General features: G+C 34.4%; 16 protein-coding genes across 28 annotated transcripts; 8 read left to right on the top strand and 8 right to left on the bottom strand.

The window, feature by feature from the left end:
• Nucleotides 1-17354: 17354 nt before the first annotated feature.
• Nucleotides 17355-22105, bottom strand: LOC128168064 (uncharacterized). Its single transcript, XM_052834154.1, has 3 exons — nucleotides 21971-22105; nucleotides 19925-20224; nucleotides 17355-17432 (listed from the first exon to the last, which is right to left on the bottom strand). Exons 1-3 carry the CDS (start codon nucleotides 22083-22085, stop codon nucleotides 17398-17400), a joined length of 450 nt encoding a protein of 149 aa, XP_052690114.1. The 5' UTR covers nucleotides 22086-22105; the 3' UTR covers nucleotides 17355-17397.
• A 2420-nt stretch (nucleotides 22106-24525) lies between these two features.
• LOC128164514 (uncharacterized) lies at nucleotides 24526-33480 on the bottom strand. 2 transcript variants are annotated; one of them, XM_052828408.1, is made up of 28 exons: nucleotides 33332-33480; nucleotides 33146-33244; nucleotides 32933-33028; nucleotides 32585-32746; nucleotides 32212-32485; nucleotides 31926-32070; nucleotides 31279-31339; nucleotides 30945-31050; nucleotides 30294-30385; nucleotides 29901-30027; nucleotides 29519-29650; nucleotides 29137-29403; nucleotides 28849-29052; nucleotides 28615-28758; nucleotides 28249-28358; nucleotides 28038-28159; nucleotides 27722-27843; nucleotides 27511-27637; nucleotides 27172-27290; nucleotides 26946-27080; nucleotides 26662-26841; nucleotides 26335-26491; nucleotides 26113-26219; nucleotides 25888-25992; nucleotides 25670-25801; nucleotides 25348-25530; nucleotides 25053-25266; nucleotides 24526-24906 (listed from the first exon to the last, which is right to left on the bottom strand). In XM_052828408.1, the coding sequence occupies exons 2-28, from the start codon at nucleotides 33209-33211 to the stop codon at nucleotides 24594-24596; spliced, it is 4002 nt and encodes a 1333-aa protein (XP_052684368.1). In that variant the 5' UTR covers nucleotides 33212-33244; nucleotides 33332-33480; the 3' UTR covers nucleotides 24526-24593. The 2 variants fall into 2 exon arrangements, with proteins under 2 accessions (XP_052684368.1, XP_052684369.1); XM_052828409.1 differs by lacking the exons at nucleotides 31926-32070; nucleotides 32585-32746; nucleotides 32933-33028; nucleotides 33146-33244; nucleotides 33332-33480 and having other exon boundaries at nucleotides 32212-32285.
• Nucleotides 33481-37073: 3593 nt separating this feature from the next.
• LOC128167162 (ATP-sensitive inward rectifier potassium channel 12-like) lies at nucleotides 37074-41074 on the bottom strand. Of its 3 annotated transcripts, none has more exons than XM_052832722.1 (2): nucleotides 40466-41074; nucleotides 37074-38434 (listed from the first exon to the last, which is right to left on the bottom strand). In XM_052832722.1, exon 2 carries the CDS (start codon nucleotides 38414-38416, stop codon nucleotides 37235-37237), a length of 1182 nt encoding a protein of 393 aa, XP_052688682.1. In that variant the 5' UTR covers nucleotides 38417-38434; nucleotides 40466-41074; the 3' UTR covers nucleotides 37074-37234. The 3 variants fall into 3 exon arrangements, with proteins under 3 accessions (XP_052688682.1, XP_052688680.1, XP_052688683.1); XM_052832720.1 differs by having other exon boundaries at nucleotides 37074-38438; nucleotides 40466-41070; XM_052832723.1 differs by lacking the exon at nucleotides 40466-41074 and having other exon boundaries at nucleotides 37074-38100; nucleotides 38237-38391.
• A 1162-nt stretch (nucleotides 41075-42236) lies between these two features.
• LOC128167163 (G protein-activated inward rectifier potassium channel 2-like) lies at nucleotides 42237-44316 on the bottom strand. The gene has a single exon (XM_052832724.1). It carries the CDS (start codon nucleotides 44193-44195, stop codon nucleotides 43128-43130), a length of 1068 nt encoding a protein of 355 aa, XP_052688684.1. The 5' UTR covers nucleotides 44196-44316; the 3' UTR covers nucleotides 42237-43127.
• Nucleotides 44317-45415: 1099 nt separating this feature from the next.
• On the top strand, nucleotides 45416-47623 carry LOC128166497 (ATP-sensitive inward rectifier potassium channel 12-like). Its single transcript, XM_052831699.1, has one exon. The coding sequence runs from the start codon at nucleotides 46193-46195 to the stop codon at nucleotides 47420-47422; it is 1230 nt and encodes a 409-aa protein (XP_052687659.1). The 5' UTR covers nucleotides 45416-46192; the 3' UTR covers nucleotides 47423-47623.
• A 9492-nt stretch (nucleotides 47624-57115) lies between these two features.
• Nucleotides 57116-59892, top strand: LOC128167638 (prostaglandin E2 receptor EP4 subtype-like). The gene is made up of 2 exons (XM_052833459.1): nucleotides 57116-58300; nucleotides 58946-59892. The coding sequence occupies exons 1-2, from the start codon at nucleotides 57467-57469 to the stop codon at nucleotides 59186-59188; spliced, it is 1077 nt and encodes a 358-aa protein (XP_052689419.1). The 5' UTR covers nucleotides 57116-57466; the 3' UTR covers nucleotides 59189-59892.
• A 7441-nt stretch (nucleotides 59893-67333) lies between these two features.
• Nucleotides 67334-73566, top strand: LOC128164470 (prostaglandin E2 receptor EP4 subtype-like). 4 transcript variants are annotated; one of them, XM_052828306.1, is made up of 4 exons: nucleotides 67334-67465; nucleotides 67979-67992; nucleotides 71403-72270; nucleotides 72503-73566. In XM_052828306.1, exons 3-4 carry the CDS (start codon nucleotides 71464-71466, stop codon nucleotides 72725-72727), a joined length of 1032 nt encoding a protein of 343 aa, XP_052684266.1. In that variant the 5' UTR covers nucleotides 67334-67465; nucleotides 67979-67992; nucleotides 71403-71463; the 3' UTR covers nucleotides 72728-73566. The 4 variants fall into 4 exon arrangements, with proteins under 4 accessions (XP_052684266.1, XP_052684265.1, XP_052684264.1 ...); XM_052828305.1 differs by lacking the exon at nucleotides 67979-67992 and having other exon boundaries at nucleotides 67344-67465; XM_052828304.1 differs by lacking the exons at nucleotides 67334-67465; nucleotides 67979-67992 and adding an exon at nucleotides 71134-71264.
• On the top strand, nucleotides 68938-71116 carry LOC128164469 (prostaglandin E2 receptor EP4 subtype-like). The gene is made up of 2 exons (XM_052828302.1): nucleotides 68938-70291; nucleotides 70641-71116. Exons 1-2 carry the CDS (start codon nucleotides 69506-69508, stop codon nucleotides 70947-70949), a joined length of 1095 nt encoding a protein of 364 aa, XP_052684262.1. The 5' UTR covers nucleotides 68938-69505; the 3' UTR covers nucleotides 70950-71116.
• A 3287-nt stretch (nucleotides 73567-76853) lies between the features above and the next one.
• Nucleotides 76854-79572, top strand: LOC128164596 (prostaglandin E2 receptor EP4 subtype-like). Its single transcript, XM_052828528.1, has 2 exons — nucleotides 76854-77762; nucleotides 78554-79572. Exons 1-2 carry the CDS (start codon nucleotides 76944-76946, stop codon nucleotides 78812-78814), a joined length of 1080 nt encoding a protein of 359 aa, XP_052684488.1. The 5' UTR covers nucleotides 76854-76943; the 3' UTR covers nucleotides 78815-79572.
• Nucleotides 79573-79718: 146 nt separating this feature from the next.
• Nucleotides 79719-83192, bottom strand: LOC128164597 (thioredoxin-like). Its single transcript, XM_052828529.1, has 5 exons — nucleotides 82862-83192; nucleotides 81412-81516; nucleotides 80408-80476; nucleotides 80186-80251; nucleotides 79719-80039 (listed from the first exon to the last, which is right to left on the bottom strand). Exons 1-5 carry the CDS (start codon nucleotides 82880-82882, stop codon nucleotides 79971-79973), a joined length of 330 nt encoding a protein of 109 aa, XP_052684489.1. The 5' UTR covers nucleotides 82883-83192; the 3' UTR covers nucleotides 79719-79970.
• Nucleotides 83193-83767: 575 nt separating this feature from the next.
• On the top strand, nucleotides 83768-86168 carry LOC128166809 (prostaglandin E2 receptor EP4 subtype-like). 2 transcript variants are annotated; one of them, XM_052832196.1, is made up of 3 exons: nucleotides 83768-84611; nucleotides 84735-84826; nucleotides 84917-86168. In XM_052832196.1, exons 1-3 carry the CDS (start codon nucleotides 84059-84061, stop codon nucleotides 85190-85192), a joined length of 921 nt encoding a protein of 306 aa, XP_052688156.1. In that variant the 5' UTR covers nucleotides 83768-84058; the 3' UTR covers nucleotides 85193-86168. The 2 variants fall into 2 exon arrangements, with proteins under 2 accessions (XP_052688156.1, XP_052688155.1); XM_052832195.1 differs by having other exon boundaries at nucleotides 83776-84826; nucleotides 84917-86167.
• A 3482-nt stretch (nucleotides 86169-89650) lies between these two features.
• On the top strand, nucleotides 89651-95400 carry LOC128167810 (prostaglandin E2 receptor EP4 subtype-like). 2 transcript variants are annotated; one of them, XM_052833727.1, is made up of 3 exons: nucleotides 89651-89848; nucleotides 89943-91097; nucleotides 91213-95400. In XM_052833727.1, exons 2-3 carry the CDS (start codon nucleotides 90357-90359, stop codon nucleotides 91474-91476), a joined length of 1005 nt encoding a protein of 334 aa, XP_052689687.1. In that variant the 5' UTR covers nucleotides 89651-89848; nucleotides 89943-90356; the 3' UTR covers nucleotides 91477-95400. The 2 variants fall into 2 exon arrangements, with proteins under 2 accessions (XP_052689687.1, XP_052689688.1); XM_052833728.1 differs by having other exon boundaries at nucleotides 89651-89832.
• A 945-nt stretch (nucleotides 95401-96345) lies between these two features.
• Nucleotides 96346-107690, bottom strand: LOC128167635 (uncharacterized). Of its 3 annotated transcripts, none has more exons than XM_052833456.1 (17): nucleotides 107484-107690; nucleotides 105664-105909; nucleotides 104941-105066; nucleotides 104524-104621; nucleotides 104058-104176; nucleotides 103886-103959; nucleotides 103660-103727; nucleotides 103032-103152; nucleotides 102482-102747; nucleotides 102071-102215; nucleotides 101328-101488; nucleotides 99077-99284; nucleotides 98707-98784; nucleotides 98393-98539; nucleotides 97852-98048; nucleotides 97310-97625; nucleotides 96346-97028 (listed from the first exon to the last, which is right to left on the bottom strand). In XM_052833456.1, exons 1-17 carry the CDS (start codon nucleotides 107667-107669, stop codon nucleotides 96666-96668), a joined length of 2919 nt encoding a protein of 972 aa, XP_052689416.1. In that variant the 5' UTR covers nucleotides 107670-107690; the 3' UTR covers nucleotides 96346-96665. The 3 variants fall into 3 exon arrangements, with proteins under 3 accessions (XP_052689416.1, XP_052689415.1, XP_052689417.1); XM_052833455.1 differs by having other exon boundaries at nucleotides 106031-107621; XM_052833457.1 differs by having other exon boundaries at nucleotides 106005-107621.
• A 247-nt stretch (nucleotides 107691-107937) lies between these two features.
• LOC128167637 (uncharacterized) lies at nucleotides 107938-112984 on the top strand. The gene is made up of 9 exons (XM_052833458.1): nucleotides 107938-107974; nucleotides 108066-108173; nucleotides 108456-108540; nucleotides 109613-109752; nucleotides 109977-110051; nucleotides 110181-110300; nucleotides 111117-111245; nucleotides 111860-111955; nucleotides 112778-112984. The coding sequence occupies exons 2-9, from the start codon at nucleotides 108135-108137 to the stop codon at nucleotides 112856-112858; spliced, it is 765 nt and encodes a 254-aa protein (XP_052689418.1). The 5' UTR covers nucleotides 107938-107974; nucleotides 108066-108134; the 3' UTR covers nucleotides 112859-112984.
• Nucleotides 112985-114946: 1962 nt separating this feature from the next.
• LOC128167832 (prostaglandin E2 receptor EP4 subtype-like) lies at nucleotides 114947-120694 on the bottom strand. 2 transcript variants are annotated; one of them, XM_052833759.1, is made up of 3 exons: nucleotides 120515-120694; nucleotides 119250-120404; nucleotides 114947-119134 (listed from the first exon to the last, which is right to left on the bottom strand). In XM_052833759.1, the coding sequence occupies exons 2-3, from the start codon at nucleotides 119988-119990 to the stop codon at nucleotides 118871-118873; spliced, it is 1005 nt and encodes a 334-aa protein (XP_052689719.1). In that variant the 5' UTR covers nucleotides 119991-120404; nucleotides 120515-120694; the 3' UTR covers nucleotides 114947-118870. The 2 variants fall into 2 exon arrangements, with proteins under 2 accessions (XP_052689719.1, XP_052689718.1); XM_052833758.1 differs by having other exon boundaries at nucleotides 120499-120694.
• A 3483-nt stretch (nucleotides 120695-124177) lies between these two features.
• Nucleotides 124178-126579, bottom strand: LOC128166827 (prostaglandin E2 receptor EP4 subtype-like). 2 transcript variants are annotated; one of them, XM_052832232.1, is made up of 3 exons: nucleotides 125736-126579; nucleotides 125521-125612; nucleotides 124178-125430 (listed from the first exon to the last, which is right to left on the bottom strand). In XM_052832232.1, the coding sequence occupies exons 1-3, from the start codon at nucleotides 126286-126288 to the stop codon at nucleotides 125155-125157; spliced, it is 921 nt and encodes a 306-aa protein (XP_052688192.1). In that variant the 5' UTR covers nucleotides 126289-126579; the 3' UTR covers nucleotides 124178-125154. The 2 variants fall into 2 exon arrangements, with proteins under 2 accessions (XP_052688192.1, XP_052688191.1); XM_052832231.1 differs by having other exon boundaries at nucleotides 124180-125430; nucleotides 125521-126570.
• Nucleotides 126580-131444: the final 4865 nt, after the last annotated feature.

Genomic DNA, 131444 nt, shown 5'->3' on the forward strand with positions numbered 1-131444 from the left:
AAGGACTTTTGAGATGGTTCACGATTTGTTTTTAAGGTCTTCCGTTTTCCAACGGATGACCTTATTGTTTTCGTACGGTTTCTTTTTCCCTTTTATTATTAAGGCATTTCGTTTTCCAACGGAAGACCCTATTGTTTTCGTTCGGTTTCTTTTTCCCTATAATTAAGGTCTTCCGTTTTCCAACGGAAGACCTTATTGTTTTCGTTCGGTTTCTTTTTCCCTATTATTATAATTTTTTTTCTTACAAAATTTGTGCAGGCGATTTCTCGAAAATGGCTCAGCCGATTTTCGTGAAACTTTCAGATCTAATAGATATTAATCCGAGCTTAATTACATTTTTTTATTTTGATGACGTCATTTCCGTTCTTGAGAAAATGACGTTTTTACGATTTTCAGAGGGTCAGCTTGTCCAGGGATCTCCTCCTAAACGGTAAAAGATATTGAGTTCAAACTTTCAGGGATTGTAGACAAGAGATTGTAGATGTGCTATTTGGCGTTCATATTTGTCATGCTCAAAAGGCGTTTAAGCTCGCCTGGTCCCGAAAATTGAGACTAAAAAAACGTCGTAATTTTTAATGGTTTTCTTAGTTTGTCTCTTTTCTGAAAAATATTTTGTTAACACTTGTAATGCAAAAAAGATTTATATTTAAAAGACCTTTCATTTGATATCAATAAAAAGGGGCTGGCCCCTCAAATTAAGGGACCAAGGGGCTCTAAAGTCTTTCATCTGTAGCCCTTTACTGAGTGATATTTTATGAACAGTTATAGAAGCAAATATGTTTATTTTACAGTTATGTATCCAATAAATGTAATGATTTTATCATGTGTTACGTAATTAGGGGTTTTTAAGGGCCAAAAGTCCAGAATTTTGATCACCCATATCTCAGAAAGGAAAAATATTTTGAAATGCAGTATAGAAGTAAAGATGCTAAAAATAATGTACTAAATAATATGCAATTTTCAAAATTTCGTTAAATGGCCCCTATAAGGAGTTATGGGATCGGCCCCTAAAATGTTCTTTCCTATATATCTCAAGAACGGTAACAAATTTCTAAACACTTGTTGAACAAAATGTTATGAGATTTAAATGACCTTTTATTTGATATCAAGAAAAAGGGGCTGGCCCCTCAAATTAGGGGACCAAAGGGCTCTAAAGTCTTTTATCTGTAGCCCTTTACTGAGGGATATTTTGTGAACAGTTATAGAAGCAAATATGTTTATCTTACAGTTATGTATCCAGGCAATGTAATGATTTCATCGCGTGTTACGTAATTAGGGGTTTTTAATGGCCAAAAGTCCAGAATTTTGATCACCCATATCCCAGAAAGGAAAAATATTTTGAAATGCAGTATAGAAGTAAAGATGCTCAAAATGATGTACTAAATAATATGCAACTTTCAAAATTTCGTTAAATGGCCCCTATAAGGAGTTATGGGATCGGCCTAACCCTAAAATGTTCTTCCCTATATTTCTCAAAAACAGTAACAAATCTCTTAACACTTGTTAAAAAAAATATGTTAAAATTTAAATGACCTTTTATTTGATATCAAGAAAAAGTGGCTGGCCCCTCAAATTAGGGGGCCAAAGGGCTCTAAAGTCTCCATCTGTAGCTCTTTAGTGAGGGATATTTTGTGAAAGGCTATAGAAGCAAATATGTTTATCTTACAATTATGTATCCAAGCAATATAATGTCATGTGTTATGTAATGAGGGGTCATTAGGGGTCAAGAATCCAAAACTATGACCACCTATATCTCAAAAAGAAAAAATATTTTGAAATGCAGTATAGAAGAAAAGATGCTAAAAATGATGTACTTAACAACATGCAATCTTCAAAATTTGGTTCAGCGGCTCCAATAAGGAGATAAGGGACCGGCCCCTAAAACTTTTTCTTCTAAGATATCTCAAGAACAGTGACGAATTCTAAACACTTGTTGAACAATGCTCTTACACCTGTAACAAAATAGTATCTGGCCCCCTAGAATGTAGACCCTGTTTTTTTTAATTCTAAATCATGTTTAGCTGTTAAATAGCAAATCAAGATAGAACAAATTCTAAAATCAGACGGAAGACCTCCTCGTTGCTCGCAACGAGATCGTGTCTAGTTATTTTTTTTTTCTTACAAAATTTGTGCAGGCGATTTCTCGGAGATGGCTGAACCGATTTTTGTGAAACTTCCAGATCTAATAGATATTAATCCGAACTTAATATACTTTTTTTTAATTTTGATGACGTCATTTCCGTTCTTTAGAAAATGACGTTTTAGCGATTTTCAGAGGGTCGGCTTGTCCTTGGATCTCCTCCTAAACGGTAAAAGATATTGAGTTCAAACATTCAGGGATTGTAGACAAGAGATTGTCGATGTGCAATTTGGCATTCATATTTGTCATTCTCAAAAGGCGTTAAAGCTCGCCTGGTCCCGAAAATTGAGACTCAAAAAAGTCGTAATTTTTCATGGTTTTCTTAGTTTATCTCTTTTCTGAAAAGAAAAATATTTTGTTAACACATGTAATGCAAAAAAGGTTTATATTTACAAGACCTTTCATTTGATATCAAGAAAAAGGTACTGGCCCCTAAAATCAGGGGACCAAAGGGCTCTAAAGTCTTTCATCTGTAGCCCTTTACTGAGAGATATTTTGTGAATAGTCATAGAAGCAAATATGTTTATTTTACAGATTTGTATCCAAGCAATGTAATGATTTTATCATGTGTTACGTAATTAGGGGTTTTTAGGGGCCAAAAGTCCAGAATTTTGATCACATATATCTCAGAAAGAAAAAATATTTTGAAATGCAGTAAAGAAGAAAAGATGCTCAGAATGATGTATTAAATCATATGCAATTTTCAAAATTTCGTTAAACGGCCCCTACAAGGAGTTAAGGGATCGGCCCCTAAAATGTTCTTTCCCATATATCTCAAGCACGGTAACGAATTTCTAAACAGTTGTTGAACAAAATGGGTTGGAATTTAAATGACCTTCTATTTGATATCAAGAAAAAGGGGCTGGCCCCTTAAATTAGGGGCCAAAGGGCTCTAAAGTCTTTTATCTATAGCCCTTTACTGAGGGATATTTTGTGAACGGTTATAGAGGCAAATACGTTTATCTTACAGTTATGTATCCAAGCAATGTAATGATTTTATCATGTGTTACATGATAAGGGGTTTTTAGGGGCCAAAATTATAGAATTTTGATCACCAACATCTCAGAAAGGAAAAATATTTTGAAATGCAGTAAAGAAGAAAAGATACTCAGAATGATGTACAAAATAATATACAATTTTCAAAATTTCGTTAAACAGCCCCTACAAGGAGTTAAGGGATCAGCCCCTAAAACGTTCTTTCCCATACATCTCAAGAACGGTAACGAATTCCTAAACAGTTGTTGAACAAAATGTGTTGAGATTTAAATGAATTTTTATTTGATATCAAGAAAAAGGGGATGGCCCCTAAAATTAGGGAATTTAAGGCTCTAAATTCCTTCATCTGTAGCTCTTTACTGAGGGAAATTTAATGAAAGGCTATAGAAGCAAATATGTTTATCTTACAGTTATGTATCCAAGCAATGTAATGATTTATTCATGTGTTATGTAATAAGGATTTTTTAGGGGTCAAGAGTCCATAAACTATGACCACCTATATCTCAAAAAGGAAAATATTTTGAAATTACATTTATATACATGTATATTACATGCTATGATATGAAATATTAACTTGTATGTTTATTTTCTCAATCATTTTATGTTCATAATCATTTTTCCATCTGTTCTTAATATTTTATTTGATTTATTTTTGATTTTCTTACTTATCAGTTATTACTGTTCCCCGCTTTTCACTTTGATTATTGCTAACGCGTCTTCCGGAATTACCTCGTGATTGGTTCTAAATTTAGTCCGCCCAAGAGGAAATGCGGGTTTTACAAATCTATTTCGCTAAGAGTATGCGTGCTTCACTATTTAATTCCAATCGATCGTTCTTAAATTATAATGTAAGTGTTTAATATTTTTTTTACCTACGCTTTCTTTTATTTGAACTTATTTCTATATTTAACTTTAATCCACTTTACATTTTTATTTCGGCTCGTCAACATAGCCGAGTACATATGTACTCGCGCTAATAGGTTGTAGCTTAATATGTTTTACGGTGCGACCGTTGGGGCGAGCACAGCATGTGATCAAACAATGAATTATAATAAATTAATAAAATAAAATTAACAACGTGAAATTTGAATGCCAAAAAATAAAACATACCTATTTTTCAGTAAATTTTCATTATTCATAGTTTATAAGATTTGTTATAATTTACTTATTTATATGTAGAACAATAGTTTAATCTCAGATACAATGTTGTTAAATAATAAAGATTTTAATATATAAATATTCATTGCACTGTATCTCCTCTTGTAAAGTGGTTGTGATTATGATTGATTGATTGATTTCCCCAATTTTTTTTTGCAGTAGACATTTTTTCTTAAACTTACATATAAAACTTGACTCATCTTAGAGCTCCCCCCATGCTAAATTTTTTTTCATTTTTGTCAATTTATACATAGAAAATCGACTTACCATGGATTTGCCCCTCCACTTAAAAAAAAAAAATTAATGTTTAATTTTATTTTTAATTTACGCTTAAAAATATTTGCTTATCATGTTAAAAGAACATGGTGTTGAACCCCCCTTCCCCCCCCCCCCCCCCCCCCCCCCCGCATGTAATAAATGGAAGTGAAAATAAAGAAACCATTGAACTGCTAAAGAGCTGAAGGATTAGAATTTTCATGATTTATTTTTCTTTTTGCTTGCAAAGATTTTTTGGATGAGGCTGCCATCCACCCACCCACCCCCTTTAAAAAAAGGCGCTGCTACATATAACGTTACGTTTCAGGAAATTACCGTAGTTATAGTGAATTTAATATTTGTGAGCATTATCCAAATTAGTGCAATTTACAACTGTTTCCTGTATCTGAAGAAATGTCCTTATTCGTCAGCTGTTCTTTATCTTAGCCTTTGCAAGATTTTAAGAGGATTTTGGTCATTTCAGCAGATTTACAATAACTTCAATTAGAGTAATTTCCCCTTACCAGTGCTTATTGTGACGTCAAAGCTGACGTTGGTTAAGTGTCGTCTTCCTCTTTAAAACTCCCCTGAGAAATAAAAGTATGCGAAGTATACTGTTTTATTTACTTAAAAAGCATGATGTTCTTAAAATTACACATCTTATAAGCTTTTCAAAGGTTTTACTTTGATTCTCGGGAGAACGTGATGTTGGAAACCATTGGTACTATGAATTATGGGTCAAAATTTACTGACTCCGAAAAAATATTAAGAAATGAAGATAATAATTTTTCTATTGATCGACGTATCAAAGAAAAAATTGACCGGAAAACTTCATCAATGCGCGTAGCGCATTGATGAAAAAGTTTTCCGGTCAATTTTTTCTTTGATACGTCGATCAATAGAAAAATTATTATCTTCATTTCTTATCATTTAATAAAACATTTTCAAATAAAAAAATGTGATGTGTCATTGATCAAAAATGTAAATAATGTAAATGAAGCGGCGCGTATGAATACAAAACAACAACAGCAACAATATTCAAAATGGATGCGCCTCAGCTGATGCAGAGCTATTGAGCTGAATTAAAGGATTAAACACAAATAGTGAGTTAAAATCTGAACCGGCTGAATTGAAAACGAAAGGAAAATACATGCGATAGCTTGTGATATTATTCACTGTGCAGAAAAACTCGTAATAAAACTAGTTTTCATTCGAGATCGCTGGAATATGCAACTGGACATAACCATCCAAGGAAAGGCGATCGTGGATGAAAATAGCTGATATGTCGACAGAGAATAGTATGTATAAGCGACTTTTGTAAACGTTGTGGTAACTAGATAGCCAGTGATGTACTAAAATGGTATATCAGCCGCTTGGAATGCGCAGAAGGAGTTGATGCATCACTCATAGCTTTTCTTTACGACGCTTATTCTGATGACCGATCATGTACGTGTGTAAATTTTAAAATTATCTTTACCAAATTTGAACAGCAGTGTTACCGTGAAAGTGTATAGGCCTATATGTTCGTTATAATATTCCTGGAAAAGGAACAGCCAGCCTCGCTGTAAATGTTGATTGATCTCAAGCAGACGAAATCGTGAGAAGACGCTTAATTTTCTATTTCGTGAATCAAATAATGTGTTTTGTTTATTTTTGAAGGTTAATCTTTCAATTTTTTATATTCACAAGGTTGCATTTTGTTTGCTGACAATAAAACAGACACAACTTTACATTTTCTTGACAGTGTTTATCTTGGAAATTCCCGTTCTATAAATAGTGTTAGATCAGAACAGTTGAGAAAAGTAGATCCGGCAAAAATTTTATTGATGCAGGTATCAAAGAAATTTTTCGACCAATCAGAAGCGCCGATATCTCATCAAATGAATAAATATTAAATGATTATCGGATCAATGTGTAAACGTTTGTGACGTCACACGATTATTTTTGATTGAAAGTGTACTGAGGTGAACTTTAGAGGTAACATTGACTGTATGTCGCTTACATCGTTATTGTTTTTACTGTCTAAATTTGTCTTGCTGATTCTCGTGAGAGTGTGAAGTGATAAAAATTGCCATGATTACAGGGAACTACTGGAACGATTAAAACGATGCATTACTGGTCCGATTTACTGACACCAAAAAATCCGTTGAATGAATGTGCAACTAGTCCGAATTTTCTATTCACACACGCCTTGCCGGTAGAGCTCGCTTCGCGCCGGCGCTGCGCGCCGGCGAGCTGCGCTCGCTACTACTACTTCTAAATAAACATAGTTGACATTTTAATAATTACGGTCCTCATCATAGCCAAGCGATTTCTAAATTTTAGTTAATTTTCCCCTCATTTATTTTAATTTTTATTGAAAATCATATGATAAAGATATGTACTTATAAAACACAGATTTAATGTGGTCAATATTCACTTAGCATGTGTATATGTTACAATCGTGTTAGAGTATGCAAAGACTCGTTTTTATTGTGGTCCTTTTTATGTTGCATCTCTATACATGTTTTGTAAAGACTCATTGTTTAGTACTCTGTTTTATTTGTCATCATTTTTATCATTTGTTTATAATAGACTTCATGTTGGATCTTCGTGGAATAAATATCTTAATTGTATATCGACCCCATTTATCATTTACAGAAAACCAACCTTAACAACCACAATCCAAAGCACGAAACATTTTTCGCGACAAATATATTTTTCGTGACATAATCATGGCTAGTTCTTGTAAAAAAACGGTTAGGAAAAAATTGTGGTTTCAATTATCAATGCATAATATTATAACTTTTATTGTTATATTCAGTAGTATATTCTCACTATATTACTCAATATAGACAAATAGTCAATAACTGTAATATTAGCTCGTCCGAAAAATATTGACCGTTCAATATTTTTTTGATATTGACCAACTAGGAATAATATCTAGAGAACATTCCCTCTATTTCAAATAATTACCTCTGATTTGTTGATTCGTAAACGATGACGTAAATAACTCTTCGCGACTCCAAAACAAGGTGACGTCATAATAGAAGTCAGTCAAGGCAAGTAAACAACGGACGCGCAATGCGACGGTTTGCTATCATAACAGATAAAAGGATTTGCGAATTACTGTAAAGTAAAATCAGGTAGAACATCTGTATGTTAATTCTTACGGTCGGCGGAATATCACCAGTGACCGTTTAATGCCGAGGATATTTTGGAAAAGAACTTTGCACAAAATTGAATTCGTGAATTCTTTGTTGAGCTTATAGAAAATTAAGGCGACCTGTTTTCAATTACTTTCTTAAATTTTGGTTAGTTTCTTCATATAACAAAACAAATGTTGACTGTGTTTTCGGGCAACATTGATTATATTAGCCTCCTTGGGACGAAAATATTGCCCTCCGCTTCGCGTCGGGCAATATTTCGTCCCTCGGGGGCTAATCAATGTTGCCCTCAACCCCAGTCAATATTTGTATAATATACTTTGCAATATACGACACACCGTTTTTTTATATCTACTTTTTAAGCGCTAAGCGCATACGCTAGCGCTTATTAGGGATGCACCAAATCTCATGATCTTTTTATAAGCGCCACCTAGTGATCATGCTGAGCGACGCTCGAATTCTAAAAATAGCAAGATCATGGTATCCTTAAGTTTCTATCAAGATCCCAGGTTTTGCAAAAGAACGTAGAGTTGTGGGTTTACTTAATCGAAATCAGAACAAATGGCAAACTGTCACAATATCAGTTAAGTCTGAGGTGCATTGCCTATTACACAACTAAACATGCCACAAGACATTCCATGCTGCTATTATTAGATGCATGTTGGGTGACCTCTGTGCGATGTAAACAAAGGATGGCCAGTGGTGCGGATCTCGGAGTGTCAAAGCATGCAATCAGAGATATTCCCTTGTCTTGTTGCTATATCAAAAGTTACATAGAAAAAAATTTGAGACCCTCAAAGGATGACAAATTTATCAACGTGATATTTTTAAAAATATTTTACGGTCTCAATTGGTGAAAAGGTACGGTTAGTCTTGTTTTGCTCACTCACTGAGCGAGTGTATTCAAAACTTGCCGTACACTGTATATATCAACAAGGTTAGCATTTAAAAAAGGAAATAAAGTCAGTCAGCGGAATACTAATTTTAGATCAAAATTGAATATACAACCTATAAAAATACAAGATATATAATGACCAGAACAATAATATTCTGCGGGTGTACATTGAGTTTGCACGCTTTACTTTTATAACTGTAGGGTAGGAGACAGGCGTGCAGCGGTACAATGTATGACTTCACACCAACTTTAGTTATTTATAATTATATAGACTTCTAAAATTGCAAAGATCGCTCTCTGAATTTTACACCACATATCCTCTCAAATTCGAGAAATGTATATATGCAGACTCCGGAACCCAGGGACAGTCAGTTTCATAACTTCGAATTTCTTAAACGAGGACTGTCTAATTCATTCCCAGAATTCCAATGTACAAAAGCGCAATCGAATTTTCATTTCTACTTACATGTAATAAGTCAGTCCGTGGGCTGACTTATCAGTTAATATACATTACAAACGCTTCTCTTCAAATTGATTGAAATGATATGGTCCGGATCTCATACATATGATGCATTTTCATGAAACTGTTTTTTCTTTTACTTTCTGTATAATTATGATTTTAAAATATTAACAATGGTTTGAAAAAAGTAGCACTGAGGCTGGCTTAGCGCTTTTCAGTACTTTGAGTACTTTGATTGTTATTACAGAGGGTCCTTTTAAGAGTTTTTTTTTTTTACTAAAGTTCATTTGACTGTTACTTTGATAATAGAAACATTTCATATTTTGTTATGATTAAAAGTTTCAAATAGTTTATCACAGAGAAAAAAGGGAGACGGATTAAAAGAAATCTAAAAGACATTATATCAGAATAAAATAGATATTTATTCTTAAACGACATGATTTTTCTTCTTCTTAACCTGATCCAAAGAAGTTAAAATGGCCTGTAAATGAAACATAAAACTGAACATTATCATACCAAATATTGAGAATTTTTCATAAATATTTGTTTAAAATTGTAATCTCTTTATCTTGTATCATATCTAATAAAATAGAATTAAAAACACAACCATAACATTTTTATTTCCATTCGATTTGATTAAATGAATTCAGTAAGCAGTAATCACATGCGTTTACCGACCCGCTATGCCAGCTTCGCTATCTTTAGCCTTGGTATCTTCCCTTATTTACCGTCCTACCATGCCTTGTTTACCGACCTATCGTGCGTTGTTTACCGACCTACCGTGCCTTGTTTACCGACCTATCGTGCCTTGTTTACCGACCTACCGTGCCTTGTTTAACAGCCTTTAGTGTCTTGTATGATTATCGATCTATATTATCTTGTTTATTGACCTGTCCTGTCTCATTTACCGACCTGGTGTGCCTTGGTTGGATTCATCAACCACAGACGTGTCGCCCTCAATGTAGGCGGGGTTCTGGCTAGTTAGCTCATACCCTGAGCCAGTGGACTCAAAGAAGGAATTTCCAGCCACTGCGTCAGTTGTAGTAATGTCAGAACTACTTTTCTTAGTGTCTGTAATTAAAATATCCCGTGTATCAAATCAATATATCAATACTGAGAGAGAAAAAAGACCAGATATCGCCTATTTTTATAACATAATATTTTTCGTTCTCTCGTTGAATTTATTTGACCTTTAACAAACCTTCATTAATATTTTTTTTCTAAAACAAGTGTGTTTAAGCTACCTTTTATTTATTGAATTTAACCAAATTTAATTTTTCTTCCATAAGTCTTCTATGTTTGACACAATTTAAATCTTGCATGACAAAAGAAGCATTTTAGCGAGGCGATAAAAATGCGCAGCTACATTTGTTTTATTTTAAAGAATGTGTTTATGGAATATTCATCCAAGTTTTTAGTTCTGATATTTTTGCTTTATATGAAAAAACAAAACGAAAGGACTCCATAGTATGATTATTCCAGCATTGATTAGTCTCAAATCTTATCAAAATATGTGTCCATATTTATATTCACCTACTTTCAGATGCATTTATCAACGTTATCTTTTTTTAAAGTGAAATTTGATATTGTTATCGGCAATGAATTTTTTTCGAATTCCAGAAATTAAGATTCTTAAGTTTTACTCACCTGCTGTTTTTTGTTTGCCCTGAGTTGGGGGTGCTACAACACACGTACACAGGTAAACCACAGCAAATACGACCGTGAAACTATGCAAAACAGTTTTCGATGCCCACATTGTTCTGCAGTCGGGTCATCAGATTTGATTTCGATTTCGTTTGACACCATGGTTTATATATCCTAACAATTGCTAACGGTTTGTAGATCCAGTTTCATACAGTTTCTTTTGACAAACGAATTGTACAGGCTTTAAGATGAACACTGCTAATTGTTTATCGAATCAATGTAACAGCATTGCTAAGGATATGAATGGTTCCAACAACACATATTGTACCCACTGATTGTATGGTTATATACACTCTTAATTTATCTTTCAGATCTCGCTATAACACATGTCCTACCCATTACGTCTGTCAACGGGGATTGAATGGAGATGAACTTCTGGTGGCAACTGATTCTTTTTGGCCTGAAAGTAGGTGAGATATGTTATTTTTGATGCATTCAGTATCTGAGAGGAAAAAAAGGGTAAATTTAAAAACAGTGTTATAGGAGCCATGTTACAATAAAAGCTGTCACAATGCTAAAGATCAATCTCTGTCCAACACACGCCAAGCCAGTATCGGCGTGATTTATAAATACTAGAAGTTATCTGTAAACTACATACATACACACATTCACAAGTGCTAATTCAATATTAAGATGATTTTGTTCACCCACGACATATAGCACTATGATTTTTTTAATCTGTTGGCATACTTTTTAAAAAAAATTAACGGCATTTATAAAACCGTTTTATTTTTTTATGCAAAATCTTGTATGTTTAACTTCGATCTTCTTCCTTAAATGCACATTTACTCTTTGATTTGAAGATATCGCTGGAAAAAATTAACTTACTTACATGTAAAAGCAATCAACTGGAGCCATACCTGTGTAAGCACGCTTTGTTTGAGGACAAGAATCATTCACCCTGTGTTACTCAAAGCAAATGCCACGTAGGAAAATGATGCCGAGAAAAAGCTGCTGCGTTTGCTTTTTCAGAACATCGATAGGAAATGGTACACTTATGGGAGATGTACTGCAAATTAGATGCAGTTCTTTGCAAAGAACATGTGCATTGGTGACATTTTATGCCATAAATGCAGGAGAAAGATTATATATTAGAAAAAAGGAGGTGAGTCAGTAAGAGTGTTCCTACCCCTACCATACCGGCATTAGTTTCTTCCCCTTATACAAAGGATGCAGCTGTTAATTAAGATGAAAAACATTTGAATGTACAGTTAATGCTGATAGTGTTCAAGCGCCTCGTAAAACTCCTTCTACATTTACAAACACCACTCTGTCTGTTATATCTGTTGGAGGGAAAACCTAATGCGAAGTGTACTGTTTGTCGCTAAGAGTCAAGAGTTTGCGACTTTTAAAATAGCGTGATGCGAGACTTTCGATAGTTGCAAATATATGTCTCTGGTTGTAAATAAAGTTAACGCATATAAAGTGCATGTTTCGTATTATGTAGAGTTAACTGAAAATAACATCAATACTACTATATTAAAATAATAGACTCGAATGTTTGGGCCTTGATACCGAGAAATCGGAAGAGTACTGTCTATTGGTTTATATATTTTTAACATCATTGGTACTTGAAGATGACCAATTTGTTTTTATTCATTCTTAATCAAGGTTCGCTAATTAATAATCAACGAAAATTCCTGTAAAAAAATCCGGAAATCATCTGGATTTTTTTGGATTTTACAATCTTGCGTATGCGCATTACATTCACGCTAAATCATGGAAGGCCCTTTAGTTTATGTTTCCACAATATCACATTTGCATGGATAAACTCAGAAACGATATAAAAATTCGTGTAAATTTGGACTAGATAGGATATATATAGTAGAAATGCCCCCAATTTTTCTATAAAATATACTGCACGTATATACATACATTAACAAATATCATATTTTTTATAAAGTTGATAACAAGCACTAACTATAGAAACTGTTTGATTTCTTCACAAGTGTTGGTAAAATAAAAATAAATGGATGGAATACATGCCTATTTTTGAAAAACACCAAGAAAACCACTATTTTCAACTTTCTTGCGTTCTAAAAAAATATGAGCGACTAAGAATACCACAACAAAATTTCGTCTGTAGTAAGCAATAGATATGTACTTTCTTTGTTTAAAATTTTTTCGCGGTAGTCTTAGTCGCTCATGTTCAAATATCGAAAATTCGGAGAAAAAATCGTGTGAAAAATTATAATAAACAGTCTGAATCGATCGGCGTAATTTTTTCCGGAAACAAACATATTGTGACGGTGAAGCTGAACTTGCAGAAGTTTGGTAAGTGCACATTATTTTATGTAGTTACATATGTGTATTTTCACAAAATTATCAGCAATGTTACTTTTCATTATGATTTTATTTAGTTTTTATCCTTAATGTGAACAACACAATACGTATCAAGATTGACGCGGCTTACGTAGCGTTCCTGCAGCACAGCTGCCGACTGCTTGAAAATGAAATGACTACATACCATATCCTTATAAAAAGTTAAAATTTACTACTTTAGAACAAATGTTATTAAAAATGTTCATGTGTATCAAAATAGAATGTGTTTTATTATTTTTTATTTATGAAAAAAGTGGTGTAAACAAACGCATTCGTTTTTACAGATGACGATTGTCGATCGCCTGATGTCACTATAGAACTATAGTAGCCTGAAACTGTGCACAGAAGCCGTGTAGTACTTAGAAGCTCAAAGTAATGTAAGTACTGGTTGATTTTTGTTAATCCTTTTAACATTTTTTATTACATGTATTTAATGAACGTTTGAAGTTGAGAAATCGTATTTACTGGAGGCTGACATGATGTAGAACTCTTTTGTATTAAAAACCAAAAAAATTAATTATTTTGACGTCACACCATCTATTCCGGTTTGGTTTACATATACAAATGAATGTACACAGTGCTCTGAATATAATTAACGCTGGTTCATACCTTTCTGTTACTCAAATAATCGACTAAACAAAATTGATAATGTTTGAGTTCACACGTCAATCTAAAGAATAAATACATGTATCATTGTATGCATAAATATATGCATTTTTATAAGTAAATGACAGCTGTTAATCTGCTATCATTCAAAGTTGAAAACGACCTCGATTAAATTTTTTATTCCAAGTCAAGTTCTTCGCTAACTGAATAAATGTTATAATCGTAATCGGGATGTTTAAAATTCATTCTTTAAAGTCGGAATTACCATGTCGAAATAACGACGGCAGACATTTTCTATGATACTTGGCATCTGTTGACATTCCACATTTACGCGGAGATTTCTCCGACACTAACCTCCGCTTTTAGATTTCAACGAACATGCTACATTTGACGTTAGTTTGTAGTTTGCAAAGGTAAAAGAACGGTCTCAAATCAATATTGTTTCAAATTTTCCAGAACTTGTCATTTAGAGCGAATATCATGATTTACTAATACTGATGTTATGTTGATAAGACAAACCGGAATAGATGGTGTGACGTCATAGATTAAAGTTCAATGGCAGCCCCCATGGCGGCGGGACATTTAAATTAAGCGATCGATTTTCTTGATTTATTCATTGTTCCGGGGTTTTTAATGAAAATAAATACGATTTACAATAAAAGTAGATGATAAACAATTGATTTATTGTACAACATATTTTTAGTTTCCTTCCCCTTTAAAACTTGGTTATATAAATGTCAACAATACGGTGTGTCAATGTATCTATTTCGTAATTGTCCGATATCATAATTATGCAATGTCAACCCGTGTTCGCACGGGTCAAAGTCTAGTTAAAGATAATAAAGTAAAAAGAAAACGTCCATAACTCATACTGCCTGGACAACGACTTTACACATTGTAATGCTTTCATTGCATTTGTTGATTGTACATTGTAAGAGAAATTCGATTTTATTGCCTTGAATGGATGTAGAGGATTATATATAATAAATATATAAATCTAATTTTTTATAGGCGTCAGAACCAGGGGGTGGGGGTAGGGGGCTTAGCCCCCCCTCCCCCTTTTTTTTTTTGCAAAGTTAGACCTAACCATTAGACACATAGCATCAGGAAGGGGCCAGCCCCCTACTCCCACTTTTTCTCGCAGCAAACATAATTGTTCCTAAATTTACCTAAAAACCTTAAAATGAATGAAACACTAATAGTGATATTGAAAAGTGGAAATCATTCTAACCCCCTCCCCCACCTTCCCCCCCCCCCCCCTTCCCAACAGAATGATTTGGGGGGGGGGAATATTTAGGTCCAATTCTATTTTGGAGTTTTAGGTATACCCCCCCCCCCCTTTAGATGTTTTATGTTTTGTTTTTATTTATTTTATTTTTTTTGGATTGTGGAGATTTCTGATGATTTGTCTAGCCTCCCCCCCCCCCCATCCCCCACTTTCAGTTTGCTTCTGACGCCACTGATTTTTATATTTAAAAATCTTATAGGTTTCCGACGGTTGAATTTATATCAATTTTATAAGAAAAAGATAATCAATGAATGCCTATTCGAACACAGGGTCGGCGAACAAATGAAAATCATAAGATGATGCTTAAACTTATTATCTACTTTGGACATAAAACATATAAAAATGTTATAAAGTTTTATCAGATTTATTAATATCTATATGCAAAAAAGATCATTTTGTCTTCATAAATCAACGTAACACGGATATTATAATAATAATGAATAATAAGTATTTTATGATATAAAACTTAAAATGTGTTTGTTTTCAATCGTTTTTCTTCATAAGGGCTTAGTATGAAATGACAATATTCATATAATGGTTTTGCGTTAAATCGCGAAAGTTACGCGTTCATTTGCGAAAGTTACGCGTTAATTCGCGAAAGTTACGCGTTCATTTGCGAAAGTTACGCGTTTATTCGCGAAACAAACGCGTCTATTCGCGAAACTAACGCGTTATATCGCGAAAGTTTCACGAAAAAAACGCGAAAGTTTCGGTTAATTCGTGGAAGTTACGCGTTCATTCGCGAAAGCTACGCGTTATATCGCGAAAGTTTTGCGTTCATTCGCGAAAGCTACGCGTTATATCGCGAAAGTTTCGCGTTTATTCGCGGAAAAAATATTTACCTACGAAAATGAGCTCAATGGACTTTAGTACTATGATGATGAGTCTTATGTCGAAGACTAAGTAAAATGCTCTGACCAGGGATATAATAGATGGTTTCATGAGTCTTGTACTGGTTGTTTTGGAAAAGGGGTCAAAGCATTTAAATGTGATGCTCACAAAACTGTTTGATGTCAACAAATGTTTGTTCATCAGATAAATTCTTTAAAGGTTTTTTAATTTGATAACTCAATTATTTCAATAAAATTGAGCATCTTTTTTGTAATTTGAAATTTATCGTTGTAATATCAAAGTGGTCAACAGAGTTTAGCTAAGTAACCGTCTTAGACCTAGTATACAATCTACAGAATGTACTCCAAGAAGATAAACTCTCAATCAAAAAATTCGAATCAGTTTCCCTAAATACTTTGAGAATTATGATATTAAATGTGCCATTTTATAAATAATTACAAAATAATAATTTTTACACATTAATTGATCACTTCTTTGGCTGCGATATAATTAATCTTCATTATCTATAGCCATCGATGACTTCATCCATCTTGTGTCGAAAATGACCGATGAATCCTATGAAATGATCATGAAAATGAAAGCTGAGAACCATAAAAAGGTTGATAATACATCGTTTAAAAAGGATTTGGTATTTTCTACAAATTGCATAGAATGGAAAGATAACATACATAATTATGATGTTTAATTTTATCAGCAAAGGCATTGCATACGATTATCAAAACCATAAAACCATTAGCACACATTAGTCATAAAAATCACCTCCATGTGTAGGCGTGGCGGCCTACATGTAGGTATATTGAATATATTATGTTCAACTCCTAAACAATTGTCTTTGAACTGCATTAAAAGTGTTCACAAGTTTAAAAAAAACCAAAAGTATCAATGACATTCTGTATTTGAACAGTTGTCCCAGTTACCCCGACATATAGGGGTAACTGGGACAATAAAAAAAAAAACAAATTTAAAATTGTTTGTTTGTATTTATCCATTGAAAACAAAACAAAACTTTACTACCGTTTTCTAACACAAATGCAAAACAGTTTAATACATTTATGAAATATGAGAATTCCTACATCATTTTTTGTAAGTTTGAAATTTCATCGAAAGGTGTCCCATTTACCCAAATTTCCCATATTTTCTTTTAATTCCTATCTCCGTAATGTGATTTCTACAATTTAGTTCCATAATTATTTTTCATGTTATATGATATTTTTCCTCTTCGGAAAATTATCTGCAATTGAGGAACGTCTCTTGTGATAATTCAATGGCAAAACATTTTTCAAAACAGATATATTATTGAGCCAGTAAAAAGATCTTTGCTGTTTTCAGCCACCCAAATACAACTATTTGTGATGTACTCACTTTCTGTCGTGAAAATTGGAGCGAATTAAATAAAAACACTGAAGTGAGAACATCACAGATATTACAGTATCTGATTCATGAACAGGCATAGCACCCGATGATTGTTCATACATTTTTTACAATCCTTTGTGTACAAAAATAATGGAAAAGAAAGAAAGTAAGACTTCATATTCAGTTACTATTTATACTTAGATACTGTAACAAGATTTCTTCTCAACCACCATAGGCACCAACATCACCAAAATGGCCTGTAAAATACAAGTCTCATTGAATTATTGCATGTTTTGTAACATTAACCAGGTTTTAAACCCATGTTTTATTGCGGTAGTATGTCCAAAAATGAAGGTATCCAATTCTTTCTTTCGTACAGACACCATTAGTTTATGAAATTAGGAAATAAATAGCAACTTAAAAGGCTCACTTTCACTAGGATATGAACTTGAATGCTCACGTGATCAAATCCTGTGAAGATTTGATCACGTACAAACCAAGTTCACTTTTAAAAACAATAAAATGCTTTCTTTGGTGATTCATTCGGGATATGAAGCTAGCGACATTGCAGAAAAAATATATAACCCGCGTTAGCGGATTATGTAAATCTTTCCTGCAATGATCGCTGCCTTCATAACCTGTATGAATCATCAGAAAAAGCATTTTATTGTTTATATAAACATCTGTCTTCTAACTATAGCCTGTCCCAAGTTATTGCTTCCATCAATTTTTTATCATCCGGGCTTATTAATGGCTGATGCAATGAAAAATCCCCGTACAATTTCTATTTTGGGATGTGTATTGAAACCTGAAGAGGTAGAGGGGGCGTTTCAAAACAGATAATCTGGAAATTTTTCATATTAGTGGATGAACGTAGATTGGGCACAAAGGTATTTATGATTATCGAAATATCAAGCGAAAAGTGGTGGAAGCAAAAACTCGAGACAGAGTATAATTAATAAATTGATTATGAAGTCAAATTCACCAAATTACTGTTATGTACATAAGATTTAGTATGTTAGTTTAAAGAAACAGCCAAATCTTCTCCTGTAAGACTTTGAGTCTGACATCATCATGGTTATTTCGTGCAGTCCGTGATATTTTGTAGGTCGCTGTAGGTTTCGACCAATCGATAAACAGGGCGTGTCAATTTCAGACCTGTCAATTTCTTCTTAGTTTCAGCCACTGTAGAATCGATAAACAGGGCGTGTAGATTTCAGCCTGACCTTTTCTATAGAGCTATGAATTAACTAAAAGATTTCGTAAGAAATAGAGGGAATAATACTTGGTAGATGTTAATATATCTCAGTAAACTTTTTTATATTGCTGTTCATTACTTATATTTACGCTTTGGAATGGCAAATACATGATTGTAGTTAATCATTAATAATTTAATTCTGGTTATAACGCGCTTTCTGATCGGCTAAAAAATTATTTCATTTCGTATAAAGAATGTTGCCCACGTCATAGTAAGACTAACGTCAAAAATCAATACGCCTGACGTTACGTTTGAATCTATACTACTATATTAAAATAATAGACTCGCATTTTTGGTCTTTAATATCGAGAATTCGGAAGAATACTGTCTTTTGTTTTATATATTTTAGACATCATTGGTACTTGAAGATTACCAATTTGTTTTAATTTTTTCTCAGTTAAGCTTCGCTAATTAATAATCAACGAAAATTCCCCAAAAAATCCCGGAAATCACCTGGATTTTTTGGATTTTACAATCTTGCGCTTGCGCAATACATTTACGCTAACGGGATCTTTAGTTTATGTTTCCACAATATCACATCTGCATGAATAAACTCAGAAATGATAATACAAATACGGGTAAATTTTCATTGGACTTTTGCTATATATTCTGTTCATGTATATATTAATGATTTCTTATGAGAGAAAGTATAAGATAACAATTAACATTTGAAGTACTTTTGTCTTCGTGATGATAAAATTATTTGATTACATGCCAAAAAAAAGATACATTATATTTGTTAGGAGAGTAAAGATAGAATATGTTTTATCGTAAAAATGAATAATGTCCTACGGACCCAGTTTTACAAAGAAAATATGTGTACGTTGGTGAAAAAGGTGTTGAATTCTTCCATTCTATGGATTAAAAGTTTTAGTTGAAAGGTATTTGCAGTCTCAAAAAGGTTTGTTGTGATGAATTTGACTGTTATTTTCAAGGCAACTTCATTAACTTTCTCCAAAATCGTTCCGGAGCGATTCAGCAATTTTCTGCTACATTACGGGTATAAAGAAGGCATTCTAACTGTGGTGAGGGCCTTTCCCGAGACTCAGTTAGATTATTCAAACTAAGTAAAGTGAAGTGAAATTAATAGCATTATTGTAGGCTTATAGCTTTGTTATGTAAATGTCAATAATAAGGTGTGTCGATGTACCCATTTTGTAAATGTAAAATATGCAATGTCAACCCGTGCACGCACGGGTCAAAGTCTAGTTTTGTATAATTCTACGTCGTTTTAAAGGTCAAATGTCCGTTTTTATCTACATGTACAATGAAGAGTATTAAAAGTTTATAAAGCGTAAACTCCCCCAAACCATTTTATTTCGTATAAAACAAATAAATATTGAATTCATTCCTTAAATATAACATTTTTTACGTGTGCAATATTGCAACCTTCAAATAACTGCGTGTTATAATCATTGTGACGTTTTGCTGTTCTATAAGTTCATATCTAAGGAAGCATATTTGCTAATGTAACTATACGCTTATATCTACCGTAATCTGTTGTGGTCCCCTTTACGCTTCCCAGTGTGGTGGTCTGTAAAGAGGCGCCCTCTACACCAGCTCCACTCAAGTAATTTTCGTCCCCGGTGAACGAGGATTGCTGTAGAGTGAGTTCATCGCCGGTACCAATGGAATCAGTCGCTGAACCAACGTCAATTGTGTCTGTTGAAATTGTTGTTGAAGTCCCATCAGTTGCTTTGGTTGAGGCCGTCGTGGAAATCACAGTTGTGGAAACAGTGAAAACAGTTGTTGAAATTTCCTCTCCAGTGTCCGAGGTACTTTTTTTACTGTCTATAATCCATGGAATCGTTGTGTTCATTCGTTTCAAAATTGAAAAGAAAAGTGTGGACTTCTTGAGTTCTATATTACATGTAAATTTCTTAATTATTTTTGGAGTTACTGTGGCGCTGTTTTAGTTACCCTTCAAATTTTGGTGCGTTTGACGAAAGAGTTGGCATGTTTTTGCATCCTGAAATTCATGAATTCAACACGAGGAATTTTTATATCATGTTTCCCAAAAGAATTTAAAATTTACATAATATATGTCCTTTGTGTAACAGCGACGTCACAAATAGAAAGAACAAACTTGACGCTAAATATTGTGGTTCCGCGTTTTAAAAGTTGATGACGTTAAAGATATATGACAAAGATTACGTTATCACTCCATGTGTTGCCCAGATTATTTTTTAATAAGCATATCAAATATTAAAACTAAAATTCATGGTCTCAATCTATTTCAGTTTGTTCTGTCTACGATAATGAAATTGACATTAACCATAACGTTGTTTTTCAAAATAATTACAAAGAAGATGGGTGGATAAGGCGTGTAAAATGCCCATACACGGTCGGACAAGCTACTGAAAAATTTAAATATCAATAAATCTGATAGTTTTTTTTAAAAATCATTTAAAACGATGTATATTTAACATATCATTGATTTGTTACCTATAAATATGTTCAACACTTGGAATATTTTGACTCAAACAGATGCATACGTATCAAAACCTGAAAATGGTGTCATTTTTTAGAACTTCGAGGCATTTTTTTTTCATTGAGTGGGTCGGTGCTCCATATTTTACTCATAGTCTAAATAAATTCGAATTGAAAACAAACCGATTTCAATCAACAAAAACGTGGAGAGATGACCCACTATACATTAAAAATGTCATTTTGAATCCAACAATTGAACAATTTGAAAAAATAATACTAGTCCTTAAGTCCGTAAATTCGTGGCCAAAGTCAGACAAGGCATTTAACGGCCTTTTTTCTTGTGTCTGAAATGGCTCAGTGGTTAGAGCACCTGCCATAAACTAACCTTATATATCTAGGGTTTTTATGTTATGGGTTCGATGCCACCAAACTTTATTGTAATACTTTCATGTTAAATACTGAAATCTGATTGGTTAAGACGCAGTTAATAATATTTACTATTACCCTCAGCGTTAGCAACGCACTTGGCAACGGGTAACATTAAAAAATGTTACATGCGCGAAAATAATGCGCGTACGGTTCGCTGTAGAATTCACGTTATTCCTATATAAAAGCAGTAAAATTTTCTTAAAATTTTAAAAAAGACATTCAGTATAACAAAATAAATAGTGCCTGTTTGGGAGGATAACAGTTGAAATTGACACCCCTCGAAAACCATTGTCAACCTCCGCTTCGCGTCGGTTGACAATGGTTTTCTCGGGGTGTCAATTTCAACTGTTACCCTCCCAAACAGGCACTATTTATATAAGACAATATTTTTTTCGTATCATTTGTTAGATATATTTTATCTATAAAAAAAAGATATAAAACTGAATATAGTTAGAAATTGTGCTTTTGCAAGCTTGAATTATAATATATTTGAATGGATTTCATTGGGAAAAAATAAATTCAAAATGGTATTTCACGACTCAACCAAATGGGCATTTGCGCTATCTTATTCCCCCATCTTTTTTTCCAAAATGTGTATTACTTAAAAATGATACTAAGGGTGTACCCCCATTATAAATATTTAATGATTTGATTGGCTGGGATTTAAATTGTACCCACCTGTTGTCTTCTGTTTACTATCTGTCGGGGCTGCTACTAGAAAGACACGTAGGGAACTTGCAGTGATGCAGCCCAAAAAAACATACACTGCGATCTTAGACGTGCACATTGCCATGACTGTGCCTCTGTCGGTAACTCTGGACTCCTGGTTTCTGGAAACACCATGTTTTTATAGATCTGTCATAACTGTTAACGGTCAGTTGGTAGAGTTTCTTTAGGAGCAAACATTGATAGGAGGACTACATGTATAATAGCATTGTTCAGGAAATGAATGGTCCCAATAACTCACTTTGTACCAAGTCACTGTATGAATGTAAACACTATTTGTTTTCTATTTGGTTCTCAGGATGTCTCATTTCCAATGTAATAAGTTTGACAATGGGTTTTGTGTAGTAATTTTTGTTTCCATTCGATGAAAAAAAAACTTGCAATATTCGGCGCACAAAGACTTGCAATATTATTGGACAACATAATAATACATTGTAGTTGAAATAAAGATAAAAAAATGCCGACAATGACGAAATAAGACTTAGATTTGTTTCGAACCAGGGATGGTTTTTAGCTCACCGGAGCGAAAGGCTCAAGTGAGCTTTTTTGATCAAGATTTGTCCGTTGTCTGTCGTTGTTGTCGTTGTAAACTTTTTACATTTTCGACTTCTTCTCCATAACCACTGAGTCGAGTTCAACCAACAAAGCATCACTTGGTGAAGGTGAAGGGAACTCAAGTTTGTTCAAATGAAGGGCCGTGCCTTTTTTAAGGGAAGGTAATTTGGAGTTATTGAATTTTTTTGCTATTTTTAAAAAATCTTCTAAAAAAATCAATATGGCCAGAAAAGCTCAAATTTGTGTGGAATCATCCTCAAGTAGTGTAGATTCAAGTTTTTTCAAATCATAGTCCCCGAGGGTAGGGTAGAGCCACGATTGGGGGATCAAGTTTTGCATAGGAAGACATCAAGAAATGTTTTTAGGTAGTTTAGATTCAAGTTTGTTCAAATCATGGTTCCCGGAGGTAATGTGTGTTTACAATGGGGGTGGGGGGGGGGGGGTATTTACATTGGAAAATACAAAAAAAAAATTTAAAACTTCCAAAAACCATTAGGCAAGAAAAGCTCCAATTTGTGTGGAAGCATCCTCTGGAAGTGTAGAATCAAGTTTGTTCAAATCATGGTCCCCGGGGGTAAGGATGGGCCGCAAGAGGGGGGGAGATAGGTGTTAAAACTGCTTTAACAAGAGCTTGGACTTTCGGAAGAATGTTACTATCTACATTGCTCAACATAACAAGCTCTCGCATATTGACACCCTTTCTTCTAATTTGCTAAGAGAAGCTCATTAATATTCATAGGCTATCAAAACCGGAAAGTTGTTTGCAAAGATCTGCTCTGTTATGTGAAATTGACGCTGTTTCAACGAAATATAAGCCAATGACTGGACAGTTAACCATGAGTAGACCCCGTCTTCATCATATCGGAGTTTGTCACGTACTGCATGATGTTCAGTTCTTATTAAAATGGTTCTTAATGTTTACATGGGAAGATATAAAGAAAAGTCTTTAAAAATCTTCTGGATTGGCATTCACCCAAAAAAAGCTGAAACTTGTGTGAAGGACAAATGTGCAGATTGCAGTTAAATCATGATTACCTGGAGAAAAGTGGCGCCAAAAAAGGGGGGGGGGTAAATAAGAACAAAGAGAAATCTAAAACAACAAAGGGGGTTTGGTCATATGTGGATAAAAAATTGGCAGATTCTTATCTTTCTGTGTTAGATCTACCGTACTTACTTGTCAAGATATTTTGAATTTTACACTATTATGCTCATTTAATCAGGGTTATGGCGATTGTTGCTCAGGTGAGGTGAGCGATGTGGACCATGGGCCTCTTGTTAGTTTGTGTAGAATTGTGGCTAATATCAAACTGAATTACCCGTAAATATAGTTTTGCTGCTACTTAATTACCTTAAGAAATTGGGAATTAGTGACATGTTCTAAGAGGTAATAGAATGTGTAAATCGTGCCTGAAATATACTAGTAATTGTTGACGAAGTCATTAACTAATTCAACATATTTGCAATCCACATTATCAAACACATCACTGAATTTTTATCTTTATCAAAATAGGTATAAGTTAGTCTCTCGGGTAAGTCAATGCCTTACTTACTAGTTGTTAAATGTCATTTAATGAGGATAAATGTATTGTTATAAAAGGACACATATCTGGATGCACTTTGATATGTTTTTTAAAACCGCAGAAGCATATATTCGCATTGCATTATCTTTCTTAGATTTGTGAATGTGGCAACACATTATTGAATTTCATTTGTGTAATTAATGAAACAGTGTTTAGATAAAACCGTATGCAATATGTCGCGTACTCTAGATCTATTGATGGAATACATCAATGAGCTGTAGATATTCTTTCGTAGCAACACCAAAGTGTAACATAGCAAAAAATGTAAATATATGATTTCAGGCTGGCCTAAGGTTTGTGTCAGTTTGACAATAAAGATTAGAAGAAAAGACGTGTTTCGTTTGTAATTCTAAAATGAAAAGAAACAGTAAAATCATGCACATTAATTTAATTTCCTTTGTTTACATAAGACATAACAGAACTGTTATTGGTCGTCGTGCTCATATCACGAAGGCTTTGATAGAAATGACCTTGCAGTCCTGGGGGTCCGGTTTGAATGTGTACACTTCTCCCACCGTCCAGTCGTCAGGTAGTTTCTTCCGGCCGTCAAACACTAGCTGACTGCCGTAAGTCCGCCCAGCAAACTTTTTATTGCATTTGTCCAGAGTTATTCCTCCTTTTATATCTTTAGGTAAAAAGAACCCAATCACGTCTCCAACTTTCACGTTAATCTGGTCCTCTCGTGGAACCTCGAATTTTCGTATTCTGTGGTTCTTTGAGCTCTTAACAACATTTTGGCCGACCAGTTCAAAACTATAAATATATAACATTATGGCATTAATGATAGAAACAGATTCTTTGTCCAATCCTCTCTCTTTCTCTCTTTATCATACTCCTATTTTATATCATACATGTGCTATCTCGCTCTCTCTCTCTCTCTCTCTCTCTCTCTCTCTCACCTGATCTTCTTCCCTGCCCTCTTTGACTTTCGCCAGACCTGGAGGACCAGTACTCCATCATATATACTGTAGAACTCCCACCTAACCAGACGCCCACCCTTGTGTACCCGGAGGGCCTCGTTGAGGGCGGTGTACGCCGCGCCGTCGGTCCCACCGTCACGACTCCGCTGACGTAATTCCACGTCAAAATTGGCCGTCGGTAAACTGTGTTCTCCTGTGCAACATAGAGGTTTTACAATTTCAGTCTGTTGATACAATGTATAGTTAAAATTACACAAGCTGCAGATGTACACACCTATACAGTTTGGGGGTTCCCCCGTAAGTTCTCCCGATGGAAGGCATGCTCTACGCAGATTTCCACCATTCAGTATATATCCTTTTTTGCAGTCATACTCAATGAAGTCCCCAACCTCAACCGTTTGGCCTTTTGAAAGTTGAACTGAGTTATCTGGAGATTTTGGGGCCTGGCATTCCTTACCTAATAGAAAAGGTTTATAACAACATTTCAATATTGCAAGTGCAGAGTTTTAAAGTAGAATACGCTAAATTAGTTGATCACACAATAGGTTTCCTTTTTTCCATGGATACGATATACTAAGTCTCGTTCATAACTCTACCTTTTGTCCCACAGATTCCACATGTTGATGGACAACTCTGCCAGGCAAATTCCGGATATTCATTGCACGCTCCTGGTTCCAATTTTATGTTATCTTCACAATTTGAATATGCATCAGCACATTCAGTTCGCTCTAAATTAGAAGAGATCCATCTTGTTTAAAAACTTAAGGATATATTAATGGGGAAAAAAATAAGATTTTATAGGAAGTGAACGCACCTGAAGGTGCGAATTTACAAACAACAGCGAGGTATTTCGGGGCATCACACCTGACCCCTGACCAGCGGCCTTCCCTGTCCATGAACGCACAACTGCTGCTTTTACCTAAACATAAAAAACCCTATTTTAATATAACAAAATTTTGCTTTTTTAATGGAAGAGACAGAATCAGAGGTACTAAGAATAAGTATTAGTTTCATAAATGATTTCTGAAAAATGTGTAACCTTTCTTCCATTTAGTCCACGTAACCTGGGACATGTCTTCCTGCCATCTGTGGCGCCCCCTACCAACAACTTCCTCCAAGCCTAACCAGATAGGTCGCATATCGTCCCTGTAAACAGATAAATTATAAACTACTGTGTTGATGTATAGAATTATTGCTACATAATGAATGATGAAAGACACAAAGTTTCCACATACACATATTTTCATGTAACATTAAAAACCTGATGTGGGTAAGAAAGTCGTCTTCTCCTGCATTTTTGGATGACGTCACCACTGCATCATAAGCTTTGCAAAGTTGGCCAGCTGCAGTTTTATTGACTTCAACGTCAAAGAATCTGTAACATGATTGTTTGAAGGGAACCCACTTGTTTGGACAACCTGTTAGAATTCATATAAACAACTCAGTTTATCAAATTTAAATCAAGCCCTGAGAAAGAACTTCTACTATACATTACATTAACATTCTGACTGCTAATAAAATTGAAAAAAAAAACTTAGTTTGTATCATTTAATAAGGCTGTTTTTTTTTTGATTCACGCATTACTTACGCCCACACACAAAGCCTCCTCCAGACCACGTGCCGTCAGACAAGCACTGTCTGAGTTCTTTCTCAGGTCCGCCATTACATTTATAGGTGACGTTTTCTCCAACGCTGTATTCACTCTTCATTGGTGACGTCGGTTTTGCGTCATCAACATCCGCTGGTGGCTTACATTTTACGTTGACTACTGTAGAAGTAGGGTTGTTATAAAGTTTATTTTTAACAATTTGAATCAATAAATGAATAAATAATGATTATATACAAAAAATGGACAATTCTTTTGTATCTCACCTGGTTTATCTGGTTTTCCGTCACAAAATCCACAAGATTTCCGGCATCCATACTTTATGTCGATATCATGTTCACATACTGCTGTTCCATTTATAAGCAGCTCCTTGCAGTCGAAGTATTTGTCAAAACAGTGACCTGTAAAAGATACCAAAAACTGAGCATAATTTGCGCAACTAACTGTAAGACAAGAAACAGGGTCGACATTGTGTATATATAACGTACATACCAAGTCCGCAGGGGTCACAGTAATTTCTGCCACAGTTGTCACGGTGGACATAACACCATGGTGATGTACCGTCTCCAGGGTTACGGCAGTAGTTATGGTCAAGGCCATCGTCAAGGTCACTGAAAACATAATTACAACAATGCAACAAGTATGACAATAAAATAGCTTGTTTTGGGGGGGGGGTTTTGGGGGGGGGATTTACCTCTATATAGTAGAAACCAGAATGTTTTGTCACTTTGCAAAGTCTGTTTCTTCTACACACACTGCTACGTGTCAAACTTAAATACATGTATTTTGTTATTCATTTCAGGAATTTGGTTAAGTGCACCAACTGCTTACTGTTGGTTGAAGGTGCTGTGGGGACAGTGTTGGACCTCAGTCCAGGGGAGACAGGGCTCCATGTCCTTGGTAAAGTTGACCCTCCCCCTGTAATCCTCCCCGGCTCCAGTGTAACACAAGGCGTCGTCTGAAAAGATACAGTTAACGATTAACCTACTTTAAAACTGCTTTGTTTTATGTAACGATGCTAAGTATGTAGCACCTGTTGTACCTGTTAATAACGATACGGTTGCTTTGAATCCTGATTGAACAACATCAGGTCCACTCGTGAAGACCAGGCCAAGATAGTTCATCTCTGTCAGGACGGTCGGATCAAATGTGGATCCACAGTAGCTGTACAGAAAACAGCATTCAATTTCAATAATGATTTTCCGTTAAGAAATCTGAATTGTAAAACCTTTTGGAGTAGATCTAGAATTATTTACTAGTACGAGTACTACTCCTTGTTATCCCAGAGATAGAAAGCACGGTACTCTTGCTTCATTTTACCGAGTTTACAAAGGGACAGAACATCAACAACAGCTTACTTGATGCCTGGTTGACCCGGAAGCGTAAATCGAACCTCAAGGTAATCACCACAGGTGTCGTCCTCTCTCAGCTCCACCTCAAACTTCTCAAATGTAAGCTTTATTTTGGTATTTCTTGGACTCTGTAAAGACAGAATTCATTGTATCAATGGGTTATACGATCTGTAGATAAAGGTAACTCATCGCATGCTATGGTGACTAGTTCCGTTACCCTGATGGTCCATTGACAACGCTGGGAGGGGTTGTAGGGGGCAGGGTAGTTTGGGGAGGCAATGGTCACAGTGGGTTTGTCCTCACTCAGTTCGAACATGCCACCACAATCTACAAGCAGACCCACTGTCTTAGAGTGTAGATTGATTGCCAATAATTAACGATTCGATCCACACAAATTTTTTAAATTTGAATTTTCAAGCCTTGAACTAATATTAAGCGAAGAAAAATGCAATGTTTTAAATTAAAAGTACATTGAAATCAATTTGAATATTTTTCTTTAACCATAGAGAGCTTTTCTATTCTTAAGGATTATAGAGTCTAACAGCGATCACTACCAGCGACTTTTATATCGACACACACAGACCGTAATTGACGGGGGAGTAGTAGCAGACGTTGATGAAGTACTTATTGTCCTGTCGGACTGTAACGTCCGGCGCAGATCCGACAACCTCGTATTCTCCGGATAAGTCGTTCTCAATCATCAGCCATTCACTCGACGTCATCATATCTAAAACATAAGGTACTCTCTTGTAACATGTTGTCTTATCTGATACATTTATATGAGTAGTCCTTTAAGTGATTGTCAGAGGTTGATTACCTTTAACCTCCTGGCATTCGTATCCTCTTTCAAACAATACAAATGGTTGACTACTTGGCAGATAGATCTGATCAAACCAGCTACCATCATTGCGACAACAGAAGTTTAAACGAACGTTCTTGTCTACGTCAACATCAGGAAGCGGAAGTGACGCCACATGGGGATTTTTCCCGTTGTCAACAACGATGTGACCATCTTCAAATCCTATTTAGGGGAATAAAAATACTTGTACTAGTAATATTCATCATTGACAGAACTTCCTTATCGTCAGATTACACAGTACCTTACCATTGGGACACTTCCGGTCGGTCCGTAGTATACAGTACTGCCCGGGTTCCCACGCAGTGTCTCTGCCTGTCGTCTGCTCCTTTGTACAGAACCTCACGGTCAGTTCGTCGTCCGTCAGCCTTGTGTCCAGATGGTACTGCTCGGAGTGATCCGCACCGGGGACTCCCATAACGAGGCTTCCCTCTTTAAATCCGTCTGGACAGCCATTACGAGGTTTTAACATTGAAAACCCGTCTGACGGCCACATGGCTCCTCGGAGTCTATCGTCTGCAATGTTACAGAACCGTCTTTATATATTAAAAAATCGAAATGGATACGTTTAACTTTGGTCCAGAATACAAATATAAAAGTGTCTCGAATGGATGGGTCGGGAGAATCCTACCTCCACGGTAAACAGTGGTACATCCGGTAACAGGGTCAAGGCCCTCTGGACAGCGACAGGTGCAAGTGTCCCGGATGTATGAGACGTATCCGCCGTTTTTACATTCAGTAGGGAAGTCCGAGCAACGCATCTCTGCAATGAATGGTACACTACTGTTAATGCCACCCATGGCAAACTTAAGGTCAGGCGTAATTTTTTTCTCTGCAAACCATCTGCACCAGTTTGATTTTTAACCCAATAGCAAGAAAACTAAGCGAGCTATAAATATGTGTCCAGCTCTGAGTTACTTAAACGGCAAAAAGCTAGCCACTATAAATTCAAACCTCACATGTGTAGGTTAACTTGATATGGTTAAATAGTTTGTGTTGATTGAGTAGATTACCTTGACATTGGTGGATACGCGAGATCTCGTAGAACATGTAGTAGTTGTAGGGGTCAGGGGTCAACATCAGATACTCAAGGTTAGGGTCAAGGACAGTCATCGTCGGTTCAGAGTTGGCGGAAAACATCTGACAATTTTTAAAAAAAAATTGCTGTTAAATAATTCATAATACTATCAAAAAGAGGAGAAAATATACGTGTATCTTTGGGAATCTAGTTGTCTCTCTACTATCTATATTCACTTTCAGATGATAAATCATAGGAAAAATGAGACTATGGAATTTTTTTTCAAAGGCGTACTATTGTTGTTTCTGATTTTCATTCAACTGTGCTAAGTCAAAACACTTAGTTTTTAATAATCTCGTTTATTATCCTAATATCAAATGACACTTACAAACTTGTTATAATGCATCGAAGTTCCCAAGTCGTAATAACCGAACGTCCTTGAACTAGAAGGGTCTTCCTCCTGGTACTCTTTGACACGATCTACAACAATCACACAGAAACGGATACAACAATCACACAGTGACGGATACAAAAATCACACAGAAACGGATATAACAATCACATAGTGACGGATACAACAATCACACAGTGACGGATACAACAATCACATAGTGACGGATACAACAATCACACAGTAACAATCACATAGTGACGGATACAACAATCACACAGTGACGGATACAACAATCACATAGTGACGGATACAACAATCACACAGTGACGGATACAACAATCACACAGAAACGGATACAACAATCACACAGAGAAGGATACAACAATCACACAGTGACGGATACAACAATCACACAGTGACGGATACAACAATCACACAGAGAAGGATACAACAATCACACAGTGACGGATACAACAATCACACGGTGACGGATACAACAATCACACAGTGACGGATACAACAATCACACAGTAACAGATACAACAATCACACAGAGACGGATACAACAATCACACAGTGATGGATACATGGGGCGATGGGGGGGCTTCAGTCTCAATATTTGTTTTTGTGTGATATAGGATTTACCTGGCATGACGTTCTTGAAGTTGATCCTGATGAAGTCGTGGTGGAGGTAACTCTTCTGCTCGTGGTGTAGACCCATAGAGTGACCCAGCTCGTGAACACACGACTCCTACAGATACAACTGACATCGGTCAAACAAAGAGTGTCTTATTCATCTCTCTCTCACTCTCTCTCTCTCCCTCTCTCTCTCTCTCTCTCTCTCTGTGTTTCATGAAAACAATGTAGATATTGACGCTTCCTTTGTTAGCCTCTGTGCATTAATGATTTCATATACTCGTCATAAAATGTAAGCATATTTATGGTAATGACTCTGGACATACGAATCCCCGCGACTTACGTCCATGCAGCAAGATATCTTCTGTCCATTTCCTCTTGTGTTTCCTAACACAGACCAGCACCTGAGGTATGTCAAATAATTAAGTATCACAACAACCCTGTAGTAACACATTAACAGCAAACATTTAGTCAAAAGAATGCTTAAATCTCTGAAAACTCATAATGAATAATGCAATAATTCATGTATTTTTCTGAAACGAGACTATTTCGACGATAAATTGCCATTGAACATTGGAACAGTCGTGGCAATATTATTGATACTGTAAGATAAAGCGTCAATTCAAATACATTTCACAAGTACAGTAAATAAACGATAAAATTCATACTTTAGTAATACATCAAACATATTCAAAACCTAAAACTACATTCTAATACCTTGTATATCCGGATACAAAACATATTCGATGGCTAAAATAAAATCACTGTTCTACAAAATAAAATGAAATCTACAAGCACTACATATGTACAAGTACATAACTAGTAAACACCGAATAATTAGACTTTAGAATTGTTGACAATTTCAGGGTAGGGCGGTTTTAAACATCCTCTTTCGTTACATATGTAACCAGCACCGCAATCCAACGGGAAAAGATAAAAATTTTGACCCATGCAGTGGACCAGCACCTCCACCCCTGGGTACAAGGTTACCCGTTGTTGTCCACGTGTTTCAGATAGTTGCTGTGGTCCAGCCCATATTCGCTGGGTGTGGTTTTCGTCCACGGAACAAATCGGATACACGTCCAGTACTCGTACCGCCGCTGAGCGCGCAGTCGACCCATTCGCTCTTCGTCAGCTAATATTTATTGATTGCATATTTTTACTTAAGTGGGTTTACTTGTTACTTTGGGCAAATATTGTAAGCTCAAATAGATAACAAAAAATGTTGTTCATGAATTTGACGCATGGGAGATGGGAGAAGTTAAAATTTACTCACTTTTAATTTCATCGGTAAATTTGTAAGGAACAATTGCATTGGTCCAGAACCGTGTCTCGTCATCAATAGCCATGCGTTTGCCCCGCCCCTTCCGGTTACGTGATCTGCTTCTTCTCCGTCTTCTGTTACGCCGTCTTCGACGATTCTTTCCTTTCCTGTTGGCGTCCTTGTTCAGTTTCTGAACGAGCTGCTGTTTTCTTTGTTTATTGCTTTTTCTTTGTTCAAGGGAAGCCTTTTGTTTGTTCCTTTTAGAGAGGTCAGCGCCATATGCTTTCTTTGTTTGTAATGATAATGCGTTCCAACATTTTACTTTACCCTTAAATTACATGAAATTCGTAAGAAAATGTGGATTTGAGAGGGTTGTTTCCCTTACCATGTATTCTTTAGCTTTTTCAGGAATCTCAACCTCTTCCGGATCCGCCCCTAACTCCCTGGCGATTCGTCGCTGTTTCTCGTACTGATAATAAATTAGCTCCTGTTCCTGAATCTTTTCTTCAAATGATCCATCATCGGGACCCTTCACCTCCTCGTACTCCTGTTGTAACACATTGAAAACAACCGCATCGAGTCGATGAACTTTTAACTTTTAATTATACGCCTCTCCATTATTAACGATTAGTAAAACACTGAACCAAAACTCATTTGTTACATGAAGTTTTGAACAATTATCGTTTCATTTAGAATATTTGATGGAAAGAAAACTTTAACGGTTGTCTCGTACCTCAAGTATCTGGAAAGCCTTTCTATCTTCGCCTTTTGGTCCCATTATTTTGAAAAATTTTCCTTTTGATTTGAAACCTTTTACTCCTTTGGCCACCTTGGGGATCAGATATTTTTTCCGGATAAGGAAACATGAATTTGAACCTTGATGTATTTGACTGCATTTACAAATAACAATGTTATGAAGCTTTATCAAATAAGCAAAATCAGTTACCATTTCATCCTTGCAGAACACACCCAGAAATAGAGGGAGAAGAGTTAGGGGCAGAAAGCGCCGCATGGTTTTTGGACCGGAAAGGGAAACGACAATAAGCTACAAAACAAAAACAGGAATTTCAGTTTCATAAAAGAGAAAGACTTACTAGTAAATATTATAGATGTCAGTTTGGTGATTACTCACATGTTATCTTTGAAACACTCTGGGTGGGGTGTTGTCATTTTCTTTGGCTGCTGTATCGCTAGGGTTCCATTTATACTGAGGTCCAATATCGATGACCCGGGTCCATGGCTCTCTACGACCCCCAGTAAAAAGAGCTTGCCTCCAATATAAGTGTTTACAACCCAACACAACAATAGAAGGATTATTCATTCCAGGGAAATTTACGGAAAAGATTAATATTTTTTGAGATTTTATTTTCATTTTCTCCAATATGTTTCATTAATTCCTTGTATTAGTGGAAATGTTCTGGCTAATGCTCCCTTTATAAGAAATCGACTCTTTAACTTCGGTAATGTGTATTGATTCTTTGGTGGTCATTTACTTGGGCGATAGTGAAATCATATAAACATGCCTGATCACAAATTGATAGGAAAAATAATAGGAATGCTACAGTAACATTCTGCAATATCCGTACATACATATATGTATGCATGTGATGTCTTAGAATTTGCACACTTTGCGTCAGAGACACATTCGATTCGTGAGACACCCAAAACCATCAAGGTATCTAGTACACAATCTCCGTATTCTACAACCGAATGCGACTCCCTGTCGAGTTAATAGACATTTTGTGCAAAACATTTTGCAATATATTGACAATATCGATAGAGGTGTAACGTCGTTAGTTTTCTCAGCTTTTGGGTCCGCCCGATCTATCTGGTAGTGCCTGGTTTGATATGGAGCTAATCACCTCTGCTAGCGCTTTCGCTCAAGTGCACGAATCAGCCGAGGACGAATTCCAGAGAATTTGTTTTTACATTTCAGTGCACAAAATTAATTGAATTTTTTATCTCTTTGTCCACAAGGAACAAAATCTACTATTTTTCATTTCCGAAGACATTTTCTCAAAATATTTTTGGTGATTTCTGTTTTGTTTTAGTTTTCTTTTTCTAGCTTTTAAATGTCAGTAAGAAAAGGACATCAAAGGTAGTTTTCGAAGAAATTATGGTTTAACTTTTAAGAATTTTCCATTGACTTTTAATATCTCAAAATTATATTTAATGTGTAACTTGGACAAGTACTGCACATGTATGAGAAATAGGTTATCCAGAACATATTTTGTTTCTAATTTCTTTCCACTTTAAAATGGGTGATAGGGGCTCACAGATTACGTTTAGATAGAAAATAAAGAATACGTTTATTTCCAGATAGATAATAAATTATAAATTTACTCAAATTAGATAGGAAAGTATTCGGTAAAATTGGGCTAGGAATTTGAAGAATCTACCGTTATCTCTCCGTGAGCCGCTTGTCTCTCGCTATCGTTCCGAGCTGTCGCTGTTTGGTCGACACATCCAGTAGCTCACATCTAAAATCCTCCGCTGATGAAAGAAACTTTGGATGAATTATTACCGAGGTTTGGGTTTTAAATTTGCATTTTTATCCTAACCGCAAGATCCTTTACATTTTTGGAAAATCCTTTCACTCGAATTTATCATTTTAGATATAACGGGGACAACTCTCATTTCACCCAGAAAAAATGAAATTGTTATATAAAAAAAACCCATGAAAAACTGATTGTACAAAAACGTGCATATATAAGATTTCAGCCTATTTAATTCACTAATTTACGTGATATAGAGCGTGTAATTACGCTACATTAGATAATACTGCCAGAAGTACCGTCACCCTTTCGATACCATCAAGTGAAATTTAACAATATTGGTACAATTTCGAGCGAATTGGACTTATCGTTTTCCTGGATTATAAGCTGTAGCAGAACGGCTGGCCTGTCTCCGTTTTGTCGGGTTTGATGTATAGGGATTCCCCGCCTGTGTTTACATAGCAGCTCAATTAATTCTGTCTAAAGTTTACAAATCAAGGTGAAGCAAAATTCAAACCCATCAGAGATGGAAAAACGTGTATCTCTATTTTAAATAACCGTAAATTAGCTTCTTTTGTGGTGAACTACACAGCTTTCGAAACTTTCACTTTATGAACTGTCAATTAAAGCCAGACCAAGGCATTCCGTACTCGTGTTAATTCAGGGGACAGGAACCTAATTATTGTAAGCCGGGAACTCTTACCCTGGTCTGGAAATCAATGCTTCATTTATAACAACCCTTGTCAGTTATTAATTTACACGTCCGACTACTTGATATGAAGCGGTAAAGTAGATCTGGCTAGTTTAATTAAAGGCACTAAATTCTTCACATTAGGATTGGCAAAGTTGTCATTGCCATTGCTTACTGTGATTTATGACATCCAGGAGATCGATTTCTTTACTTCAGAACGAGATTCGAACCTGCGACTCAAACCTTTTTCTCGCTGCGATTTTATGAATGATACTTCATAAAATGTATGAATGTGTATGTACCAATGATATTTTTTATAGAATATTGTTTAACGTTAATAGTGACATGCGTGCTTCTGCTTAGATATAGTGTAGCATTATATAAATAGTGCCTGTTTGGGAGGGTAACAGTTGAAATTGACACCCCGAGAAAACCATTGTCAACCGACGCGAAGCGGAGGTTGACAATGGTTTTCGAGGGGTGTCAATTTCAACTGTTATCCTCCCAAACAGGCACTATTTATTTTGTTATACTGAATGTCTTTTTTAAAAATTTTAAGAAAATTGTACTGCTTTTATATAGGAATAACGTGAATTCTACAGCGAACCGTACGCGCATAATTTTCGCGCATGTAACATTTTTTAATGTTACCCGTTGCCAAGTGCGTTGCTAACGCTGAGGGTAATAGTAAATATTATTAACTGCGTCTTAACCAATCAGATTTCAGTATTTAACATGAAAGTATAACAAAAAATATTATTAGATACGTTACAACTGCTTATAATTCATAGGAATTTTAGCAAATAAACAATCAACTCAACTAACAATATGAATTCACGTCAAAGTAAAATAACCCACTTAATTACATGGAGCGGGTAATACATCAAACGTCAACTGTTGTTTGTAGAAAACAAAGTTAATGATGTGTACCAGCCCACTCAAACTCCGAGCTGGTTTAGTAGTTATGGTTATTTGTGCTATTATTACTTGTATTATCGGGACCAAACAGAGGTTATCTATCGTGGAAAGTGTTGGTATTCTGAGCGACCTGATCGGATAAACGGTTCTAAACACGGAACCATGTACTCTTAGACATCGATTAATTATGATGATGTAATTATTTCAGAAGGCTTATCACTTCTACCGCAAAAACGTCAGACAAAGGTGTAACCCTATTCGTGGATTCAGTGTATAATACCCTAAACCTATAACAGTGGGCAATCATTTCCGTACAATTGTGGCTTATCGATACATAATAAGTGTTTTTATTTATTAACCTACTAGTACACAAAAACATGTACTGTAGAGTATTTAATGCAATCATATTTACTAGTATATCTTTGCTATTGTTATTGCATCAATCATGCTTTTTATTTGTGATGCCCGAATGAGCTGTAATTTGAATATAAAGAATTTATCTATTTCCGACCCCAACCCCTAACCCACAGACACGCACAAGAAAGGTAAAATGTTGGTTAAAGTACTGCTGCACTTTGTTGTCAAGTTGATGTGATTGAAAACTTTTTTTTTCATAAAATGTGCTCTATCACTTCATATTATAAATATTGTGATTATTATATGTTAACATTTTTTTTAACTTCATATATCATTTTTTCACCATAAGTGTCCTTACATGAAGAGACACGGAATCTAGTACAACCAATTCTTGTTCTACATACATATACTAGTTCTGGTTCTTGATGGTTTAATATCAATTCATAGTACAAACATTAAATCGGCAAATAATAAAAAAAAAAACCAACAGTATTCAGGTTTTGTATAAATATAACTATCATAACTGCTGCATATACATGATTATCTGGCCGTGTTGTATTTCAGTGGTTACTCTCTAGAGGTTCGCGCACCGACTCGGCGTGCTGACAACTGTCTTATTGTGTCTGTAATGAAGAATGCGTGACTGGGAGGGAGATTCCTCCTTTGTTTTCCTGATTTCAAAATACGACGGATTATTGTTCTCCGGATCTCTGTGTATAATGCTGTAGCCTAGCTTCCGGAACACGCTGACCTGATAGGCGCTACACTCAGGAATAGCAACAGGGTGGGTTCGATTGAAGCTGGAGTAGTCTACCACTAAAGAATCGTTGCTGTTGTATCTGCTGGCCATAGTGTTAAACCGATGGCCCCACAGAATGTCACAGGCCATGTATGAAGTCTGTGTTTGGAGAATAGTGCTTGTGGTGGACACAATACCGTCTAAAATTACAACCAGCTCGAAATCCTCCCTCTCCAAGTCGTCTCGGGATATCTTCCAGAACGGCGACTTATCGTTTATCGTGTGTACCAGCTGGGTCGGCCATGCCATAAACAACCACGGACTCCCGTCCTCTCCATTAAACTCCAACGGGAAACACATCACCGGATGATTTCTGCTGTCTCTTGATCTCATCGTTCTGAAGAGATGACCGCGCACGCGCGCACCAATTATATGTGATCGACGCATGTCCCCGATTCTGATGACGAGTTTATACACGCCGTCTTCTTCTACAATGCAGACCACGGAACTGAACATCAAGGTGTTGGATCTCTTTTTGCTTCGCCTCACTTTGGCCACCACAAGTCCCGCCAGCGCCGCCTGCAAACCAGCTCCCACTATGTTCTGTAGTATAACGCCGACAACCGCGTACGGGCATTCTTCTGTGACGTAACGAAATCCGTACCCAATGGTCGTCTGCGTCTCAATCGAAAACAAGTATGCTGCCGTAAAAGAATTGACGTTCTCAAAACATGGCCTCAGACTGGTTGTTTTTACGTCATTTAAATCACCATGAAGTTTTGAAACTAGCCAATAAAATAACGCAAATAATAACCACGTGATCACAAATCCACTTACAAATATAAGTACATTCCATCTCCACTTTGTATCCACCATTGTGGTGAAAAAGTCATGCATCAGGTACTTTCCTTTTCCTTGAGTTCCAACATGCTTAATATTGTACATAGAGTTCTTGGAAACAAGACGAGGTTGGTGTTTTAAGATCCGAAATTCTTCTGTTGTAGGTGTTGATGTCATTTTGTCTCTTGTTTAAATCTGTCTGGAAAGAAACAGAGCAACATTAGATGCAAAACATTTAAAAATCCATACAGTTTTATAGGTAAACAGCTTAACATGTGCATTTAAACGACATGTATAGAAAGTTTATAGCCGATCTTTCGCAGTCAGTGTGTCGTATAGAATAAACATAATTGATATAAAAAGGTATCGTATAAAATAATCTATGTTGTGCTTATGTGTCCCTAAACAAAATCAATAGTTAATGTTTGACACTAATAACGTAAATATCCAGTTTTACGTGCATTCAGGCGCGAGAACGAGGCTAGCGTGGCCCTAAGTACGAGATGAGAATGCGCGGAGGTCCCCTGTCCCGCCGATAAACCTCCCACGCGCCAATCATCGGATTACCCCTTCCCGTTATCTGGGTGGCTGAAGATGCTGAGGCAGTGAGGAAAACAGAGACCCATAGTGTCAGTATTCCACCTAGGGGTGCTGCGGTGCAGGGAAGCGCCTTAGTGACATTTACACGTGCTTCTAGGCGATCTCCAACTAAACGTTCATGGAATCGTAAATCAAATAGATATTGACAAACTACTTTTAAAAAACTATTTCTCTTTGGCGCAGATGACAGTGAGATAAGATTTACGAATTAGGCGTTCACGACTTTAATTAATGAAAAGTGCTATCTAACAGGACGTAACAACACATGCAAAGTCCCTGCAGACTATGTATGAAACAATATATAATATATTATCATTGACTGATGTGAAATATGAGGACCATTCCGAGGTTTTCCAATACTTTGCAGCACAGACCGCCACTCTGGGATCGCTTTCATTGATAAGCGCCGTTCTACATCTATCGGTTCAATCTGAATGTCTTTGATGGTTCAGGAGATTTGCTAGCTAATTAGACACTTCTGTGGGCGCTATTCTTGGATTCTGGGGAAATCAATTGGCTTTTTACTCCCCATGCACCGATCAAGATAAACCTATGTTTATAAATCTTCTGGTAGTATTTACTCTATACGTTTAAACCCAAAAAACATGTGATCACAAATTCTTCTCGCTGCAAATGCTAAAATAAACTCATTCAGATAAGAGCCAATGTGTAAGATCAAGTAAATATGAAGATGCTTTATTGATTATATATTGTTGTGTTGCAGACAAGAATAGGTTATATTTTTCTCATTTTTTCTCTTGACAGTTGGCGATCGCTGTAGTTTTTGATACGTTCGATTTTCTAATGTGCTGTAGCGCGGACTTTTCAACGTCTATCAGAATAATACAGAATATCACATAGATAAGAAAAGACGGGATACAAATTCTAAATAACCCTTAAATGGTGACCAAGCGGATTCACTTGGTACTAGAATACCGTTCCTGACATAAACTAGCCGGACTTGACGTATGTATGTCAGACAACAGGAGAACCTTCATTTTTTATTACCCCCTGTAAAATCTTAATTGTTCACATTTGTCCTTGTGTCGTCCCAATAAAGCAAATCCTACTTATTTAAACATCTACAGCGCGAGGCCTCGGCCGCTGGGAGACGCTGAAGTCGGTAGCACGGTAAGGGACGCGGTCCTGTCACCCTGGCCCCTGATAGTCTACCCCCCCCCCTCCGCAAGTAACAAAAATAAAGACCAGCAAACCATGCGGTTCGAAAGATATACGCATAATTACAAGGCCACCTCGGTCAATACACTTTTGTCAACAAGAACTCATTGAATTGATTTGATATACAGTCAGATGTGATTTAAATCACCTGACAGGTTTATTCAGGTAAAAGTTGAAAATTGAAAATGCCTATCAAGGTCCATAGGGAGTTTCCCTATTTTTCTATCATCAGACAGTTTTCATACGACATCAAACGCAAATTCCATATACATGTACCAAATTGAATACATAATCAAATAGTTTTCAAAGATTCGAGGGTAAACTCTTTTAAATTCTTTTTGATCAATTAATTATTCATTACAGTCAGTATCAGTTATTTCTATCGGAATGTGTACGAATACAGAAGTAAAGCTTCATAATAATCAATAAATTAGACTTTATACTTACCCAGCTAACTGGTCCATGACACAGAGGGGTGCTGTTTTTAAAAGTGGGTCAAACCTTATGTCACCACAAATTTTACGGGACTTTAACTCCCGCCAGAGAGTTATTTCCCTTGACCAGTCGCACAAATCCCTGACAAAATAAACCTTAGTCAATCACAGATTTCTTTTTCTCTGCATTCTAAGTCGAATATGCCCAGTTTCACGTTCACAACTCCAACCCCACAATAATAGTTTTCCCACAATAGCAGCGAAAGTGAGAGGGGTGCCTTTGTCGAGGTTTTAAATTTGGGTAAATAGTCCTCAAACAACAAACACCATAAAGATAGGTGGATTAGTGTTCACGTGAAGGTCTAGCGAGCTTGTTAACAGCTACACGAGGAGGAGACGTTATCCTAATACACCTCTTCAGCCGCAGATAGAGCAGCTAAAATAGAGTTCAATTTAACAAAAAATGTTGAAGGCCACTTTCATCCGTCAAATAAAATAAGCGTGACTAAAATACCGGGTTTCCCAATATTTATCAATAGCTTTATAACTGATGATGTAACAATATTAAGAGTTGTACATGTGTAAATTACCATATGTTTGCAACTACTGGCGATACTATTGAAAACTATCGGAATCAACTCCTGTAACTTTTATCGTTGGTTGCTGATCTTGCTATTGACCTCTACTAAGATTTACGCGTCTTTTTATTTAAATTCATTCCACGGCCAGGCATGACTATGTAACAATAAAGCATACACCCAGGGTCCGTGAGAGGTTGTCAGATAGTAGGGAGGGTGGAGTAGAAGTGAAGTCGAGTTACTTCAAGCTTATCGATGTAAGCGCCTGCACACCGCTAATTGTAACACCTTAATGATTCAGTGTAATTACCGGTATTTTTCTCACATTTAACGATCGTAAATGTTTGAGGAATTCTTTATCTTTATATCTGGGATATCTTTCAAAAGAAATCGCATACATATAACTTTATTTTATAGCTATCATCACAGACTCAACCACGTCGAAAATACTCCTGACCAATGTATCAAAGAAGGTGGAACGGATTCCAGAGGAGCCACGCCCCGTTCTATGGTCACGTGATACCAACAAAAAGTCAGCAGGGTTTCTTACTGTGGTGTTGTCTCCACAAAAAATGAATAATTTTACCTTCCATAACAAGCTGTCAAAATTAATTTTTTTAAAGTGTTCTGTAAAACTTTGTATTGCTCAATACTTTTTAAAAGGTGATCTCATGCATGGTTTTTTTATTTATTTTTTTTTTATATTATTAATTAAATAAAAAGTACTTCCAATCGAACATTGTGTAATTTTCTCCTTCAGAATAATGATCCGTTTTGAAGCAGAACACAAGAGTTATTCCCCTTGCACTGCATTTCATGCAGTGTTTCTGACTCGCAACAGAATACGACACTTGATAAGATACATGGATATTCATAGAGTTCATGATATCCTCGATTTATCATTTGAAATTTGCTGTTAAGAAGCATAATTCATTTTGCAAAAATTCATGCACTAGCCAATGAAATCTGTAAAGACAGATTAAATTAAATAATCCGATCATAATCGTTTAAAATAATAAATTTCCAAGGAACTTGTATAAATTTGATATGTAAACACGGTACATAAACAATTTATGTCTGATTTGTAATGTATCACGACACAACTTTGAGACTAAATGCAAATTTTTAACCTTTACTTTAAACAACTAGGTGATCCCGGGGAGAAGAGACGCTGGACTTTATAAATACAAGTTTGAAAAAAATACATTTTATTCATTCATTTATTTGATATTTTTGTAATGATTTAATGCGGTTTTTTTTATAATAAATAACTCATTAACTGTCACATAACAATTAGATACTGAAAGTTTATAAAATATCAGTTGATAGAGAACAAAACTTGGCACAAATATATACGTAAAATAATATACGATTTCTTGATAGTTCAGTAAGGCAACCACAATAAAACTTGTGATCGATGAGGAAATGGTCCAATACTGACAGAGATGAGCGCGGTGATTGGTCGTCCGCGTGATGTCCTCTACATGACGTCACACGTCCTCACTGCGACTCGGTCCCGTATATACAACCACTAGTATAGTGGTGTATGGTAAACTAATAGTGCACGTACTGTAGTATTCACATATAGACACTGTATAGAATAAGACTGTTAAGTAAGATGTCTCTATCACAATGATTCACTTCTGTAGTAAACACTGCCGGGAGACATTGATGACTAGCACTGTCTGAGCGAACACATACTCCAGGGATGTGTATTGGGGTAAGGTCTAGTCAGTATCAGTATATGCTATCTTTTATAACAGTACATACCGCATCACTAGTAGTCAGCATCAGTATATGCTATCTTTATATAACAGTACATACAGCATCACTAGTACCCCGTCTCCCTTACTGGTGTTCCATCAGTATAAATTGTTACTTTAAGGTAGTTCACCTTTCACCTCGCTTTTGGGTGTTCTCCAACACATGATCATGAATTTGTTACTTTAAGGTTGTTCACTCTACTGCCTCCCTTTTGGAAGTTATCCTCGACATGAATTGTAACCTACTCTATGTCTCTCTCTTTAGTATTCCCTTTTTCACGAATTTGATCCTTTAAGGTAGTCCAACCTTCGCCTCCCTTTAAGATGTTCCCCATTACATGAATTGTTCGTTAAGGTAGTCTACCCTCCTTCTCCCTCGCGGGGTATTCTGCATCACGGGACACATGGTGTTGATGTCAAAGTAGCTACAGTGGTACTTGCCGTCTTCGTCGATGCCCGGATTGATCGTCTGGAACTTACACCCCATCACGATCTCGTCGGGAAGGTAGGAGGTTCGAACCTGTATCACGCGGCTCGTCGACTCTATCACGCCCTCTATCGTCACAATCAATTCCGAGAAATCCCCGAACAGGTGGAGGTTTTCGGGAGGCCATAATGGGCTGTTCTCGTCGATTGTGTGATACAATACGGCGGGCCACAAAAGAGTCAGGGTGTCACCGCCACCCTCCGATTTAAAATCGATGGGGACTAAGTCTAGGAACTCTTGGTTTGTGTTTGAGATTGGAGTTCTCTTGATCAGTTTCCCCGCCCCTTTAACATCCACAAGATGAGATCGCCTGAAGTCCCCCACCCTTACCATGAGCTGCCATTTACCGTCAACAATCCCCATACACGCCTGCTGACTGAATATTATAGCATCCCCGCGCTTCTTTGATCTTTGTAGCTTTGTGAACACGAGAGCAGCGGTCAGACACTGTACCCCGATCCCGAAGATGAATTGAAGGAAAACTAAAAGCACTACATGGGGGCAGGCGGTTGTGGACGCCCGAGAACCATAGCCTATAGTGTGCTGTGTCTCCACAGAGAAGAGGAAAGCTGTGGTGAAGTCATACACATTTGTGATACAGTGATCGTGGTCGTACGAATCTAGGGTATCTAGAGAATCCCCATTTATATAACTAAACAACAGATAAAAACAAGCGAACACCGTCCAAGTCAGAATAAATCCCATTACGAAGATCAGTAAAATCCAGCGCCATTTTGCGTCCAGAAGCGTTGTGAAGGCGTCCCTGAGGTAGTTCTTCAGGATGTTCGTGTCCACGTTTTCCAGTCGGACCCGGTAGTTCCCCTGCTTACTGACCAGTCTCCGCTTATCGTCCTCCATGTCCGTGCCGGAATCCGCGCGAGGTCGGACACAACTGTCCATGTTGAACGATTTCATCCCCGGTGTCTTGTTAAGGTCGACGCGACAGGAATGTGTCTAGAGGGAATTTTTCCTGGTGTTATTTTTTATAGCGCGCCAATGACATCATTTGCTTTACCTTTCCTACCTGAGTGCGTATACCTGTTGTAACTGCTTGTCAACTTCGACGTTAGCATAAATGAAATGTAAATAGTCTTCAGTAAGCTAATATAATTCTTAAATGGATCTACATTTTTACCTACCTTCTCAAATGCTACATGTATATTACCTTATAATTTACTTTTTGATTTATTATGAGTCTATTTATACTCGTTGAATATACAAATGTATATTCTCATTTTAATTTCAAATAACGAAGAAGCACCTCTTTAGAATGAATTCTTGAGATTCAAATGTTTTATTTTGAAGTACATAGAACAGAACATAACTTTAGTATGGAAACAAACCAAATACATGTATAAATACTAGTATATTTTACATTAAAGTTTTAACATTTATAGAACTTAAAAATACATTTGTATAACAATCTACTTTCTTAACATAAATAGCACACTTTATATATAAACAACGAAGAGGCTCCAAGAGTATCTAAGCAGGTTCTAGAATGCCTGTGTAGTTGATATAATTCATCACAATAAGGTGTACGGTGTCACAAAAAAAAATCTTAAGAAGAAATAAAACCTTAGACATAAACTGTGATCAAATGGAAAAATACGGAGATGGGTCATGAATAATTCATGAGAATTCAAGACAACATTGCGCAATCACAAACAGCTGATCTGTTTGAAGTAGTTCACATGACAGATGTTAATTCCTTCCTCAAAGAATGGATTTGGATTTTCTGCGTTCGACAATTATAACCATATATTTATTTAATAAATACATCCACATGGATATAGACATTAATCTATGTTATTAGCGTTAATATCACAAAAAACAACAGCAAAGAGAAAACTACAAAAAACAAACACAAAAGAAACCTAAAAAACCATGAGTGGTCCCTACAAAGTACACATGTATATTATTCATGTTGCAGAGTTTTTTATGAATTTTTTTCACCAGTAGGATTTTGAACGATAGAATTTCCTATCAGTACTAAGTTAAAGGAGTCTGGATAATGAACAAATTTTAAAACATTTGATATTCCTGAGAATTAAAGGAATGATTTTCTTAGCCATAAGCTATTCTTAAGTAAAGAAAAATCCCAAATATATCAACTTTAGAATATGAATGCTAGTAGTTTCATATTCCTATAAAAAAAAATGACCCGCAACTTAGTTGTTAATGCGTCAATTTAACGTGCAATATTGAATTAACTTGATAAGTGACCTTTCAAAGTTTTTTTTATGTAGATATCAATATGTTGTAGGTTGAACAAATTAAACACTGGTATGCGATTCCGGGATACTAGCATTTGTAGTTTTTTTATTACCGCCCCGGACATCGCGTCTGGTGTATGAGAGTGATTTGGACTATATGACTAAGGATGTTTTCACTAAATACGTGACATTGTTATATAGGATCTACAACTTACACTGAACAAAAAGACAACGAAACAAAATCAAGCGTGAGATTTATGATTTCTCTTACGTAATCGGGAATTCCCAATGAATTGTTTCGATATAATTATCGAAATGAATGGCAAAGCATTGAATTAACGTTGTCTGAATACATTTGACCATCATCCGTGAAACGAGGACAAATATTTGTGACAAGAGAGTTCAAGAAGATAGACCCATATCCATCAGTCACTGTAGAGGGAACACATTACCTTATGTAAATGAGCGCTAGCACCACCCTCCTAATGACTGTCGTGTCATGTGCACTGAAGCGTAACGTGTGTAAGGAAGCGAAACAAACGACAGCCATTATCTCAAAATAGGTAATATGCAGTACTAGAGAGAGAGGGGGCGCATAGTTTTACTTGTAGTGGCCTTACAATCAGCTGACTGTGTTTCCCGATCCCCGGCACGACCCCGAGAAAACCCCGCTTCCTCCCAGTGACTGAGGGTAAAATGTCTGAGACAATCACCACAACACAAGTCCCCACGGAGAAACAGAAGGCCAAAGTCAGGTTCGCCAAAACTACGAAAGTCAACACCACACGGACCCTTCCGCGTCTGATCGAAAAGAATGGCACGTGTAACATTGAGTCCAGAACCATCAGGGGTAAGAACATCCGCTTCATGAGCGACATTTTCACCACCCTCTTGGAGATGCAATGGAGGCTGTTTCTGTCCTTGTTTGCGCTCTCCGTTGTCTTTAGCTGGGTCACATTCGCCGGTGTGTATTTTCTCATCGCCTACACTAATGGAGACTTTGAGGAGAGTAATGTGATAGAGGAAAAACCGTACTGTGTAGAGAACGCCCATGATTTTATTTCTATGATTTTGTTTTCGATGGAGACGCAGACGACAATAGGATACGGAACTCGTTACGTCACAGACAACTGTTCGGCTGCTGTATTCATGGTAACAGTCCAGTCTATTTTAGGGGCTCTTTTACAAGCTCTTCTGACGGGTATTGTTATTGCCAAAGTACAGAAACCAAAAAAAAGAGGCAATACAATTCTGTTCAGCAAAAATGTGTGTATTTATCAAGACGGGGAGGACAGGTATTTGTACTTACGTGTAGGGGACCTCCAAAAGTCAGACATGATTGACATGCATGCACGCGCTGTGTGCGTTAAAGACAAAATAACAAGTGACGGAGAATACATTTCACATTTTCGCCACGACCTTGATCTCTACAGTGAGTTAAACTCGAATCGGATCTCTCTGAGGTGGCCCATCGTCCTCCAGCACAAGATCACACCGACCAGTCCTTTCTGGGCTCTGGACGAGGGCGAGATCAAGTCCGCGGACTTTGAACTAATTGTGTTCCTCCAGGGGGTGATCGAAAGCACGGGGATGTCGTTCCAGGCCCGTACCTCCTACCTACCTCACGAGATCCTCTGGCAGCACAAGTTTAAACCCATGTCCACCGTCTGCACTCCTTCTGGTGTGTTCGAGTTTGACTACAAACAGTTCAACGAGACCATTCACTTCCCATCCTCGACCCCGAGCGTCCTCAAGAAGTTTGTCAGGGCCCGCTACATGCGCTCCTCCTCCCCAGGGGATTACTCCCTAGGTGGGGAGTCGGGTATCGCCGATATGGACGATGTCCTATCAACCAATTCAGACAGCACCGACCTATCTAACGACAGCACTAAATACCAGAAAGTTTCCATTAATATGTACGACTGACAAAACCTACTAATTTATCAGACATGTACGCTTGTTTGGTTTTTGAAGATTTATAACAGATACATGTATGAATGGCGTGGCCAATAGTGCTGTGAATTTGCTATTAAATGGCGTATTATTACTATGTACTATTTTTATAAGAATTTACTTTGTTTTAAATTTTTATATATTGAAATAAAAATGGTAGAAATTCATTTGGTACGCTGAATTATGTTTATTTGAATTGGAAAAAGTGTATGTTCTTTGCAATAATAATTGTGAATTTCTCAAAATCATCAATGATATTCCCTACAAACCTAAATCCTTTAATGTATAATGTTGACCGAGCTTTTCGCATGCTCGGCCTCTGTACCCGGTTCTCAAATGTTAGTCTTTTGTTTGCAAAAAATAACTAAAATAAACGACATTAAAAGAAATAATTTAATATTAAAGGTATGTGTTTAATGCTGCTTAACACTTTATTATCTGACAATAATAAAACGGCAAGTGAATCATTTCAATTTCCAAACAAACGCATCTTGCAGAAACTTGCATCTAATAGAATGGGATCGTTGACATTCCTAGAGTGGTTACGGTTCTCAGGGATCTTGGGTGCATCACTCTTACCTTAAACAACACCGGTCTAGCCGTCAGGTAGTCACTATGCTGGTTAAATGACATGTCATTGCAGCAGTAATTTGTCCGTGTTTTGTAATTCTGACACCTTTACGTGTAACCAGTCGCTAACGAGGGATCAGCCATTGAGGCGTGGCGATCATGTTCAATCAATGCGGTTAATTACTAGACGATGTTACATCGCCTGTCCATGTTTTTTTGTTACCGTTGGTGGTTTTTTTAAATGATAAAAACGACCTGCAAATTATAAAATTTAACACCGTAACCTCCGATTTCAAGAGTTACGTGAAAAGAGTTGCCAAATTACGCACCAACAGCGCCATTGCATGCCAATGACGTCATGGAACGTCTCAAAGTTAAGATGCAATGTATTCAGAGTACCCGTTCTGACCGGATTTCAGCATTCCTCGCTGTAACCCACGATAACCCAAGGATTGTACTCAGTCCAACAGGTGTCCCAGGATACATTCTGCAGCTACAATGCATTCCGTATTTCCTCACTGCGTGCGCTAAAAACCGGCATACATGTTGGTGCGCCTGTTATGTCTTGATTACGTACAACTAATGTAATGTTGACGTCACCATTCTCTTATTATACCATGACCAGCTAAGTTATAATTCTTTATATGTGTATCTACTGCACCTTTTCTTAATGCATCTTATATTTATTTAACGTATATTGCATAAATTAATTATTCCGCAAATGCAACTCTTCCAATAAAACTCATATCTTCAAAATGTTGATTATTAAGCACAACACAAATTTGCATCTGCTTCCTAAATTCCTACTGTGCTTCCAAATTAACTCTTCATCATAGTCTTTAAGTTTTGATAGTGATTTATACATTGTATTTTTTTTAGTAGCTTGGGCTTTCAGCTCAGTTATGCCTATAAGTGAGCAGCAAAGTTTTGACAATCCCCTTTTCATCTGTAAACATTTTCCATGTTTTTCTTTTTTCCGTTTTGGATGTCGTAGATTTCCACATATTTAACAAACAAAATACAAAGAATTGTGATGTTATACAAGAAATATATTGTAATTTCTTTTATTACAATTTGAGATACAAAATAGGTCTTTTTTGGATCCATATCTAATTGAATATTTAAGCATTGAATCTTTATTTTTGAAAGACTTGGTCTCATAAGTGCAAGGGTGTGTGTATACAAATTAAATATAGCACGCTTAAACTTTTCTAAAACTTCAAATTCTAAAACTTAAGGCCAAGATCTAGTAAATAAAAGGTGCCTTCACGTTTATGAAATTCAAGATATGAATTCATTTAATGATACTTAATATCTTAAAATTTGATCCAGAAACTTTGGCTATTTGCAGTTTTTTGTATTTGTATTTCAATGTAGTAGGACAAATTGTAGTTTGAGAATTCACGGTTTTGTAGAATGTGATAACCTTGACGCCATATTGTTTCCTAATCGGCAACGGTATATTGCGTTGCCACAATCGCTCGCCGGCGACGCGCGTTCCAGCAATCGGCGACGATGGCAACACCGGCAAATCCGACGATGCCGGTTAAATGGAAAGCACCCACAGTTAAGATGCAATGTATTCAGAGTACCCGTTCTGACCGGATTTCAGCATTCCTCGCAGTAACCCACGATAACCCAAGGATTGTACTGAGTCCAACAGGTGTCCCGGGCAACATTCTGCACCTACAATGCATTCCGTGTTTCATCACTGCATGCGGTAAGAACTGATATAGGTGCGCCTGTTATGTCTTGATTATGTACAACTAGTGTAAAGTTGACGTCACCATTCTCTTATTCCACCTATACGTACCTTGACTAACTAAGTTGTCATTTTCATACGTGTACCTACTACACCTTTTCTTAATGCATCGAATATTTATTTACCAAATATTGCATTAATTCTTTATTCCGCAAACGCAACTGTTCTAACAAGGGCACCGCTAAGCGGAGCATTCCCTTGCGACATGAATTATTGTAGAAGGGAATGCATTGCTGTGGAATCATTAATTTTCGTGGGGGTCAATTTCCGTGGATTGCTAGAATTTTACAGGTTCGTGGGGACGTAATTTCGTGTATTCTCTTATATCTACAAAAGGAAACATTACTTTATTACTTTAATTTATCAATTCGTTGAGGATGTTAATTCGTGGATAAGAGGTACCCACGAATTCCACGAAAATTGAGCCACCACGAAATCTAATGACTAGTATATAGAAAAATACTTGTATATGTATCAGATCAGAATAAATCTGACATAAGTATTCATATTCTTAAAACCACTTTGAATTCATTATATCTTGAGAGAGGTGTACATTTACGTGATTGTACAGCTTTCCTCTTCCTAGCAGAAACTCAACATAAATGCTTTAAAGATAAATAAATTTATATTCATTTAGTGACATCCATTATTATATACGCATATATAAACGATTCGTATACATTATAAAACGTAGCTGAAGATATGGCGATCTGAGTCTGCTCTGATGGACAACTCTAGTCGCCTGTCGCATGTCAACCCGTAGTAGAGGATATGCAGCTTTTATTACTATAAAAAAAAATTCCGGTGATAAATGTGCGATATCTGTCAGTCTCTTCTGAATTTTGGACTAGTTCCATTCTAAGTCATATGGAAACATGTCCAAAATTCGACTGCTTGTTTCGATGTAAATGGGATGACTTTAATCTCTTGCCCGCTTCAACTTTTAACTATGGACAATATTCTAACACCCCCTCCCCCATTACTACAAAACGTTTGTTTTTTACCTTTACTGAATTTAAATCCCAAAAATATCAAGTTGTTGATTTGAACTGCATACGGTAGTGATTTATCTCAAGTCGTACATAAAATTACCGTAAAATCTATTGTCAAGTCGTACATAAAATTCCTGTTTTAATTTCGTTTATTTAGTACGATAATTAAAAAAATATTTCATCAATTGACTTGAAAATCTATAGGGTTTGTCCTTTTACCATGCCAAAGAAGTTTACAAAGTTTGATGAACATTCATGAGAGGGTTTTCTTTGAATTTTGCTTAAAGCAATATGAGCTGCGATTTTCCTGTTGAAATTCATTTAAAGAAAATGTTATTTTCTACTAATATGACAAAATATATCATGGTTTTAAAATTTCTGTTAGCTCTGTTTCTGTTGGAAAAGCCATTAAGATGCCTTAATTGGAGCAATATTGAATTAATGTCGTCCTGTACAAAAATTAATCTGCTATATATTCCTTATAAGTTACATCTCGCTCCTGACAAAAATTAATGATTTTTTCAAATCTTATTTATCTAAAAAGTTTAAGTTACAGGCAGACTTATAATACTAGCATGTTTTTGCAACAAAACAAAATTCTAAGAAATACAGCTCATATTGCTTTAAAAACGTTTGCTAAAAAGCTGAAAATGGACACACATAACTACATACACACACACACGCACAGCAGTGATGCAATACCCCCCTCGCAACAAGTTGCGCGAGGGGATAATAAAACATTTATATTCAAAATGTTGATTATTATCCAAAACACAATTTTGCATCTGCTTCCTATATTCCAACTGTGTTTCAAAATTAACTGTTCACCGTAGTCGTTTAAGTTTCGATAAAGATTTATACATTGTAATTTGTTTTTACTGTAGCTTGAGCTTTCAGCTCAGTTGTGCCCATAAGTGAACAGCAAAGTTTTGACAATCGTCTGTTTATCTGTAAACATTTTACATGTTTTTCTTTTTTCCGTTTTGCATGTCGTAGATTTCCACACACTTAACAAAAAAATACAAAGAATTGTGATGTTATACAAGAAATATAATGTAATTCCTTTTTATAAAATGTCTTTTTGAATCCATATCTAATAAGTTATTTAAGCATTGAATCTTTATTTTGAAAGATTTGGTCTTGTAAGTGCAAGGGTGTGTGCATACAAATTGAATAAGGCACGCTTAAACTTTTATAAAATTCCCTCTCCGCAATCATGATTTATTTTTCAAAATCTCTGCCTTATTCTACGAGTAATGCTCAATTAACGGAAAAGCCATTAGAGCAGCCGAATTCTGCTGACAAATATAGTGCATAAAGGCTCAAGTGAGCTTTTCTGATCACAATTTGTCCGTTGTCTGTCGTCGTTGTCGTTGTCGTCGTCGTCGTTGTTAACTTTTCACATTTTCATCTTCTTCTCAAGAACCACTGGACAGATTTCAACCAAATTTGGCACAAAGCGCCACTAGGTGAAGGGGATTCAAGTTTGTTCAAATGAAGTGCCACGCCCTTTTTAAAGGGGAGATAATTGAGAATTATTAAAAATTTGTTGGTATTTTTCAAAAATCTTCTTCTCAAAAACTATTAAGCCAGAAAAGCTTAAACTTGTGTGGAGGCATCCTCAGGTAGTGTAGATTCACGTTTGTTTAAATCGTGGTCCCCGGGGGTAGGGAGGGGCCACAAGAGGAGGATCAAGTTTAACATAGGAATATATAGAGAAAATCTTTAAAAATCTTCTTCTCAAAATTTATTAGGCCAGGAAAGCTCAACTTTGAGTGGGAGCATCCTCAGGTAGTGTAGATTCAAGTTTGTTTAAATCATGGTTCCCAGGGGTAGGGTGGGGCCACAATTGGGGAATCAAGTTGTACATAGGAATATATGGAGAAAATCTTTAAAAATCTTATTCTCAAAAACTATTAGGCCAGAAAAGCTCAAATTTAAATGGAAGCATCCTCAGGAAGTGTAGATTCAAAATTGTTCAAATCATGATCCCCGGGGGTAGGGTGGGGCCACAATTGGGAGATCAAGTTGTACATAGGAATATATAGAGAAAATCTTTAAAAATCTTCTTCTCAAAAACTATTAGGCCAGGAAAGCTCAACTTTGAATGGAAGCATCCTCAGGTAGTGTAGATTCAAGTTTGTTTAAATCACGGTCCTCAGGGGTAGGGTGGGGCCACAATAGGGGGATCGTGTTTTAAATAGGAATATATAGAGAAAATCTTTAAAAATCCTCTTCTCAAAAACTATTAGGCCAGAAAAGCTCAAATTAAAATGGAAGCATCCTCAGGTAGTGTAGATTTAAGTCTGTTCAAATCATGATCCTCGGGGGTAGGGTGGTGCCACGATTGGGGGATCAAGTTTTACGTAGGAATAAAGATAGAGAAAATCTTTAAAAATCTTATTCTCAAAATCTATTAGGCCAGATAAGCTAAAATTAAAATGGAAGCATCCTCAGGTAGTGTAGATTCACGTTTCCTCAAATCATAGTCCCCGGGGGTAGGGTGGGGCCACAATTGGAGGATCAATTTTTACATAAGAGTATATCGAGAAAATCTTTTAAAAAATTTCTTTTAATAACTATTTGGCCAAGAAATCTCAAATTGGCATGTAACCATCCTCAGATAATGTAGATTCAAGTTTGTTCAAATCATGGTCCCTGGGGGTAGGGCGGGGCCACAATGGGGGGTACATTCTTATATATAGAGAAAATCTTTAAAAGTCTTCTTCTCAAAAGTATTAGGCCAGGAAAGCTCAAATTTGAGTGGAGGCATCCCCAGATCATATAGATTCAAGTTTGTTTAAATAATAGTCCAGGGGTAGGGTGAGGCCACAATGGGGGATGAAATTTTACATAGGAATATATAGAGAAAATCATTCAAAATCTTCTTTTTAAAGACTATTTGGCCAGAAAAGCTTAAACTTGTGGAGAGGCATCCTCGGGTAGTGTAAATTCAAGTTTGCAAAATCACAGTCCCTAGTGGTAGGGCGGGACCGTGATGGCGGTTTGAATTTTTACATATGAATATATAGAGAAAATCTTTAAAAATATTCTGGGAAAGTTTTTTGGTCCAAAACTCAGTACTTAGTGTGAAAGCACAGGTTATGAGATTAAAGGTAGATTTAAGTTTGATGAAACCATGATTCCCTAGAGAATAGTGGGGCCACGAAATGGGGGGGGGGGGTATATAGGAATAGAGAAAAATCTTAGAGGTACAACAACAAAAGGGGCTTAGTATTTACCAAAAAATAAGAGGTGGATAAAAATTGGCAGATTTTCAAATTTTTTTTAGCAAGATCTACTGTACTCAGTTGTCATGATATTTTGATACTGTAATGCTAATTTGATCAGAATTAAGGCAATTGTTGCTCAGGTGAGCGATGTGGCCCCTGGGCCTCTTGTTACTGTTAAAAATATTTAAATCAATGAAATATTAATCAGCGTAAGTATAATATCAGGTCATGATTCGGTTTAAAGTCGCGAGGAGAGTCAGTCATGTTCTTCGAGAAATACTGAAGGAAGATTGTATTCATACAATTTGGTGACTCAAATCAACCACTGCAAATTAATAAGGGGAAGGAGAACGTAAACGTAAATATTATATCATAATATATTATGAATCTGAAATAAGAGTTATAATCACATGACACAATAAGATATTGTACGTATTTATGATAAAATACAATTGTAAAAATCATACATTCTATTGTATTTAATGATATTGTATCCTGTTTGATTCAACAACAATCATAACGTGATAAAAATTCATCACATGATCCAATATTCTAAAATAGTTAATATCAAATAATAATGTATCGAAATTTTAGTCAAACTTTTATAAATAAAATACAATGAAATTAGTTTTTTGGTTTTGAAAAAAGGCATCTGCATCTTTGCATCAAAGCCAACTCTTTGTCATATACTAGGTATTTATATAAAGATCTGTATAAAGATCAACCTTTACGAAGCTAGGAACCTGATCCTACCTCTTTCTTTTTAGAGGTCTGTGTTGCTCTGCTTTGAATTTGAATTTCGATTCATGGGTTTTTGAGATGGTTGACATTGTTGTCATTTTTCATATAAAAAGTCTGAAGTTTTTTCTGTATCTTTTTTCTCTGTTTTTAGCATCTCTGATAACCAAGTCAAGATTGTTTTCCATTCCTTTAAACAGAGCCCTTTTTCTTACAGATGTGTCTTAAAATGACGACGACTATCCGACCCCTTTTAAACTGAACTAAACTTTATTTATTTTACAACGACTGATAAGCAAGTTCTACAACTAATATTAATATCTCTCGTTGGCAGGGATGTTAGCGACCCCTTTTAACATTGACCCTTCATGAACACAAACTGTAAGAGATCGCAGCAGTTTCAGCTACACATAATAAAATAATTGCATAAAAATTGTTATATAAAGATTTAAGTTATTGAAATTTTTATTGCTAAAAGAGTGTTACCATGGTAAGTAAATAGCACTTTAAAATTCCATATTTTTTTCTTCATTTTACTTGAGCATAAATAGTTTTAACGGAAAAAATGAATCTTTTGTTTTAGTTTGGGAAAAAAATAATACAATTGAAAATTGAAATCGGTTGCTATGGAAACAACAACTAAAAATCACAAACATCTGCATATTTTGATGTACTACTGAGGGTTTTTTTTTCTCATACCTGAAACATGATACTATAAAATGAATTGATTTCAATGAAAAGACCAAACGTCCTCAATTTTAAAGCAATATCAGTTGAATCTGTATTTTAGCAATAGGAATCGCCTTTACTATAACGTTTGCAAGAATTAGGATTTTCTGAATGATTTTTTACGTTAACATATTTCTTTAGCAACAGCAGTTTTAAGATGCCGAATAATGCTTCAATATATATATATGACAAAAATTTAGCATGTTTTCCACAAATAGCAACAAAAATTAATTTTAAATTGTGTTTAAAACAAGCCATGGTGTTGGATTTCTTCATTCTTCTCTTGTTTTGAACCTTGTTACCATAGCAACAAACGCCAATTTATTTTTATCTAGCATGTACATTTTAAATACATCTATGAGTCTGGTTTAATGATTACCTCAATGGCCTTTAAAAATATGAAAAAATCATGTTTTGAAAATGATTTTTTGTTTCCTTGGTAATATTTTTAAGAGTTTGATATGCCCACCAATGTTTTTTCTATAATTTGAAAATTGACCATACAGTCAATTTAATTTTTTATATTTCATAACTTGAATACGCTGAACAGACTTTCTATATTGCTTTAAAGTAGTTGAGATTTGCCATTTTTCTACCTTTGGTCTTTTATATTACCTACTACAGGTAAGGCAAGGGGTGGCTGGTCAAGCTGAACATTTGTATATTTAGTTGTGTTTATAAAGCCAGAAGAAATGACTCTTCATTTCAAGTAAAACTGACCAAATATATAAATAATAATTAGATATTCCATTTTGTAATAATCTTTATTTCTTCAAGTAGCTTTCCCAAAGTCTTTAATTCCAGTTAAACTTAAACTTAATCATAAATGTTCAAACATGTCTTTAATAATCCATTGTTTTTTAATTCATTTTTTTTTAGGGGGGGGGTGGTTTTAAATGTAAAGATAAGACTGTGTTCATTTTTAGGAAGCAGTCACTGTAACTCTTATCTTTTGTGATTTGGTTTCACCAATACTATAAAAAGTGTTTTTCTTCCCGTAGTTAGGGGGATAGCCCTTAGTGACTAACTACTTTTGGTGGCGTAGTAATATGCCACCGTACACAGTTCTCATCTTTGCTAGCCAAAAGTTTCTGATCCGCACCGCCCCTCAACTACTCAATGAGGAGCGGTGCGGATCAGAAACCCTTGGCTAGCGAAGATGCTCAGTTCTACATTTTGTGCTTTCTTTATTTTATATTGTCTTGTAAGAGTCGGCTGTTCATCATGATATGTTTTATGTTGTTGATTATAATAAAAGCATAATTTGTCGTATACTGGTCATTGTTTATCTTTTCACGTAGATTTTTGATTTAGACAAAGTACAGTTAAATGTTTCTCTATGTAATCATATCTTGTACTTTATAGCTATGAAACAAACCTGTTCATTTATGTTTAGCACATCAATCATTTTTTATATCAGCGAGATCGTTTCTCTAAGAGAAATGTTGAATGCTAGCTACATGGCTATCTTATTTTAAAAGAAATAAAGAAATAAGACCGATGGTGGAGTAATCTTTAGAAAATAATGTAAATATTGATTTTTATTTAATTCCATATTTAGAAATTCAAAAAATGTTCATCAAGTTGGCAGTTTTCCTTTTTAATAATGTATCTGCAAAAAAATGTCACAAGTGTCAACAACTTTACCCCCAAAACCCCCTTTTGTCTTTTGGATTATTCACGTGATATACGTTAATAATGATTAACTAAAATGTTCCTGTTCTTTAAAACAAATTGGTTCTCTTCCTCGGAGACCGATGGCTTCAAATTTTCTGATTGTGGTTTAGACATTCAAACAAGGAAATTCAATTCTAATGCATCCAGGCAGGTCCCTGTTTATATCCCAAACAACGATGTGATGCAGAAAAATTGTCCTACTTGTATCTATATATCAAGCTTAAACTGCACAAATTAGGGTTCAGTTATCAAGAAAGTTGCACAAGAGACTGGTGTCATTTTTTGTGCTCTTACGGTTTAATTTCACATTAACTACATGGCGAGTTCTACAAACATGGCTAGAATAGCGACAACTGTAAGGCCAGAAATGAATGTTGAGATCAACATGTCGACAGTTTCCTCGAAAATTGTCTCCGAAGAAACGACGACTTCTGTATATGAAAATGCCGGCCCCGTCACGATTTTATTCATTCTCGGGGCCCTGGGGAACGCCGTTGCAGTAGGTGTACTGTGTTGTAACGTAAAGACCCACAAATGGCGACCATTTCATCGCTTTGTATGTGCGCTAGCTATTTCTGATGGAGGAGGGATCCTAGCGTCCTATCCTTTTGCCGAGTATCGGTACATTTCTGAGTTTAAAGTGGATTTCTCGAAACCCGTGTGTGACTTCGTAGGATTCGTCTTCATGTTTACCTTAATGTCGTCTGCCATGATCGTCTGCTGCATGTCTCTCGACAGATTCTTTGCTACTTTTTATCCATTTCAGTATAACTCCCCATCAAAAGGATTCCGAACCAACGTAATCTTAGCTATTGTGTGGTGTCTTTCGGGAATCCTCAGTAGTCTTCATCTGTACGGACTGGGATCCAGTAGGACCTTTTACCCTGGCTCATGGTGTTTTCTGAATTTTATTGATGTGAATTCGAACAATTCACAGGCCACTCAGAACATCATCTATTCCTACATCTACGCCCTTACAGGACTAGCTGTCCTCCTACTGATGGTCGGAGCCAACACTGCCGTGGTCCTTTACTTCCTCAGAAACAGGTGCATCTTGAAGAAATCCACCAAAAGCACGAGAGACTTGCAGATCATTATATTTCTGCTTATCATCGTTGTCGTCTTCACTTCCCTCTGGTCACCTCTTATGGTATTACCGGTTTATTATCTCTTTCAGTTTATTATCGCATTTTAAACTGATCAAATTTTATTATAGAGTAACCACCTTAAAAATGTGATGTTGATGCACAAGTCTAGTGTTTCTCTATCATTTTAGTTAAAACCAGAAATATCTTGATAAGGCTTTGAGAGATTTTTTTTGGAATTTTTTAAGGGGCTTATTTGAAATATGCCCGGTATATCAATTTACATGTATCACCCCGATATATTTTCCATAAATATGTATGAAGATATTATAAATGATTTGCACAGAAAATTAAGTTTGGTTGATTATAAATCACCCCAAATTCGGCATATTTCATAACGTTTGACTGCATTTCTGCACGTACGTGCATATTTCAATCATATTTTTTTTTATATTTAGATGACTTTACATAAACAAATTTTCTGGTGAAAAAAAATCCTTTTTTTCTCTAGTTTTCAAATATATCATTTTTTAAAAGTGCATTCAATGTCTTTACATTACAGCAGTTTTCTCTCTGCGCGCATAAAAATGCGTCAAAAGGCGTACTTGGTCGGCGGCCATGGTATAGATTTAAACGGATTTTTTTTTCTTTAATTTCTGAACAAATTGCCAACCTTTGTATTCAATATAATTTAATTTTTTTCTCCCCAGATTATCATTATTCAACATGCCTCTGGAGTTATTCGTGGAGATGGCGAAACTGAACTCGTTCTACTGCGCATGGGTGTGACGAATTCCGTCCTCGACCCCTGGATTTATATTCTTTTCCGAAAAGAAATTCTCATATTGCTGCTTCGTGCTGTGGAGATGGTAACAAGACGGAAGCTAAGCATATTGCAAAAACTTTCCCCAAATCGCAGTGTCTGCGATCAGCGGACTACATTTAATCGATAATAAGTGCATATATTCTGAAATATTAACATAGTACATACATACATACATAGTCATTGTGAAAAACGATTTGAATGGGACTTTCAGATTGATATTAACCAAAACTGATTTAATGTAAATAATTTACATTATTATATTTTTTACTTTATGGCAGTCGTTCATAACTATATAATTAATTATTATTAATTCAATAAGGTTGTAAAATATCAATTGAGTAGCCAGGGAAAATATTTAATGGTTATATATATATAAAATAAGATAAAATTCCCGTGTTAGATCCTCTGTAAATAAGTTTTCAAAGATATGGATCGGAAAAAGTGAAATCAAACTATGATTTTAACTCATATATCAATTTCACATTAAAGCACAAAAGTGTTATGAATGTGCAATGAAATTTGTAAGAGATAATGAAGAGAATAATTCAATAGTGCGAAAGTACTGTATACCTTGCAAGGAATGAAGACATGCAAATGAATGGCAATACCCGTATTTCCCTCTTAAAACAATTCGTTTCAGAAAAAAGTTTTCAGAACAATGTAAAGAACATATAACTATCGCGAAAAACTGTTGGATTCGTTCAAGAGGAGGTGAAGGACAAATTTTCGTCGGTGGGGATTAATGTGTAACTTATCTTGCATCTTACCTGTATTATCCTTGGCTATTTTTTTTTTTTTTACTTTTTATTCTTTTTTTATAAATCATTCCATCAGAACACATATATGTTTTGTTGATTATTTTAATCGACCTTCCTTGCAAATCTTTCATTTATTTCTTTGTTTTCATATGCATCTTAGAAAAGTAAATTTTTTTTATTAATGTTCCTAAATTGTAGCATTTATATCCGTAGAAATTTTAGTGAGATAAAGATAACAGTCAAACTATTTGATCTGCAAAATATTTTTTGAGACAAAATAGAAAAAGATATTAACGAGGGCAAATAAAGCAAAAGTCAAAAAGCAGAATTACAGCAGATTTCCGTCAATGAATTGAAAAACTTTTCAGGTAGACATTATTTTGATATTTGTTATAGAGGGCTTGTCGATAGCAAATATCACTTGTATTCAAGATATCTAACAAGAAACAATAACAGCATATGTGCATATTATGAATAGTTTACAAAATATCTATACTTCAGAATAGAGAAATGTTTATTCCGTTATTTTAATCATAACCGACCTGGATATATATTTTTAGCGCAGCATGTTCATTTTAAATCTGGCTATTTCTTATATATTTTTGAATTGTTATATCATATACAAAGCTGTAACGATGCTATAAGTACTGGAGCTTAGGTTCAAGCACTGTCACTAAAGTGAGAAAATAATATATTTCATCGTTTTCTTAAATGGACATCAAAGAAGTAATAGGCGTATAGTGTCTCCAATTATCAAAATTATATAAATTGATGCTTTTTGGTGCATTTAAAAATACATTTACAACGAATGCAAAGATAATTTGATATGTTATTATTGTACATTTATACATTTTTAAACCTGCTCTTGAGTAAAACTTGCATCTAAAATGACCCAAAATAAGCTAATGATGTTATTCAAATTTATTATCAAATGTCGCCAAATCCATCACGTAATATGTTTAACCAAGTTGGGGAATAATAACTCCAATCCAATCGTAAAATAAAAAAGTAATAGGCATAAACAATTCTTACACTTCAATGGTGAGTTTCTAAAAATATTATTTATATATCCATCTTCATAATTATACATAAAAGTAATGAATTTTAAAACTATTTAAGTAAGTACAGAACTTAAATAGCTCACATACATAACTTATTTTTTATCATAATACAACAAACATCTCACCATTAAACCTTAGTTCATTTGAATTCTCATGGAAACATTTTCAATGATGCGCATTTTGTGTTTATTTTCTTCAATCATGTGCATATTGTGTAAACCGTAACTATAAAGTTTTAATTCGTATTTTATATTATAAATGATGCACGTATACTTACCCAAAATATGCAAACATTAACTTTCATAGGAACAGATGAATCATGAAATCCACCACCAGCACGAGACACGTGCAGGTCATTATATTCCTGCTTATCATAGTAGTCGTTTTTACCTACTGTCGGTCGTCGTTTAAGGTATAATCACTTTAACCTTATCTTAATTTCTGTTGGATTTTGTATTTGTTAAAGAAATTCTTTCAATAAAGAAACATTATTTTTTCTCATCTAATGAATTGGTTTGATTTGTATAACATTTAACAATATTATCTGCGAATGAGATCAGTGCTTTGTTAATAAGATTCGTTATAACCTTATATATTCATTTCCACCTTAAAACTTAATTAGCTCGACTAAATCTTAATTTTATGCGTGTTATTATTTAGCTAATTAATATCTTATTATGAACGAAGTCACAAAAATGGACGCAAAATTGCAAATAAATGAAAATATTGCCATTTTCCTTCATATTTTGCATTTGAAAGTATAGAGCGTAGGTCTGCTCAAGTATGATTTTTACATATGTTTTTGTTTATAAAATTATGCAACTATAGTAAAAAATGGTACTTGAGCAAGCATATGTCGAAGTTTTCAAGTCGAAATACCGTCGCAAAACACCCATATTTTGCTTAAAAACATTTTATTATCAAAACAAGACAATCTTCATGACGTCATTTCCACATTAAACGTGATGCAAGGGGTCCGGGGACGCGATAGTGGAAGGAAAAAATTCATATGTCCACAAAAATAGTATGTATGTGTGACTTTTGTGAATGTCGTGGAAATGATAGCCATTTTGATACTTAAATGGTACATGTGTATCTTCGTTGGAACATGCTGTATTTAGGTGGTTCACAAGCTGTAACGATGCTATAAGTACTCTTAATTCCGATTGGCGATAATCTTAAACACCTCATCGTTAAAAACTTTAACAGCAAAGTTACCGTGGCAGTGAATACATGTCGTATATATAATGATTCCTGGAACAGCCAGCCTCGCCGTAAATGATGACAGTAGCCTAAATCAGATTGATTACTTTACATTTTGTTGACTGAATGAGGTGATGGGTTTATAAATGTAGGAATGAATGTATATGCTAATCAACAATTTAACTTACAATTTATAATCATATGACAAAAGTCAAGCTTATTTATTATCCAACTATCCTTTGTCTTGTATACAAAAAATATCAATAATATATCACTCTGTAAAATGGCCCCGAGGTTATAAAACTTTCTTGAGTACGATCTCGTACTCCAAATCGTACTCCGTGCTCCAAACCGTACTCGTACTCAAGGTATCGAGGTTATACACCGAGCAACATTGAAGCGTTTAATAGGGGTTTACTCCAGAAAAGTTTCTACGTAATGTTTTGACTGACTAACTCAAGTTAAGTCACGAGCGGTAATGTCTCAACTCCGCCCAGCTACGATCTGCTTGGACAAAGGTCAGTCAAAACATTACGTAGAAACTTTTCTGGCCCCGAGGTTATAAAACTTTCTTGAGTACGATCTCGTACTCCAAATCGTACTCCGTGCTCCAAATCGTACTCCTACTCAAGATATCGAGGTTATAAAACTTTTTCATACTCCTACTCGTACTCCGGCTGAGTACAAAAATGCGATTTTCTGAGTAAGCTTTGAAGCTTTCTCAAAGTCGTACTCAAGACATTTAATCTAAATAAAATGCAGTGAAAACATATAATATTGTTCATATTGTAACATTGCTGTATTATACGCTCTAATTTAATCATATTTACATGTATATGAATTAAAATGGAAAGTTTTTACCATTTTATTAATGACATATCTAGATATAAAGGAGGTGAATTTAAGAGTAAGGGCGAACTGCAACCAAGATTATCAAAATAACTTTTAGATAGTTTGCTTCATTAATTAATGTACATATACATGTATAACTACGTACAAAATACTACCGTTGAATAGCTCGACTTTTTAAGAATTCTGTTTTTTTGTCAAATACTACCCATACACCCCATCATTTAAAACAAAGACATCAATGTACATGTATCGTTATTAATCAATTTCAATAATACGCAGGAATACGAAAGACCTGAAAATCTGGGCTGACCTGAAAATATATATAATTGACACATTTCTATATGTTCTGTATCAGTTTTAATGTTTATTTGTGAGTTTTTATTATATTTCCAGGTATATAAGTGTTAAAATATATTATTTACACAGGAATATGAAAAACCTGAATATTTGAATTGACCTGAAAATTTGGGCTGACCTGAAATTTTGTGATGGTGTAGTTGTGTAGGTCATCTAACAGCCCATGTTTCGGTTTGATATATTTTAACACATATATACCTGGAAATATGATAAAAACTCAACAATAGACATTAAAATTGACACAGAACATAGAAATGTATCAATCATTTAAAATTTCAGGTCATTTGAAAATTTCAGGTCAATTCAAATTTTCAGGTCTTTCATATTTCTGCGTAAATAACAGCTCATTATAATATTTTTCAACACAATTGGAAATATGATGTAAACCCCCACAAAGTAATTTCATTAGACCAAATTCTTATAAAAGTATCATTTATATCAATTATATAAGATTTCAGGTCATTTAAATTTTCAGGTCAATTCAAATTTTCAGGTCTTTCACATTTCTGCTTAAATAACTGATCATTATGATATTTTTTTAAACAAAATTATACCTGGAAATATGATGTAAACCCCCACAAAGTAATTTCATTTGACCAAAATCATATAAAAGTATCATTTATATCAATTATATAAAATTTCAGGTCATTTGAAATTTTCAGGTCAATTCAAATTTTCAGGTCTTTCATATTTCTGCTTGAATAACTGATCATTATGATATTTTTTTAAACAAAACTATACCTGGAAATATGATTTAAACCCCCACAAAGTAATTTCATTTGACCAAAATCTTATAAAAGTATCATTTATATCAATTATATAAAATTTCAGGTCATTTGAAATTTTCAGGTCAATTCAAATTTTCAGGTCTTTCATATTTCTGCTTGAATAACTGATCATTATGATATTTTTTTAAACAAAATTATACCTGGAAATATGATTTAAACCCCCACAAAGTAATTTCATTTGACCAAAATCTTATAAAAGTATCATCTATATCAATTATATAAAATTTCAGGTCATTTGAAATTTTCAGGTCAATTCAAATTTTCAGGTCTTTCATATTTCTGCTTGAATAACTGATCATTATGATATTATTTTAAACAAAATTATACCTGGAAATATGATTTAAACCCCCACAAAATAATTTCATTTGACTAAAATCTTATAAAAGTATCATTTATATAAAATTTCAGGTCTTTCAGGTCTTTTAGGTCATTAGTATTTCAGGTCTTTAGTATGTTCCCAATTTCAATCAGATGTACTTGCTGGGTCCATTTTTTGATTATAGTGAAAATGTAGGTTAGTTCTAAACATTACAAAGGATGGGGGATGCATACAAGTCTAACGCTTTCTATTACTTACTTATTAATCAATTATCATTTATGTTGCATGCCACACAACTTGGAAAGGGAAACATTTTATAGAATAAGCGGTAAATCAGTGGCGGAGTAAAGGAGGTCGCACCCGGCGTCCCCCCCCCCCCCCCCCACAGCCCTAAAGAAATTGTCCAAATAAAGTTAAATCATACTCCTTCTGGCATAGAAAATGTACAACTTGCGAGTCTTAATTATTATTTTTTTTTAACTTGGGGGATTTCTCTACATTAGACTGTTTCAATGGTGCAATATGAAGAAAACGCGTGTGTTCAATGGTGTAACTAAAAAAACCCAGGAAAAAACATTTTGGTTACGCTGTCCTTGGGTTCAAATATGACCAGTCACCCATATACCCACCTTTAAGTAATTGGTTATACTAACTAGTGTTTTAACGACTCTTCCATTGTTATTATAATATTAGCTGGTATATATAGTTATCTTTTATTAAAACTTCATTAATTTACATTGTCCCATTGAACTTGGTTTTTAAACTGATTAATTTACAGTCATTCGAAAGAAAAAAAATAAAAGGATATGTTTCTTGGATTTCTACAAGACAGAGGAATTTGATGACTGTAGGTCTTAAATCTACAAACCTTTAAAAATTGTAAATAATTTTATTACTTTAAGTATACCGGTAATTACGAGAAGAAATATCTCAAACGTCTACAAAATCTCTAGAATCCTGGAGCTTCTGGGGCCGGCTTTGCCCCCTGGGTCACCAACAGGACTTTGCCCTGGACCATCTGGAGGCCACAAAGCGGCCTCTCCAGACTCCCTGTCTTATACTGACGCCCCCTCTAACTTCACATTCTGGATCTACCCCTGGAACTAAATATTTTTAAGAGGAGTTGGTGTTGGTGTGTGTGAGTTGGGGGGGGGGGGGGGGCGAATCCTACTTCCTGTGGTTTGTCTATACGATTGTTGGGTTTTTTTTAAATTTTCATAAAACAGTTACTGTCTGCATGTGGAAAATATTGGCTTATAAATTGCCTTTCCTCTGTAGTGTCAAAAACGCTGTGAAATTTAGAGTAATTTTGAACAAGGTTCATTTCTTTTTATCTCGAAATATCGATAATAAAAACCTATTTTGAAAGTTAACAAAAAGCAATCTTACTTGGAAATATAGAAAGTAATCAAGAATCAGCAGTAAGTAATTAAAACGCAGGTTAAAGGGCGTTAGATGTAAACATAAAGATAATATTTCGAATTTTTAAGTTTTGTATTGGCAATATTTTTAAAATTATGACGTACATATTTGGCTTCCTAGGTGACCATACATACTACATGTAGCTGCAGAGATCTAGATGTTATCATATTAATCAATTGTTACCCTGTGGCAAATAATGTGACATATTCTTGTTCTTAATTTGCAAAGGTGCTTATTTAGAACTTTAGATTAGCATTCCACAACACGCTTGCCTTGGAAGTTGACAGTGTAAATGACAAAACCGAACTTACACAAGGGTGTGACGAATTTTCTTCCTCTATTTTATTTCGGAGAGAAACTCTAACATTTCTGCTCTGAACTGTAGAACTATTATCAAAACAAAAACTTCACACATATTACGAAAATAATCCGGGACTGGTGCTACTCCAGGTCAAATTAAGTACATCTTTCAATTGATTTGTAAAACATGGATTTTACCTGGGAGAAGAATGAGAGTCTTGACTCAAATCTTCAAATTTTAACAAAACTAATCTCATATAGATATACACAAGAAAAACAAAGGCTCATAATAAAATCTGCAACCAGACTATTACTTTTGTACTTTATGGTGTACATTTTCGTCGAAATATTTCACAAACATTTCATTTCTATAAAAATGAAGCGATTTTATTCGTTAATAGAAACATCTAAACAGCTTTCCCGTACCAAGTATGACTAACATAAAGCTATAAATCGTTATTGTATTTGTCAGTTTAGTAATTTTATCTTATTACAATGTCAATTTCCAAAGCGAATAGTCAGCCTATTTTGTCTTCATTGTTATAATAAAACTTGTTAGTCACATTATATTCCGAATACTAATAGTGGTTTTCCGTAGTATCATAGGGTTTTTATAAAACACAAAATACATTTTCTTATTACTATTTTCCTCTCAAGGAACAGAAAGTGAAAAACGAAATTTTTCAATCTTTTATTAGCAGCTGTTGTAAGCTGGGAAATTCAACTTTCCAGAAATGTCTTTCCAATATTTAAAGCATTAATTAATTATTTATCGATTAGTTTAAGTATTTTTATATTCAACTTTAATTTAAAGCAAAAAAATTGTTTTCCTCGTACACTATTCTTTTCGCGGGATGTTATACAAACGTGAAACAATTAATGATTATTATTATTAACGATTTTAAGCGATTGTGTTTAGATCTTTAGATGAATCAGCAATATTTGGTTATGCAGTTAATCCATTTTCATTGTATTCAATTTACATACACATAACACGACGCGTCATTAACCAAACCTCTACAATGTGGTTATTCTATATAAGATTTGGCATCTTACCAAAGTCAAATAAGATCTCCCCACTGACGCCATATAATGAAAAACAATATTATGTGTACTGTAAAAACACCTAACACAGTTTCCTGCAGTGAATTTTTGTGGATAAAAAGTTGTAGGATTCATGATAATGCGGAAACTAGCAATTTGTTACAAACAGAAGAACACTGTTCTACAACCAGGGAAATACTGATGTCCATCGAGAATGGGAATTCGCAAATTAAATGCAAAACTTTTATAAATTATTTTTAGATCTGTCTGAATTTCATACTGTGAAGATCTATATTGAAGGTAAGATGAAATACTATAATGCATTTTCTTAAATGTTAGATTGTACCTTTATGAAATTATCTTTCAAATATTTTGAATATTCGTGTAAGGATATAAATTTGCAAATATAAAGTTTGCAAATGTAAATTAAAAGAAGCGTCACGGCCAAAATGTTGTCGTCGCTACTTGTGATCTGTTACCTACCGACATTAGAAAAATTTCAAAATCTTTGTTGAAAAAAGCTAACTAAACAAATAACTTTAATTTTATATTTATCAAAGCTATAATAATGAGGATTGTTAACAATATTCATTTTAAATGAAATTTATGATCATTGAAAGGTGTACGTTTGTATGTCCCAGTGTGTATAATACACATTCTATTAACGATATTATTTGGAAAAAAATCCTTAAGAAATATTGTGTTTTGTATAAACCATATTTATGATTATGTTAATTCTTTTATCGTATTTAAACTGTATTCGGCGATCTCACATGATTTCACTTTATTTATATTTAATCTTCTCTACGGAAGCCCCCTAGTATAAGGTAAGATTCAATATTTTCTGGCATTAATGGGCTTCCGTATTTATCTTAACTTGATAATTTTTTGATAATTTATCAACTTAATAAAGATGATTGACATAAAGATATGACCTTATGCAATGGACGCATACCACAAGCTACTAAAGTGATACTAAACCACAGCTTCTATTTACACTAAAAAGGACACTTCAGTATGTTTTGCTATACATACACAGTAAAGATAACACAAATATGTTTAGGGTAATTGATTAGATCATTAAAAACTGATGTTTCCCCTGTTGGCCTAAATAGCATTTTTGTCGATATACTTGACTAAAGATAGGATAGCTTTATTGTGGACGGAAGTTTAGAGGGGCGCTTGACATTTTACCAGAACATTATGACAATGCAGCACTTGGTTACTAATCAAATAATGCTAGAATAGTAGTGGACAACGGAAACTACCTCATTCTCATTTGTCTTATTGATTTGATGTATTTATAATCAAGAATTGATAAAAATTAATATCTGGGTTTTTTTAATTGTAGGGTTTTTAAATTTTTACACTTTTTATTTTTTTTTAAACGCACTGGAACAAATTCAAATAATACTATGCTATTTATATCTTTTATGTTAACAAGAAAGTGCGCGGGGGTATTAATTGTTGATGTTTTTTGCCAAGTAATAACATTTCAGGTAAAACTACTTTTCAAATATTAACGATTTGTTTTGCATTGCATCATCAGTAATATCTATTTAGTTTTTTTTACCATTTCATAATAGTAGATTTTTAAGAAATCATTCTTGTACTATAAATTTCTAAGTTATTTTGATAAAAGTTTCCCTCGCACTAAAAGATGTACAGTTTAATCACACTAACGCTCTAACTAAAGTCAATGATTATCAAAATAAAATTTTAAAAAATCTATTACTTTATAATTGCATGTCATCTTTTATTATTCAATTTCAAAACTGCAGCACATAGCCCTTTTAAAATTTAGGTCACCGTGCATTGAAAAAATATTTTTATTTCCGTAAAATAAATTACATCAATATGAATCTTCTCGCTTCTAGTGCTTCAGATATTGTTATAAATGGCGTGCCCTGTGAACTGATAATAAAACCATAATTTTCAATGCTTTCCGCAATCTAATGTATAATTGAAAGTTCTCCGATTTCTTCCTCACTGAGGAAATACTCGTTGATATGATATCCAAACACGGAAAAAATACCCAAGAAAGTTTATCCAATTACTTACAAACAAGAAGTTAGAACTTGGTAACCGTGCAATGCATAAGAAGAAAGAAATCAGCTATTTGACCATGGTTGAAATTCATTTGCTCTACACCTGATAAATAATGGATTCACTCACAAACAGGACATGAGCAGCTCTACGTCGGTGTTATCATTTGAAGTAAAATTATCACCCTAAATTCCTTCAATTTATTTATGGCAGTCGATGGTTGTGATATCTGATTAAGCCTTAGCGTCATGGTAAACCGTCTTGATCTATAACAGTGTGCGTGTAGAAAAAATCATGGAGGGGAATAATTCGTCAACTGCAGTTCCAATCAACGCTACTACAGTCCAGCCAGCAGCCACTACAAAGGTGTACGAAAACGCCGGCCCAGTGACATTGCTGTTTTTCTTTGGAGTTGTTGGAAACGTTATTGCTCTATCTGTACTTTGCTGTTCCTCCAAAACTCACAAATGGCGCCCTTTTTATCGCTTCGTGTGCGGCCTTGCCATATCTGATGGAGGTGGGATTCTAGCATCGTATCCGTTTGCTGAATATCGGTACATTTCTAAGTTTGAATATTTGTTCCCAACACCTTTGTGTGAGTACCTCGGATTCGTCTTCATGTTTACCTTAATGTCGTCTGCCATGATCGTCTGCTGCATGTCTTTTGACAGATTCTTTGCTACGTTCTATCCATTTCTTTATAACTCCCCTACAAAAGGGCTGCGGACGAATATCATCTTAGCCGCTGTGTGGTGCCTTTCGGGAATCCTCAGTAGCCTTCATCTATATGGACTGGGTTCCAGCAAAAACATTTACCCCGGTTCGTGGTGTTTTCTAAACTTTATTGAATTGAATTCCACATATCCAAATTATAGAGAAAACACAATCTATTCCTACATTTACGCCTCCGTGGGTGTGCTTGTTGTGTTGACGACTCTTGTAATAAATATGGCGGTCGTATCGTTCTTCGTCAGAAACAGACTTACTAAGAAGAGGGCAAGCAAAAAAAGAGATATACATGTCATTGCTTTCCTTATCGTCATCGTCACAGTGTTTACGTCTTGCTGGGCTCCCCTTATGGTAAGGCGATTCCAATGTTTTTGTGCTTAAATTATCACCTAAGGTGGTAGAACCATTGATGACGAATTAGTAGTAAACTTCTACGGTGCTTGAACATATTTTGAGAACATTTAAATGAAACAGAAAAACATATCTGTGATGCTAGGAAAAATGTTCCGATATGTATATTCAACGAAAGCGATGAATTAGCTTCACATTTTTCTTTTGCCTATTTGTCTTTAATATATTCTGAAAATTTTTTACCATTGTCAAGTCCTAATAATTCTAGAGTTTGTGGTGATTTTAACATTGATACATTGACTCCGACAGTTATCAAGTCATTTTATCGTATAATTCTTTCAAAAATCAGGTTAACATACTGCAGCACGCCTCTGGTTCTATTGAGGGGGAAGGATTCACCGAACTCACAGTTCTACGCATGGCCGTCACAAACTCCGTGGTAGATCCCTGGATCTACATCCTGTTCCGGAAGGAGGTCCTCATGATCATACTTCGCGCCATCGAACGCGTGCGGGGGAGAAGTCTCCAGATCACACATGATTTGTCGGGAATATCCGAAACAGCGGATACAAAACAAGTGTCAACAGTTATGTCTTCTACTAACCGAACAGCAGAATCACAGCTTTCAGACGACGACGGGGGAGTGTTCAAAGGATAACATTGCCAGATAGCAATCATTTGTAATAGTCGAAATGTATAAAATGATTAAACTAGATATATTTTATCATATTATGACAATTAAAGCCCCTTATCTATTGGAGAGATATTTTAATGTTGACTTTTAACTAATGCCAGCTTTTATTGAATTAAAGCTTGTACAATATTCTTATATGTTTTTTTTTATGTTTTAATTTGACATTCGTAATGTTTTGTACCCTTTATGGATTTAAGTTTTACTCATAAACAATGTTAATTTACATTTTGTGAATGCGTAGCATGTACAGCATCTATTCAAAATCTTCGCACATCTAAGGTAAGCGAACTATCCGTTGCCTGGTAGTAGCTATAGCTATTTCTTTCACTTTCTTGATTGATATAATATCAAAAGTAGTATACTGCAATGGCTTTAATGCAAAAACGTTAATTTAAATTTCATTTTAATCATTTACAGAACTAAATCCTGAAGCCAATAATTAGTTTTGCTACATAATTCAGGGGAATTTCGCATAACCATGAACAACTTAACGGACGTATATAATATGTCCACCACATCCACAGAAGACGTCAACTCCGTCAACAACTCTACCCCTCCACTGAACCTAACAACCACAACGCGTGTGTACGAAAACATTGCTCCTGTCACCCTGCTGTTTTTCTTTGGGGTGTCCGGCAACGTCATTGCTCTGCTCGTTCTGATTTGTTCTGCAAAGACTCACAAATGGCGCCCGTTTTACAGGCTGGTATTTGGACTCGCTATTTCAGATGGTGGGGGGATTTTAGCGTCCTACCCGTTCGCTGAGTATCGATACATTTCTAATTTTGAATACGTGTTCCCAAAGGCAGTGTGTGACTACGTAGGATTCGTCTTCATGTTCACCTTAATGTCGTCTGCCATGATCGTCTGCTGTATGTCTCTTGATCGCTTCTACGCGATATTTTTTCCAATCCTGTACAACACTCCGACAAAGAATCGTCGAGTTCTGGTTATGCTTGGGGTAGCTTGGACGTTAGCGGGGATCCTTAGTTCTCTTCACCTATATGGCTTAGGCTCCAGTTTGAACTACTACCCGGGGTCCTGGTGTTTTCTGGACTTCATCGACATGTCGGTGTCATCGAATGTCATCTATTCCTACATCTACGCCACCACTGGAGCAGTGGTCGTCATACTGACGGTGACCGTCAACTTCATCGTCATCGTGTTTTTCATTCGTCACAAGTTCAAAAAATCGACAAAAGCAACCAAACACAAGGATCTTTCAGTGGTTCTTTTCTTGCTGACTATTGTTTTAGTCTTCACTTCCTGCTGGGCTCCACTAATGGTAAAGATTTTAGCATGGGACTGAAATTATAATATCGGTATCTTTATTCATTGAACTTGATATTATAGTACTTATCTTCCTTTTTTTATTGTTTGCTTTTATTGTTTGCTTCTCGGTTATATACTTCTAAAAAATAAAAGATGTGTCCGTTAACCATTTGATAGCCTTGTATCTTATAATACTTACATACTCATACAAATAATATTTATCTATATATTTTTTTTAATTCCAGGTGAATATTTTTCAGCACGCTTCTTTTGCTATAACTGGACAGGGAAAGACGGAACTAAATCTTTTGCGCATGGCGGTGACCAACTCAGTTATTGACCCTTGGATTTATATTCTTTTCCGGAAGGAATCGCTTGTCATGCTGTTGAATCTTAAGAATCGTTTACTAAAAGATAACAGCTCTCAACAAACAAGTACATCAAGATCAGGACTCTCAGAGAACAGATAAACAACAAGACAAATCATCAACATTTTAAGTCGAACCCTTAAGCTGTAGTTCTTAGAATTAGTATAGGTATTAGAATACCTCCATTTGAAAAACGATATTGTAAACTTGCACTTTTTTTATTGGCAACCCAGATATGATTTATTGCTATTATAAACATTTATTTTTTAAAAATAATTTAGTAGTCGTTCTGAATATAATTTTTTGGACGTTTTTTGCGAATAAAGAGGTTAAATTAAATAAGGTATCTCATCATTTGCGTACTAGTGCATTAGCTTTTAAAAGTAATTCTGAAAAGGGTCAGCTGCATTATGAATTATCATTGTAAAGCTGCATTATGAATTATCATTGTTAAAGCTGCATTATGAATTATCATTGTTAAAGCTGCATTATGAATTATCATTGTTAAAGCTGCATTATGAATTATCATTGTTAAAGCTGCATTATGAATTATCATTGTTAAAGCTGCATTATGAATTATCATTGTTAAAAGGTATGAATCATTTTATATTGATGTAAGACCTCAATTATTAAATTATGTTTAAATTTCATCTGGTTATTAATGTTTGTATGCTTTTGCAGTAATTACATTTGTATATCACAATATAATTATGTATCTGAATCGGACAAGAAAAACTTCCCAAATCTCATATTTTTCTTCTTGTAAAAAGCTTTAATTTCTAGATTGGATAAGTTTAATGAATGAACAGATTTCAAGTATTACTATTAATTGTGTAAACAAATGATCATCATATGTATGAATACGTGTAAATAGTTAAAATTCACTATTAAATTGTACTTTGCATGCATATGCTTTTACAAATAAAATCAATATTGCTGGATTTTGCTGTTGTTTAATTTAAACTATTCAAATCAAACCCCATTTGTTTGTTAGTACTTATCATAAATAACACGTTCTTACTTGGAAAATTCCATCGTTATTTGTGAATTTCGTCATCTCTAGTAAGCTACGAAGGAGGACAGTAAGTAGGTCTATCCTGACACTGAGAAATACCTGATTTATATGGACAAGTGAAAGGTATATAGAATAAATCAATAAATATATAGAGTCTACGAACATTTTTTGTATTGTCAATTTTATCATTTATCTTAAAATAAAGTATGTTTTGTGCTGTAAGAGAGATCAATTATTTAAAATGAAATATATTAACTGCAATCTATAAAATATGATATAAATCATTTATCTGAATTGATTCAAATTTCCTCACTTTAGATAAACGAAAGCAGTGTTTATTTATCAATCCTTTATTTTCTTTCCGGTTAGAACAAGTCACACGGAAACTAATGATTCAATCAATACCTGTATCAATAAATTGCTAGCTTTTCCTTTTCTAAAAGAGGTAATATTTTATCAAATGAAAATGACCGGAATAGAACATCTCGATTTCTTTTATCATTTTATATTAAAACTTTACCAACTTTCTTTTCTTTCAGTTATTGATAAAAGCCGATGGTTTGATACTAGTATCTAAATAAACTTGAATGATGTAGTTAAGCGTTTTTAATTTTTTAACATCGGTCTGGAAGAAGGCAAGAGGTTACAACATGTAGCTTTTATGTATCCTTGGTAGTGTTTGTCTCTATCGACTGGGATCCAGGTAAAACTATCCTGATTGGGTGGTCACCGTTAAGCCCCTTACACAATTGACGCACAAGCAGAAGCGACCAAATATTCGTGCGATCGAAAAATAAGATATGAATCGTTAATTGTTGCCGAAAAAATCGCATATAAAAAAAGTATTCGTACGAATTTCGCAAGATCTAAAGCCCCTTTTCACAATTGGCGCACGAGCAGAAGCGACCAAATATTCGTGCGACCGAAAAAATTAGATATGAATCGTAAACTGTTGCCAAAATAATCGCATATGAAAAAAGTATTCGTACGAATTTCCGCACGATCTAAGCGAGCGTTCTGCGATGTAAACGCATTGAATCTTGCAATATATCTTGCGTCTGTATGCGACTCTTGTACAATGAAAGCAACTGCTGAAAAACAATACGATAAGAACGCGCGAGTGACTAGGTGATCGGACGATTGAACGTGCGCCAATGTGATTGGACGTGCGATTATAAATGCGTTCCATGGTATGAATGATCGTGCGAGTCAGAGGGGGTATATACACCGCCCATATTCAGTTGACATAGTTGAAAGCGAGAAAAGATGCCGCCCAAGAAGATACAGATATGCAGCAGCATTTATTGTTATACCTTAATATGATTATTCTATTATATCTGATTGGTCTAGAAAGTCACGTGACAGGGCAATGTCATAGGAATGAAATAGCCGATATGAGCATACGATATAGACAAAAATGATTAAATCAAAAATATTTAATCATTAAGATTCTCTTTATATCTCAGAACCAACTTAACTTTCTATGATTTATGAAAGAAAGTGAGACAGTTACATGGGAAATCAAACCATCACGACGTTCATGTTGCGACTGTTGAAAAGTCAAACATTATTAGAAATCAAAGTATTTTGTGTAATCATATGTTGCTTGGTATAATAAAACGTTTATTGCATAACTGTTCAGGGAATATGAACATTTATTCCCCAGAAAAAAACAAATTTCTCTTGGGCGAAGCCCTCGGAAAATATCATTTATCTTGAGGAACTAAATCTTCATACATGTATTTCCCTCACCATCATGCAATAAATGTATCTTGTAAATTTTGTTCTGAAACAGAGATACTTATACAGGGTATATATATTAGTAGCAAAGCATGGCATATTGAGGCTGATAAGTCGTGCAATGATAGTAAAACGTTGCAAGATTACATGAAACACGTTGAGCAACAGTCTCACGGTCACAAAACAGACGGATAAACACCAGCGATTTACCTTACGATCTTTATAAATCGTGCATCACTCTTGCGAGTACACAAAAACGTTGTAAAACGTACTCATGTTCGTGCGTTGCACTGCGATAATTTGGATCGCGTTTGGTCGCGTCTGAATAGTGTGCATGTCCACTATTCAGAGGAGACTTGATGCGACCAGTAAAACGTATGCAACGAATGCGAGATCTCGTGCGAAGCTCAAAAATTTCGAACGCAAAGTGGTGTAAAGTGGTCGTGCGCCAATTGTGAAAGGGGCTTTAGATTGTTCACATCTTGGTGTGACACTTGTACAAAAACGATGTCCTTCTTCGCCGTTTACTCTGCACAAAGCGCTTGTCGGTGTGGAGTCCCCGGATCAGATTTAATTTGTTTGGATATTTTCGATACAGAGGATAGAACATCGATGTCAGCTTCTAACCGGACAGCAGGCATCACATAAAAAACAAGCCCCAAGCAGTTAAATTAAATATACTGAAAGAAGACTCAAAAACTTCTGTAGTGAATCATACTCTCATTACAAACTCTTTGAAAAATGATGTTTATTTGTGAAAAAGATAAGTATTTGAATATACGAGTGATTGTGATGAACGTATCAAAGGAACGCTTGTATCGATATTTAAACCAATAATCTTCTTAATCGTGTGATTTTAATTTCGGATGCTAGGAAGAAAATCCCTCCACACACGTCATCCAGAAGTTTATTTGGCTATAGCGTTCAGATTCTTTATGCAAGGTTGTTTGTACTTTTGAAGAATCACTTTGCATTGGGTATTGACCTATTGAAATGTGTTCTTGTTGACTTTATTCTAATTTCATCGGTTCTAACACTTCCTGGTCTGACTTAGCCTTTTTAATAAGCATCCATTTAAGACTAACCTTCTGCAGCAGATGGCTATATCCAAACTTATAACATTACTTCATAAGGCAGTTAAAGCATTGAATGTCAATATTTAGCACATTTTTCTTAATTAAGCTAAAGTCAAAGTTTGTTCATAACCTAATAATGATGTCAGAATTAAAACTGGTAAAAACTATTAATGCTTTGAAGGTATAATGTATTAAGTTTATCGTTGATGTTTTGCTATCGCATCCTTGTTACCGTACAAATTTACATCAAACTCAATCCACCCAAAATATTTTGTTGCTTAATTTGTTTATGTTTCGATCGATGATTTGGATAAAGGTCGATATTTTATTAATTGATAAAATTTTACAGATTACTTTCAGTCAATCTCGCAATTTAGCGTTAGTGGTGGCATATAAAACAGGCGACGAACGTCTGGCATTAGATGGCGTGAATCTTAATTCAGACAATCTGAGTAAATCTGAAAAATCGGACGGACTTCTCACTACCATGTACGTATCCTATTACAATACAACAGACGTGGACAACGAATCCACTACTTCTACAGAGGCAGCCATTGCCGTCACCAATTCTACTCCTCAGCAGAACTTCAGCACCACCACGCATGTATACGAAAATATCGCTCCTGTCTCCCTGTTGTTTTTCTTTGGAGTGGCTGGTAACATCATTGCTGTGCTCGTTCTGTTTTGTTCTGCAAAAACTCACAAATGGCGTCCGTTCTACAAACTCGTTTGTGGACTGGCCATTTCAGATGGTGGGGGAATACTTGCGTCCTACCCGATCGCCGAGTATCGATACATTTCTAATTTTGAATACGTGTTCCCCAAACCTTTGTGCGATTACTTAGGATTCGTCTTCATGTTCACCTTAATGTCGTCTGCAATGATTGTCTGCTGCATGTCAATTGATCGCTTCTTTGCAATATTTTTCCCGTTCCTATACAACACTCCTACTAAGAATCGTCGAACTTGGATAATGCTGGGGATCGTCTGGATCTTAGCAGGAGTCCTTAGCTCTCTGCATCTGTATGGTTTGGGCGCGAGTATGAACTACTACCCAGGGTCCTGGTGTTTTCTGGACTTCATCGACATGTCGGTGACATCAAAGGTCATCTACTCCTACATCTACGCCACCACTGGAGCAATAGTTGTTATAATGACTGTGTTCATCAACTTCTTGGTGATCATTTTTTTCATCAGGAACAAGTTCAGCAAGACTGCCACGAAGACCAAGCGCAATGACCTTCCGGTGGTCCTCTTCCTCTTAGCGATCGTCGTACTCTTCACTTCCTGCTGGGCTCCACTTATGGTAAGATATTCCATTATTTGTATCTTACTAAGATTACAATTCTATATAAGAACTATTCATTTCAAAGCTAGCACATTAATTTAAAAAAATCTATGATACATTTTGTTTCTGTAAGATAACAATTATATTTAAGAATTATTCATTTCAAAGCTAGTACGTTAATTAAAAGAAATCTTAAATACATTTTTCTTCTGTAGGGTAGTAATTTTAATAAGGTAATAAGGGTGAGATGTCTTGTTTATGGTAAACTTTATTGAATTTTTTTTTTTTAAATTCTTCTCCTCTTTTTTTCTTTTACCTTTTGACTTTTATAAAATATTAGGCATACCAACTCATACTTAAAAGGAAGAACAATTGAATTCGATATGAAGTGAAAAAATCCATATATTATCCACTGAAACTCCATCTATTATCACTCGTAGAAAAAGACGGGAACAAAAACAGACTTCGTTCGAAGATATATAAGAGGAAATTCTATCATCTCATATTCTTTTGGAAGTTTTCACATCAGCCCGAACACGTTTTCATTTACATCCGGGTAGTTTTCTAATAAGTTACAGGAAAAAAATCTTTGGATTTTTGTTTCAAACTAGCTATTAGATAAATAACGTTAAAACCATAAAAAGTCTTCAATTCAGCAAAGTAACGTTACATGTACCTGATTCATAAATATCTTTGGACAGAGTATAATGCCTTCTAGATATTCCATTTCCTGGTAATTTATGAGGGTAAACACAGTCAAGGTTTTTAATAGCCTCACAAAATCTAACTCTGTATCGTTAACATTTCAGGTAAATGTATTTCAGCACGCGACGTTTTCTGTAAGTGGGCAGGGAAAAACAGAGCTCACTTTTTTGCGCATGGCCGTGACCAATTCGGTGATTGACCCATGGCTTTACATTTTGTTTCGGAAGGAGAATCTTGTAATGCTGGTAAATTTTGGGAATCGTTTACTTGGAAGAAACAACAGTCCACGGCCATCAAACACATCAAGATCGAGGGACTCTCAGAAAATAAACAACGAGACAATAAAAACAGTTAGTACCATGTAGGATGTTGAAGAACTGCGAACGCTAACGCCCGTTTCCCGCCTACATTTTACATCCAAATATTTCGGAATTCCTATCAGATATTCAAAAACTAAGTTTTCTACTAAAAAGTATAATCAAATCCTAATCAATTCATATCAAAATAAAATTTGTAATCAAATTATTCATTTTTAAACAAAAGTTTTGCTAACGCGGGGTCTAAAAAAAAATTCATTGAAATCGGTCTCTATGAGTTAGGAAAATATTATTTAGCGGCCAATATATGCATAAAAACTTAATAATAACATATTTACGATATATATTAAAGTAAAATTTCATATTAATTCACATCTGTTAATTAGTTTTCAAAAATTTACAAAGCAAAATTCTTTTTTTTTGGAATGTATTGCGGTCTGTTCCCCCCCGTGAAACAACAAACCCTTTGGTAAAAATATGCTAAATAACAATAATTACAACCCCTCAAAAGGAATTTTTGTTTCACGGGGGGGGGGGGGGGATGTTTTAAAAAACATTTCCGTTTTCCGTTATTTCTATTATGGAATGAGCTATTATAACCCAAAATACAAAGTTATCTCTCTTTGTTTGACCAAATCATTTATATTAAATGAAAATATACATAAATGTTTACATTATTATAAAAAATTAACTTTGATTAGACAGCTTTCAAAAAATGACTTTTAGTTAGGCGGCTAGACAATGCTATCGTTCGCAGTCCTTGAGAATATAAAATTCAAGTCAGAAACGATTGTCAGAAGTTGACTGTAAGCATTTCAGCAAAACATGTTTTATATACTTTGCAAATGAAAGCTTTGATATTGAAAGCTTGAAAGTTGTTATCCTCTATTTCGACGTCATTATGAGTTTCCGTATTTGTATTTATTTTACAGATTTCAATTTAACAAATGTGTTTTACATTGGTTGTTTAAACAATTTATTTGGAGTATTTAACAGTTTATGTAATTCAATGGTTTTACAACACGTTTCAGTCAGAAGGAAACATTTTTAATTGAACACATCCAGCACACGGAGACACGGGACACATACAAACGGGTATTGACAAAAGGAGGAGGGAGGGGGCTGTTGGTACTTTGTTTTGATATAAAGTACGATTAAGAAAAGACTGGGGATCCTTTGTGTATCCGATGGGGGGGGGGGGGTGTCATCTCTTTCGGAGCTCCTCTATCTTCTCCACGAGTTTGGCTTTGTTGGCACCAGACATTTCATCAATCTTTGTAAAAAAAAGAAGACAACTTGATTAACAGTCATCCTTACATTACTATTAAATATTAAAGCGAATATTGTTAAATTAAACACCTAAACACTAATAAAGATAATTTATAGCTATACAAAAAACACATATATGGTTAATGCTACCTTTTCGCTGTTTTTGAAAAACATTATCGTTGGCATACACTCAATTCCTATTTCCTCAGCCAGCTCCTGTTTATGAGTAAAACAGTCATAATGAAACGTTTTTGTGGATAAAATACTTTCTGTTAAATGAATCTTAAGTTAATAAAATTCAAAAAGTTGAGACAAAAAAAACTAGGAATAAATTTAAAGTAGGTAAGTCAGGTCATTATCAAGACATCGTACATTAGCCTCATCCACGTCCACGGAGGCGAATATTACATCTTTCTCGTACTCTGGGTCATTGGCAAGTTTCTGGAGAAAGAAGAAACCTAATAAAAATCAATTATTTAGTTCATGAAATTAAGTTTCTGTGAAGGATTGATGGAGTTACATGTACTTGGAAACATTTTAAAACTATAGCGTCATTAGTTGTATATGTTACCATATACATGTATTTACATGTAATATTGTACAGCTGTTATAAAGATAAAATCTTTTTTTGTGGATATGCATATGTGTTTCAAATGTTTATTAAGTACATAAGATTAGAGGAAATTGCTATCAATAAACGATATTATGAATTTTTAGACTAGAGTTGACATAATAGTTACCTAAAATAAGAGGAACGAACCTCTGTAATAAACTTGTCATTTTTTTTTATTTTGTTAACAATTATGGGCAAGATTTTCCTAAACTGAAAGTATGTATGTTTGTTTCAGCTCGAGTTACTGGAGGAGGGTTTTTCAAATAAATAAACTTAAAATAGAGTTATATATGGATGACTACCGAAATTTATAATTATATTATAACCGTTTACGCTCTGCGGTTGATTTAGCATTACAATGTCGACAAAAATGGCGCAATCTGCGTACATTATTTGTTTTATCTGAGTAACTAATGATAAAGATTTAAATAAATAGTTACATGTATTTTCTGTAAACTTAAATAATACCATTAAGGTCAATTTACTTTTATTTCTAACAACAAAAAGTTCATTGGATTCATTTAAGAATTTTTTTAAAAATGGGTCAATTTGGGTTCACTAAGAATCTGTTTTATATTTTGCACTTTTAGATTAAATTCTTGTTTTTTTGTTTTTTGTTTTGCTCTGAAGTTTAATATCATTCTGAAGCATTATTTTGATTTTAATTTGAATAATCATATTAACCGGGAGAAGGGCGTAATGTTGTGATCTACAATTTAAGGAACAGATACTAGTAGATAGAACCTGATGACTGAGGACTCACCCGGAACATGGGCCCAATCACCTTACACGGTCCACACCACGTGGCCCAGAAGTCAACGATGACCAGCTTCTGTCCCGCGCTCCTCAGCAAGTCATCCAACTCGTCCTAAGGAAGAGAGTGACAGTCTACAACCTAGCTGTCTGTTTTCCCACAATGTTACGCTTATACCATACAATCAGAAACGAACTGGGTGTTTCGCTACTTTAGAAAGTTGAAAAATGGTGTATAACTAGTGAATATTCTCAAAAAAAGTTTACTAAGCGATCAGAAAAAGACATGGATCATACCAGAACACAACATTTTAAATCTGTGTTATTCTACGATCCTAATACGACTAATTATAAAGTATATTTTATCGCATAAACCAATATGACATAATAATAGCAATAATGGAGAAATGTTTTCCGACCCTTCTCGATTAAATACTGTTTAGGCTTTGACACGATTTTGGTCAAAATTATTTTTCCGTTTCTAATGTTTACAATGCTTCAGTGAGACATTTCTAATAGTCAGCCACGATTTAAGTGTCATTCGTTGTCTTTTAAGCGAGAATTTGAGCTCACAACTCTTTAATAATGCAAACATAGGTAAGGTCAAGTTTTGTTTTGTTTACATTTACATTTAACATAAATGTTAAAGTAAAATTTCAAGTTTTTTTTATACCTAAAATGAATGTTAAAAACGCTAGGAACTGTTTATTTATGCTCAAAAACAAATAAGCAGAAAATTCAGCTTGAAAAGTACTTTTATAGGAATATTAAACCAATGTTAATAAAAACACGTCACGAACCTTGTTTACATAACAAAGAATTGTGAGCTTTGTATCTTGACATCTACGACTGACACTTACACACATAGAAAAATAAAAATGACCAAAATCCTGACCATGCCCCTTTAAAACTTGGTTTAAATGATAAACATACTAATGACACTTGTTGCACGAAGTAATTGTTTGTATGTCAAGTGCCTGTATGATCATAAAACACTGTTTTATATTGTATGGTAGTATGGTTCACCTCAATGTGTGACGTACTCCCTATTGAAAATAAACAACAATAAAATCAAGTGTAATTGTATAACACTTATCTTTCTCAAACGTGTTACCTATCAGTGTAGCATAAGGGATAAGAGCGTTACATCAATTATTATTTACAAACAGACAACATGCTTTTAGAAATAAATAATCAAGAAATAAGTTTAACATGTTAATCTGCCAGGCACGATGTTTGTACAACCAACGCACAATTCTAACATGACTGAAGATCAAGATCGAATCGATTTGCAGTAAATCAATATACAGAAATTATCTTCAGGTATCTGACATTTTTTTTAAATAAAGAGATGCAAGATTTGTTCAATCAAACAATAAAAAGGCTACAAAATGGAGCTTAATGCTAGAATTTAGAATATAAAATTTGGATTCAAATATAAATAAACAATAATGCTTTACCTGAGTGAATATTTCCTTCATTTTGTAGGTTTTGAGTCTCAATGAGCAGTGATGACAGCTAGCCTGTTGCTAGGCGACAGAATTGATCAATACACTTTTACCTGTCAGAAGCTGCTCCTAATTGGAACTACTGTTGATACCGTTACTGTGCTTACTCTAATTAGGGCTCTTACAATTATAAATAAAGCAGAAGTCCGAATTAGATGGTATTTTTAATCACAAACCAATCCCTTATCATGTACTGTCAATAACGACATTTATCTTGTCACCTATTTCTAGAAATCACCTTTTATTTCAAATATTCATAATAATGGTATCAAAGACCCTGACAGGTCGGTTGGATTCAGGGCAATAGCTAGAGAACTGCATATCATAAAAATAACCATCGCGGAATGTGTAAACATTGATCTGTTATCACGGTAGAGGATTTCCAGGGAAACCCCCTTACTCGTTCACTTCTCTCAAGTTGTCACTTCAGCCGACCCCGCGGTGTCCGTAAATTCTACTTATCGTTTAAGTGTGTCGGAATCAGGAGGGGGGTGTCTATTGTAAAAATTTGGTTAGCTGTCATCACCAAGTGATGCAATATGGCACAAAAGTTTTTTCTGTTTATTATTTTTTTTTTTGCCTTATTTTGGTTTGTTTGTTTGTTGTTGTTTTGTTTTTGTTTTTTGTTTTGTTTTTTTGTTTGTTTTTTTTTTTTTTTTGGGGGGGGGGTTATTTTAGGGGGCGGGGGTTAATGATGGTTGAAAGCGCGCATACACATTTTACATTTGTATGCTGATAAATCAATCCGGAATTAAAGCTATAAGGTGATACAAAAAAGAGTTTACGAAGCCCTACTTTCCTGATAATATTATCAGGTTCTTATAGCACTACCAATCACACATATGATATCTTTCGTTAATTCATAGAAATAACAATTTCATAACAAATAACGTCTTTTTATGATAATAACAAAGACGAGTAACAGAAAATTTTGGACCTTTTAACCCCGATCCAGAATTATGTTAATTTAGTTTTTTTATCAGATGATATTTCCCACTAATCCTAAAAACAACCTTATCTTTAAATAAAGTCCCGATCATCAAACATTGTTAAGAAGTTTTGTTTAACTTTGGTACTCATTGAGATTTTTAGGAATGTGTACGATATCCGGTTTGTTGTAATAAAAGGTTCAGTATAGAGTTCGCCGACATGAACTCCGCCCGTCCTCATACCTCGACCCCCATCCTCACCCCAACGGCCATCCCCAGTGTCCAGGACTCGGTGCCTGTCATCCTACTCTTCCTGTTTGGAGTATTCGGGAATCTCGCGGCGCTTATTGTTCTCTGTTTTCGAAGCAAGATACACGAATGGCGCCCGTTTTACAGATTTGTGCTTGGTTTAGCCATCACTGACGGGGGCGGGCTTCTTATTTCCATCCCTATTTCGGAGTACCAGTATTTGTCCCGCTTCAAGGATCAGCTACCACGGCCCGTGTGTGAATACCTCGCCTTCATCTACATGTTCACCTTACTGTCGTCTGCCATGATCGTCTGCTGTATGTCCGTGGACCGATTCCTTGCTACGTTTTTTCCATTGTACTACAATTCTACGACCAAAGGACGAAGAGCCAACATTACTTTAACACTTCTATGGATAACTTCCGCTTTACTCTGCATTCTACATGTTTTTGGATTAGGTTCTGCAAAGATCTTTTACCCCGGCTCATGGTGTTTTCTAAATTTCATTGACACGGAAGACACTGGTAACGCAGTATATGCCTATATGTATGCCATTACGGGTGTCCTGATTGTGACATTAACCTTACTTCTTAACTTGACGGTGATTGTCTATTTCATTTACAAAAGACTTACACTAAACTTTTCAGCATCCCCTACTCAAAGCTGGTGTGACGTTCACGTGATTGTGTTCTTAATTTCCATAGTAACAGTATTTACTTCCTGTTGGTCCCCGCTTATAGTAAGTTTTTAACATTATTACTAACAGAAAATGTCCATTTTTTACTCCTCGATAACAGTGAAATTTTAATTTGCTTGGTTTATTTTACAGGTGAATATTCTTCAGCACGTTTCCGGCGCCACCAGTGGTGTAGGGGAGACGGAGCTTCTGCTGGTCAGACTGAGTATTACTAACTCTGTCATAGACCCCTGGATCTACATACTGTTTCGGAAGGAAGTGGTCGCTGTGGCCGTGAATTGTGCCAGGAGAGTTTGTCAAAAAGTAGAGGAAACTCAGAGGTCATGTTCCCGGTCAGCAACCGGAAGTAAAACACAGGGGGAAGGACTGGGAAGCGTGCATATCAATCCTTTAGCAGAAGATCCGTGACGTCATATTGGTGACTTTTAAGAAAAGTGCAATGATGTTATAATCAGAAAACGTTTGATCATCATATGACTAATTTTATCTGATCTTTGGAATGACATTCTTTTATGCGGAACTGTCACAATATGCAGGGTGTGCTCATCAAACTTTCATCATTTCGTACATAGCCCTTTTCATATATAATATACAGTAGTTTTTTTATTATGTGATGTGATCTTGTCGTATATCGGTATGCGGTCAAATCCTTGTTTCAATTGTTTACTATGGTTCTTTCATTAAATTTTTGAAAGACATAATTTCTTAACGTATTCCACTCCTCAATGTTCTTGTATCAAGAATTTCTTGAGAAAAATACAAAGATAATAAGAGACCAGTGTTCATCCCTCTGAGTTATGGCCAATTTAATTTGATCTTTTTGCACCTAAAATGCGATTTCAGCCTGATTAGGATTTGTTGTCAGTATTTTTGATTAAGCAAACTTTTTTTTCTTGTAATATTGTTTTTAATTATGCACAATATTCACACTGAATAGAGGGATTGCAAAATAAAATTTGTATGAAGCTGCATAAATTTTTGTGTGACCTTTTTGCACTTAAAATAGGCAATTTCTATGATAGTTACAATTTGATTGAAATAAAATCATTTTGAAAATCAAGAATTTTATCAGATAATCCAGTTTGCCTTGATAAGTATTCAGTATCATTTTGACATAATAAAATATGGGGGTCAGTGATGTCAAATTTTAGATATATGGCTTCAAAGTAAAATTCTCGCAAAAATTGGCTTTAAAAAATTCAGACATTTTCTATATATTTGCATGATTTCATGCTTAACATCTATTACTTTCTCAAAATTTAGTTTTGGGCAAGTCATACCGGACATATAGAACATATCACAAACTTATCAAATGTTAAAAATGTGAATAATGAATAATGTTTAATAAAAAAAAATTGCTTGTTTCTGTCATTTTCGACTAAAAACCTTCCGCACGAGAATATAGTTCCCCAACAAACTTGTTTGTTTCTTGTATTCAAATGGATTTTCTTTATGAATGTTGTGAAATTATAAAATAAGGATCTTCCTGTGAGGTTTAAATTAATTATTTCATATATTTTTTTTTAATATAATGAACACCTGCTCAATGGAATCAAAACGTGAGATACCTTAACTGAAACTATGCGTGCAAACAAATTTTCACAACACGCGTTATTATAATTTCGTATTTTTACCAAGCATATGATTTGTCGATTGCTGTCACGTGACCGTGCTATAAATTCTGTTATTGGCCTTACTGTACTAAAATTTAAAAAATCTATAAACCTTACTGAAATTAGATTTTTATGACTCAATGCATGCATTGGCATGTGCACCATTGTGACGTCACAATAGCGCATTCTTACTATATTTACATTTGCAAAAAGGTTTATACTGAGTAGAATAGCGATTTCAAACGTTCAATATAGCATTGAATGATTTATTTTTGACGTCGTCGTGTCAATAACTGCCGTCAGGTGAGCAGACAAATTGAATAACGCGCGTTAGCGCGTTATGATAATTTGTCTGCTCACCTGACGGCAGTTATTGACACGACGACGTCAAAAATAAATCATTTAATGCTTATATTTACATTCCCTTACTGAAGAAATCAATTGTTTACTGAAATAAATCGATATAAAGTGAAGACCACGGAGGGAGTAAATTAGTAACAGCAAGAACAGCTGATTTGTAATACCGGTTTAAACTGGCTTTCACAGAGACCGTTGAGATGAGATCGACGAGCATGAAAATATAATCCATGAAAAATAACTATTGAAATGTTGCTTTTAACAATAAAGTCAACTGTTTTGTTGAATAATTATAAAACATGGTGTTTTGACAACATTTATGAAATACATTTTTTAACCGATTACATAGAAATCACTGTTTGAGAACTACTTATGTAAATTACATGTAAATTCATACGCAGTGAATAGGTGTTGCATTTAGAGGCATTTAAACATCACGGAATTTAATGGAAAAACACAGTAGAATGTAAATATTTCTGTATGAACTTTTTCGTGACGTCACAAAGATTGTAGCACGCCCCAACAATGTAAAAAGTTCACCACTATATGAAGTTAGTTGGAAGTGATCAAACCTTCTGAGAAGCCCTTCGGGCTTCACAGGATATGATCACGTGACCAACCACGTACATATCCCGGTGAACTTTTTAACTTGCTGTTTATTTCTTAGATAATGCTGTTAAAGATTATTAGTTTTTAATTTATTATTATAATAATAACAGTTGTAGCCTTTTTGATATCGGTCAATACATGGTTTTATAGACCTGATGAGAGTATATCAATCTCGGACTTCGTCCTCGGTCAATGTATTCTCATCAGGTTTATAAAACCATGTATTAACCGATATCAAAGAGCTAAAATTGTACATTACATCGCGCTAACACGCTTTAATCAATTTGTGTGCACATATCGTTGCAGTTATGACAATATCTTTAAAAATGATTTATTGCTTATATTTACATTTGTTTCAACTTACTATTTTGTCTACAAATGTGGTTAATCCCTGTTTTATCCTAAGCATAAGTTTGAATTAGTAGAAGAACCACCGTAACAGTCATAGTCCGTTTGTGACGTCAAAACACCAGTAGAACTCTTTATTTAAAAAATGAATTCGATATTTGATATCAAATGGTTTATAAAAAAGCGTAAACTGCCCCACACCATTTTAAATTGTAAAAAAAAACACTAATAAATATTGAATTCATTCCTCATAATTAAATGTTTTGTTATGAATTGTAAATTTAAAAAAATAATAATTTGACCTTTATTAAATTGACGTCAAGTAGTACAAAATTGAAACGTAACGTCAGGCGGATTGATACATTTTTGACGTTAGTCTTACTATGACGTAGGCAACTTTCTTTATACGATAGGCCAATTAAATATTTTTTACTCAATCAGAAAGCGCGTTACAACCAAAATGAAATTATATAACCTTGCAGTACTCTGTCTGTGTTACAGTGCTATTGGAAAATAAACGTAAAACGTAATTATTATTTTTTGTAGATTAACCATAATTATATGAATATGCTTGAAACATTATTCCAAGTAAATAGAATGCTTCATTTTGTATTTCTCGCTATTTTTGTGATGAGTTCAACATTTTATCCCTTGCCTCTCACCTTAAATACGATGCTGGTTCAATGTAAAATAAAGAAGGTTTTTTAATAATGCTTTATTCTTCTTATTCCATACTAGGTAGTGTCAACTTCCTTACGTGATCTTAAGAAAGGGTGTAAAGCAGCGGTTGTATGCTTTGTGCTTTCTAAGCGACACCGTTTCTTCATTATGGTTTGGCAGCCGCTAATTATTGTTTCCTAGCTAGCGTATACGAGCTGAGAGTGCGCTAGTGAGTGGTTGTATGTTTGATTAGGTGTGACTGGTGTCACTTGTATGGATTATCAGTAAATAGTCCTGATCAGCAGCAACGGGGTAGAAACATTAATCAATTTTCTTTTATCAAAGCATTCAGCACTGAAATACTGATTTTTTTGGCCTATTGTTGATTAAAGAAAAATGTGTAAATTCCTCTCTGAACAGATAATAGGATTGGATTAAACTTCTTACAATTGCAAGTTTCTTCCTGAAGATATGCTTTATCACCTAATTTTCCTCCCTTAATCTTTAATCAATTTTCATCCTTGATGACACGTAAACAATAACAAACTGCTGGTTCATATCTTACAAATAGAATTCTCAGGAAGAAATTTAGGAATATCAAATTGGCACAGTTTGTTTATGACTTTGTATTCATATGAAGCAGAATTTTTTTTTTTAAACTTGTACGTGAAAAAAAACCTCGCTGTACCCTTCAACTCAGCATTCAGGTATATCGACGACATATTATCAATTAATAACAATTGTTACTTCCACACTTACGTAGACTCGATATATCACAGTGAACTTATTTGTTATCACCACATGTCATTTTTTACAGAATAAAAATACAGCATATATATTGCGCAATCAAGAGGAATCTGTTCTCCATAAATAACATCCGTGTACTCTTTCTGATATTGAGCCGGTGGAATTCAACAACTATTTCCCTACACAAGACCAAAAAAACATTTATCCAGTATCCAGTTTGACATACTCGAATTCTATTGAAAATAAAATACTCGAAATTTAAAACTTATGAATGTCCCTGTTTAAGTGTTTCAGTGACGTCGCTGACGGCTGGGACAGTGGTTATATAAGTGTCCTCATTAAAAAAAAACAAACTGAACTTTATTTATTTTACAACCACTGATAAGCAAGTTCTACAACTTATATTAATATCTCTCGTTGGCACGGATGTTAGCGCGAAGGGGTAATTGGTGTGGGAAGAAGTGTCCTCATTGACAATGGACACGATGCCACTTATTCATTAGTTATTTTTCAAAACCGACCAAACAAAATTTTCAGTAATTAAGAAAAAAGAAAATATAAATTTGTGTGTGAAGTCAGATTAATGATTTTATTTAAATCATTATACTATAAAAGTCGGCTCATGTAAAATGAGATTAGAACGAGTTTTATAGGGGGAAATTACTTTGGATATGTTTTCAAGAATTTTCTTCTCATTTTCTTTTTGGGTGTGAGGTGGGATTTGGTGGTGGTATAAATATAACAATTTGGCAATAATGTGTTTTAATTAAGTTTTGACTTGAAAGTATTATCCGACTTTGTGTTAAATGACCTTATTGTTGTAGGGACGATGCTAGGTGTTGACCGGATCACTAGTGTCACTGTTCGCCTCTTCCCTTACATGATATGTAAGAGGTCTAAATGTGACGAGAGACACACCATGCAGTAGTGCTCACACCTCAACACTTATATTCAAGTCTGGATGAATGACTAGAGGAAACATAGAAGCACCACTTCTGTCTTACTTTATAGAACAGCTTACGGCATTTAAAAATTACAATCTTCTTCCTAACAGGCAGGAAATATGAAGACACTGTGTTTATAACAATTAGGTGTGCTAAGGGAAATCCATTGAACATATGTATGTAGGAAGTTGATTGTATCGATTTTATCTGATTTATATAACAAATCAGATAAAAAAAAAAAGGTTACAGATGTCCTTATAGACGAAAAAAGGCAAAACGGAAGAAAACTTTGAAATGGAAACAACGCTTTACATCAATAGCAGCACCATTGAGACAACGAGTCCGAATTGGCCATCACCAGCACCGGCTTCACTTTTACTTGTCTTCGGAGTGGTAGGAAATATTCTAGCACTGGTCATTCTCTTCTGTTCAGCAAAATCGCACAAATGGCGCCCCTTTTACCGCTTTGTTTGTGGGCTTGCCATCACAGACGGGGGTGGGGTGTTCCTGTCCTACCCCCTGGCGATGGTCCGTTACGCTTCACAGTTCCAGTATGATTATCCTCAGCCCATGTGTGACTACATGGCGTTCATCTTGATGTTTACGATCCTGGCCTCGGCTTTGATTGTCTGTGCTATGTCTTTAGATCGTTTTCTAGCGATCCTTTATCCACATTTTTATAACAAGCCAACAAAGAATCGGAGAGCCATCTTAATGATAGCAGGAATTTGGATTTTTTCGGCAGTGATGTCTAGCCTCCATTTAATGGCAGGACATAAAAGTTTGAGCTTTTTCCCAGGCTCCTGGTGCTTTTTGGATTTTGTTCATAGTGATACCAAAGCGTTTGCTTTCCTGTATTCAGTGACGGGGATCCTGGTTCTTGGCACCACTGCAGCGCTCAATATAACTGTTATTTTCAATGTGTGCCGCAACATCCAACAAAAGAAGAAGAAACCTAAGAAGAAAGACATATACATCATCGCTTTCCTTCTTTTGATTGTTATCCTGTTCAGTTCATGCATTACCCCGCTCTTGGTAAGTATATCAAGATTGAAGCAAGGTTTTCATTTATATACGGTACAGTTATTGTATCAAAAAAATATATTTCTATCGACAAGCGATAAAATCACAATTGTTCTATGTTTTATAGATTAACATATTTGGTCATGCAATTGGAACCCTATCTGGAAATGGCCAGTTTGAGTTGGTGGCTCTACGAATTTCTGTGACCAACTCTATAGTTGATCCCTGGATCTACATAGTTTTCCGAAAGGATACATTTGATTTTTTTCAACGCAAGGTCATGAATAGGATTTTTGCTTCTCAGTTAACAACTGGCCCATCTTCTACACACGATTCTGAAGTATCGCGAGAACCATCGGTATCTGTGTCCATGTCGTACGCTACAAGATAGTGTGTATCATTAAAATACTGGAAACACTAAAAGTAGTATGTTTCACTTCGCAGGCTTTATAGGACATCGCAACTAACATAGATAGTTTATTAGATCAAGCCCCGCCGTCACCAACTTTCCTCAAGTTAATACTCAAGTTTTGACCTCAAATTTATGTATTTTTCTTGTAAGGATTTAAGTTGAGGACTGAGTTGAGGGATCATGTATCAGTTATAGACTAAAATCAAAACTTGTACACTGTCAAATTGTTTTGTGATTGTTAACTTTGTAAACATGATATGCTATAATGATTATAATGTGTATTTATATCACGTTCATAGTTAGAAATTTCAAGCATAATTTTATGATCAATGTTTCTGTTATAAAAAATGGACTTTTGGACTTAAACCTAAAATGCTTCATGAACCTGAGGCCAGTTGTGTTTTATATAAAAGGCAAAAATCAACTTGTTAATTTTTCCAAAGAAGGAGTATGGGATTGCTACAGTATCAAGTGTGACCATGTAAACGATATAACTGATCCCGTTTATTAGGATATTGTTGATTTACCTTATAAACATCTTCGCTAGCCAAGGGTTTTCGGTCCACTTTGCTCCCCATAAACCCTTGGCGGATTTCATTACGAAAACTCGGTGACAAGATCTGTTTTTTGATTGGCTGCAGCTGCGAGTAGCTGATCCAATCGCAGTGCTTGTAAATATAAACTTTAAAAGAAAACACATGTGTGATCTTTGGTAAAACATTCGGTGCTTTTAACAAATTGAGACACAAGTTCTCGAGTACAGTGCCTCCCCAACGATGATATAACCAGATCGTTTTAAAAACCTATATATTTTACTGGGATTGACCATAGTTCTACAAACTTGTCAAGGCACGCGTGATAGCATGGGAAGTAAACATGGCGAATGTAGAAGTTGCCTATCCCGTTAGTATATACGTTCCTGCTTATGGTTATTGCTTTTAAAGGTTCAGTGAGCTCTGTTTCATTAAATTTCTTTGGTCCGCAATATTCACGACAACGATACCTGGTGTTATGGCATGAAAGCTTTCATATAAATCGGCGACTTTTTCATTCCTGGTACAGGTCCTTACAAAACACTATGAATAAAACATTCCGTGCTTTCCCTAGTTTATAACTTACTTCGTATTTAATAGCATCGTTAATTATGTTCCGATATTCGGTAGTCAACATGTTTTCAAGTTGTATTAATGCCGTAGAGTGTATATAACCTGTTGTTTAATTCGATTAAAATGTAAATATGCAAGGGGCGCAACTCAAATTGCTCGCTAGATAGCGCCACCACATCACCGAGTTTTCGTAATGAAATCCGCCAAGGGTTTATGGGGAGCAAAGTGGACCGAAAACCCTTGGCTAGCGAAGATGCCTTATAAATGTCTTGTTCTTTTTCTACCGCCTTACAGTCTTACGGCCTTAACATCATACATGCATGTATACAATTCAAGAAGTAAATGATATTGTCTGTTTGTTAAATACTATTTTATTTATTTATGTATCCTATTATTATCATTTCTCTTTCAATTAAACAAAAAATTAAGCAATTTTAAGTTGGTTTTATGTCTTTATGTACGCTGATAACGGCGGCAGACCACAGGGTGGATCTGTCAAACACTTCCGCAAGTAGTTCCTTAATTCCTGAACCAAGGTGCGTTGTAGCAGTGAGCTGACGGACAGCACACCCTGTATATGGGAGTATAGCACTTAAAGCATAATTAAAGTAATGAGAATACTGAAAAGTGATAAGCAAAAGATTGATGGGAATACTGAGTATTTGCATTCAACATCTCATGACAAGATATTGCTTAGTTCGTGTGTGCAAGCACTTGCCTGACAAAATTCACCGAGTTATTTCATGGCCAGTGAATAGTTTCCTTTTTCTATATTATTATTCATTATTTCCTTAAAATAATAACCAATTGCATAATCAATCAAAAGTTACAAATAGAAATAGATAATGCATTCGAAAAATTTATATAACATTGTCTGTATTAAATTCTAATATATTTCAAAACAATAATCACATAGTTATACCTAAAAACACTCAAAATGTTGAGTTTTTCCTACACATTGAGCAATTCTTTATAGAGATGTTGAATGTGGTTTTAGCAAAGCAGATTGAATTCAATAAATTCATCAATGAATTCAATAGGTTCATGAGTCTTAATTGTTTAATTGTTACGCACCAGTAGCGAGTTGGGAACCTGATAACTATTTACTGTACGTCAAGTTATATATTTATATATTTATAGCAGAAAGGAGTAATATACATTGATATTAAAGAAATAAAGGCTTATTCCCGATTGTGTGATGAAAAAGTAAAAATCAAATTCTTCATCTCTTCAGATGATTGAGTACCGATGAAATCTGATCTCGGTTATGCTGTTAACTTCGATTTGATACAAAAATAACGGGCATTGTAATCATAAGGCAAGTTTAAGCTCGTTAAAATAGGAGTGAATATTATTTGGAAGATGCTTGTTTTATTTCTCTGTATCAAAACTAAATGTTGAAGATTTTAAACATCGTGCAGCTTTAACATAAGCGCAGTTGCCATACTATATTTAAAAAAAAACAAAGAGCCTGGGGCTGTCGTGATATTGATGCATGACCATAAATTATGTGGAAAAAAATATAATGGGATTGCTGTATTAACTTGAAAACGAGAGGTGAATGGGCGATATCGCTGACCTGAGCAACATTACCCGACATGTGAACCTCTCAAATTACTATATTGTCTTAGTAGAAACTAAAATCAAAAAGTAGACCTCAGTTGGAATTCGAATTCAACATATCGATATTCGTTCATAATAAAAATGTTCAAAAGTTCAGCTTCTGAAGAATACAGACAAGTTATTATCAAAGATCCTATAGGAATTGGAATGTGGTTTTTACCCGCCTTCTTTGAATATATGACAAGCTCTCATTGAGAGGTTCGAGGAAGTAACGTTCTATTTTCATCACCACTTGCTTTATGGGTGTGATAAATAGGACACAAATGCATTAAATTCTTCTTGATACAGAAATAAACATGAAATTTTCCACAATATATGGAAACTGTAACCAGGCAACCATTATATACATAGCTGATGTAAAAATGAAATAGGTGATTCTGCAAAAAAATCTTGTATCAAAAAGATTGCGCAAAAGTTTTGAGAGGCTGGATGGTCAACAAGTAACCAATCAAATCTACCTTAACATGTTAGCTTCATGAGCTGAAAATTTTGAATATTTCAACATAAATTTGTATATACGAAGCTGTTTCTTTTCAAAAAGATTTTAAAAATCAAAAAATGACCATGACAATCATGCTCTTTTAATTCAATCAAGAAAGCTCTCTAAGAATGATATTGTAGGTACCTTTTTCATTTCCAAAAATGGTTTTGATAACTGAAGAGTATTACTTAAAAAGAGTATGTTCTGCTCATCAATGACTAAAACAAGTTTACAAAGAATGTTTGCTTTGTTGGCCAAATTTGACGCTGTCGTTATGGCGAAGAAGAAACAGTGAGATAGTATGCCATGGACAACAAACAACAATTATGTTAATAATTGTATTTATGTGTTGAATGCTATAATTTTATTTGCTTATTTATTGTATTTTTCATGTTTATGTTTGATTAGATAAGTTGCATTTCTTTCCCAGGCCTTGTACAAAATATTGTTATTTTGCATATGGCATATTTTATTTTTGAGGTGCCATCTTTATGCTGGTTTTGTATATATTGTATATAATTTTGAACAAAATATTGTTTCTGTATTTTAAGGAGATCAGCATATTGATAAGTTATTTAACATTTTGTGTGAACAGCTTTGGGTCTGATCCCCTACTATGTTGTTTATATTTTTCTTTACTTTCGTCATTTTTAATAAATGACATATTTCATCATGCACAAGTGTTGAGTTCATTTATCAGGCAGCAAAAACGGAGCTGCGGTGAGGTTGTGCAGCATGAGAAAACATAAATGATATTACTAAAGTCGGATAAATCTTTATATTAACAAACCTTAACTCAATTTACAGCTCAGGTGAGCTAACAAAAACAAATATAAAATTATGTAACGTATATCAAGAATCGTGCATCTTGTTTTGTGACAGCTGTTTGTTATTCGGAATTGGTGTATATATATCACCATGAATTAAAAAGTAGTTGTCGATCCAGACGCCTTGAATATGAAATTCTTCGATAGGGAGATGTTCTACAGTCTTTTGGTAATTATTGAATTCAATTCAAATATTTAATATATTTATTATTTTGGAATTGCTTTCTGTATGTGCTGGCTCTGTATTATTTGCAACCAATTTTTGACAAAACAAAAATATGAAGCTACAGTATGTACACAGGGAAAAGTGGCTCGCATAATTTTCATGCGATTTCCTTTTCGCATGAAAATCATGCGCTAATCATGCGAAAATCAGACGAAAAGTTTCTCATGCGAATATCATGCGAATACGTTTGCATGATATTCGCATGAAAAATGTACAGTTTTCATGCGAATAATTTTTTGCATGTTTTTCATGCGATTATGTATTTGTATCAAATTCATATAAAATTTTTGCGAATTTCGCCTGAAAATTATATGATATGCATACAAAAAACTAATTGACAAATCAAGACATTCACTTTCAATTTCATTCAATAACTATTTTTTAATCAATTCATTGAATTGATAAAAACCCACATAATTGTCCTTATTTATCATTTACTCAAATTTTACACATATTTTAAATCGTCATCTATTTGTTGGAATTAATAAACAGTTTTAATATATGATCTGATTTATACTGATTCATCTATTGTGAATATCCAAATATAAAACATATGTCCACAGTAAAAATAAAAAAAATATCATCAATAATTAAGATGGTATGTTTATCTTTACATTTGCAAACATTGATGTAAATTGAATGAAAAATATGGAAAAAATAATACAAAGTACCAAGTTAGAAAATCAAGCATTCATATCAAAAATATGGTGGTGTTTATACATTAGAGTACATGGCTTTTGTATACATCAATGTCATTGATCTAGCTAATTCTGATTCAGTTTTACTTAACAATTAAATCATAAACAGAACATAAAATACTTCTCAAAATCTTTCTACAAAGCACTATCTATTTTACCGGTACATTAATAAACCAGCTCCAGAAATACTAAAAAATCATCAAAACATTAGTCAAAATATTTACACCTTGCATTTGCAAAACTGAATTTGTTTAATAAATAAACAGCATTCCTCTTGTGCTTCCAAAACTTCTTTCTCACTTCTTTCATCTCTTGCTCAACACAAACATTCAAATAGCCATCTTTCACACGGCATCCCTCACTCAAACAGTCATGCACTAAACTCAAAATACTGAGAACATCTGATACAGGTACCAAAAGAAATTCTTCTGAAATGGCAACTCTCTCAAGTTGTGACTCGGCTATTCTAGCGCTGTTCTGTAGCTTCACCTTCTGAATCTGGGCTAGTTCAATTCGAGCACCTTCTCTGGTGGAAATAAGCCATCCCTCTTGAAATATGCCAACTTCTTCCTACAATTTTTCTTTGATCATTAAATTTATATACATATTAAATCATAAACAATAAAATATTCACTCGTGATACAATCAGTTTGATATACATATTAAATAATATGCAAAAAAATAAGCAAAATCAACACTTTACTGGAAGGTGACATAGAATTTGATCAAAAATGAATTCTTTGTGTACTACATGGCATGCCTTAACAAAGAGTGAGTTGAAATTTGAGCAGCTGCCATTAATAATTGTTGAGAAATCTGTAACAATATCAAATTTGTGTATCCTTACGTACCGTATTGTCGTCAACATAGATCAAAACTGGTGTTCCTTTGTTGGCCAGCTGATCTGCTTTTGTTCTAACTGAGCGAAACTTGCTCCTTTTGGCCCCCGTGAAATTTACCGGTATGTTCCTTGATATGCATGTAGATGACAGCATTTGTATAGTGTCATCATCTACAGTCTCCCATACCAGTGATCCCCTCTCTCTGTTTATGGCTTTTCTAAGTTTCATGGAACTAGATGACGTATCCTCGGATGATGGCATGCCCAAAAATCCTCTTACTTCTTGGGAGTTGGAGGTTTTCTGCACTAGGTCTGATGCTTGCAACCTTTATGATTAATTTATGCAAATTTTGATCATTTACAGAAGTTGACAAGTCATTATAAAAGAATGTCATGTTGATTCCATAGAGCCCACATCTTGCCTATAAGCTAATTGTTTTATTAAAATGAATTTTCAATATGAAAACTTCAATAGCTGATAGAAAAGAATGTACATGGAAAATCATTATGATCCTTCAAGAAATACCAGAACATGTACAAACAAGTTCTCACCATTCTTCACCATTTGGGAAAAAACCACCTGTCAGGATGTGGTTCAGGACCTCCATTTCCGCAAAAGCAATGGCGGTGTCCCTGCTTCTAGCATGAGAATTCTGGTTAAACAGCTGGTCTCGAATGCGACCATGCATCTTTTCAAAAGCATCCTCTTTGTACGCATCCATCGGACCATGGTCCAGTATGTCATCTACCTAAAAAAAGCATGCACATACACATATTTTGGCTATATAAATATATAAGCTCTTACATAGCAGGATACAGGCAATAGGAGAGGTCTGTAAAGGAACATTTTTGTGTTTCCAAACATCAATTATAAAAGAGATTCGAATGGTGGGGTGGCAAGTGTCTGAGGAATCTGGCCATTATCAATACATGAGTTCCATGGGGCAAAAATTGTAATCTGTTTGGTAAAAAGAGACCTTCAGGCCTTTCATTTGTCAATTTTTATAATATTCAGTTTCATTCATAATGCATATTTTTCTCGACATATAATTATTGAAGCAAAGAAGAAGATTTTAAACCATACTAAACTTACTACATGAACAGAAAGATGCGTCTTGACCTTCTGCTGCAGGTGAGGAAAATAATTCCTGATTCCAAGCAAATAGGTATCAATTCGATCCTGTAGACTCTCCAAAGAATAATCACTAAACTCCTTTTTGCATGTAAGGATTTTACTGATCTGTCAATATAATGAAAAGTTTATAAGGAACTTTAATTTTTTCTTAAATTCAAAATTTTTAATAGATTAAATTGTTCCTATTTGAGAACTCATTTAGTGCGAACTATTTCACTAAATTTCATAATCAACTTCAGTTTACATGATTACAACTGTTGAAGACTTATAACCTCTGCAAGTTGACAAAGAAGGTCCACTTTTCGCCTTTCCAACCCTACCACAGCAAAATGAAAAGGTGCAATCTGAAGCTACAAAAGAATCCACATGTCATATTAATAAAGTTGTTATTACAATAAGTTTAGCATGTTATTTAAACTTGGAATGGAGATTGATTGCTTATAATTTTAGTGGACACAATATATTTCATAAATGTTGCAAGTAAGTAAATAAATTATACATATCAGGCTTATCAGGATGCTAATTCATAGATAAAATAAACACTAGCAATACCCCTGATTTAAATTAATGTAAATATACAATTTAAACAAAGTTGTCATTTAACTGGTAAAAAGGAATCCACCATTTACTATGTGTCCTTACATATGTTTTTATATCTTTTCCTTGGCGACTGTCAATGTATATAATTGTATCCCTTGATACTTTGGTCCCAAATGCACTTTGGTCACAAGACTCAATCAGCATGCAAAGCTGTTCCTGCTTCATTTCTGGTAACTCTTGAATGCAGGCTTTCAGTAAATGTTTTCCAATCCCAAGGTATAACCAATGGAGTATTCCCACTGGAATATCTCTAGATTAAAATCAAAATAAAACATAGGTAATCACAGATTACAAAGCTCACCGAGACGAGACATCACCCTTATGAGACTTCACCTTTATGAGACCACCTTTATCATATTAAATGAAAATCATACTTTATGATCTTGGATATTCATGGATTCTGTTTTGACACAATATCGTATATCATATGTTAAAAAATTGTATGATAATCATATGTTAATACAATAATTTAAAATCAAATATTGCATCCTATCATATTTACAACATATATCATATAATACAATAAAATACCATAATAAACAATGATGAGATATGATATTGTAACGTATGATATGACATATTGTATTGTATATGTTATTGTATTTGATCACATCGATAGTACAATATCATAATATAAAAAACAATATAGTATTATATTACAATATCATATTACATAAAACATAATAACATTGAAACATATGATATTATATTGTATAATATAGTATAATACTGTATCATTTTTTATAAATAATATGATATAGTATCATATGATACAATATAATTTGATACAACATTGTATCATATCAAATAATACAATATATTGTGATAAAGTAAAATATTATATAATACAATATCATATTATACATATTGTATCATATGATACAATAATATATATTACAATATCATACAATACAATTTCATGTGATGTGATAATATATCATATTATAAACCAATATCATATTATACAATATCATATGATACGATATCATAAAATATAACAGTATCATATTATACAATTTCATGTGATATAATTCTATATTACAGAAACTAATATCATATTATACAATATCGTATGATACAATATTATAGAATATACAATATTGTATCATAGGATACAAAATTATATTTTGCAAAATCTTATGTAATAGTATCATGTGATAAAATAATAAATTAATAATACAATATAATATTATACAATATTGTATCATAATATACAATACTATACATAACGATATCATGATACAATATCATAACATAAAATATCAAAAAAATTGATATAATACCATATCGTATTATATAACTTTTTATAATATTACATATGATATTATATTGTATCATATGAAACAATATTGTTTCATACCATACAATACTATATCATAGGAATCATGTTATATCATTTATCAACAAACACATCTATCTATCCATGCAAGTTTGGTGAAGATAAGACAAGTAATAGCTTAGATACAGGACCTGCAACAAAAACTTTAACCAGGTCCGGACGCCGACGCCGAGGGTATAGCATAAGCTCCCCCTGACTTCGTCTCGGTGAGCTAAAAATGAAGTGTAGCATAAGCTCCCCTTGACTTTGTCTCGGTGAGCTAAAAATGGAATTGACAACTAAGTAGATTATTACATGGCAATTTTTATAACGCTTCCTATATTAGACTGAGATCTGATATACAGCGACCAAGGACTAATATATATAGAATACGATAAAAAATTTGGCATGATTTTTATATCATATACTTATAGAAAATATCAAAGAAACACTAAAAAACATCTTGTGTTGAATGATTATTGTTAAGAATCACTCCATGTCTTTATATTCCATCTCTATCACACGGGTAGGTAAATTTTCGGTTTTTATTATATACATGGTATTTAATACAGGATTTTTGCACCCTTGATATGAACAGAGGCACGCGCCTTTTTCACACATATTGTGTCATCACCCTTTATTACACCTTTCCGGAACACCTTTGCATTTTTTATTTGAACTATCTCGGATTTTATTCTCTATTTCTGTGAATATCTGATGTGGAAACTATGACGTCATTATTTGAACATTTCAGTATAAATGACGTTACAGTACCTTTGAACGTCGAAAATACAAGGTTTTGATATATGGGATGTGATACAGATTTTGCCAATTGCCAAGCATTATGTTCTATATATTGCACAGGGTGGAAATGGTATATTTCCTATAAATATTGTCAGTATTGAACAGTAACTTAGCAAATGCATATTAATTACAAACAAGAAACTTAAACAATTAAAGGCTGTATATAATTACCTGTGTGGATTCAAAATATTCCAAAGAGGATTTGGGTATGGTTTCAGACCATGGTTTTGTCTCAACTCTTTGCTATTGTTAACATCCAAATGTTCCAAAATCCTTTTGGTAGCAACAGGATCTCTCTCAGCCCCTTTCCATATTGAAGAATCTTTGTCAGCCTTAAAATAATTTTTATAATTATGTTTAATTCTGGCAAGATTTGGCTTAATTTGATAATACATTGATAATTACATAATTTTAAAATGTATCCAAAATACTAAAATCTCCTAGAATGTAAGAGAAGCACAAATGTGTATACCGAATACTATAGTTTGTATAAAAAAGAAATAAGGAGAAACAACATAAATAATTCTAAATTATTTCCCCTTGCATCGCTGGAACCCCAACGTTTTCTTCACGTTACACTGCTTTAAATGAAAGCAGTATAATGGAGAGAAAACCTGGAGTTCTGTCGATGCACCTCTTGAAATAAGAAGTGACTTTCATTTCAATTTCAATGTTGATGGACCTCTTGAAAAAGGAAGTTTATTTCATGATGTTGAATCCTCTTCACCCAAGGATGTTTTGTGCGAAGTTTCATTTAAAGTGGTTAAGCAACCGAGGATAACAATGAGTGAAAATGTGAATCATTTACAATGAGGACCATGACAACAATTTTTTTTTTTATCAGAAAAGCTCACTTAAAGAGATGGGCATGTACAACAAACAGGACAAGAAGTTTAAAAATAAAAACAACTTACATAACACCTGGGACAAAATTTATATGTGTTTGCTCCCATGTGGTTTGATGCTTCGGCCATCATGTTGAAATCACAGACACATAGTGATAAGAAAGGTATGACTGTCACCTTTTCTTTCCCATTGGCATCAAATGTCAAAATACCACTGCAAAAGGAATGAAGCAATTCTTATATATTTTAAACATACCTGTACATATGTAGTACATGAGATGAGCTAGCTGGCTATGTGATAGAGAGCATTATAATATGGCAACTCTATCTGCTCATATGCTTCCCAAGGAGCTGTGGATGCTATGAGTGGTACAGGTCTTGCCATGGGGTAATATGTACTGTAGAAATCATGTGAGACAATTTGCTTTGCCAGCAAGACTATAAACATATCATTTATTTAACAATTTAATATAATGTTACCCCTCTGAATTCTTGATGTCATCAATGACAACACGGGCCATTTCAAGAATGGGAACCTCTGCAGAAGCACTGATAAACTTTATGGAACTCAGCGTCTGCTTTTTCGCTTTAGGTATTCCTGCAAGTTGCAACTGTGTACAGTGAAGAGGTTTCCATTTTTTTGACTTGTTGGCACTTGTATCATCCATAAAAAGGTTCAGAGGTACAGTGTACACTGGCTGAAATCTCAGTTTATGTGGATTTGGAGATACAAGACTGTTCTTTTCCTGCGGTACAAAAAATGACATAAAATACATAAATTATAAAAAAAAGATATATAACAAGTACTTTTTCTTACCGTTTTCAAGAAAGTAGAAAAACGTTACTGTCCATTTTTATTCACTACGCTGTGTTTTTTGTGTCTCTATCAAGAAATAAGAAGGCCAGACATGCACTTTTTTCAAGATTTTATCATGCACATCTGTGACATTACTGTTGGTTCAACCCTACTACAATTTTGCAAATATCATAATGATATTTGGAAAAAAATCAAACTGAAAATAATACTTACATCATCTGTTACTTGAATCACATTCTCATTCACAGACTTGTAAAAAGTATATTCATGAATCTTCTGAAATGTAGATAAGTGTCCAATATTCCACATCTCAAACCTGTCCATGGAAATTAATCTAAAATGTAATGTAAATGATTCTTATCAATATTTTAATGTCAGTACAAATTGGCAAATAGAAATGAATATATACAACAGTGCAATATTGTAAAATAATTACAAAGCTGAAAAATTACAATTATTAAACATTTAAGAAATAAACAACGTTATTTAGCGAACATGGCGTTATGAATAGCAATTGCTCTGTTGGCATTATTCCATGATGCGCGCTAGCGCATCATGGAAAATATGCCAGCAGAGCAATTGCTATTCATAACGCCATGTTCGCTAAATAATCGTTGTTTATTACTTATATTTGCATTTTACCACTCGCAAATACCCTGTATTAGCCTAGACCTAGACATTTAGGTATTGCATTCAGACTTTAATGTATCCTTTATGACGTCATAGTATACAGACAGAGCAATTGCGATTATAGAAAAATAATTGCAGTTCCTCTGTATAGGCTTACAGTGGGAAAGAACAATGGATATGCAAATATAAGTACATGTATACCAGGTTGTACCTTTTTCTTGCAAGTCCTGGAATTGTACTCCTCCGAAAGATTTTTACTTTGGCGTATAAAATGTCGTACTGTAATAAATAATTCATAGAATCTATCATTTTCTATGTTATAAATATGTCAGAAAATATCTGTGCAGTTTTGTGTGACATTACTTTTGGATTAACCCTTGTACATATAGTATTTAAACAGGATAAGTTTTAAAAAATGTATTTTAAATTGAATTAACCTGGATGTCTTGCAAAAATGTACTAATCTGGCCGATGTCTTCAAGATCATGAATTGATGAGGATACAAAATCACCTGTAAATGATTCATAATATATATTAATGTAACTTTATTAAAATTATTGTATAAGTATATATAAGTATGCATGCACCATTGTCCAAGTACTAATATACCTGAGTAAAAACTTCTCTGTCCATCTGATGCATAATGGGTTTGAATTTCTTTTACCCATTTACTACCATCTGCTTGTTCTTCTATGAAAGTTTGGCCATCACTTGATACTCTCCCATACCTAAATATATATTTTTTAAGAATTAATAATCTCTCTCTCCCTCTCCTTCTCTCTCTCTCCTTCTCTCTCTCTCTCTCTCTCTCTCTCTCTCTCTCTCTCTCTCTCTCTCTCTCTCTCTCTCTCTCTCTTGGCCATAATCACTTGATACTCTCCCATACCTAAATACATGTATACATATTTTTAAGAATTAACAATAATCTCCTCCTCCTCCTCCTCCTCTCTCTCTCTCTCTCTCTCTCTCTCACACACAAACACACAGCACAATGTTGATTAACTAAATATCTTTATAATTCAGACGACTAATTTACGTAAAAAAGAAATGAAATAACATATGTATAATACTGCACCTATGTAAATCTGTTGCAGTGTCAGGATGTGACAAAGCCATGCTAACTAAAGCTGACGGTTTAATAATCCAAAAAGGGTTTCCATCCTTACTTTCTTCCTATTTAAGAAAATATATAATATTTATTTAAATAACAAAATAATAACAGTTATATGGCATTTCTACTAGCTCTGACTATAGTGGGATAACCCTTTAGCTCCATCAGTAGAGTGCTGGACTGGCATCCAGAAGGGTCTTCAAATCAAAGCAGAGGAAATAAGTGTCTCTGTTACATATACATGTAATACTTTTTATATCAAGGTCCTACCAATTTGTTTATATATAAATCAATTAAAATTTTGCATTTGAGCAATATAATGAACATGCAGTGCATTCTTTTCAATGTATTTTTTTTCCATTGGTGATATGAAATGCTTACACGTGACAGCAGACTTTCTGGTTTCATATCACCACTTATCCTTAAGCTTTTAACTGAGGAAAAAGAAGGCATCTCTATTCCGCTTTCCTTCATAATGAACCAGATAAACTTGGCTGTTTCATCACTCTAAAAATATCAAATGGCAACCATTCAAATATTCTGTAATATGAATAAACATATATCTGATATCTGCGAGCCAATGCTCACTAGTGATACTCCCGCTCTGATGTGAATATGCAAAATAAGCAAAGTCGACATTTAACAGAAAGCTGGCATCCGATTGGTACAGAAATATATCCCACAATATGGCATGCCTAAACAAATAGTGTGTTAAAATTTCAAGCATCTGCAATAAATAGCTGCTGAGAAATCTTTGATGAAAATTTGGGCTAAAATAAACAAAGTACTCATTTAACAGGAAGTTGACGTCCGATTGGTACAAAAATATATCCCATGATATGGCATGCCTTAACAAACACAGTGTAAAAATTTCAAGCAACTGCAATAAATAGTTGCTGAGATAAATGCGACAGAGATTTTTGTTACGGATGGACGGACAGACAGACACACAAGGGTAAAACAGTATACCTCCTCTCCTTCGGAGCGGGGGTATAATAAATCAGCATTTAGATACATCCAATTTAATAACTTCTCTCTCTCTTTCCCTCCCTCCCTCTCCCTCTCTCTGAAGCTGATGACTCTCTAATATATATCTATGCTTACTAAAGTATGTGTTTTCGAATGAATCAAGATATACAAGTACATCTGTAGCTTCGACTCAAATGGGAACCATGGCTGATCATTGCTTGGAATATTGGTCACCAAAACATCATCATCACCATCATCGCTATCATCATCACCATTATCACTATCATCATCCCCACCATCATCTTCATCAAAGGAGTCCGATGAGCTGACCGTTTTATCGAGGATTGTGCTTTCCTCCTCCACGTTTAAGTTGGAACTAGTCTAAAATTTTAAACAGGTTCTGTTCAGTACATGTACATGCAATCACTAGATTTAGCTACGTAGCTTGATTTACCTACATAGCTGTATTTACCTACCTGAAGTAGGTTTATTTAGCTCTAACCTTTATGCAGTTTTGCATCTTATGTAAAACAGACAAAAAGTCACAAGGAACTGTCAACCTATATTTGTCCAATGTAGTATTATAAAAGGAACTCAGAGCAGAAATAGTTAAAACATCATTGCTTTTGAGCAGTTTTAAGGAAAACATGCATTTCTTTTGTTTGAATAACTGTATGACACCTTGTGTGCGATGAGGCATGGATAAGTGTGATTACTTCACAATGTGCTGAATTATTACCAATCAATCATCATGTTAACTAACCAGAACTGTTCTTCTTTGTCATTCCATTTAAGAAGTATCTGTTAGGTAACACATAAACAGTTATACATAGCCCCAAAACTTTTAGAAATTTGGCTGCATTTGCGCAAAAAAAGCTACATTTTTAAGAGTGATTTTTTTTAAATTGTTTTCAGATCATTCAGTTCAAAGTTGAAAATTATTGCTGCACCTGAGTGCAACTTTTAGTACAAATGTACATTTAATAAAAGAGTATGATTAAGTATAGCTATAAATAAACCTACTTCAGGTAGGTAAATAAAGCTATATATGTTGTTAAATCAAGCTACGTAGCTAAATCTAATGATAATAATGTACTGGATCTTTTAAAATACTAAGTTACTGAGTGTCCCATAGAATTTTCTCTGTATTCTTTTATTTAAATAATTTAAATTTAATTTAACATGTGCTAATTTTAATATATATATGGAGTAGTGACGTACTTTTGTTGGGTCTATAAATATTGAAACAATTAACAGGCCCAGTACAAATGCTGTACAAATGTAACTACAATCACTAGATTTAGTGAACAGGTACAGGTTATTCTGTGTATACAATTTGATGTTGCTTGTGTTTTCTTGACAAATAGTGAATACATGTGTATCAATTCCCAGTCGTTATAACAGTATACTGATCATACCTTGACATTAGTGAATACATGTGTATCAATTCCCAGTCGTTATAACAGTACTGATCATACCTTGACATTAGTGAATACATGTGTATCAATTCCCAGTCGTTAACAGTACTGATCATACCTTGACAATAGTGAATATATGTGTATCAATTCCCAGTCTTTATAACAGTACTGATCATACCTTGACAATAGTGAATACATGTGTATCAATTCCCAGTCGTTATAACAGTATACTGATCATACCTTGACATTAGTGAATACATGTGTATCAATTCCCAGTCGTTATAACAGTACTGATCATACCTTGACATTAGTGAATACATGTGTATCAATTCCCAGTCGTTAACAGTACTGATCATACCTTAACAATATATAGTGAATACATGTGTATCAATTCCCAGTCGTTAACGGCACTGATCATATCTTGACAATAGTGAATACATGTGTATCAATTCCCAGTCGTTAACGGTACTGATCATACCTTGACAATAGTGAATATATGTGTATCATTCCCAGTCGTTAACAGTAATGAACATATACCTTGCGGTCATCGACATCCGTGTCTTGGTAATTCTGGCCTTGGCAAGACAATCCCTCGTCGGAGACAGCAATTCTACAGTTACGAAGATGTTTCTCGGTATTATTGTGTCTCTGTAGATGACTACTGAAAGTCGTCGAAAAGTTGCATAGCTTACAAAAAAGGAGCTCTTCCGCTCGTCTCTTCATTGTTTACACGATACCATAGCTCGTCTGTCAGATTGAAATATCGCGCGAAAATAATCGAACGGACATTCGGAATTGAGACAATTGAAAAATAAAATATTATTTGTAAAATTCTCATCCCTATTATTTTTTATTATGTTGATTTGTTATGATAATAATCACTGAAAATAGGCAAGAAAAGGTTTTAATAATATCTGATCAATTTTTAACATAGAGATAGATATTGAAATACGCTTCCGTCCGGTTCTCACTTTTGACATTGCACGCGATATCTGACGTCACAGATCATCTGTTCGTGAGAGATTACAGTAAGTAGAAAATCATAATGTAAATATTGATGAAAACTTATTTATATTTTAAGTCTTATTATAATTAACACAACTTATATAATTTGCATAGCTTGCATTCATCAGACAGCTGTAAAAAATTACGTTGAAGACTGCCTTTACTATATATAGTGCATTGACAATGGCGAGCGACTCGCAAGAATCTATGGATTTATTTCAAGTAAGTGAAGTATCACCAGGTTCAAATATTCTTTTTAAGTATTTTGCGAACACATACATATATACATAAATAAGATAAATATTACATGTTTTTCGTGCTCCTTATTATCATATAATAATTATTATCACTTAACACCCAATATATATATACCGGCCGGTATATGATATTGTCGTATATAAGTTCTTAGCAAACTTTGGCATTTTAATTAATTTGACACTCATTTCTTAACCATTCGATTAGTATTTATAATTTTCTGATATATGCTAATTTTACATGTTTAAGGTTTCACAAGATTCACAGAATCAACCTGAAAATGGTGCTGTCAATCTTCCTGATATTGACAGACCTGTCACCATGAAAATGATTTGTAAGTAACTTAATTAGGCAGTGGCGTAGCTACCTTTAAATTTACTGTATTCAAAAAAAGGTAGGGGGTCTGGGTGCCTTGAGGTTCCCAGCGGGTCAAGGGCAGAGCCCTGGTGGGGGCTTAGGGGGCGAAGCCCCCGGAAGCTCCTGGATTTTATGTTATTTGAATGACAAAATAGCCTTAAAAATATGACATTTTTTAAGTATTATGATTCCAATGAATATGAACAAAAGTTGCTGAATTCCGAGACAAACATTATTTACCTTGTTCTCTTCGAATATTTTCTTTAAAATTTCAAGACCCCCGATGCTCTTGGATTTTAGGTTTTAGCTTTTAGATTTACAGGCTTTTGATGATGAGATATTGTCTCAAAATGTTACAATTTTACATACTGTATGTGTAAGGGAAATGTTGAATTTTAGAAGAATGTGTAATTATATATGAAACACTGATACCCCAGCGGAGACCAACTGCATATGACTAAAGATAATAGGCGTTTTGAAACAGGTCTATTATTCAAACCGTAACATACTTACCTAAATGACAAATTTTTGAAGTTTTTCACAATGTAATTACATGTAAGTATAGACTGACAGAATACAATTACGGACAAACGCTCAAAACTTGATGTGTTTTCAGATTTTAGTATGAATATTTAAACTTGAAAGGAGTTAAAAGTTGTTCATCTCATTTTAATAAGTTTAACGAACTTCCAATTAATTTTAATGTAAAGTATGGAATGACGGTATTTTCCGGAATCGTAGTAATTGCATCGTTTACGATGAGAACTGAATACTTAATATGCAGATTATAATTCAGAGGAGTCTCAATACGATTTGTTTACGTGCAAAGGGGGAAACTTAAATCATAAGACCTATGCTTTGCAAAATTTTGTGTATTCATTTGCGTTTTTGCGTAAAGGTCGCTACGCCACTGTTAGGTACTGGTTATTGAAATGAAAAACCACCTTTCTCTCTCTCTCTCTCTCTCTCTCTCTCTCTCTCTCTCTCTCTCATATGCTTGAGATAGATAAATCATTTTAAATTGCTGATCATCAAGAGTTTTCTTGCAGATGATGAACTTTGTATTGTTCGTAAAGAACTCAGGGAGTCCAGGGGTGAAGTTACAAAACTTAAAGAAAGCGTCACCACCTTGCAGAATATGAGAACAGGATCCACCAGTAACTTCCGAATAGAAGGATCTAATGTGAAGGCAATTAAAATTTTTTTTTACAATAAATGTAAAGTTTTAATGTATAAATGTTGATGGCATGTTTGTATTAATATGTTATGGAATGTGTTGTTCTTACTTTTTAGTAATTATTTTAAGTAATTTTACCAAGTTAATTAAAAAAAACCCAGTAATTGGATTTATATCCCCCCCTCTAGCTAGATTAATGCATAATTAGATAAATTATTAATTCATATCTTTGACAGAAGCCACTAATTGCTTTCCTAAAGAGATTATTTCTGCAATATTCATGGCTATGTGAATCTGACGAAGATTTGAAGGTAATGTTTTAAAATAGCCAAATTCTTTTGGACTCGTTATTTTTTTCTCCTTGTCTTTACAAATATCTTTCACATTTAAGCAAATATAACAAATCAAAGTCCATTCATTCAAGGTTTTTTTCTTTATAGCGAAACTTCTCATCCATCTTGGAGCAGTGTGGTTGGGAAGTAAATGGAAGCATGTTGATTACATGCTTCTCATTTGCCTCCCACTCCTTCACAAATTGGAGGAACCAAATAAGACAGAAGGTAAAATAATAACTGAGCTTTACTCATTAGAGTCACCATGATGAGCTAAAGTAAAAAAAATACTTTGCTTTAAAATTAACTTGGTATGCAAGGTCCATTTGCATTGTCATTTTAATATGTATTTTAGCATTGCATCATTATTTCTGAAAGATGGTGTCTCATAACTGCAACAGCTAGTGTGTTCATACAAATTGAATAACGCACGCTAGCACGTTAATTAAGATAACTTGTTTGCACACACCGTTGCAGTTATGAAACCACATCTTTCAAAAAATAATGATTCAATGCTTGTATTTACATTTTAAACATTTATTTCTTTCCCGCAAATATATGATTTGTTTTTAAAAATCTGACTTATTCAACAAGTAATGCGAAATTAACAGAAGAGCCATTGGAACAGCCAAATTATGCTGACAATAATAGTGCACAGCGTTTTAAACACAGTTTTATTTTTCTTTCTGTGATTTAACAAAATTACTTTTGGTACACTTAAGAATTAATCAATTGAATTCATAACTGTCAAAATATATTTACATCAATAAAATATTGATCGACATAAGTTAAATATCTGGTCGTGATCCGGTTTGAATTTAAGTCATGAGAAGAGTTTCATGTTCTTTCAAGAAATACTGAAGGAATAATGAATGTATTCCTACGCCACAGATTTGGTGAATAGCCTGAATGGGTCTTCTGTGTTATTTGAAATATTACTCAAATCAACCAATGCAATTAAATGGAGGGAAAGAAAGTGAATGTTATTATTAATATATTTTTTTATACTAAGATTGTTTTTATTTTTTATTTTTATGAATATAGCTCGTAACACCTGACAGAAATGTGGAGGGGATGTCACTGAAGGCACTGCAGAGGTACCTCTTTAGTGCTTTCTGGTTGTGCCCATCAGTAACAGATGAAAACAAGAATTTTCGTCTTACTCTTGCCCTGGTAAGATTTTTTCCGTCAATATAATATGCTCTGCTTTTATAATTTCCCTACACTTCACTTAAATAATACCTGTTTATGCCCTACATTTAGCATGTGCATTATAACTTATAAAATTTTCATGGCAACTTTCCTGGCATTCAAGGAAGATACTATAATAGGAATCACCCCTCCCCTTTATTTTGGAATTATGACTTTTGTGACAATTTCTGTTTTGAACCATCATAAAAGTAATACATTCCTTATATTTATTAATTAACATGAACAGAATAATAATCAGAATATATATTTGATATTAACAATAAACCGCTTATGATTTTATACATTTACATTTCTAATATTAAAATTGTTATTTAAATTTCTCCCAACTTTAAAATGTTGTGACATATTGACTACTTTTGAGCCATAAAATGGATAAAAAGATCTACCAAATCATGTTTGACATCATTATGGATGAAAAACATCATATCATCATACAATCAAATGAATTGTGACATCATAATAGAGTTAGCACATTAAAGCATCATTGCAATGATTAGTGGAATATATCTCTTGAATTCATTTACGATTTAATTCATTTTGTGATTGTGCTGAAATTTTTTTTTTCACATTTTCAGAGGGCCTTTGCTGATGGACACAAGCTCTTCAGAAAGGCTCCAAATGCCACCTCCATTGATTTCTGGAGAGCTTTCAAAAAAAACATTGATTCCATGGTAAGCTTAGTTATGGCTGATCTTTTAGTTAAAAGAAGAATTTTTCAACTAAAATATCATAATTTAAAAGGAAGATTTGTTTATGATGTTTTTATATGATCTCTACAACAGCCTTCTTATAACCCCGCTCCTAAGGAGAAGGGGTTATATAATGTTTTACCCTAGTGTCTGTCCGTCTGTCCATCCGTCTGTCCGTCCAAAACGTGTCTTATTTTTCAGCAACTATTTATCGCAGATGCTTGAAATTTTAAAAATCTTTGTTTAGGCAATTATGCCATATTGTAAGATTTATTTTTGTACCAAACAGAGGTCAACTATTTCTAAATGTTAACTTTACATATTTTGTATATATACATCATAGCGGGGGTAATACTAATTAACGAGTATTGGCTCACAGATATCTTGGGTTTTTTTGGTCTATCTGTCAATGAACTCAGTATCTACCCAAGTTATGCGAGTATAACCTGGGTTGGGTCAGTTTAAGCTTTGAAGTCCATGAAGCGGATCATAAAAAAGTGTGAATTGCTCCAACCCAGGTTATACAAGTATAACTTGGATAGATATTATTGAGTTTATTCCTTAATTATCATTTAATTTTCTGTACAAAATGAGTTTGTTTTACTTTTAAAATGATATTAATGAGTTCAAAATTCAAACACAACGTCAAGTGGATTAGTAGGTTTTTGATGTTGGTACATTGTGATGTGTCTTGTGACATGCAAGCCAGGTTATACAAATTTAACAAAAATTTTCTATTTAATCAAATGCCGCGTTATTCCATGTGAAATGATTATATGCAATTTAATATTGTCTATATTGCAGATGAAACAGTCTCCAGAGAGATGGACGTCGCTAGAACAGAAACACACAAGAAAGATTGAGGCTTTGAATAAAGAAGACTGAAAATAACAACTTTGTTTCTTTTATATTTTTCAGTGTACAGTAAAACACGCTTATTACGAAGTGCTTGGAAAGGGAAATATGCTTCCTTGTAAGCATAATTCGTTAAATCCGCCCAGTTTACAATATAAATTAAGTCATGGGAAATGAAAATCAGTTCGGTGTAAGCGTCAATTCATTATAAGCGTGTTCGCTATAACAGTGTTTTACTGTATACATAACATTTATATATCAATGCAGTGAGGCAAGACAGTTTATAGAAATTTACAGGAAAAAAATGTCTGGTTATTTCTAAAATTACATTCAGGAATATCGTACAATATTTATGTAATAGTTTTCGCATAAAAATCATGGGAAAGGACTATATATGATAAGGGCCTAAAATGGCCCCCTAAAATGAACATCATCATTTTACTATCATTTTTTGTTTTCTTAGTACAGATATGTATGTGATGTGTTTACATAATATTCATTTTGGTTCAAGTGCCCACGATTTAGAAATACGACATTGTAAAGACAACCTTTCCCCGCCATTTTTGCATTTTTAACGTAAAACAGCTTGTTTTCAAGCAGTTTTTCCTTCCGAAAACATAGAGCGCATTCTTGAACAAATAAAATATTTTAATCAGAGATGTATCTAGCCAAGACTAATAAGTGACAAAAAAATGTTCCTTGTTCAAGTATGCGCTATATATTTCTCATTCGTAAATAGATAAGAAAAATGTCAATTTTTGGCCGATTTTGATTGAATTATAGAAATGGCGTCACTTCTGACGTCATATACTGCCAGTGAGTGCAAATATATCAAATAAATAGATGAAAAATATATTTTATATCAACTCTTCTAAAAAATTAGTTAACATTTTGTTGTACTCGAAACACTTAAAAATTGGCGAATTATGGGGGCCAAATTTAACTCTTATCATATATAGTTCTTTACATGATATTCGCATGAAACAACAATGAAACATAAGATATACATTTTCGCATGAATATCGTGCAAAATTTTAATCGTATGATATTCGCATGAAAATTATGTCAAAATCGCATGAAGTTTTCGCATGAAATTCATGCGTGTTACTTTTCGTCTCTTTCTCATGCGAAGAATTCGCATGAACTTCATGCGAATTTCATATGAGATTCATGCGAGCCACTTTTGCCTGTGTAGACGTAACCAAAACTATATATTTCAGTGTCATCTTGTTTATCAGTACTCCGTGTACAAATCACTGTCAACTACTCATATGATATCACCAGAAGAAGAAAAATTATAATGAAGAAGAACCATCAGAATCAGTACAAGGTCTTCCGTTGGAAACGGAAGACCTTAACAATTGATGATTATGTCGTACGATCTTGCAAAATATAAAACACTCATCTAAACTAAATCTTCACATAACGAACCAAAGCTTCTTTATACATTCACTTAATCAGTAGGCAAACGCTTAATTCGAAATACGCATCAACTGAAAATGCACAAAAAATTTCCAATTTACAGCTGCCGCAATAAAAAAAAAGTACTGATAAAAAAAATCTGCAGATTTGATTTTGGCGCTCATTTATTTTACCAGCGAGTTAATACAAAGTGGCTTGCAAACCTATAACAGTAGCTAGACTTCACAATAAAGATAAATTTAATGTTCGAGAGCATGTGAGAACGATACATACTGTAGCTTCATATTTTTGTTTTGTCAAAAATTGGTTGCAAATAATACAGAGCCAGCACATACAGAAAGCAATTCCAAAATAATAAATATATTAAATATTTGAATTGAATTCAATAATTACCAAAAGACTGTAGAACATCTCCCTATCGAAGAATTTCATATTCAAGGCGTCTGGATCGACAACTACTTTTTAATTCATGGTGATATATATACACCAATTCCGAATAACAAACAGCTGTCACAAAACAAGATGCACGATTCTTGATATACGTTACATAATTTTATATTTGTTTTTGTTAGCTCACCTGAGCTGTAAATTGAGTTAAGGTTTGTTAATATAAAGATTTATCCGACTTTAGTAATATCATTTATGTTTTCTCATGCTGCACAACCTCACCGCAGCTCCGTTTTTGCTGCCTGATAAATGAACTCAACACTTGTGCATGATGAAATATGTCATTTATTAAAAATGACGAAAGTAAAGAAAAATATAAACAACATAGTAGGGGATCAGACCCAAAGCTGTTCACACAAAATGTTAAATAACTTATCAATATGCTGATCTCCTTAAAATACAGAAACAATATTTTGTTCAAAATTATATACAATATATACAAAACCAGCATAAAGATGGCACCTCAAAAATAAAATATGCCATATGCAAAATAACAATATTTTGTACAAGGCCTGGGAAAGAAATGCAACTTATCTAATCAAACATAAACATGAAAAATACAATAAATAAGCAAATAAAATTATAGCATTCAACACATAAATACAATTATTAACATAATTGTTGTTTGTTGTCCATGGCATACTATCTCACTGTTTCTTCTTCGCCATAACGACAGCGTCAAATTTGGCCAACAAAGCAAACATTCTTTGTAAACTTGTTTTAGTCATTGATGAGCAGAACATACTCTTTTTAAGTAATACTCTTCAGTTATCAAAACCATTTTTGGAAATGAAAAAGGTACCTACAATATCATTCTTAGAGAGCTTTCTTGATTGAATTAAAAGAGCATGATTGTCATGGTCATTTTTTGATTTTTAAAATCTTTTTGAAAAGAAACAGCTTCGTATATACAAATTTATGTTGAAATATTCAAAATTTTCAGCTCATGAAGCTAACATGTTAAGGTAGATTTGATTGGTTACTTGTTGACCATCCAGCCTCTCAAAACTTTTGCGCAATCTTTTTGATACAAGATTTTTTTGCAGAATCACCTATTTCATTTTTACATCAGCTATGTATATAATGGTTGCCTGGTTACAGTTTCCATATATTGTGGAAAATTTCATGTTTATTTCTGTATCAAGAAGAATTTAATGCATTTGTGTCCTATTTATCACACCCATAAAGCAAGTGGTGATGAAAATAGAACGTTACTTCCTCGAACCTCTCAATGAGAGCTTGTCATATATTCAAAGAAGGCGGGTAAAAACCACATTCCAATTCCTATAGGATCTTTGATAATAACTTGTCTGTATTCTTCAGAAGCTGAACTTTTGAACATTTTTATTATGAACGAATATCGATATGTTGAATTCGAATTCCAACTGAGGTCTACTTTTTGATTTTAGTTTCTACTAAGACAATATAGTAATTTGAGAGGTTCACATGTCGGGTAATGTTGCTCAGGTCAGCGATATCGCCCATTCACCTCTCGTTTTCAAGTTAATACAGCAATCCCATTATATTTTTTTCCACATAATTTATGGTCATGCATCAATATCACGACAGCCCCAGGCTCTTTGTTTTTTTTTAAATATAGTATGGCAACTGCGCTTATGTTAAAGCTGCACGATGTTTAAAATCTTCAACATTTAGTTTTGATACAGAGAAATAAAACAAGCATCTTCCAAATAATATTCACTCCTATTTTAACGAGCTTAAACTTGCCTTATGATTACAATGCCCGTTATTTTTGTATCAAATCGAAGTTAACAGCATAACCGAGATCAGATTTCATCGGTACTCAATCATCTGAAGAGATGAAGAATTTGATTTTTACTTTTTCATCACACAATCGGGAATAAGCCTTTATTTCTTTAATATCAATGTATATTACTCCTTTCTGCTATAAATATATAAATATATAACTTGACGTACAGTAAATAGTTATCAGGTTCCCAACTCGCTACTGGTGCGTAACAATTAAACAATTAAGACTCATGAACCTATTGAATTCATTGATGAATTTATTGAATTCAATCTGCTTTGCTAAAACCACATTCAACATCTCTATAAAGAATTGCTCAATGTGTAGGAAAAACTCAACATTTTGAGTGTTTTTAGGTATAACTATGTGATTATTGTTTTGAAATATATTAGAATTTAATACAGACAATGTTATATAAATTTTTCGAATGCATTATCTATTTCTATTTGTAACTTTTGATTGATTATGCAATTGGTTATTATTTTAAGGAAATAATGAATAATAATATAGAAAAAGGAAACTATTCACTGGCCATGAAATAACTCGGTGAATTTTGTCAGGCAAGTGCTTGCACACACGAACTAAGCAATATCTTGTCATGAGATGTTGAATGCAAATACTCAGTATTCCCATCAATCTTTTGCTTATCACTTTTCAGTATTCTCATTACTTTAATTATGCTTTAAGTGCTATACTCCCATATACAGGGTGTGCTGTCCGTCAGCTCACTGCTACAACGCACCTTGGTTCAGGAATTAAGGAACTACTTGCGGAAGTGTTTGACAGATCCACCCTGTGGTCTGCCGCCGTTATCAGCGTACATAAAGACATAAAACCAACTTAAAATTGCTTAATTTTTTGTTTAATTGAAAGAGAAATGATAATAATAGGATACATAAATAAATAAAATAGTATTTAACAAACAGACAATATCATTTACTTCTTGAATTGTATACATGCATGTATGATGTTAAGGCCGTAAGACTGTAAGGCGGTAGAAAAAGAACAAGACATTTATAAGGCATCTTCGCTAGCCAAGGGTTTTCGGTCCACTTTGCTCCCCATAAACCCTTGGCGGATTTCATTACGAAAACTCGGTGATGTGGTGGCGCTATCTAGCGAGCAATTTGAGTTGCGCCCCTTGCATATTTACATTTTAATCGAATTAAACAACAGGTTATATACACTCTACGGCATTAATACAACTTGAAAACATGTTGACTACCGAATATCGGAACATAATTAACGATGCTATTAAATACGAAGTAAGTTATAAACTAGGGAAAGCACGGAATGTTTTATTCATAGTGTTTTGTAAGGACCTGTACCAGGAATGAAAAAGTCGCCGATTTATATGAAAGCTTTCATGCCATAACACCAGGTATCGTTGTCGTGAATATTGCGGACCAAAGAAATTTAATGAAACAGAGCTCACTGAACCTTTAAAAGCAATAACCATAAGCAGGAACGTATATACTAACGGGATAGGCAACTTCTACATTCGCCATGTTTACTTCCCATGCTATCACGCGTGCCTTGACAAGTTTGTAGAACTATGGTCAATCCCAGTAAAATATATAGGTTTTTAAAACGATCTGGTTATATCATCGTTGGGGAGGCACTGTACTCGAGAACTTGTGTCTCAATTTGTTAAAAGCACCGAATGTTTTACCAAAGATCACACATGTGTTTTCTTTTAAAGTTTATATTTACAAGCACTGCGATTGGATCAGCTACTCGCAGCTGCAGCCAATCAAAAAACAGATCTTGTCACCGAGTTTTCGTAATGAAATCCGCCAAGGGTTTATGGGGAGCAAAGTGGACCGAAAACCCTTGGCTAGCGAAGATGTTTATAAGGTAAATCAACAATATCCTAATAAACGGGATCAGTTATATCGTTTACATGGTCACACTTGATACTGTAGCAATCCCATACTCCTTCTTTGGAAAAATTAACAAGTTGATTTTTGCCTTTTATATAAAACACAACTGGCCTCAGGTTCATGAAGCATTTTAGGTTTAAGTCCAAAAGTCCATTTTTTATAACAGAAACATTGATCATAAAATTATGCTTGAAATTTCTAACTATGAACGTGATATAAATACACATTATAATCATTATAGCATATCATGTTTACAAAGTTAACAATCACAAAACAATTTGACAGTGTACAAGTTTTGATTTTAGTCTATAACTGATACATGATCCCTCAACTCAGTCCTCAACTTAAATCCTTACAAGAAAAATACATAAATTTGAGGTCAAAACTTGAGTATTAACTTGAGGAAAGTTGGTGACGGCGGGGCTTGATCTAATAAACTATCTATGTTAGTTGCGATGTCCTATAAAGCCTGCGAAGTGAAACATACTACTTTTAGTGTTTCCAGTATTTTAATGATACACACTATCTTGTAGCGTACGACATGGACACAGATACCGATGGTTCTCGCGATACTTCAGAATCGTGTGTAGAAGATGGGCCAGTTGTTAACTGAGAAGCAAAAATCCTATTCATGACCTTGCGTTGAAAAAAATCAAATGTATCCTTTCGGAAAACTATGTAGATCCAGGGATCAACTATAGAGTTGGTCACAGAAATTCGTAGAGCCACCAACTCAAACTGGCCATTTCCAGATAGGGTTCCAATTGCATGACCAAATATGTTAATCTATAAAACATAGAACAATTGTGATTTTATCGCTTGTCGATAGAAATATATTTTTTTGATACAATAACTGTACCGTATATAAATGAAAACCTTGCTTCAATCTTGATATACTTACCAAGAGCGGGGTAATGCATGAACTGAACAGGATAACAATCAAAAGAAGGAAAGCGATGATGTATATGTCTTTCTTCTTAGGTTTCTTCTTCTTTTGTTGGATGTTGCGGCACACATTGAAAATAACAGTTATATTGAGCGCTGCAGTGGTGCCAAGAACCAGGATCCCCGTCACTGAATACAGGAAAGCAAACGCTTTGGTATCACTATGAACAAAATCCAAAAAGCACCAGGAGCCTGGGAAAAAGCTCAAACTTTTATGTCCTGCCATTAAATGGAGGCTAGACATCACTGCCGAAAAAATCCAAATTCCTGCTATCATTAAGATGGCTCTCCGATTCTTTGTTGGCTTGTTATAAAAATGTGGATAAAGGATCGCTAGAAAACGATCTAAAGACATAGCACAGACAATCAAAGCCGAGGCCAGGATCGTAAACATCAAGATGAACGCCATGTAGTCACACATGGGCTGAGGATAATCATACTGGAACTGTGAAGCGTAACGGACCATCGCCAGGGGGTAGGACAGGAACACCCCACCCCCGTCTGTGATGGCAAGCCCACAAACAAAGCGGTAAAAGGGGCGCCATTTGTGCGATTTTGCTGAACAGAAGAGAATGACCAGTGCTAGAATATTTCCTACCACTCCGAAGACAAGTAAAAGTGAAGCCGGTGCTGGTGATGGCCAATTCGGACTCGTTGTCTCAATGGTGCTGCTATTGATGTAAAGCGTTGTTTCCATTTCAAAGTTTTCTTCCGTTTTGCCTTTTTTCGTCTATAAGGACATCTGTAACCTTTTTTTTTTTATCTGATTTGTTATATAAATCAGATAAAATCGATACAATCAACTTCCTACATACATATGTTCAATGGATTTCCCTTAGCACACCTAATTGTTATAAACACAGTGTCTTCATATTTCCTGCCTGTTAGGAAGAAGATTGTAATTTTTAAATGCCGTAAGCTGTTCTATAAAGTAAGACAGAAGTGGTGCTTCTATGTTTCCTCTAGTCATTCATCCAGACTTGAATATAAGTGTTGAGGTGTGAGCACTACTGCATGGTGTGTCTCTCGTCACATTTAGACCTCTTACATATCATGTAAGGGAAGAGGCGAACAGTGACACTAGTGATCCGGTCAACACCTAGCATCGTCCCTACAACAATAAGGTCATTTAACACAAAGTCGGATAATACTTTCAAGTCAAAACTTAATTAAAACACATTATTGCCAAATTGTTATATTTATACCACCACCAAATCCCACCTCACACCCAAAAAGAAAATGAGAAGAAAATTCTTGAAAACATATCCAAAGTAATTTCCCCCTATAAAACTCGTTCTAATCTCATTTTACATGAGCCGACTTTTATAGTATAATGATTTAAATAAAATCATTAATCTGACTTCACACACAAATTTATATTTTCTTTTTTCTTAATTACTGAAAATTTTGTTTGGTCGGTTTTGAAAAATAACTAATGAATAAGTGGCATCGTGTCCATTGTCAATGAGGACACTTCTTCCCACACCAATTACCCCTTCGCGCTAACATCCGTGCCAACGAGAGATATTAATATAAGTTGTAGAACTTGCTTATCAGTGGTTGTAAAATAAATAAAGTTCAGTTTGTTTTTTTTTAATGAGGACACTTATATAACCACTGTCCCAGCCGTCAGCGACGTCACTGAAACACTTAAACAGGGACATTCATAAGTTTTAAATTTCGAGTATTTTATTTTCAATAGAATTCGAGTATGTCAAACTGGATACTGGATAAATGTTTTTTTGGTCTTGTGTAGGGAAATAGTTGTTGAATTCCACCGGCTCAATATCAGAAAGAGTACACGGATGTTATTTATGGAGAACAGATTCCTCTTGATTGCGCAATATATATGCTGTATTTTTATTCTGTAAAAAATGACATGTGGTGATAACAAATAAGTTCACTGTGATATATCGAGTCTACGTAAGTGTGGAAGTAACAATTGTTATTAATTGATAATATGTCGTCGATATACCTGAATGCTGAGTTGAAGGGTACAGCGAGGTTTTTTTTCACGTACAAGTTTAAAAAAAAAAATTCTGCTTCATATGAATACAAAGTCATAAACAAACTGTGCCAATTTGATATTCCTAAATTTCTTCCTGAGAATTCTATTTGTAAGATATGAACCAGCAGTTTGTTATTGTTTACGTGTCATCAAGGATGAAAATTGATTAAAGATTAAGGGAGGAAAATTAGGTGATAAAGCATATCTTCAGGAAGAAACTTGCAATTGTAAGAAGTTTAATCCAATCCTATTATCTGTTCAGAGAGGAATTTACACATTTTTCTTTAATCAACAATAGGCCAAAAAAATCAGTATTTCAGTGCTGAATGCTTTGATAAAAGAAAATTGATTAATGTTTCTACCCCGTTGCTGCTGATCAGGACTATTTACTGATAATCCATACAAGTGACACCAGTCACACCTAATCAAACATACAACCACTCACTAGCGCACTCTCAGCTCGTATACGCTAGCTAGGAAACAATAATTAGCGGCTGCCAAACCATAATGAAGAAACGGTGTCGCTTAGAAAGCACAAAGCATACAACCGCTGCTTTACACCCTTTCTTAAGATCACGTAAGGAAGTTGACACTACCTAGTATGGAATAAGAAGAATAAAGCATTATTAAAAAACCTTCTTTATTTTACATTGAACCAGCATCGTATTTAAGGTGAGAGGCAAGGGATAAAATGTTGAACTCATCACAAAAATAGCGAGAAATACAAAATGAAGCATTCTATTTACTTGGAATAATGTTTCAAGCATATTCATATAATTATGGTTAATCTACAAAAAATAATAATTACGTTTTACGTTTATTTTCCAATAGCACTGTAACACAGACAGAGTACTGCAAGGTTATATAATTTCATTTTGGTTGTAACGCGCTTTCTGATTGAGTAAAAAATATTTAATTGGCCTATCGTATAAAGAAAGTTGCCTACGTCATAGTAAGACTAACGTCAAAAATGTATCAATCCGCCTGACGTTACGTTTCAATTTTGTACTACTTGACGTCAATTTAATAAAGGTCAAATTATTATTTTTTTAAATTTACAATTCATAACAAAACATTTAATTATGAGGAATGAATTCAATATTTATTAGTGTTTTTTTTTACAATTTAAAATGGTGTGGGGCAGTTTACGCTTTTTTATAAACCATTTGATATCAAATATCGAATTCATTTTTTAAATAAAGAGTTCTACTGGTGTTTTGACGTCACAAACGGACTATGACTGTTACGGTGGTTCTTCTACTAATTCAAACTTATGCTTAGGATAAAACAGGGATTAACCACATTTGTAGACAAAATAGTAAGTTGAAACAAATGTAAATATAAGCAATAAATCATTTTTAAAGATATTGTCATAACTGCAACGATATGTGCACACAAATTGATTAAAGCGTGTTAGCGCGATGTAATGTACAATTTTAGCTCTTTGATATCGGTTAATACATGGTTTTATAAACCTGATGAGAATACATTGACCGAGGACGAAGTCCGAGATTGATATACTCTCATCAGGTCTATAAAACCATGTATTGACCGATATCAAAAAGGCTACAACTGTTATTATTATAATAATAAATTAAAAACTAATAATCTTTAACAGCATTATCTAAGAAATAAACAGCAAGTTAAAAAGTTCACCGGGATATGTACGTGGTTGGTCACGTGATCATATCCTGTGAAGCCCGAAGGGCTTCTCAGAAGGTTTGATCACTTCCAACTAACTTCATATAGTGGTGAACTTTTTACATTGTTGGGGCGTGCTACAATCTTTGTGACGTCACGAAAAAGTTCATACAGAAATATTTACATTCTACTGTGTTTTTCCATTAAATTCCGTGATGTTTAAATGCCTCTAAATGCAACACCTATTCACTGCGTATGAATTTACATGTAATTTACATAAGTAGTTCTCAAACAGTGATTTCTATGTAATCGGTTAAAAAATGTATTTCATAAATGTTGTCAAAACACCATGTTTTATAATTATTCAACAAAACAGTTGACTTTATTGTTAAAAGCAACATTTCAATAGTTATTTTTCATGGATTATATTTTCATGCTCGTCGATCTCATCTCAACGGTCTCTGTGAAAGCCAGTTTAAACCGGTATTACAAATCAGCTGTTCTTGCTGTTACTAATTTACTCCCTCCGTGGTCTTCACTTTATATCGATTTATTTCAGTAAACAATTGATTTCTTCAGTAAGGGAATGTAAATATAAGCATTAAATGATTTATTTTTGACGTCGTCGTGTCAATAACTGCCGTCAGGTGAGCAGACAAATTATCATAACGCGCTAACGCGCGTTATTCAATTTGTCTGCTCACCTGACGGCAGTTATTGACACGACGACGTCAAAAATAAATCATTCAATGCTATATTGAACGTTTGAAATCGCTATTCTACTCAGTATAAACCTTTTTGCAAATGTAAATATAGTAAGAATGCGCTATTGTGACGTCACAATGGTGCACATGCCAATGCATGCATTGAGTCATAAAAATCTAATTTCAGTAAGGTTTATAGATTTTTTAAATTTTAGTACAGTAAGGCCAATAACAGAATTTATAGCACGGTCACGTGACAGCAATCGACAAATCATATGCTTGGTAAAAATACGAAATTATAATAACGCGTGTTGTGAAAATTTGTTTGCACGCATAGTTTCAGTTAAGGTATCTCACGTTTTGATTCCATTGAGCAGGTGTTCATTATATTAAAAAAAAATATATGAAATAATTAATTTAAACCTCACAGGAAGATCCTTATTTTATAATTTCACAACATTCATAAAGAAAATCCATTTGAATACAAGAAACAAACAAGTTTGTTGGGGAACTATATTCTCGTGCGGAAGGTTTTTAGTCGAAAATGACAGAAACAAGCAATTTTTTTTTATTAAACATTATTCATTATTCACATTTTTAACATTTGATAAGTTTGTGATATGTTCTATATGTCCGGTATGACTTGCCCAAAACTAAATTTTGAGAAAGTAATAGATGTTAAGCATGAAATCATGCAAATATATAGAAAATGTCTGAATTTTTTAAAGCCAATTTTTGCGAGAATTTTACTTTGAAGCCATATATCTAAAATTTGACATCACTGACCCCCATATTTTATTATGTCAAAATGATACTGAATACTTATCAAGGCAAACTGGATTATCTGATAAAATTCTTGATTTTCAAAATGATTTTATTTCAATCAAATTGTAACTATCATAGAAATTGCCTATTTTAAGTGCAAAAAGGTCACACAAAAATTTATGCAGCTTCATACAAATTTTATTTTGCAATCCCTCTATTCAGTGTGAATATTGTGCATAATTAAAAACAATATTACAAGAAAAAAAAGTTTGCTTAATCAAAAATACTGACAACAAATCCTAATCAGGCTGAAATCGCATTTTAGGTGCAAAAAGATCAAATTAAATTGGCCATAACTCAGAGGGATGAACACTGGTCTCTTATTATCTTTGTATTTTTCTCAAGAAATTCTTGATACAAGAACATTGAGGAGTGGAATACGTTAAGAAATTATGTCTTTCAAAAATTTAATGAAAGAACCATAGTAAACAATTGAAACAAGGATTTGACCGCATACCGATATACGACAAGATCACATCACATAATAAAAAAACTACTGTATATTATATATGAAAAGGGCTATGTACGAAATGATGAAAGTTTGATGAGCACACCCTGCATATTGTGACAGTTCCGCATAAAAGAATGTCATTCCAAAGATCAGATAAAATTAGTCATATGATGATCAAACGTTTTCTGATTATAACATCATTGCACTTTTCTTAAAAGTCACCAATATGACGTCACGGATCTTCTGCTAAAGGATTGATATGCACGCTTCCCAGTCCTTCCCCCTGTGTTTTACTTCCGGTTGCTGACCGGGAACATGACCTCTGAGTTTCCTCTACTTTTTGACAAACTCTCCTGGCACAATTCACGGCCACAGCGACCACTTCCTTCCGAAACAGTATGTAGATCCAGGGGTCTATGACAGAGTTAGTAATACTCAGTCTGACCAGCAGAAGCTCCGTCTCCCCTACACCACTGGTGGCGCCGGAAACGTGCTGAAGAATATTCACCTGTAAAATAAACCAAGCAAATTAAAATTTCACTGTTATCGAGGAGTAAAAAATGGACATTTTCTGTTAGTAATAATGTTAAAAACTTACTATAAGCGGGGACCAACAGGAAGTAAATACTGTTACTATGGAAATTAAGAACACAATCACGTGAACGTCACACCAGCTTTGAGTAGGGGATGCTGAAAAGTTTAGTGTAAGTCTTTTGTAAATGAAATAGACAATCACCGTCAAGTTAAGAAGTAAGGTTAATGTCACAATCAGGACACCCGTAATGGCATACATATAGGCATATACTGCGTTACCAGTGTCTTCCGTGTCAATGAAATTTAGAAAACACCATGAGCCGGGGTAAAAGATCTTTGCAGAACCTAATCCAAAAACATGTAGAATGCAGAGTAAAGCGGAAGTTATCCATAGAAGTGTTAAAGTAATGTTGGCTCTTCGTCCTTTGGTCGTAGAATTGTAGTACAATGGAAAAAACGTAGCAAGGAATCGGTCCACGGACATACAGCAGACGATCATGGCAGACGACAGTAAGGTGAACATGTAGATGAAGGCGAGGTATTCACACACGGGCCGTGGTAGCTGATCCTTGAAGCGGGACAAATACTGGTACTCCGAAATAGGGATGGAAATAAGAAGCCCGCCCCCGTCAGTGATGGCTAAACCAAGCACAAATCTGTAAAACGGGCGCCATTCGTGTATCTTGCTTCGAAAACAGAGAACAATAAGCGCCGCGAGATTCCCGAATACTCCAAACAGGAAGAGTAGGATGACAGGCACCGAGTCCTGGACACTGGGGATGGCCGTTGGGGTGAGGATGGGGGTCGAGGTATGAGGACGGGCGGAGTTCATGTCGGCGAACTCTATACTGAACCTTTTATTACAACAAACCGGATATCGTACACATTCCTAAAAATCTCAATGAGTACCAAAGTTAAACAAAACTTCTTAACAATGTTTGATGATCGGGACTTTATTTAAAGATAAGGTTGTTTTTAGGATTAGTGGGAAATATCATCTGATAAAAAAACTAAATTAACATAATTCTGGATCGGGGTTAAAAGGTCCAAAATTTTCTGTTACTCGTCTTTGTTATTATCATAAAAAGACGTTATTTGTTATGAAATTGTTATTTCTATGAATTAACGAAAGATATCATATGTGTGATTGGTAGTGCTATAAGAACCTGATAATATTATCAGGAAAGTAGGGCTTCGTAAACTCTTTTTTGTATCACCTTATAGCTTTAATTCCGGATTGATTTATCAGCATACAAATGTAAAATGTGTATGCGCGCTTTCAACCATCATTAACCCCCGCCCCCTAAAATAACCCCCCCCCCAAAAAAAAAAAAAAACAAACAAAAAAACAAAACAAAAAACAAAAACAAAACAACAACAAACAAACAAACCAAAATAAGGCAAAAAAAAAAATAATAAACAGAAAAAACTTTTGTGCCATATTGCATCACTTGGTGATGACAGCTAACCAAATTTTTACAATAGACACCCCCCTCCTGATTCCGACACACTTAAACGATAAGTAGAATTTACGGACACCGCGGGGTCGGCTGAAGTGACAACTTGAGAGAAGTGAACGAGTAAGGGGGTTTCCCTGGAAATCCTCTACCGTGATAACAGATCAATGTTTACACATTCCGCGATGGTTATTTTTATGATATGCAGTTCTCTAGCTATTGCCCTGAATCCAACCGACCTGTCAGGGTCTTTGATACCATTATTATGAATATTTGAAATAAAAGGTGATTTCTAGAAATAGGTGACAAGATAAATGTCGTTATTGACAGTACATGATAAGGGATTGGTTTGTGATTAAAAATACCATCTAATTCGGACTTCTGCTTTATTTATAATTGTAAGAGCCCTAATTAGAGTAAGCACAGTAACGGTATCAACAGTAGTTCCAATTAGGAGCAGCTTCTGACAGGTAAAAGTGTATTGATCAATTCTGTCGCCTAGCAACAGGCTAGCTGTCATCACTGCTCATTGAGACTCAAAACCTACAAAATGAAGGAAATATTCACTCAGGTAAAGCATTATTGTTTATTTATATTTGAATCCAAATTTTATATTCTAAATTCTAGCATTAAGCTCCATTTTGAAGGACTGGGAAGCGTGCATATCAATCCTTTAGCAGAAGATCCGTGACGTCATATTGGTGACTTTTAAGAAAAGTGCAATGATGTTATAATCAGAAAACGTTTGATCATCATATGACTAATTTTATCTGATCTTTGGAATGACATTCTTTTATGCGGAACTGTCACAATATGCAGGGTGTGCTCATCAAACTTTCATCATTTCGTACATAGCCCTTTTCATATATAATATACAGTAGTTTTTTTATTATGTGATGTGATCTTGTCGTATATCGGTATGCGGTCAAATCCTTGTTTCAATTGTTTACTATGGTTCTTTCATTAAATTTTTGAAAGACATAATTTCTTAACGTATTCCACTCCTCAATGTTCTTGTATCAAGAATTTCTTGAGAAAAATACAAAGATAATAAGAGACCAGTGTTCATCCCTCTGAGTTATGGCCAATTTAATTTGATCTTTTTGCACCTAAAATGCGATTTCAGCCTGATTAGGATTTGTTGTCAGTATTTTTGATTAAGCAAACTTTTTTTTCTTGTAATATTGTTTTTAATTATGCACAATATTCACACTGAATAGAGGGATTGCAAAATAAAATTTGTATGAAGCTGCATAAATTTTTGTGTGACCTTTTTGCACTTAAAATAGGCAATTTCTATGATAGTTACAATTTGATTGAAATAAAATCATTTTGAAAATCAAGAATTTTATCAGATAATCCAGTTTGCCTTGATAAGTATTCAGTATCATTTTGACATAATAAAATATGGGGGTCAGTGATGTCAAATTTTAGATATATGGCTTCAAAGTAAAATTCTCGCAAAAATTGGCTTTAAAAAATTCAGACATTTTCTATATATTTGCATGATTTCATGCTTAACATCTATTACTTTCTCAAAATTTAGTTTTGGGCAAGTCATACCGGACATATAGAACATATCACAAACTTATCAAATGTTAAAAATGTGAATAATGAATAATGTTTAATAAAAAAAAATTGCTTGTTTCTGTCATTTTCGACTAAAAACCTTCCGCACGAGAATATAGTTCCCCAACAAACTTGTTTGTTTCTTGTATTCAAATGGATTTTCTTTATGAATGTTGTGAAATTATAAAATAAGGATCTTCCTGTGAGGTTTAAATTAATTATTTCATATATTTTTTTTTAATATAATGAACACCTGCTCAATGGAATCAAAACGTGAGATACCTTAACTGAAACTATGCGTGCAAACAAATTTTCACAACACGCGTTATTATAATTTCGTATTTTTACCAAGCATATGATTTGTCGATTGCTGTCACGTGACCGTGCTATAAATTCTGTTATTGGCCTTACTGTACTAAAATTTAAAAAATCTATAAACCTTACTGAAATTAGATTTTTATGACTCAATGCATGCATTGGCATGTGCACCATTGTGACGTCACAATAGCGCATTCTTACTATATTTACATTTGCAAAAAGGTTTATACTGAGTAGAATAGCGATTTCAAACGTTCAATATAGCATTGAATGATTTATTTTTGACGTCGTCGTGTCAATAACTGCCGTCAGGTGAGCAGACAAATTGAATAACGCGCGTTAGCGCGTTATGATAATTTGTCTGCTCACCTGACGGCAGTTATTGACACGACGACGTCAAAAATAAATCATTTAATGCTTATATTTACATTCCCTTACTGAAGAAATCAATTGTTTACTGAAATAAATCGATATAAAGTGAAGACCACGGAGGGAGTAAATTAGTAACAGCAAGAACAGCTGATTTGTAATACCGGTTTAAACTGGCTTTCACAGAGACCGTTGAGATGAGATCGACGAGCATGAAAATATAATCCATGAAAAATAACTATTGAAATGTTGCTTTTAACAATAAAGTCAACTGTTTTGTTGAATAATTATAAAACATGGTGTTTTGACAACATTTATGAAATACATTTTTTAACCGATTACATAGAAATCACTGTTTGAGAACTACTTATGTAAATTACATGTAAATTCATACGCAGTGAATAGGTGTTGCATTTAGAGGCATTTAAACATCACGGAATTTAATGGAAAAACACAGTAGAATGTAAATATTTCTGTATGAACTTTTTCGTGACGTCACAAAGATTGTAGCACGCCCCAACAATGTAAAAAGTTCACCACTATATGAAGTTAGTTGGAAGTGATCAAACCTTCTGAGAAGCCCTTCGGGCTTCACAGGATATGATCACGTGACCAACCACGTACATATCCCGGTGAACTTTTTAACTTGCTGTTTATTTCTTAGATAATGCTGTTAAAGATTATTAGTTTTTAATTTATTATTATAATAATAACAGTTGTAGCCTTTTTGATATCGGTCAATACATGGTTTTATAGACCTGATGAGAGTATATCAATCTCGGACTTCGTCCTCGGTCAATGTATTCTCATCAGGTTTATAAAACCATGTATTAACCGATATCAAAGAGCTAAAATTGTACATTACATCGCGCTAACACGCTTTAATCAATTTGTGTGCACATATCGTTGCAGTTATGACAATATCTTTAAAAATGATTTATTGCTTATATTTACATTTGTTTCAACTTACTATTTTGTCTACAAATGTGGTTAATCCCTGTTTTATCCTAAGCATAAGTTTGAATTAGTAGAAGAACCACCGTAACAGTCATAGTCCGTTTGTGACGTCAAAACACCAGTAGAACTCTTTATTTAAAAAATGAATTCGATATTTGATATCAAATGGTTTATAAAAAAGCGTAAACTGCCCCACACCATTTTAAATTGTAAAAAAAAACACTAATAAATATTGAATTCATTCCTCATAATTAAATGTTTTGTTATGAATTGTAAATTTAAAAAAATAATAATTTGACCTTTATTAAATTGACGTCAAGTAGTACAAAATTGAAACGTAACGTCAGGCGGATTGATACATTTTTGACGTTAGTCTTACTATGACGTAGGCAACTTTCTTTATACGATAGGCCAATTAAATATTTTTTACTCAATCAGAAAGCGCGTTACAACCAAAATGAAATTATATAACCTTGCAGTACTCTGTCTGTGTTACAGTGCTATTGGAAAATAAACGTAAAACGTAATTATTATTTTTTGTAGATTAACCATAATTATATGAATATGCTTGAAACATTATTCCAAGTAAATAGAATGCTTCATTTTGTATTTCTCGCTATTTTTGTGATGAGTTCAACATTTTATCCCTTGCCTCTCACCTTAAATACGATGCTGGTTCAATGTAAAATAAAGAAGGTTTTTTAATAATGCTTTATTCTTCTTATTCCATACTAGGTAGTGTCAACTTCCTTACGTGATCTTAAGAAAGGGTGTAAAGCAGCGGTTGTATGCTTTGTGCTTTCTAAGCGACACCGTTTCTTCATTATGGTTTGGCAGCCGCTAATTATTGTTTCCTAGCTAGCGTATACGAGCTGAGAGTGCGCTAGTGAGTGGTTGTATGTTTGATTAGGTGTGACTGGTGTCACTTGTATGGATTATCAGTAAATAGTCCTGATCAGCAGCAACGGGGTAGAAACATTAATCAATTTTCTTTTATCAAAGCATTCAGCACTGAAATACTGATTTTTTTGGCCTATTGTTGATTAAAGAAAAATGTGTAAATTCCTCTCTGAACAGATAATAGGATTGGATTAAACTTCTTACAATTGCAAGTTTCTTCCTGAAGATATGCTTTATCACCTAATTTTCCTCCCTTAATCTTTAATCAATTTTCATCCTTGATGACACGTAAACAATAACAAACTGCTGGTTCATATCTTACAAATAGAATTCTCAGGAAGAAATTTAGGAATATCAAATTGGCACAGTTTGTTTATGACTTTGTATTCATATGAAGCAGAATTTTTTTTTTTAAACT

This window comes from Crassostrea angulata, chromosome 10 (assembly GCF_025612915.1).
Source record: "Crassostrea angulata isolate pt1a10 chromosome 10, ASM2561291v2, whole genome shotgun sequence".
Taxonomy (NCBI): Eukaryota; Metazoa; Mollusca; class Bivalvia; order Ostreida; family Ostreidae; genus Magallana; species Magallana angulata.

Bases quoted from the DNA above. Each gene is read 5' to 3' on its own strand.
- LOC128168064 (XM_052834154.1), bottom strand. From the start codon at position 22,085: ATGGCAATGTGCACGTCTAAGATCGCAGTGTATGTTTTTTTGGGCTGC. The intron at 20,225-21,970 runs GTGGGTACAATT...CATGGATTATAG, and splicing joins TAGTAAACAGAAGACAACAG to ACAGTAAAAAAAGTACCTCG. The intron at 17,433-19,924 runs GTAGATATAAGC...TGTATTTTACAG, and splicing joins GGGGACCACAACAGATTACG to GCCATTTTGGTGATGTTGGT.
- LOC128164514 (XM_052828408.1), bottom strand. From the start codon at position 33,211: ATGCGGCGCTTTCTGCCCCTAACTCTTCTCCCTCTATTTCTGGGTGTG. The intron at 32,747-32,932 runs GTACGAGACAAC...GTGTTACAACAG, and splicing joins AGGCTTTCCAGATACTTGAG to GAGTACGAGGAGGTGAAGGG. The intron at 27,844-28,037 runs GTAAGCTGTTGT...TTTTCTGTACAG, and splicing joins CCGGGTCAACCAGGCATCAA to CTACTGTGGATCCACATTTG.
- LOC128167162 (XM_052832722.1), bottom strand. From the start codon at position 38,416: ATGACATCAACACCTACAACAGAAGAATTTCGGATCTTAAAACACCAA.
- LOC128167163 (XM_052832724.1), bottom strand. From the start codon at position 44,195: ATGAAATCGTTCAACATGGACAGTTGTGTCCGACCTCGCGCGGATTCC.
- LOC128166497 (XM_052831699.1), top strand. From the start codon at position 46,193: ATGTCTGAGACAATCACCACAACACAAGTCCCCACGGAGAAACAGAAG.
- LOC128167638 (XM_052833459.1), top strand. From the start codon at position 57,467: ATGGCGAGTTCTACAAACATGGCTAGAATAGCGACAACTGTAAGGCCA. The intron at 58,301-58,945 runs GTATTACCGGTT...TTTTCTCCCCAG, and splicing joins CCCTCTGGTCACCTCTTATG to ATTATCATTATTCAACATGC.
- LOC128164469 (XM_052828302.1), top strand. From the start codon at position 69,506: ATGGAGGGGAATAATTCGTCAACTGCAGTTCCAATCAACGCTACTACA. The intron at 70,292-70,640 runs GTAAGGCGATTC...TTCAAAAATCAG, and splicing joins CTTGCTGGGCTCCCCTTATG to GTTAACATACTGCAGCACGC.
- LOC128164470 (XM_052828306.1), top strand. From the start codon at position 71,464: ATGAACAACTTAACGGACGTATATAATATGTCCACCACATCCACAGAA. The intron at 72,271-72,502 runs GTAAAGATTTTA...TTTTAATTCCAG, and splicing joins CCTGCTGGGCTCCACTAATG to GTGAATATTTTTCAGCACGC.
- LOC128164596 (XM_052828528.1), top strand. From the start codon at position 76,944: ATGTACGTATCCTATTACAATACAACAGACGTGGACAACGAATCCACT. The intron at 77,763-78,553 runs GTAAGATATTCC...TTAACATTTCAG, and splicing joins CCTGCTGGGCTCCACTTATG to GTAAATGTATTTCAGCACGC.
- LOC128164597 (XM_052828529.1), bottom strand. From the start codon at position 82,882: ATGAAGGAAATATTCACTCAG. The intron at 80,477-81,411 runs GTGAGTCCTCAG...TTCTTTCTCCAG, and splicing joins TGATTGGGCCCATGTTCCGG to AAACTTGCCAATGACCCAGA. The intron at 80,252-80,407 runs GTACGATGTCTT...ACTCATAAACAG, and splicing joins TGGACGTGGATGAGGCTAAT to GAGCTGGCTGAGGAAATAGG.
- LOC128166809 (XM_052832195.1), top strand. From the start codon at position 84,059: ATGAACTCCGCCCGTCCTCATACCTCGACCCCCATCCTCACCCCAACG. The intron at 84,827-84,916 runs GTAAGTTTTTAA...TTTATTTTACAG, and splicing joins CCTGTTGGTCCCCGCTTATA to GTGAATATTCTTCAGCACGT.
- LOC128167810 (XM_052833727.1), top strand. From the start codon at position 90,357: ATGGAAACAACGCTTTACATCAATAGCAGCACCATTGAGACAACGAGT. The intron at 91,098-91,212 runs GTAAGTATATCA...TATGTTTTATAG, and splicing joins CATGCATTACCCCGCTCTTG to ATTAACATATTTGGTCATGC.
- LOC128167635 (XM_052833455.1), bottom strand. From the start codon at position 106,228: ATGCCTCATCGCACACAAGGTGTCATACAGTTATTCAAACAAAAGAAA. The intron at 98,540-98,706 runs GTTATAAGTCTT...TTATATTGACAG, and splicing joins TTCTTTGTCAACTTGCAGAG to ATCAGTAAAATCCTTACATG. The intron at 98,049-98,392 runs GTAAGTTTAGTA...TGCTTTTTTTAG, and splicing joins CGCATCTTTCTGTTCATGTA to GTAGATGACATACTGGACCA.
- LOC128167637 (XM_052833458.1), top strand. From the start codon at position 108,135: ATGGCGAGCGACTCGCAAGAATCTATGGATTTATTTCAA. The intron at 110,301-111,116 runs GTAAAATAATAA...TTATGAATATAG, and splicing joins GGAACCAAATAAGACAGAAG to CTCGTAACACCTGACAGAAA. The intron at 111,956-112,777 runs GTAAGCTTAGTT...TCTATATTGCAG, and splicing joins AAAAAAACATTGATTCCATG to ATGAAACAGTCTCCAGAGAG.
- LOC128167832 (XM_052833759.1), bottom strand. From the start codon at position 119,990: ATGGAAACAACGCTTTACATCAATAGCAGCACCATTGAGACAACGAGT. The intron at 119,135-119,249 runs GTAAGTATATCA...TATGTTTTATAG, and splicing joins CATGCATTACCCCGCTCTTG to ATTAACATATTTGGTCATGC.
- LOC128166827 (XM_052832231.1), bottom strand. From the start codon at position 126,288: ATGAACTCCGCCCGTCCTCATACCTCGACCCCCATCCTCACCCCAACG. The intron at 125,431-125,520 runs GTAAGTTTTTAA...TTTATTTTACAG, and splicing joins CCTGTTGGTCCCCGCTTATA to GTGAATATTCTTCAGCACGT.